Below are 143,227 nucleotides of genomic sequence, written 5' to 3'. Positions count from 1 at the left end.
CTCTCGTCTTATTCTCCCTTTTTGCATTGCTCGGCTTAAGGAATTTCACTTGACATCTACAGACTATTTTGTTACTAAGAAATGGATATTGGTGAGAATAAAAACCAGTTGTGTATGTAGGAACTTTTCTTCTGGAACAGGTGTTCCTTGTGTCCCTGTGATATTCAATAGGGCCCAGACTCATGAAGGTAAGCGGAATCGTGAGAGTAAATAGGTGTTTCAGTTTTATTTTTATTAATGACATATTTCAGCCATCACACATACACCACATAATTTTCAGAAAAATATATAATAATAATAATAGTAATAATAATAATAATAATAATAATAAACACATTATTATATACAAAAAGAGCAGGATAAATCAAATAGGAGAGGCATTTGACCTTTGTCACAACAGTTCTTTCCAAGATATACTACTTTGCAAAATGTTGTTGTAACACATGTGGCTTCATTGCAGACAAAATGTTCTGACCTTTTTGCAGGTCAGTAGGTTGTATGAAAGAATGCTTGAATAACCAGAAGCCCACCCAAGGAAGATTAAAAGTGCTTTAATGAAACGCATGTTCAGCAAACTGCAACCGAGTTTGAGCATGTTTAGTGTCCTCCTCATACTCTCAATATGGAGAATGCAATAATGAGGCAAAAACAAATACATAATGGCATTAAGAAAAGCTGAGAACTTGAGCCCCAGTAGGTACATGGTTTTTATTGTTTCAGTATATTGCTCTAGCAGCGGGGGAAACAAGGTAGTAATTCATAGGATCAGATGAGGGGTCAGTCCTGCATTAAAGCTCTCAGAAGCCTGGCTTCTTTATTAAATGATCAATCCATATGAAAACAACAAACCAGATTGACTGGCCCTCATATACTTAATTATTGCGGCTACTTGACCGAGTAACATTTTCCAGGATGCAGCTTGTCACAGGCTATCAATATTCCTTTAATCTGCGTTAGTTATTGCTGTACTTTGTAACTGCTCTGGATGGCCTGTCCTTTGCGGTCAGTCTGTCAGGGCAGGAGGGAAATGAGATGCTAAGTGGTTGCACAAACAATTTGATTATGCCATTTAATTCCTGTAGTATAGATCTCCATGCTTGCTGAGACAGTCATTCCTCCTACGCCCCTACAGTATACTGCTGACCATCAGATTGTATACCACACCGTTCAGAATATCCTGTTTCTAACCACTTGTAATTGATAGTGGTGTTTCGTACAGAAACATTTCACAACTGCAACCATGCAGCAGTTGCAGTTTTATCTTGATCATCATCTTCTTCTTCTTCATACATACAACATATTATTATTAGGAGTCCAAGCCCATAGAGCTGGAATCCTTTTGTTTTTGTGTTTATAGTTATTGTAATGGTGGCTGGCTAATTAGCAAGTCACCGCTTGTGTGTATTGTTTAATGGTCATGGATGACTTCTGTGTTTTGATGTAACTAATCTGGGATTGGACTGTGAGATAGCCAGTTAGGTTGTCACTGTTATGTGTTAGGGCACATGTGAATTTGGGCTGTAGGTTGCAGTATAAAAAGAGCAGACAATCCACACTCATGTGTAGTTCTACACTTCCTGTGCTTGCGTTTGAAGCTGCATTCTTCTGCATTAATAAATGAGCGAAATGGCTTGAAAGTGTGAACCTCCTGCCATGTCTCTTGCTAAAATCACTTTTTTTCTTCAGGTTGTTCCTCCAGCTTTTTGCCAATTCTCATGAGGTGGTAAATTCTAGATATGAAATGTTCTCCAATAACATCATAATATACATACTCAGGCATAAGGAATATTTTTCCAGTTGGCCAGATGGTGGCACTATAATTAAAGGTCCAAAGTTTTAAATTTAAAAGGCTATATTTCCTATGGTAACTTCAATTTAGCCCATATTTGACACAAGTATGGCCCAAGCTCTATTTACTGATTTTTTGAAAATTGTTTCAATTTTGAAGATATTATCCATTGAAGTTGAAAAAAGGCATGGCCTAAAATAAAAATGGGCATGACTCCATGAGTGTTTTTGGATTGTTGTGGATTGTTGGCCAAAATCACTTCCAGTGGGCATGACCTGTGACATTTTAGGTTATTACTCAGCTTGTAATTGGACGATTGCTACGAAATACGCTGAGCTCTGCAGATGCCCTATTTGGAACATTCATACCAGGTTTCATACAAATCATTATATGTAAGGCTGAATGGGGCCAATTTAAGTGTTTTACTAATGTCGGTTTTACTCAGTTTTTAGTTAAACATTTTTACCATGTTTCTCAGATGCCAATGCCAAACTTGGATTCTACTTTAGACATTTTGTCAGCTTTCTTGTGCATGAACAAATGATGCAACAACACACAGCTGGCCATAAACATTTGAGCACCAAAAGGTCCAACTGTGGTCCCCTACAATGGGGAGACTGTATAAAAAGGGCTGTCATTCCGAAGCAGATGACCTGATATGGATATAAATACCTGCAAATTAAAGCTGACAGTCTGCATTTTAACCTCATATTCATCGTTTTATTTCAAATCTAATGTGCTGGAGCACAGAGCCAAAACAACAACAATTGTATCACTGTCTAAATACGTATGGACTATATGGTAATAATAATTGAAAAACAGTTATAAAATCGAGTCATGATTTTATAAAATGAACATACATGATATAAAGAATTTGGATATGTTGTGCATATTTTAGTGTTTATTTTTGTCTGAAACATCGTATGTCACACAGTGATGAAAGCTACACTCAATTCAGCAAGTGCTCCCCAACAACACAAACACTGGCCCAGAGCATTGTTGCGGTCCCCTTTTGGGTTTTTGTCAGATCATCCACTCCACAACTTGCATGTAGTTTTTTGTCTCAAAAGCCTGATTGTACATATGCATGGCCACATGTCATCTATCAGACTGTAAACATTTGGCATGTTTTGAGAAACAAGAGATGTGGTAAAGGGTGTGGAACACGAAATGTGGTAAAGTGCCTCAATGTGAGCCAGTTGTGAACATCATCCATACAGTACTGCAACCAATGGCATTACAATTCCACCACTGTACTGGTCAATCTGTCTAACACTTCTACCACAGTCGGTGACAATGAGGTGTGCTCTAAGCTCCTTGACTTAGTCTGTTTTTATTTTCTCTGCATAACTGGAACCTTAAGTGTCTCTTGTAGTATGCCTTGTTTAAATTCCTATTGCAACAATTCCATTGGAGTACTAGTGTATTTACCTTGGATCGTAAAAACCAGACTCTTTTCATTGAGTTATTCTTTCTGTACCAAACCAGTTTCCAGAGTCCTGCTTCATCACTTTTTATTTTGTTTTTTTCAAATTGTGAAGTTCTTTGTGACACTTGGCGTGCTATTATTATTATTATTATTATTATTATTGTTTATTATTTATCTTTTTTGTTCTTTTTCTTAGGTATTTGGAATGCTCAAACATATAGTGAGCTCCATAACATTTGGGACAAAGATATCTTTTTAATAATTTGGCTCTGTACTCCACAATTTTGGATGTGGATGGGGTGCACATTCTCAGCTTTTATTTAAGGGTATTTTCATACATTTTGGTTTCACCATGTAGAAGTGAAAGCACTTTCTATACATGGTCCCCACATGTCAGGGCATCATAATGTTTGGGACAAATGGCGTCACATGTTTTTGATTAGTCAGGTGTGTTCAATTGCTTCCTTAGTGCAGAAATAAGAAAGCCTTCAGTACCTAGTTTTGATTATAGCCTTTTGATAGCCTTTGGAGTATGTTATTGGCATTTGTCAACATCAGAGTTGTGCCAATGAAATTCAAGGAAGCCATTATGAGGCTGAGAAATCATTTTAAAAAACTGCCAGACTTGCCAAAATGAAATATTTATATATCAGTTCATAGTTCAGCCATAGTGGTGGCACTGAAATGATTGTTACTGTCACTAGCTCTACTGGTGTTCATGCACCATTAAATAAACTTTTTTGTAAGTTGTTTTAGCTAAAAGTGTCTGCCAAATAAAAGTTCCAAAGCCCTCTGTACGTAAGTATATAATACTAGTATATAATAGATAATGTTTGTATATAATGCCATAAATATCCACTATAAATTGTGAAATTTATAGCTGAACACAATGAATGCTTTAAATAGGCAATAAATTGCAGGATGTAGGGCTTAGGCAATCACATCAAATGCACTTTCAGTAATAGTTTCAAAATGTGTCATTGCATAAAAAACTTTAACAGAAGTATTTGTTCATTAGTATGTGAGTAATACCAGGGGAAACATACAGTATGCATAAGATGCAAGTGTATCAAATTTAAAGCACAACAGGGAAGAGGCTAAAGCAAATAAGTTACTTTGAGGCCAGTGCAGATTGGGATTTAACTCTGGGAAAGTCTCAAACCTTGCATGAATTATAGCCTTGGGTTGTCTGGGGTTAACTATTAACATGGAAACAGCCCAGTCCCACAGACTGCAAAATGAGAGTTGTGCCCTTCTTCGCCCAGATTAATGTAGGTCACAGTGTTCCCAGAATTTCCATTTCAATTAAAAAACCAATAATAACATATTGTGTTAATACTGAATGATTCCTGTCTTGGGAAAGATGATACCTCCTGTTTCACTGAAAATGAAAAAAGCTCCTTCATTCAAAAAAGGCCACACATCCAAGGGTCAGCAAATCAGCCTTGTAATTCTGTACAGGCACTCTTATATGAACTGGCTTCCCACTGGCTGACAATGGGCAGGGATTACTCATACTAATTTCACGCACTGCATTGAAAGCATGTCTGTTCCGCTCCAGTGAAGGCAGCCCGTATTTTTTTTTTTTTAAATGCATAGGATTGTGGGAAATAATACTACATGTAACTTCCTTGCATTCAGGCAATGTGTAATGGCAACCGGTTCCCCTTGAAATATGACCTGTTAGGCTGTTTCCTTTATCTTCTTCTTACTCTTTTTTCAAAGCCATGGTTTTCAATAGCAATACATAAATATAACTCAAACCACTACATATATATGCAGTGGTTTGAGTGCATGTTTTTATGTAATTTCTAATTGTTTCATCATAGTGTAGAAGGTCTCCTTATATTTATTTAATTATCACTGTTAATAATTTGAAAACTTTTAGTACCATAAAAATGTCATTCAAAGGTCAGATGACATGTGATGTTAAGTTGGTTTTCATCTTTTAATGATTGCTTTGCAGCTAGCCAAAACCCAGCAACGTATTTCTGATTCCAAGAACATACATGCAAAGGTAGGGCAAATGTTACCTTCGTGCAAATATGTCCAGTTCTTTGGATCTCCTTTAAAAGTGTTTTTTTTTTTTTTTTTTCATAAATTAACCTAAATTACCATTATCATATTTGTCATTCCAGTTAAAAATAATGTGCATTGTGAATGGAAATTTAGGTTCATTTAAGCAGCTTTTAAGCAAGCATTTTAGAAATGTTATTCATTCATGTCATTCATTATGCTTTTTTCATAATTACATGATCATAATCATTTAGGGATGTCACCAGTAAGTCTATATTTTTTATAGTTGTGTGGGAATTATTTACCTCTATCAATTAACAGGAGTTCATAATAATAATAATAATAATAATAATACTAATAATATTAAACTTTATTTGATAATCAACACTTTTCATACATAAAATGCATCAGAATGTGCTTCACATTTGAGGAAAAGAATTAAAACTAATAAAAAAGCAAACAAAGCAGGAGAGAAGATTACTCAATAAATACAGTAGTTAAAATGAGGAAATTAAAACAGGGCAGAGACACATTATGTCGAAATAAAATGAGAAACATCCTCAAAGCCACAGAACTGAAATGATCAGCAAAGCCATAGTATGCCAAGCAATCAGGAAAACGTACCTTGCATTCTAAAAGGCATGTCAGCGTGTTCATCAGATTTCCTGACCATGCAAGGGTGAACACTATTAAGGAAAGTTTCTATGCAGTTACAGGTAAATATGCAAGAGGGTTTCACAATGGTAATAGTCATTAATAAATGTTTTTATAGCATTTCCAAATGCCCCCTCCAAAAGCACAACCAGCTGAATGTGGGCTCTGCTGGGGGACCAAGTCCTGTAAAAATGACTTACATGTTAGATGGCTACGTGTTCATGTATTGTAAACAGGTCTTTTTGATAAGCACTTGCCTCCTCCAAATGAGTGTTAGTGAAGAGGTTCTGAGTGCCCTGTGGTTTGAATGATCTGCTGGTTCATTCTGTGGTAGAGGCAGGAGGCTGAGAGAATGACCCATCCCTATGCATGATGGGGGATTAAATTAACCCAGGGGAAATTGCAAAAGAGTTTTAGTTGAGGTAATGAAGGATGAACGGCACCTATACCACTAATATAGGAGCTGCTCCAACTAGCCACTGGTTCAGAGCAGGTGTCCTCAGGGATTCCCTCCACCGATGGTGTGTTGGAGGATTTTTGCATAATGCAAAGGACATATGGCTGAATTCAATATGCTAATAAATTACATCCAGACAAAAATATGAAACAATTTTCTGTTCAGATCAAAGTTTTAAATTGCCTTAATGTAACAGAACTGCAGTCATTGTATAAAAAGATAAAACATTAGGACACGCCAGTTATAGGCATAGGGGATACAAGCATTGTTACTTGGCACTTAATTGGTCAATTAAAGTAGTCAATTACACAGTTATCTCACCTCACCTAGTTTCTTGGGTCTGAGTTGTTTTTCTGATATTAAGGTGAAACCAAAAACCAGCCTTGTGACTCACCAGGACCAGGAATGAAGATCAATTCTCTAATAGATGTTTGAATTAATGAATACATGCTCAATGAACATGAGTTAACGTAAAATATTTATTTACATTTTTCTGTGGGGGGAAGTGGTGTCCACCTCAAAACACATACTTCAATAAACAATAATGCTGCTACCAATGCTTCATTGTTATTTAGTGGAGTCTATATTTAATTATGGCAAATTATTATGTATTTTTTAAAATGTATAAGCCATTTTAATTGCATTTATTTGTGTGTGCACATGAGTGTGTATAAGAGAGAGTGAAAGGGAGACGGAGAGTGAGAGATAGACTATATGTGTGTGTATGTGTGTTGACACATTTGTGTTCTGATGTATTTGTGAGTGTCCAACCTTATCTGACATACTGAGCTACAGGAAGTCTCAACCTCTTGACAGTGATACCAGGGAGTACAGTTTGCAATTTGGGGCCATCTTTGCCCCTAAAATGCAGATTTAATGTCAATGACTACGTCTCTGCAAAAGAGTCCTGAAAGAGAGCTTGTTGCTGAGGCCCAAAAACAAGATTACCCATTTGAGAGGTGAAGTAATAGTTCAATTTACTGAGAGCACCATGGCCATCTGTCCTTAGATGAGCTCAACAACTAAGTACTTTGTTACTGCTTTTCCTGCATCCTGAGCAGGAATTCGACAGGGCAAGTCAAGGTCACCATGGCAACACCATAGAGACACTCTGGTGCTCCACAGTCAATCATGATACAGGATAACTTTAACCAAAATGGATTAGTCAAGTCATTCAAGTAATTTCAATCAGGCTTTACTGACCAATTGGTAAAATGTTCAGTTGGGCTTTACTCCAAGAATAGGGTGGATACTTTATCTGCCTCTAAATTGGTGGAAAGCTACATAGTTTTGGGCCAGATAAAAACTTGCAGTGCAAATTGTGGCCTGATGAGGGTATGTTCGCAGTCTGCCTGAAATTAACATCTTATTTACTAAGGCTACAGCTAATCACACAATCAGTGAATGGGACTGTCTTCTAATCATGTTTGTGTTTTGCTGTCGTTTGCCCTTCGGTTTCAGTGGCAACATCAGCATGCATGGGAGGTGCCCCTAATAGGACACAGTCACCCCACCTCCATCCCCCATAATGCAAATTGTCAATGAGCTCATCTTGATTTGAGGATAAGTCCAGCCATTCCTATTAAAGCCCAATGCCATGTGGTTTGTAAGGCGCTTACGTGTCTGTCTGAGGAAAGGTGAGGCATTGTGCTGCATGCAACACTGAGTGATGCGCCCCCCCCCCCCCCCTTCACCCCCCCATGTGCAGAAGCTCCTGCTGCATGCACACAAACTCCAGTCCTGGAGGGTTGCAGTCTCTGTTGGTTTTTTGTGATTTCCTTTCTATCAGCAGCCAATTTAGGCTTTGGAAACAAAGTGTGGAGGCTCTTAAGCTGATCAATAACCTAAATTAAGGATCTGAGTTTGAGATCCCTAGGAAATCTAGAGGAAAGCCGGTGACAAAAACAGAGATACTATCACTGGATACCAAGGAAGAGGTATAGTAACAACTGAAGGAGTTGCCACATTCATTTAAAATGCAGTCATTCACAGCCGTGATCCGATGACAGAGAAGTCTGCAGTGAGCTCTGCTGCAGTCAAGCTGTTAATGGCTTGCTTTTTTCACCTCATACAGACAGCCAGCCATCCTAATTTCCTGTGCCATAGCTTGCAATGTCAGAACGAGGCCACACTAACTGACCTGGCGGTTATGTGATAGCAACTGGTTTAATAAAGATATGTAATACGTGTCACCCAAGTGTTACTTTACATACCATTCAGTGTAGAACAGGGTGGTCCAAATTATCTAGTATGTTAAGTTTCCTGAGCTTCCTGTGATCAGAGCAGCAGATTAATTATTGTCATGCGATGGACAGGAAATTGAATCATTGTGAACTCAATTTTCAAATTAGTTGTTTTTAAATTCTGAAGTGCAAACATTTTTTTTTATAAATGAGCTCACTCCGGCCCATATAGGACTGACAATGTAATGGTATCTGAAGGTGATACCGTTGGGAGGTGTAATTAAATATGAATGGTGAGCTCTGAACTGCTCACCAGTTTGTTAGGTTGATTGTTGGCTTTGGAGGGAGAGCTCCTCAAATCAGTTTTGTTCTTGCCATTGTCAACCACATTACAGGGAATCTGACAGGGAATATTTGAGTCAATCTGGATTGGCGCCCCTATAATAACCCCCCCCCCACACACACACACACACACACACACACCCACACTGCCTTACAAAGGCAAAAGACCTTAACTCACCAGAGTGTAGAACTGAGAAAAATGACTTTAAAGTTGTTTTGTTGTCCAGCCAAATGAACTGTGGGCAGAATATTGGAAATGTGGCAATTCTTTGTTTTTTTAATGAAGTTATTTATCTACATAAAAATCTTGAGCTCAAACTTGAACTTTGACCCTTGTTTGGAAGCTAATGTACTCTGCCTTTGCATTGTCTGCAAAATAATAAGGGGTCATGCCAAGGCAAAAGGCATTAACTTCCATTTGATCGCTCATTTGGTTGCTGATCACTATATAAAATCAGTATATGATAATAATGATAACATCTACATAAAATCTAATGATCATGGCACAATTAGGTTTAGATTAGATTCATTGTTTTTCTGACATGACAAATGTAGACACAGATGACATTGATCAAACAAAATAGTTTTGCATGTGGGAGGATAACGTTTTGCAGTCAATTTATTGAGTGCAATGTTTACTAACGCAACGCAACGAATAGTAAAGGATACAAGACTTGTGTTTTGGATTTAATCGGATGAATGCCAGAGTAGGATACTCAAGGATGACTCATGTTATGGATTTAACGTGTTGAACGCCAGCGAGTAATGCTCAAAACTCATGTTGTGGATTTAACTTCTCAAATGACGTTGTTTGCAATGGATCAGGTTACAAAAAAGGTAGGCTATCTATTTAATTGTGAATTGTTACTGCTGAGCTTGTGTGTGTGTGTGATTAGGCTATTTAGGAGGTGTGTCGTGTGTCTATGCGAGCCCTGACCCACTCGCGCTGTTTCCCTGGCTGTCAGTGTCGGGCTGTCACAGGCTGGCACTGACTAGCCTGCATGACACGAAAAAATAATTAATTGCGTATGATTTACGATTACTTATAGCTGGCAAGCCATCTAGTTGTTTTGCTTTCTTTGCATTCTGATCGCATATGGGAGCAGTTTGGTTTTGTTTGTGAAGTAGTTAGCCTAAGCTAGCTAACGCTCGCGCTAGCTAACGCTCCCTCGCGCTAGCTAGCTAGCTAACAAGTAATTTGAGTAGACTATCTATAACTTGATTTTGGTGGGTGCGTTTCAAAGCCATCTCTACCAACATTTTCCCTCGAGAGCAATGGGCCATTCTTAAAAGCTAAATGCAACGTTAGTAAAAGCAACCACTGCAGCACTATATTTGCTTTACACTTCATTCAAGCTACTGTGTGTGTCTCAGAAATGCTTCGATGACACATAGGCATAACACCGTAACTCCAGCGCGATAAACAGTAACTTCACTTTGATGCGCAGCAAAACAAAGGCAGAGTACCTTAAGTTAAGGCTTAACTCAATTTGAGCGTTCCGGAGTGCAGCGAAACAAAGACAAAGAACCGTAACTGATGTTACGGGATTCTGCCTTGGCTTCTCTAGGGCTTTGGAAGTTACGGCAAAGACAACCCAACTATTTTCTCCAAAAAACAACAAAATTGACTCAAGATATTTGTCCACACGATAAAGCAGATCTTTAATGTTCCAAAAATGACAATAACTCATTTTCGCCCAAAATTGAAGTTACGGCCTTTTGCCTTTGCACGGCAGCACACATACATTGCATGACAATTTTCAATGAAATTTTTAAGGCACTTATTCTGAGTAATTGCACACTGATGTAGGTTAATATCTAATGTCTTTAAATAAAAATGATCCCATTGTAAGAGGAACTGAGAAATTATGCTTAAAGCCTTCACAATAGGTTTGCAAGGGATGAGAGCTTATTCTACAACTGGCTACAATTCTTTTTTTTTTTTTTTTTTTTAATCCCAGCATAAATTCTACACAGGAAAGGTATTATTTTTGATAATTATTTTCAGTTTTGTTCAATACCTTGATAAATTAATTGACCGAAGATAAAATGAATCTATTGAGCAAGTAAGCTGAAAAAAGGTCACACAAAGAGAGTAGATGTATTGCTAGGAGGTTTATAAACACAACCAGGCACAGAGCTGGTGGCCATGGCTGTTAAAATATTGAACTGCGCATTGTTAACCTTTTGACCCCAGTGACACCACCATGTTGGCTAGGACATTTTCCCAGTCCAACATGAACTCTCGCTTACCAGATGAAAAAAGAATTCAAATAACTTGATATTTGTTCATATTCTGGTTTTTTGTAAGTAATAAATCACATAATGTTAATATCATGCTAGAAGCTTGTCTTTTATTTAGATCCATCAACTTGAAGATTGCCTTGGAAAGACTTAACATGCCTACGTTTTGTTATTCAAACACTAGAAAAATTAAGCATGTATAAAAAGGGTAAAATAGAGCACTACACAATGCAGTGATACAGTACAGCCCTTTGTGGTCCACCGCACTGTACATCGAATACCTCCGAGCTCCACGTCTGAATTGGTACCAGCGGCTCAGGACCGGGGGTCCTTTTTAATGAAAGTTAATCGAGTATCCCGGAGCCCTTCACTAATAGCACTGTTTGTAAAGTGGCTCCCCAGTCCTGCCCGTAATTGGCGCTACACCTCGCTGCCTCGGCTTCCTGTCAGCATTATATCTGTGTTCACACGATCCAGCTGGTAAGGCATTTGTTCGTGCCTGTTGTTTTGATCTGCGAACTGTGAAGAGAAGTGGGACTCACAATAGGCGTTGTGTGACGGGGATTTGCAAAGTTGCTGGGAAATGACCGCGCACCACGCTATGCCACCTAAACTGGAGCTTCACTGGAGCATTCTGTCTCAACAGTCTGTCCTGCCTGTTTTACAATGGAGTGCATACATTTATATAATACATATTCTCTATGGATATATTTCCAATTGTGTTCTGTGTAGACATTTTGAAAGTATGTTAAAGGATTCTTTTATGGTTTTATCAATGAATGGTTTAAGAAAGGAATCCTAAATAAAATGAAAAGCCAGAAGTAATCTAATATCACAAGACTTCCCTGTTTGACAGAAGGTGCAAAATTGTTAGCAATATAAAACACATGATCATTACTGTCACAATTAATACTTTAGCCATTATTTTTTTCCAAGGTATTTCTAAGTGCTTCCTTACATATATTTCATTGTGCGCTAAGAAAAAAGGAGGTTATTAATTTCATGCGTGTATTAAAAAAACATGGATTTACTAGTGGTTTGAAATTCGAAGCTGAGACATTTTTCACTCAGAATTTACATTTCTTTCAGTTTAAAATAAAACAAATAAAAGGCTTAAGATTCAGTTTTACAGTTGCAAAAAATGTGATGATTAAAGTTATTACTGAATACTCAAAGTCGTTTTACAAACTGTTACAAAAATCACAAGCAATTCACTGAGACCTGATTGTAGTTATTTTTATAGTATGCATGGTTTTAGGATCACACATCAGAAGAATTGAAAGAATCAGAATTAGAAATGCAGACAGTGACACCTCTATGTGTTAAGGGCTGTATTTCCTATACAAGCAACACCTTCTACCCACCTTGAGATCCCTATTTGTGTGTGTCTGTTAATTAAGCTAGATTTAATTTGAGGAGGGTTGTAAGTTGCCATACTTTAGGTACATGCAGTTTATTTTTAAAAATAAAAATACTTCTGGAATATAGTATACAATGGCACATTGTTTTGTTGCTTTCTGGGTTTCATAGTACAAAAAGTAACTAAATATAAAAATATGAATAAATAATAAACACTCATGCATCAAAATCAAGTGTATAAAAAGCAGACTATAATTAAAATGTAGCATGAAAATGTTTTTTGTAATGTATTCACAAACACATGAAAATACTATTATTATTATTATTATTATTTATTTATTTTATATAGCGCTTTTCATGAACTCAAAGACGCTTTACAGTAAGTGGTACATACATACATACAATGAAACATACAATTCAGAGGCAAAAAAAAAAAAACAACTAAAGGGCAGGCAGGAGTCTTAAGGGGGGGAAATTGATTTCAAGGATGCCTGAAACAAATTACATTACATGTACTAATTCTTCATTTATAATCCAAACTAACACAACCTAAACACTTCTACATCTGTTTTCAAAATGTGGAGTACAATCTAATCCCACATTTACAGTATAACTACATATGAAACATCATAATACATGACACATTTCAAACACATCAGGGTTTAAAAGATAATATTCAACTAAGCATTACTGAATATAATAACCACTATATAAATGCTACATCAGGAATATACTGTACTTTTTATTCCAAGTCAAACTGGACATTATCAAAACCTATTGCAAGTATTCAAAAAAGAGTTCCTTTTAGCATTATATTTGAAGCATACTTCTAATTTATCTAAAATGCATTTCAACTGCAGTTCCTGAAATAAAAGCAAATAACAAACAACATACATTTACAATATAGGAAATCAACTTACGTAGGGGGAGAATATAAAAGAGGCAACCGGTATGAGATATGTAGAGCATACAACTATATACGATATATGTATGATATGTCTGTATTATTTTTTATATTAATGATACAGGTAGTGAATTTTTTTTATTTTTTTTATGACAGTGAAGGGCTCTAAGGGTTCCATTATGGTGTACATTTTCCCTGCGTAGTTTTGGTGCCTTCATACTGAATGATGCTGTGTGATTGTCTTTTTTTGTTCTAAAGCATTTCTTTCCTGGATTGCATGGATTATCTTTTAAGATTACAATGTCCCCATCTATAGAGCATGGCTAGTCATCCAGTGGTTTAAGGAGTGTGACACACAATCCATACGTCACAGCTTTTTCATTTATCAGAGCTGAATCCAATGGAGCATTTATGGGATATTCAAGAATGATGCTTGAGACAGGGTTTTCCACTTCCCTCAACTAAGCTTGAGTTGACTAACTTTTTATGTAAGAGTGGTGTCTTATTCCTTTGGCCAAGTCCTAAATGCTGCAGACATGGTGTGTATTGGACACTGGTCACATGTAATGGTCCAACACCCTATAAAGTGACAACATTGATCTGTGTCTTTTTGTTCACAAGCTTTACAGTACAGACAAGAACTGATAAAATTATTCTGCACCTCATCCTCCTATTCAGAGAAACAGGAGAGACATGGTTCAAGGTAAAATATTTTGAAGACCTTGCATCTGCAGACACCAAACTGCACATTGTATTATCTGCACAGAGGGATTATAGTAGAAAACCCTATAACACACCAAGACTTCAGTTGCTCCTCATTTTCATGTTATTAACACAATGCTGTTTAGCTCCAGACAAAGTCTATTTATCCATTTACTCTGCATATAATTGGTTGAAACTCATTCAGGCGATAACTGTAAACAACACCGAATACACATTTATTTACTGTTCAATTCACAGGACCCTCCTTCAGTGTTGAAACAGCAGTTAAACTGTTTCAACATGTTATCTAAAAAGCAGTGAGGACAATATACGGGCTAACTCATCCATAAGTCATTTCTTTTATGCACATAGTGGCTTGTTCCAGTGAAAAGCTTTATGAATAGCAGAAAGTCTCTGAATAATAATGGTCATTAATATGTCCATTGAGGATCACCACAATCACCCCACATATCAAATCCCCTTTGAATAAGATCTGTTCCTTCTGCTGTCAGAACCCATTAATATATCACACTGTCCTGCTGCCCAGCTGACAGTGCTGAAACTCTAAACCAGACACCCTCCATTAACATTATAAAATGAGAAATCATTGGATAGAATGAATGATAGGCTCCAAAAACAAAATGGATCAAAACTTTTGAAAAGGTACAGACCTGATGCACACAAATGCCGTTTCTCATGTACATGGGTGCACAAACAGAAAAAAAACATTATGAGCACAAAGACAGTCTATGCATTCCACTGGAGATGTATAATTTTACAACAGGGAGGCTACTTTGTGTACCAACTGGCTTTTTAAACTATGCTGTTAGTTTCTTTTTGTTATTGCCCTGTTTGGACATTTTGATGTTAGACATTATGCTGTAAAGTTGATTGGGTTTCTCGGTTTTTGCTTATTTTTAAATTTGTAATCATTGTGTGACAGTCTTTAAAATGGCCATTTTCCAATATCATGTGCCAGTAAATCAATCAGTTTTTCATATGTTGTTTATTTGTCAGTATTGCAGGCAGTGTTCTAAAGATGATGGTGAATACCTTTGGTACAATATTAATAAAACATTTTTTCAGATCAATTCAAATTATCGATACAAAATTTGATTTACCTAAAAACCCTCAGAACTGTGATATCGATGGGTTTCAATAAGACCAACATCTCTCAATAAACCACATAATTCTGTCACATTAAAACACTGAAGACATTAGCATTGCATATTCCCTCTTTTAATTTATATAGATTTATATAGAATGTTTTAAATTATTATATTTTAAAATAATTGAGATACTAAATTATCAAATAAAGAAAGAAAAAGTGTTTTAAATTTACATGCTGTATCAATGTGTTTTTCTAGGTTCTTACATTACATTTACTTGTAGATTTGATCAAATTGCTAAGTTCTTGCTATTTAATTGGTTGTTTATTGTATTAGTAGAATCTTGTAATGCCCAGAAATTCTAAACCTAAACGTGGCCAGAAAGCTTTTAGCATCAGGGCTCCTCCGCCTTGAAATGGCCTTCTCCAGGTAATCAAGGAAGAAGAAATACTTTTTGTCTTTGAAGACAGACAGAAAGGAGTTCTGTTATATCTCTCGTTGAACAGCAATTCCCTACAATACAATTATTGGGCTGCGGTCTGAAATGAGTAGTTATAGTCACACCCTTGCTAAGGCTAGTCACCAGGTGGACTATGAAGCACTGTGTGACAGTTTGCTTCTACATGGTTCCATACAAAACAGGGATTGACTGTGTTGAAAATGGGATCCAAAAAGCAAGCAATTGCCATGTAAGCAAGAATATATTTCAAACAACCATGCAAAATTATACCTAATGATTTTGGAAAGATAATCAGTTGACATGCAATATAAAAGTCTTGCTCCTGAGTCACTCAGTTAATTATCTAGCCATCGCAGAATTAGGCCTCAACTACTGTATCGTGTCTTACAATGGTGGCACAAAATAGTTTTCACCCATCAGAGGTATGGCAAGTATAAGCCAGAGTTTTTCATGTTAAACAATTCATAACAGTTTTTGAAAGGCACACCTCTCTTCCAATTGCGCTAGCTCTCCTGTGGTACCATGTTGCCTGTTCCTGGCAGGCATCCAATAAGTACAGGCACCACAGCTGCAGTGTTAGAACAACCCTGGGCTGCAGGGTGTGGTGGTAAGCCAGCACATCCATAGCTCTTCACTAAATACCTGTTCTCATCTCCTTTTTCCATCTGCCTGCAATGACTTACATTACATTATATTACATTACATGTATTTGGCAGACGCTTTCATCCAAAGCGACGTGCAATAAGTACATACCACAGGTCATTGGACAATTACAAAACACAGGTCCAATAAGGTACAATACTCATTTTGTAACAGTTATCCATAGCTATGAACATCATGTCCAGTTCACACAGTAAGCATAGGCTAGGTCAGAAATTTATAACAAGTCAAACTAGAATGAGGCATGATATGATAGAGCTACAACATCACAATAATGATACAAGTGCAATATAAGTGCTGGATGAAGATACAAGAGTAATATGAAAGTGCTAGAGGATCAATATAGAATGATACATGTGATAAGAGCGATCTAGATAGGGAGTAGTGACGGAGTTAATTCAGATACAGTCTGAAAAGATGTGTCTTCAAGCCATGGCAGAAAATGGGCAGGGACAGCGTAGAAGAGGAATGGGGAGTTCGTTCCATCACTGAAGACTACTTTGGAGAAGCTTCATGGCCAGGATGAGCGAGAACCATTCATCCGGATGGCAGGAAGTGCAGGTGGTCGTGCTGGCGTGTAAAGTTGAATTATGTCTTGTAGGTAGGTGGGGGCTGTCCTGTTGGCTGCAGTTTAGGCCAGAGTCAGAACCAGAACATTTAACCTGACCCTAGCGGCAGCCCGTAGCCAGTGGATTGACCTCAGCAGGGGAGTGACATGTAAGAACTTATGAAGGTTGAAGACAAGTCTGGCAGCAGTGTTCTGAATCAGTTGTAGTGGCTGTATGGCCCAGGCTGGTAGGCTTGCATGGAGGGAGTTGCAATAATCTAGACGAGAGATTATTGTGGCCTGGACGAGCAGCCGGATGGAGTAAGTGGTTAGGTATGGCCGAATCCTCCTAATATTGTACAGGAGGAATCTGCAGGACCATGATGTTGCTGTGATGTGCTCCTTGAAGTCCAGCTGGTCATCCAGGACGACCCCCAAGTTCTTAGCAGAGCAAGAGGCAGCCACTGTCTCGACAGTGATGGAGAGCTCTCCTAGTAGGGGGGTCTTGTGAGGGATGAGGAGCAGCTCTGTCATTTTGAGATTTAGCTTCAGGTGATTTTTGAGCCTCTAAAGCCGCGTTTCCACCGCAGGAACTTTACCCTGGAATTAGGAACCTTTTGAGGAACTCAGTGCGTTTCCACCGCAGGAACTAGGGTCTAAATTTAGTTCCGGGGGCTTTATTTTACCCCCAAAAAAGTTCCTGCTCGGGGGGTAGTACTTTCCGAAAGTACAGGAACCTTTTGGGTGGAGCTTGCAGCGCTGAACATTTCTGATTGGTCGAGTACTCGCAGCATTTTTTTGTATTTATTTTCAACGGCCATGTTTAAAAATATGCAGCCGCAAACCAATTTATTTTCATAATAACTTCAAATAAAACTTGTATGTTATGCGGCGCAGTAGCCTGGTTATAGCCTGCCAACGTCTTGGAATTATAACGTGTGCTCTTCTGTTCTTTTCTTGCTTTAGTATTCGTTTTATAAAATGCTAAGCATTCATGCTGGGACAGCATATTACGTACCAAAACATTCAAACGGATTAATTCGGGTGCTGATTATTTTCTTCCGGATTTTCTTTGTTAGCCCGTTGTAATTGACTCAAAACGTTTGATACAGTTATGTGAGGTATGCGGTAGTTCTGCGTAATTCACATTGGCGATACAGTAAAAGCAAATTGGAAATCACCTTCAGCACTTTTTGTCAGGGTAAAATAACAGGTTAATTGTAGTAATCGTCCCTTTAGCTTTTTCAGACTGCCGTAATTTTACTCTGCCATTTTTCAATTCCACAAAAAGACTAGGAAGACTATGAACTAATTTATGGTGCATGGTTCGCATCTGGAGGGCACACTTTGCTGCTCGGCTAGCAGTAACTTCGAAGGAAAGCAAACGGTGGCTGTACCACTGCTAATTTAAATTTTTCGTTCTATTCTTGTCATTTTGCGATTAGCCTATATGGAATTGACGATGAGAAAGTAATCAAACAGCAAATTGTTTACAACGTGTGCATGTTTTCTGCTGTTGTTGCCAGTTATATTGGAAATGTGAATGCATCCTGTCACCTCGGATGTCAAGACATGAAAGTGAATGTTCGCATAAAAACATAATGAATGTGTTTGAGAGGATATATAAAACAGTTACAATCTGACTATTGGCCTGTTAGATCCTATTTGTTGCATAACAACGGTCCAAGTTCAACTACCAACGACAGTTTTGCTTGACAACGGTAAAATATGCCCAAACGGCTGCAGAAGAATATTTCAATTCCAGGTGATTAAATCAATAAAAATCAATAAATACAAAAGTAACCATATACAGTCATTGTTGGTAGCCCGTTGTATATAAGTGGAATAAACCCCTCCGGGCTGTCCCGGTTATTAGAAAATAATGTAGGCTACTTCGGTGGTAGTATGGGGTTACAGAAGAAATCATAGGACAGATGGACCGACGACAACATCGCTTTTTCATACGTCAGTGGGCTAATTTGCCTAATCTTCGCGGGACTATAGACCGCGGTAGAAACCCAGACAACCATGGGCTGAAGGAACCTTTTAGTTCCTTGAAAAGTAATTCCTGGGACTAAAAGTTCCGGGTACTTTTGGTGGAAACGCGGCTTAAATGAAACTGCCATACACCCTCCCTCCCTAGAGGAGGATGGGGTCCTCCCAAGGTTTCTTCCTTTTTACCCACCTCAGGAGGTTTTTCCTTTCCACTGTCACCCTTGTCTTGTTTTTGCGTGTGTTTTAGGCCTGGGTATGCTGTGAAGCACATTTTTTTTAAATAAGCCATATAAATACATTTGATGCGCTTTTATTAAATATGGGTTGTCATTTGGTATGCAACCTTGTTGTGTTAAGTTCAAGCTTTCATATCTGTGTGTACACCAATGCACAGTCACTCTTAGTTTATGTAACAGTAAAATGTTCCCCGCAGGGACACAACAACTGCCCTGAGCTGTCATTCATGAGCTTATCATGAAATTTACCAGTCAGATTACATAAATTATTAAATAATTTTTATATAAATTAAATAAGAACATGGTGTGAAATCCAGAAACATGTGGTCCTCTTCTACCCCACTCCCTCCTGGGCCAAATGCTTTCTAGGTCTTGACTTCAAGAAAAAAAAAGAAGAAAAAAAACTTGGCCACAACTGTAGTGTATGGAGTTGGACAAATAAAGCAAGACAATGAGAAATAATACAGTGGTATTTCATTAAAGGAAATTAATTAAATGCATGATGGATGTATGAAAGTTTACTAACTGAAACGAATGTGGCCTTTCAGACATTATGTGTCCCATCAGAGTGTTGAATAACAGAACAGACAAAAAAGAGAGACAGAGAGAGCTGGGGGCAGCCCTCACTCCATTGCTTATTTTAAGAACTCATTATGGGTGAACAAATGTGCCATTCTAATCATCACATATTTTACTTCAAAACTGCTGATATCAGCTTGTTGTTTGCAAGAAAGCATTTCCTTTGTAAGCTTTTAACTGTGATCATCACACTTTTGTTGCAGTGACAATAGAAATATTCAATAACAGAAGAACTGCCAAATCTCCACTGGGCAAAACATATCCCCGCCAAACCCTACCATTGATACCATTGTGAGGTGAATGTGATTATGCCTTTGTGCTTAACGTGCTTATTGCACAGATCATATCTGATCATAAAGCCGTGTCAACCTTTTCATGGCTTAAAATGCATCCGCCTTTGTATCAGCCTTTCTAGAGAATAGGCCAGTGTAGCTTTGCTGGATTGCATTTTTAAACAAAACTGCAGAATGCAGGCTTGTTCATGTGGTAGTACTGTATAGCAGACTTGTTGCTAGCTTTCTAATTGTATTCCATTGTAAAATTACCCTTGAAAGAAAACCACTTTTTATGTTACTTTTCAGGAATTCAGAAAGTAAAATTACCACATTTTTAAAGATATTCCAGCCTTGATAACTTAGTTCATAGTATATTGACAAGAACTGATAATTATAGCACTACAGTGTTTCACTTTGAGAATGCATTTGGTTTTTGTTTGCCTTTGACAATCATTTTATAAAATATGGCTGAGTAGTGTGTCTGATTTATACTGCCAGAATTTATGCATGTCAAAATATTTTGGGTGGTTAGTCATAAACTGGCTCAAAATATATTATAATTCCAGTATAAACCTGGGCTATTAGATAAAACGTCAGGCTCCAAGTAAGTGACAGTGTAAAAACACAGCTAAGATTAGACCAACCACAGCAAAATCTACATGTTTCCCCATTTGTAAATATTCCAAATCGGCCATTGTCAAACATTTGGTGGAAAAATAAATAAAATAATGAATGTATCCTCAGCTAACCATTTGAGCAAAGCAGTGCCAAACTGGCACTGAATTGTTCTGAATTTGGGGCATAAAATCCATCAAAACATTAAGAAAAAGCCTTGCAGGATTGAAATGGAATATTTTAGTTGTATTGCTGACTCACTCAGTGATATTGTCCAGGTATACTGACAGCAAAATGTTATTTGTCAATCTCGTAATTTACAGTTTTATGACCAGGTTAACAACATGATGTGAGAGTCAGCCACAGATCTATACTATATTGCTGGCCAAAACTTGCTAAGAACCAATCAGATGGCAGAATATGTAGTGGAAACCACTTACAAAATAACTTTCATTTTAAGAAACTCAAGGGATTCGGCTTATGGGGTGAAACTATTATAATTTCTGATGTTACCAATTCTTTCCAAATTTGTAATATCCAGTTGTGCCTGTGTGTTTATACTCACTGCAACCCTCTATGCCAGTCCAGTCAAGTAAACAATTTTTAAACATGTGATGTCAGCCTCAGCTTCTTTTCAGTCCACAAACCATCAGTATAGCTTGCATTAGCTTTCCTAGAAGGCATCTATCAGAATCAGCCTGCTTGGGGGAATATCAGGCTTTAATATTTTTGGCAAATGAAAGAACTGTCGCAGCAACATAGAATTTTGCAAAAAGCCCTTTTAATAAAGCTGGTAGAAAGAACAAGGCAGTCGGAATAAAAGCTGAATAGAGCTTATTGTTGAATAAGTTGGTGTCTTTCTGACATCAACTCTAGCCCCTACATCAGTGCAATATTTTTTTTTTCTTATTTTATTGTATGTCATTTTTGGCTACTGTTTTGTTCAAATAAATACAACTTATGTAGAGACTTTCATCAGACTGAATGTTTTGGCTGCCTTTCTTTAATGGCGGCTGGTTAGGATTTGCATTTGTTTCTTTCCTCTTGTTATAGCTCAGTAACTGTAAACTCTACACTGTAGACATCTAGGCTGGCTGCCATCACCTGTCCTGCCAGAGACAGAATGATTTCTTGACTGGGTAAACTAAGGCTTAAGCTTCAGATATACAGTTTAAAGGGGATTTGTATATACAGAAGGTATTTTGAGATCAAAAAGGCATGCGTCCTTTCCTTGTCCACAGAAATATTTTAAAGCCACTTTCTAAAACTTAAATGTTAATTGTGTATGTTCATAGCCTTAGTTAACATAAATCATAGTAATATTATGTTTTTGGATCTGTTAAAGGGCCGTTTACTGAAATACCTTGATCCTTTGAACAATGTTAGTCTGTCTGAAGCAATCAATTAAATGAAGGAAAAAGGCTTCAGGCAATTTCTTCTAATGATTAACCTTCTTTCTCTGTTAATTGGTGGCCTCTGGAGTCTTTCCCACAGGTTAGGAAAGCAAAAATATTTAGTATTGCTTTGGTTTACAAAAAAATTAAATTAAATGAAACCCAGATTTATTTATTTTTCTCCAAATTTGGATTGATCAATTGTACTGGCATCACTATAATGCCACCAATTTAAGAGGCACGATGTTCTTCTCCAAAGCATATGCTGTTAGCTGCCACTTCTTTTGACACTTGCAGTCCATAATCCTGATAACTGAGGGAAGCTATGGCCAATTGTTTATTGACCTGCAGGGCTGTTAGCCACAGTCAGCACTGGCATGATCAGGATTGCACTCCAAACCATGGGCATATCTATATACACCGGAAGCCATCAGGTAGCCCCAGGAATTTGAATTATTTAAAATGAATATGAGTTAAAATATTAATTGATCTATTTTGTCAGTACAAACATTATTTTCAGAATTCTTTGGTGTATGTTCTGGGGACCTTGTTAAGAACAACTGGACTAACAGAACTGTATGCTGCCCAAGATTCAACAGGTGATTTCAATACTTGGAAAAGCTCTTCTCCCTATGACTGTTTCTGTATTCTTAGAAATGTTTGTTACTGAGAAACATGGCAAAAGAAACAAGTAAAACACAGACCTTTTAGGAAATACACACTAGTATGCTGTGTTTGCCTTTTTTTAGGATAGGATGAAGCAGATTCTTTGACCTATGCTCACTTTTAAAAGCCCAGCATTATTGTAAATCAATTACCTTTTTGCACAGTTTCTTGTGAGGTGAGATTTTCCTCAAAGAAAGCAAGAGAGGGAGGGGAGAGGTGTTGTTTATATAGGAGAACACTGAACCTTAGGAACGCTGTGATTGTCGATGAATCACAATGTTATTTCTGCTTCCTGAAATTTTACCAAGAAGTTTTTTTTTTTTTTTTTTTTTTTTTTTTTTTAATGTGGATCCTGCCAAATGGGACTCATTAGTAGTGTTTAATTCCAGAGTTGGGGGATGGGCAGTTCATGGGACTGTGAGAGAGGGTCAGACATGATGTCATACACCAGGATAATGAATGTTATCAGGGATGAAAGGGATTGCGTGGGCTATGGAGCAGTTTCAGTCCTGCTGGTTTTCTTTTTGTCTCTAGACTGACGTGGCTAACTGTATCACTGTTTACTGAGCCACAGAGGCCGGGGAACCTGTTACTGAGGACCAGGTAAACCTTCAACTTCCCCAGTCTGCTGAGCTCATTTATGTTTAAGCACAGTAGGAATTGACTGAACAATGATTATGGCAAAGGAGCTGCTGAATGGTTTTCCGAAGCTAACCTGCACATAGTTTTTGCATGTGAATTTTTTTTTTTTTTTGATGTGCATTCAAAGCTTTTATAAAATAGCATTGAGCTTGTGTCTCTTTTTATAATGATGGATCCATGCATGCCTAGTCCTGTTAGAATCAAGCTAGTCCTGATGATTAAGGGCTGCTTGGTTGTAGAGACTGCTCTCTCGGACAAATAAGTTGGACATTGGCTGAATAGGTTCATAAGGTTTTGCTTTGAAATTACTGTATTGGAAGTTCTTAGTTATCTTTGTAATGTAGTGTAATTTAAATATACACCAGCACTATCTATAATAAATGTAAAATTAATAAGAATATCCATAGCTATAACGCAGATAAATTCTAGATGGGGTCCCTGGCCGCAGATACTGTTTTCTATTCATTTTACATTTTAGAGCTTCCTTCATTTAGATAAGTTGTTTAACGCATTTGATGAATGAAAGAACTCATTCAATAACAGTGCTATAAATGATTTACGCTGGGTAGTAAAAAGCAGCACATGTGAAAAATGATATGACACAAGAATAATGTTTGTTGGCTAGTGTGTTCGCTAGCTTAGTTTGCCAGACAGAAGACCAAATTTCGTGAATTTAATGTTAGCTAGATAGCTGGTTCGGTAGTTAGTTAATATTAGGCATAGAAAATGTACTAGTAGATCATTTAACTTGATAGTAGGCTAGATTAAGCTATCTGAATTTGCTAACAAGCACTGGATGCTACAACTCATGTATTTATTTGGATGGCAGGTATGCCATTATCATAGTTAGCTACATCAGCCAATAAGAACACTGGGTCTTGAAAGTAGCCAATTGCTTGCAGGATACACACGCAAAATGGACACATAAGTGCAAAAAACTTTGTGGTCACCATCCTTGGTTTCTGTGGAAGCTAGCTTGCTTGCTAACTAATAATTGCCACAAAATTAAAAAAAATAAAAATAAATGTTAACTATTACATCTGTATAATCTTTGTTGGGAACTCATTTACATTTCTGAAATGCATTCTTTATCATTTCACATACAAACTCTACATATTGGGATGTTGATATGGGTGTAGTTTCAATTTTAACAATACCCATGCTCAAACGATAACTTTTGAAATGGTACTGTGCCTGACGGTAGTCTAGATACCTTCATTAAAATAAGGAGCAAACAGCAGTATTAAAGAATGTCTTTCTTTCGCAAAGGCACTGCCCTTTAGACATTTGCTTTTGGCATTTTGGGCAGCCAAAATAATAATATAGGTTAAGAATATTTGGTTGACCCTGACCACTTGTATACTATTCTCACTAATAGAATAGAAGTGGTCAGGGTCAACCAAACATTGTCAACCCATATTATTACCAACTCAGGGGCACCCCAGGACTGTGTGAGCTCACCCATGCTCTTTACACTTTATTCAGATGATTGCACAAGCAATATTTTAAACAAATTCAACCCATTGCTTGTAAATCATTTTTATGCTACACATAATTAAATAATAACCCACCACAGACAAGGTCATGAGCACATTTGATAACTGGAAATTTCAATTCATGGTCTATAGTTAAAGCCATATATGATTGCATCCCCATTCAAGATGACTAAGTTACCTAAAAGTAAGTACAGCATTGCACTGAACAACTTGAAAGTAAAAAAGGTATACTCAGGTAAACTGAAAGGGATCACTCTCACTTGACTAGAACTTGTCTTACTACATGACCTCTTCACAGGTTGGGAGCAGTTCATAAAAAAGGCTACTGTTATAAAAAAAATGCCTGTGTCAATCACAGAGCAACCAAAAGCTGAACCAAGACATATTCAAAAAGGATAGACAGGGTTACAATAGTTTAAAACAAAGTAGGGATAATACTTGTTGTGTCATAGGGTAGTGTATTAAGACCTATTCGCACGGGACTAGTATTACCTGGGGACCTCTAGCAACTTGTAATAATTGCGGAGGTCGTCTGTGATCTTAATCCCGTGCGAATCTGCCATGTCTGTAGTTTGTAAAGTAAAAATTCCACCGCAAATTACCTACCATATTTCGCCAAACACAGAGGTCATGTGATAATACAAGTCGTGTCATATAACTGTTGCGGCCTGCGTTTAGGCCACAGTGAAGGAGATAAAACCCGTCGCTTTGTGGTGGATAGGCTGCTGGAAAGCTGTGATGTGTTATGTTTACAAGAGATGTTTTTAGCAAAACAAGACATTGAAAGACTCAACTCTCTAAATAAAAACTTTCATGGAGCTGGGGAATCCACCACTGACCTTAGCACAAGAATACTTTGAGGCAGAAATCCAGGTGGGGTGGCTATCTTGTGGAATAAGAAATATGACCCAGTAACTAGGATTGTTAGAATAGATGTTGATTGGGCTATTGCAATAGAATTTAATATTGTTGGGAAGACATTTATTATCCTCAATGTATATACACCTTATGAGTCATATCAAAATGACCTGGCTAAGGCTATTGTGATTCATCTATGGGGCAACCTGCTTGACCCCCACCAGTCTGGCTTCAGGCCTGGCCACTCAACCGAGACTGCACTCCTCTCGGTCAGTGAGTCACTCCATGCCGCACGAGCAGCCTCCCTCTCCTCTGTCCTGATTCTTCTAGACCTCTCCGCTGCATTTGACACTGTGGAGCACTCTGTCCTCCTGTCCTCCCTGGCAGCAACACGGATCTGTGGCACAGTCCTTGACTGAATTGAGTCTTACCTCTCTGACCGTTCCTTCCAGGTTGCCTGGGCGGGTAAGGTATCACCACCCCGTCCCCTCGCCACCGGAGTTCCCCAGGGCTCAGTCCTCGGTCCCCTTCTCTTCTCCTTATACATCAGATCCCTTGGCCCTGTAATATCTGCCCATGGCTTGTCCTATCACTCCTATGCTGACGACACGCAACTCTTTCTCTCCTTTTCCCCATCGGACACACAGGTCCCTGCCCGCATCTTCGCTTGCCTGAGGGACATCCAGAGCTGGATGGACAATCACCACCTGAAGCTCTACCCGGGAAAGGCGGAGCTAATCTTTATTCCTGCTCTATCCTCTCCCCTCCTCGACTTTTCCATTTCCCTAGGGGACACCTTAGTGACATCATCACCCTGTGCCAAGAATCTCAGGGTGGTGATGGACAACAGGCTGTCCCTCTCCAAGAACATCGCAGCAGTAAGCCGGGCATGCAGATTTTTCCTGTATAACATCCGGAGAATCCGCCCCTTTCTCACCACCTACTCAACCCAGCTCCTGGTCCAAGCAATGGTTCTATCCTGCCTGGACTACTGCAACTCTCTTCTGGCTGGACTACCGGCATCTGCCACCAGACCCCTGCAACTCATTCAGAACGCTGCAGCTCGTCTGGTCTTCAACCTCCCCAGACACTCCCACGTCACTCCCCTGCTCACTACCCTCCACTGGCTGCCTGTTATAGCTCGCATCAAATTTAAAACATTGGTCCTAGCATACCAGGCAGTCAAGGGATCAGCCCCAGCATACCTACACAAGATATTCAAACCCTACATGCCAGCCAGATCCCTCCATTCTGCTACCTCAGGATGCCTGGCACCTCCCCCTCTTCGCACCTGCACTTCCAGAACACGTCTCCTGTCTGTTCTGGCCCCACGATGGTGGAATGACCTCCCCGTGGAGGTCAGAACAGCTGAGACACTGACCCATTTCAAGCGACGACTGAAGACTCACCTCTTCAGGCTGCACCTCTCCCCATCCCTCCCTACCCCCCTGTAAATGACTGTAAGCTTAGGGTTGTAACTAGGCAGCTGTTTCGTAGGTGACTGAGGTGCATTAACTGTCTTAAATACTGCTTGTATTTTTTCCATAGACTGCGTTGTTGCCGTTCTCATTGTGTTAGTGTTAATCAGTTTAACCTTCAGGGTCCAAGTTGAAGTCTGCGGTTGTTCCCTGCACTTGGACCGATACTTCTCTCTAGGGTTTTCGTCATACTTGTTCCTGGTTATGGTTATACACTTTGTTGTACGTCGCTCTGGATAAGAGCGTCTGCCAAATGCCTGTAATGTAATGTAATGTAATGTAAGATAAATATCTTAATAGTCTTGCCTGTATTAACACATTTATCCAGGAAAATGCATCAACAAGTATTTATGTTGTTGGTGACATGAATGCTGACATCTTTGCTGTTAATTCCTTATTTGCAAAGAATTTTATGCAATTTTGTGATGATGGTAATTTCATATTATCTAGTAAGATACTTCTTCCTGCAGACAGTCTTACATATATTAGTGATGCATGGCATACTACATCCTGGCTTGATCACTGTATATGTGCAGCCGATGCACATGCGTCCTTAGAGCACATGGAGATTATGTATGGGTTGGCCACAACTGACCACATACCAATCACTATGTCACTAAATAATAAAAACTTGCCTGTTCTATCTAATATTGGCAATTATGGAATGTCAGCTAAGCTGGACTGGTCAACTCTAAGTGATGATGATATTGCACAGTATTATTCTCTGACTGACAAAATATGTCATATTAATCTTATTATTATTAATATATGTGATATTAATCTGCCTAAGGATGTATTGTTGTGCTGTGACATTAATTGCAAGGATTCAAAGCACAGTTCTGATCTTTGTTGTATGTATGATTATATAGTTGGCTCTCTGTATAACTGCAGTCAGCAATACTGTAAGCGTAAAAACAAGAAATATAACACTAAGCCTGGGTGGAATGAACATGTGGCTGAATTCCATACTGCTTCCAGAGAAGCTTTTATAGCATGGGTTGAGTCTGGTAGAGCTAGGCATGGACCACTGTTTGACAATAAGAAGCTTGCCAATGCAAGATTCAAGTATGCTTTGCGCTTTGTGAATATAAATGAACAGGCACTGAGGGCTGATGCCATGGCAAGGAAGCTCATAAATAATAATGTACATGACTTCTGGAAGGAAGTAAAAGTTATCAACAACAGCAAAACATCTTTACCCTCTAGTATTGATGGTGTGACAGAGTCAGAGAAGATTGCTGAACTATGGCATCAACACTACAGTGAACTTTTTTGACAAATTTAAGTGTGATGATGTTGTGAGCAGTAATAGAGTGGTGGTTAGACCAACAGAAACTCACAATGCTATCATGAAGCTAGCTGATAACAAGACGTGTGGAACAGACCACATTACTGCTGGGCACTTAAAATTTGCAAGCCAGAGGCTAGCTCCTCTTTTAGCGCTTTGTTTTACTGGGTTTTTGATGCACGGTATCCTTCCAGATTCTATGCTGTCTGTCCTTCTAGTGCCTGTTATTAAGGAAAAGGCTGGGAAAATAAATAGTATGGATAACTACAGACCCATAGGCTTAGCCAGCATTCTTTCCAAAGTGGTAGAAAGAATTCTTTTAGATAGGTTACAAATGTATATTCTCACCACTGACAATCAGTTTGGGTTCAAAAACAAATATAGCACGGACATGTGCATATGCACCCTGAAGGAAATTGTTTTGAAATATAAAGATCGCGGAGTTCTGGCTCCTATGTGTTTTATTAATGCATCTAAGGCATTTGATCGTGTAAATCATAGGAAATTGTTTTAAAAATTATGTGAGCATGGAGTTCCTCAATTTATTATTAGAATTTTTGCATATTGGTATGCTCAACTAACCATGCAGGTTAAATGGGGAAACAAGGTATCCTCTCCCTTTAGGGTCTCAAATGGCGTCGGACAAGGGGGGACTTTATCCCCCTTTCTCTTTAACTTGTATATGAATGATCTCTCAAGACAGTTAAATGATTGTAGGACAGGCTGATGGGTGATACCTTGATTAATCATCTTATGTATGCGGACGACTTAGTTATATTCTGCCCATATAGTGCTGGCCTGCAACAACTGCTCGGAATATGCACCAAGTACGGGGCCGAATTTGACATTAAATACAACGCCAAGAAGAGCATTGTCATGACGTTTATAACAAGATAGGATAAGAAATAATTTTTTTCTAACTTTTATCTGTCTGAGAATGTCTTAAATGTCTCTAATAAGGTAAAATACTTGGGATACTGCATCACTGATGACTTGTCTGATGATGAGGATATTTTCCGTCAATGTCGTAATCTATATGCATGAGTGTACACATGATGTTAAGATATCTCTGTTTAGAGCATATTGTTCTCCACTATATAGTGCGCATTTATGGTGTAGCTATGGGAAATCAAGCTTACAGAAGCTACAAGTTGCTTATAATGATTCCATGAGACTTTTATTAAGAATACCAAGATGGTCTTGTGCCTCTGAAATGTTTGTTAATGTTAGAGTTCCCTCATGCCTTGGTGTCTTGCGAAACCTTATGTATAAATGTGTATGTCGTCTAAACTCCTCTGAGAATGCTATCATACAGGTGATCGTAAACCCTGCGTGTAGCTGTACGAGATACCAGTCTAAAATCTGGAAACACTGGCACAAGAGCCTGTATGTTTTATCTTAAATTTTTTATAACTTTTTTTATAACTGCCTTTTTTTTCTGTTTTGGATTTTTAACCTGTTTTTATATATATGGACATTCAGTCCGGAATAAAGATTGATTGATCGAATACTAGTCCTGTGCGGCATCTCGGTGATTTGGGGTCGTATTTTACTGTTACGCAAAGCAGAGCCTTGACATTTTCAATCATATCCAGGGGAATAATGTCAGTAAATTTGAGTAAAATACAGACTTTGCTTATCCCGTGAGAATGCGCCGCACGAGACACAGACTTGGGGGGGTAATTTCTAAATCACAATCAAGTCCCCAGGTAATACTAGTCCTGTGCGAATAGGGTTTTAGTGCGGGAAAATTGAAAACAAGTGGTGGTCTGTCGACACACAGGCAGTTTATGTTTACACAGCTGAAATAAATCTACTTTCAGCATTGTTAACAAATTAATTAATCTGTTAATGTATGGAGACATGCATTGAAAATACATGTTTTTTGTATGTAAGAAGGCACCATATTTGTTTAATTTTGCCACTTACTCAGAAACTCTCTCAAAACTGGTCATTTTTTGAATGCACCCAACATGCAGTTATATAGGGATGTGCAGTTTAGAAAGGTGTAATTATTTGTGCTACTTCTGAGTTCATGCCCTCTTAGTTAAGTCTGTAACTGATGTTCACATCTCTACTTTATGGCTGGTGTAAGAGTAACCATAGAAATAAAAACTAGCCAGCTTGCCACTGAGTGGCAACACGGCTTCCCCTGTCCAGTTACAGGAGAGCAGCTAGCAGTCTCTACCTCCTTACCTCAGAAACTAAAATCCAAACTTGGCCTTTAGGTAAAGCCATTTGTTGATTTTATTTACCAGCACAAGCCCGGCTTTATTATTGTGCAGGTTGTTGTATGGCTCCAAGCTTTAAAGACTGTTCATGGCATTACTGTCAATTACAAGGGGGTTTATGAAATTAACACATATTGTCTCAAGTAACACTGTGCCACTTTTTCATAACATCCTTTAATTATATCAGGAAGTAGAATTACATTCCCATCTTACTTATTTAAAGAGGATGCCAAAAGAGGTGTAAAATTAATGAGAAATATGAATACCAGAAGTTGAAAACTCTGCGGAATTTCATGTTCAATGTTCAAGACCAGGAAACTTATGCATAGGCAGGGCAAAAGTTTTATACAAGCAAACATGTTGCTTTGTGGTTTGAATATTTCAATGGCTAAATACTGTAGGTTCTGCATTTTGTGGAATTTGGGCAGATACATATTGTGACATTTCCTTTATGACAGTTCAGCATCAGCTTAAGCAATATCATTACAGAATTTCCATACCCCACCTTGTTCATTTGTAACAAAGCCAACATCAGAAATGGTCCGCATTACAGTGTCAGAGTTCTACAGCTGATTCTTATTTGTTCAATTAAAAAATACATTTGGGGGGACAAAAAACAGAGACATGAAAAAAAAAACATGGTTCTAGTATGATTGTGGAGAAAATATATTGGAAACAGGCTGGTACTTTCAGTTTTCACATCTACTTAATATCTTTTCATTTAAAGATGAATGCTTATATTAATTAACCTTATTTTAATTACAGTTTAAACTTGGGTGACATGGTGGTGCAGTGGGTAGCACTATTGCTCCCACAGCAAGAAGGTGCCGGGTTTGAATCCAGCCTGGGTTTTTTTGAGTGGAGTTCGGAGTTTGTAGAGCTATAAAATGTATTCATACAGACATTGAGAAGTTACAAGTTTTAAGACATCCCTTATAAATATATTGTTGTTCCATACTTAACTGATATTTCTAACTATTTAAATATGTGTCTGCATACTTCCATATTTACGTGCCAGACAAAGAACAAGGTTTTGCAAAATAATGGTTCTGAGGGATACCTTTTATACATTTTACTGGCCTTGTCTGTATATAAGAACCAGGTGCTGCCCATAGATGACTTAATATTCAGGGATGATCTGAAACAATACTTTTTTTTAAAAAATCACTTGAAATTATATTGCATAAATAAACCGTGCATTTCTATTCATTATTCACAGAACCCATTTGGGACCCAGATTTGGTGATGTAAACTTTCTGGAATTTGATCATAACTACCACAGTCTGCAATTAATCCTGGCTGTGCCAGTGCTGAGAGTGGCGGGAGACCCACAGGGCACCACATCAGTGGCTGTGGCATCTCTGAGGGAGGGTTGCCAGCTTCATTACACAATAGTGACTGCTGTGGTGGGGGCCTGCGATCTGCCTGCACCAGATTCATCTGCTATACAGCACTAGTCACTTCAGAGGTCAGCTGTAGATTACAGAGTGAAGAAAATGACTGCTTGACACACTTTGGCACAAATTTTCAGACCAAGTCACAGTAACGGCACGGGCCTACAATGTATTTTGATTTCAAGCATGGGCCGTCAGTGACAGCCCGCAACTTGATTTGGAGAGAATAATTGGCAACATAAAAGACAGCCACGAGGGAGCCATGTTAGGGACCACATTGAAGAGGCCATTGCTAAAACCAGTCAGGGAGCTTTTAATCATTGACATACTCCTGTGCTTACGCAATGCCTCCAGGTCCTGAATAGTGCTTTTTCATGCATTTAAGTGAGCTTTCAGAATAGCACCAGAGTTAACTCTTCATGGACTGACCCTGCCACAGAATGTTATTACAACATACCTTTCTCTGTTCACAGAATAAACGGGTCAGTGCCAGTCAGCATCAGTTGGTTTTATCAGAAATATTTAGGTATTTAAGTAAACTGTGCTTAATATTTTGGCACTGTATTGCGCAGAAAGAGAAATAACATACTGAAGCGGAAATCCTTTTCAACAAATCCTCTTTTCTTTCTTTAAAGCATCCAATTTGGGTCAGGTTCCTTAAAAGCTATTTACATTATCTTTTTAAAGCTGTTGGTGGTGTGAATTAGCTCTATAGTTTGCAGTGGCAGTGGTGTAGATTTACCGCCTATGTTCCGTAAGTAACATTGCACTCCATTTTATTGCTCTCCTTTTGTCTATGTCCCTCCTTCCATTTTGTAAAGTGGTCATCAAAAGGTCAGAGAGGTGGCACAAAGTTGTAAAATGGCCTGAGCAGTCATGACCTATGGACCTACGGCTTCTCAAGCATACCTAATGTGATGGCTCTGCCTTCCAGCTCAAACTGCCAATATTCAGCTGATTATAATGAATCAGGTTCTTCTTAACACAATAATGTCATCAATTTCTCATTTCTGCTGAATAAATAACCTAGGAGATAGGGAGCTGTCGCTGACCCATTCTTAACCTCCTACCTAATTATTCATAACAGACCTTGAAGAGGAAAATGGGGGTGGGAGTGGGGGTGAGAGGGATGGAGGAAACAGGTCAATTTGAGCTCATTATCATTGGTAGAAGTTGTGGCTCTGCTAAATGTTACTGATTGTACAAATGTCATGGGACTTTATGACATCTGAGGACAAGCAATCTTTAAAAAAGCAAATGACAGGCTAGTGTTTTGTCCAACCACCATTGATAAAAGCAACAGCAATGTTTCAATGAGCAAAGGCCTGTACGCATGCATGAAAACACAAAGTAAAGCAGCAGTGCAGTCCCTGGCATGGTAGGCCTCTTCCTGATGACTGACCCTAAAATAAAAGCTCGGAAATAAGGATATTGAATTAAGGTTCTTTTTGTATTCTGCACCACACACAGAGGTCTGCATTGCCACATCTCTGCTGGTAAATTGAAAACCAAGACAAACCAAAAGGGACATTTGGATATTTCCCACTCCATCTTTAGTTACAATTTGAGAAATCTAATCTGCCAATCCAGCTCTGTTTCCCTATCCGGAACAAAGCCCGCTACATCCATGCCCAAGACAAATATCGGAGTAAATTGATTGTTTCACCATGAGGTTTACGTGATACTCAGTGATCCATGACTGACAGGACATGACATATCACCAACATTTATTTATTTGGTGGCTTTTTGTAATGTTCAATTATACTTCATGACTTACATTACATGTAATATCCAACTCAGTCATGTTTTTTTCCCTTAAAAAAGTATTGGTTCAAGCTTACCTCACTGTTATCAAGTAACTTTAATCAAGTAAATGGCTGCATTTAAATGAGGCTAATTTTACCCTCCTAATTGCTTGCCTTTAATTCAATTTCATCAAGTGGGATGGTATTTTAAGTAATTGAAAATCTGGATGCTGAACTGTTAGAACTTTAATCTTCCTGAAAATTGGAGAGCAAGACAAATAGTCAAATGCTGGAAAGCATTGATTAAAATACAAAAAATATAGTACATTTTTTTCAGCAATTTGGCCTGGATTTAACATTTGTCCTTTACAAATGAAGTGTTCTCAAAAATGAACTTACCAAACAGTAAATCATAATTACATAAGAATGCTGACACACAGATGCAATATGCCAAGGACATTATGCACTAGCCTAATGGCACACAAGTATCTACAGACATTGGACCTCTTTTATATTCTGTCATTGTTTGTTTTAACATATATATACAAACCCTCTATCTAACAAGAGGTCAAAGGTCAATCTGTGCACAGTTGAGATCAGGCACCCTGCCTCTGTCCCTAGAAATGGGTAGGTTTAATGCAATACCAGATGAAGAGAGAATATGCACATTATGTGATCTTGGGGAAATTGAAAATGAATTTCACTTTGTGTTTTACTGTCCTTTGTATGATGACTTAAGGCAAATTCTGTTTGGTAAAATATTTGAAATGCATCCTGAAGTGTTTTGGCTAGCTGATGAACAAAGGCTTGAATGGTTTTTCAGAAAGGCCGTCTTTGATATTGTTCAATTTATTTATAAAGCCTGGGATCGTAGAAAAAGTGTATTGTATATTTGAATTATCGTATAGTATTGTTTTTGTTTTGTTTTCCTATGGTGCGCAATGATGCACCAGGTATTTTATGAAATCTGGATGTCTACTGTGTTTAGACTCTCATCCTGCTTATGTAACGGTAATAGTAAAATATAAATGTATTTGATCACATGTATATAACAAGTAGTGTTTTGTAAGCTCATATGGGCTGAGCACCCTATAGGATGTAAGACACTGAAATAAAAAAATAAACAAAACAAACAAAACTATACAAAAGAAAGGCAGACATCCAAAATGAATTATGCAAATAATATGAACAATGTAATATATTACATTACATTATAGGCATTTAGCAGACGCTCTTATCCAGAGCGACGTACAACAAGTGCATAGGTTTCATGATGTAGAGGCGCAAAAGAAACACTAGAGTGAAGTAAGGATCGTAGTGCCAGAAGTGACCACATCGATCAGGACTCCAACCCTGTAGAGTAAGCTTGTTCAGCAAGCAAGATATAGCCACCATAAGAACTTTAAACATATATTATGCTTGATTTTACTGTAAGTGAGGATGCCCAGCACTAGGAAATCATCTGAATTTGTTTATGCTAAAAATATTAAGCTAATGTACAGTAAGAGCATGTTTACAATAAATATAAAAATAATGTTCACAGAGCCATTGTGGAATGCTTTTGATGTTAGTTAAATGGTCTAATGTGAAATTAAATAGTTTGTTCTGTATTATTAATTTACAGTACATATTCAGGATTTAAGAAATTGGAGAAATATCTGTACACTCCTAAATATGCACTTGAATCTCACTCAGAACCTTGACTCAAACTAGAAAGGACATTTCATCTGGATTAATTTGTAGCATAGGTAAAAATGTACTGTTTGGTAGTTTTTCTTCAACAGGATTAAAAAAAATGTAAAAAACTTGTGGATTCCTGATGGCAAAAAATATTAATCTAGTGTTGTACACCAACCAAACATGTGAGTGCTAAAATATTGTTTGAACCTGGTGGAATCTGGAACAGCAGAATGCTGAATGGCAGGTTACTGGCCATATGAATTTGGCATGCTACACCTGGTCCAGTATTCACATAGGCATAGGAAAGGGTAGAGCCTACAAAGGCCATTTGTTTTCACTGCATTTGGTCATTAATTCCTAAGCGGGAATCGCCAGAAACCTTTTAAAGGTCAATGTGTCCCAAGAGCCTTGACTATGAGACACAGGGCTTTCCTGTGATAGTGTAAAAATGCCTTGCCTTTGAGTTTCACTTTTTCCATGCTGTTATCACTGGGTGCTGAGACTGAGCAGATCCCAGCTTCCTCATGGTTTACACCAGAGAGTTATGTGATACGTGTGTAAAGAGAGCTGCATTCACATGCCATGACAAAGAACGCCACTCACCCACATGTTGGAACTCATTCACCCAGACACACACACACACACACACAGCAACTGAATGGCTTGACTCAAGTCGTCATTGTTGTCATCATCAATAATTGGCACCTAGTTTTAATGACTAAAATTTCAGAAACATGATTACACAGCTATTTTTATTGTCATTTGTATATAAGTAAATAATATAAAGATGGAGGGGATGATGTTGTTTTCCTCCAGATGGGTTGTTCCATCTGTACAGTTGTATCAGAAAAAAATGTATTGCGCTGGTCTCACCACAAAAAGTACAAAAACGGAAATCATGACAGTGAAGAAGAATTTCCTGCATTGTGAGCTTTACCAGCAGATGTATTGACAAATGGAAACATGCCAAACTTTGTGGCTTCAGATCTACAATTACTCCTCCAGGAAAAGGGAGATATTAGGAAAGTTTGGGAGGACATGAAATTACTGTCTAGATTCAGTACATTCAGTCTGAATGTAGCGAACATAAATATTAGTCTAACATGGGAACGCACCCTCAAACTCTGCCTCATGCATGTCCCTAGCTCCTCTTCGCTTGTGCGCTGGTTAAGCACCCAATTTGCATCTTTAGAGGACCCAATAAGATGCTGATTTGAAAATGTGGTGATTTGTCTAAATAAAGGCAATCTACAAAATGAATACTCCCTTGTCTTCCCCTCTCTGTCTTTGCCTCGCTTATGCTCTCTTGAGGTTGAAAAGTGAAATACTTCATTTGTTGTGTGCTTGTACGGCAGCTCCGTGGGAGGCTTCCCCCAAACAGAAAACTGGTGTACAGTAAAACTGCACTGAAATGCCCCCTCACCAACAAGAAATATCTGTGAATTGGGCTCGGCAGAAGCAAACAGACAATTTGCTGTTGCATACTGAGGCGCGTGATACAAAAGTGAAAGAAATAATTTATGATATGTATTACCACAACCAGCTGTACCTAAAAATATCACTTGTGGAGGTATGGTGGTCAAAATGTTTAGATCTGCGGTGTGGTCTGGCTCGGACCTTTGTCAGGATAACTAATGCCTTCCTTACATTAGACGACTTCTCGTCAACTGAAGTCTGACACACTCTGACAATAATCTTTCCTAAGTCATGGGTTTTTAGTCATAGAGGTGCACAAATCTTAAGATTCTGTATAGACTGGGGATCATGCAGCTTCACACATTATAAGACTCCAACAGGATTCCTTTGGAGATCTTTTTATCTTAGCCCTCATCTCCTGACTGGAAACTCACACAAGGAAGAAAAAGAGGAAGACTGTACTAAGCCAGGTGGACAATGGAACATCAGCAACTGTTTTTGGCCATGTATTTGTATGATCTGTGATAAAAACCAAAAAGTGGAGAAAACGTGAAATGTCACTACCAGTGTGCTTATGTCAGACAAGCACACCTATTGGCTGTTGGCAGTGCACGATTATAAATCGCATCATTGACCATCACAAACCTTTTGAGCCCACACTAAAGACTTACATGTTTATTTTTGTTGGGACGGTCAAGACAAGAAAAAGACTGTCACAAACTCTGTCGTCTTAATACAATGTCACACTAATCCTGATGTGTGACTGGGGTGCACACCAACTATATTGTGACTTCTATGGCTGTGAAAGCACTTAAAATATTACCTACTGTAAGGCCAGCATAAAGCCAGTCCAGTTTAGTTATATAACAATCTGGGCGAGTGACTGAACTGTAGAGGTGAGGTTGCATTTTAAGGGATTAACTGAGGGGTGAGAGGAGTGGTGAATATGTCAATCAATAAATCAATCAAAAAAGTGAATGGGTTCGTGGCAGAAACTGGAATATTCTTGTTCAAATGAAACCTGCTTTATTAACAGGCTGTCTCATTTACATACACAGAAATGCATAAACACAAATATATTCACATGCTCATTCAGATTAATGCATATACAGTATGATGTGTATACACCCTCTATTCAATTTTACGACAAAACACATGGAATGGCAGACACTGAATATTTTATCATGACATTGATCATTGTAATATCAAAGCTGTAATATCCTGTCTAATGTGTAATATCTTAAATACAGTATACTTAGTTATTACTACTTTCTAACAGATGCAAATAAAGTGAAGGCAGTGGAAAAATCACTATGCATTCTGGGAAACCACAATCGAAGCTCAGCCATCATATTCTCACTCTGAACACTGCCACCCAGGTCCATACTAATCAAAATCATGCTCACTGGCAGCTGCAAGCGCTCATCTCCTCAAATGAGCACTGTCTAACTGTAGCTCAAAGAAGCAGGAAAAAACCATCTTGCCCAAACACGTGACATATTTGGCTCCCGCAAAAGAAGCGGTCAGCAATGACGACCACCCCCATGGACGCTCAGTGACGAGGCTGGGTTGGGGGATGCCTAGTGCGGGATGCATTATCTGCCTGATTGAGTTATGACAGCTGGGGCCCCAGAGGAACACAGAGGCGAAATGGGATCACCCGACGACAGACAGATGATGATGAAGTGATCACGTTATAGGACCGTCTTCATAATATCTCCCAGTCACTCAGTGTCTCTGAGGAAGTCAGGCTGACCGTTGTATAAGCTGATTTGATTCTGATTTTTGTTTTGATTCTGATTTGATCACTGCAGTTGTTTGTCTTGGACATATTTCAAATTAACGATACAGACAATTCAGATGATATTAAAACTAAAAACAACTTACAGACACTGGCAAAAATTTGTGGCCAAACCTTATTTATTTGGAGAAGGTGTTTTACATTCTGCTTGTACATCAAAAGCAGGCCCACCATACAGTATGAGGAGTGTTTGCAGTCAGAGAAAAGCTCATAAGGCTTATTTCAGCCTAACTATACTATGTGTTGTCTTTGAATATGACATAAGATATTCCTCTCAACAACAAGAATTCATCCAATATGTGGATGTAGATCAGTTCTACATGGATGTGTTCAGCTTACATTTGCTGGCTTCCTTCTAGCACTGTAACCTAAATCAACCAAAATGTGTGATTGTGTGGCAACAATGACCATGATAGAATACTGCATTTCATTTATTTATTACATCTAAAATCCCCTTTAGCAAGGAAGCATTGGAAGGGCAGACTTCTCAGGACCTGAGTGTCTTCCATCCCTCCCAACCCATAGAGTCTGACCCCTGCTGTCTTTCAGAGATGAAGGAAGACCTCCCTGTCACTTTAAAGGTGGGTAGCGAGATGCTAGAGCTAAGATAGTGAAAGGGTGTGATTAATTGTGCAGCGGATGAAGACGGTGCGAAGCTGTGGCTGTCATCAGTCCTAATGAACAGTAAGATGATGGGACTCTGCTTGACTTGTCAGGTCAGGCAGTTGCATGGCGGCTATAGGCCAGGCCCCAGGGAGCCCCACACTACTGAATAGTCAAGTAATGAGTCCACCAGAGACGGCATCGTAGCTTTGATTGCGATATGCACCAAGAGAGAAAAGAAGACAAACCTTTCTTAGTTCTCTCCTCTCAACACACATACACAAACACATGCAAACGCACACGCACGCACAAACATACACATGCTCAAGTACACATATTGAATGAAATTCGAATTAATTTCATCATTCACTCATTATCAGTGTTCTCTGCATGAAGTGATGCATTATATGCACTCTTAAGACGTGCTGCTTTAATGCTACAGTCACTCTACAAAAGACTCTTATAATTTCAAAGTTACTGTATAAGAGCTTGAGTCATTATAATTTCAAATTTACCATTTGCCATCTCATCACAAACTTTGGGTAATTTGCACACTTATCTTATATTCAAGGTTCATATGCGTGTCAGTAGAGTATGGGGTTATTTACCCTTATTGTTCAGAGTGCCCTGCTGGTATGTTTTGACATGGTTTAATTGGTGTTTAATTACAAAGGACTTGATGCCCTGTTTCTGTGCTGTGTGAGTTCTAAGCAAGCCTTCCAGGCCATTAATAATGCAGAAGCGTGGTTGCCATAGAGTACGGAATTGAAGGCTTAAGCCTGATATCGAAGCATTTGGCAAGGGTGTCTGGTTTCAGGGGTGAAATGGATCCCCGTGGTGTGGGGTAGGAGGAGCCTGTGGCTGACTTGTGTTCTTGTGTTCTTGAGAGGAGCATCAATGATTCATTGGTGAGGAAGGTTTGAACTTCCATCGCCTCCATCCCTTAATTATGAATGTCTGTTAACAGCAGTGAGCGAGTGGGAGGGAAATGCATACCGCTGAGGACACATTTAATGGCTGTAATGGCACCGCTTGACCATGGTGTGATAATACAGGGATGAAGCAGAATTCAGCTGTAGTTGAGAGTTCTAAAATGCTCCTTCTGATGTGCATACAATGACTGTGATTGTCATGGTGTTTTACCACTGATGCTGCAAGATAATACACTACATGACCAAAAGTATTTGGACACCTGACATCCAACATCTCATCAAAAATTATGGGCATTAATATGGAGTTGGTCCACCCTTTGCTGCTATAACAACCTCCACTCTTCTGCAAAGGCTTTATACTAAATGTTGGAGCATTGCTGTAGAGATTTGCTTCCATTCAGCCAGAAGAGCATGAGTGAGGTAGGGAGCTATTTGGGTGATTACACCTGGCTCACATTTGGCTTTCCAGTTGATCCCAAATGTGTTGGATGGGGTTGAGGTCAGGACTCTGTGAGGCCAGTCAAGTTCTTCCACACCGATCTCAACAAAACCATTTCTATATGGACCTCACTGTGTGCCTGGGGGCATTGTCATGCTGAAACAGGAAAGGGCCTTCCCCAATCTGTTGGGGAAGCCCAGAATCGTCTAAAATGCGATTTTATACTGTAGCATTAAGATTTGCTGAAACTAAGGGGCCTAGCCCAAACCATGAAAAGCAGCCCCAGAGCAAGGGGTGTCCAGATACTTTTGGTCTTCGGTCTTTATTTGCAGGACAGGATTGGAGAGGATGCTGTCACAAAGCATTGTATTTCTAAGAAGCATCCGACTCTATTGTATTTCTAAGAAGCCTATCTTGAGGGTAGGTTGCATCAGAAGCTTTCATAATACACTTTAATGTTCCAATGTGTGTTAGATGAATGTTGCCAATAACCTTAACTGTGGTCTCTTAACTGTTCAGTCTTATCAACCAGATATTAAAATTTGCAGCAGCTTGAGCCTCAATCAAAGCAAACGGTTAGCCCTGCATGATGAGAAAAAGTAACATAGAGTCTTAGGAAGAGAGTTGGGGAGAGATGAACGATGGCTGAATGAAAAGTTTATGTTCACACTGAAAGGCTGGGCTCTACAGACAGACCTCCGTCCGTTCCTTGTCCAAAGCACCAGTTGTGATTTTGTGATTCAGTAATGTCGACTCCTGTTCCTCAGTGGCTCAACTGATGGATTGATTGTTATTCAACTGCGACAGAAATCGTATAACAGCCTGGTATACTATAGTTTTGGGGTAATCCAATCTGACTTCCTAAGCACTACCCCCCTCTCTGGTCAGTTTAGCCCCATGGGTCATCGTGACTTAAGTAAAAGTGAAAGTCACTTTAAATGTAGAAATGTATTGTGGGGGGTGTGGGGCAGCCCTGGCTGAGCAGCTGCTAGTGTGCCATGAGTATTGCTTTTACAGGGGCTGACTTAGATGTTTTAAAAATCTATACATATTGATTCACATTGATAATAAACAATTTGATTAGCCCCGTTCTATAGGCTGTCATTTCAATCACTTTTAGAGCTTCGGCGGAGTGGAAGAGAGAGAGCTGGTCCCTGGGATACAGTGGCAGGGAGAGGTGGAGCAAGGAAGGGAGCAGGAGAGGGAGGATAGACAAAAAAATGAGTCAAGCTCTGATTAGGCCTCTGCCTTCAGTGAATTGGACAAGACAGCTGAGCTGCCAGGTTATTAACTCCCTTAGAAAATTCTCTGCCTTCTCCAGAGCCGGCCTGAATACTGCGATCTGGATCAATAAGCAATCTCCGGTGTGTACCAAATGCCTGCTGGATTCATTTGTCTCCCTGTGCTCTCTCCCTTCACTGGATAAAGCACCTGCACCACTACACGCCCCCCCCCCCCCCCCCACCACCACACACACACCTCACCGCACCTCCCTCTCTGTCTGTCCTCTGCCACTCTCTTTAAATAATGACCCTGGGGCCCAGGGAACAACTGCCTGTATCTATTCTGTCCCGGGAAGTCCGCTCCCAGGCATGGCTGGTGTGAGAGTGATGGGGTTGGGCACTGTGGCAGAGGGGACAGTGCGGGCAAGCGGGAACTGCGTTGTAATTGACAGGAATACAGATATCACTGCGAGAGCTCCCCCTCGGCACAGCACCCCGCAAGCCGCTGCTTTGTCATAAACATGCAATTACCTGTCAGCGGAAAGAAAAACGTTGTGCCCGTGTGATCCTGCTCGCGTGGATCACACTGATAAATATTGATGTCTACAGTTAGCATGCAGTTAATGTTGCTGCTCTGGAAATTGCGACTAATTTTAAAGTGGGATTTTCTAGTGTACATGTTTATAGTCTATGATAAAAGATTCTTTGTAGAGTCAATATATTACTCTGAATGTGGGAAAGTACATTGAACTATATAAATCAAATCGACTGAGGAGAATACATAGTCCAATACAATGTCTCATTCTCTTCTATAAAGCCCTTCATGTAACCTCCCAAGGTGCTATACAATACATACAAAATTAAACAATTTAAGGTTCCAAAAAAGATAAATAGATAAAAGAGAACAAATACATTTTTAGACCTCATTTAAGACATTGGACCTTTGACATGGCTTGAAATGAAAGATTAGATGCAAAACAGCAAAAAGCTTGTATCCAAAATGTTTCTAAATGAGTGAAGGATCTTTCAGAAATCTGCAGGTGCTGAAAACAGTGCAGTTGGGAACCTAAGATTCAATCAGATGCTATTGAAGTGCTTTATTGGTAGTATGAAACACTGATTTCAACCCTGAAATTAATTGGGACTTAATACAATTAAAGTTGCTCTGAGTGGCTAAGTGCAGAAATATTATCATATATTTGTATATTGGGATGGCAGGTATGCCATCCCGCCAAGTTATGCCTTGGCGGGGGCATGCCCCATACCTATACAGCACCGAGAATTTGGCACTTTTCAGGGTTCCCCACAGAAATAAACACAAGAGCCACAGACACTCAAGCCTTAAAAACATTAAATTCTGTACATTCTGACCCCATTTCAACAGAGAGATTTCATAAACAACTTCACATGTCCACACAATAAAGCCCCAAACTAAGGGGATTTTGCGTTTTCTCCTTCTTCTTCTTCTTCTCTTTCTTCTTCTTCTTCTTTTTCTCATTCTTATTTTTCCTGCCGCCTATCCCACTAACAACATGTCTCCCCATTGGACATTTCGCCGACACCAGCCAAATCTTCACCTACACGACCCAATCAAAAACTTGCATACACACGCAAAATACCCATATCTTTTCACTCTGAAACATTTCCAGTTTAAACAGCTAGTCTGCCTGTGGCCTAGTGGGCAAGGTTACAGTCTTGGGAACCTGGGGTCCTAGGTTCAAGCCCAGCTAGGAACACGTTTCTTTAACCTGCTTTTACCCTCACTAATAATTGTCTACTACTTCTCAATTATTGCTTTTGCACCATATCTACCCGCCATTCACCGAACGTATATACTGCATTATGACGTATCGTCTGCACGTTCAGTTATTAACCGGCTACAATATTGCAAAGCCATATGGATTCAACAGGAGCTCTTCTGTGCTTACTGGCCTGTGTTCTTCTTTAAAACCACGGACAGGTTTGCTCATGATATTTCACGCATTGCATAGCTATGTCATGGTGTTGCACTAACAAAGTCACAGACTGGTAAACCTCTGGTTGAAGGATTGAGTCCCGCCTCGCCCTCAGGCAGATAATTTCCTCTTTTACACGAATGTTTTCTTACGCTTATATTTGCTTTACCAGAACTCACTCACGGCCACCCATATGCATTTCATGACGGCAAATGTATTCCTTTTATTAAAAAGTTACACCAGTTCTCCACTGTGCCATTTCTACTAACTATATTTCTTCACTTGGCTACCGTACAAAACATTCTTATCAGCAAACGCCACGTTTCTACATTCATGTTACCTCGCTCTGTTCTCTATCAAGCCACATACAAACAATTACTACGTATGTACGTTCTGCAATTCCCCATTAAAACATTACATTTAAAATCATGACTCACTCACAATTATAACTACTAGTTACATGAGAAAAGCACATCAGTGCAATAGATTTCACACGTTACTTAACCCTCCACTTTAACAGCTAATGCTTTATACCGACTGTTATATATACCCGTCAATAAGGAAACTAAGCTCACTCATGGTCACTTCATTTACTTCGCACTATAGTCTGTGATCATGTCAACCTTCACCTACATGCCCATTACTACGCAATTTCATCATTTCTCCTAATTTCTCTCACACTGTTGTTATTTTCTCATATGCAAAGCCTGCTGGGACATATGCGTTTGCTCCTATTCTCCACTATCAAGTTTTCCTGTTCTAGCTTAGCAAAACAGTGAAGAGGATTCCTACCGGCAGATAAGCCTATTAAAATGCCTTATAAACCTTACAAACACTAAAAGTGCATCTCCACGAAATAACAGACAACGGAGCAGGACAGAAGGGTACACAAGCTGCAACCTAGGGAGCTCTAATTCTACGGGCTTGCTGATTCTTTTGTCAATCAAGGCTCGTTGGATGGCCGTCAAATCCCTGAGTACATACACTGGCCATATTTCACCTGTGTTTCTGATGCGTTTACAGTTACGCCACCGCACCCTTTGTCACAGCCACTGTTTTACATATATAGCAAACCGAAACTGCTAAACGGTACACGCTCATCAGACTGTGCAAATTCACACAAGTATAGCCATAATCCACAACCGTTTCTTACAGGGTCACTTCGCATTTCTCACTCTCATAATAAAACGCTTTGCAAAAAGAAATGATATCTCATAAAAAACACATTTTCAACGTACAAAAATGCCAAGTTACTCACACATACAAGACATACACCGTCTATAACGGTTACGGTGCTACAAACAATATAGGCTATCTTGCCTCACCAAAATTAAATAAGATGTATTCCAAAGCAATGCTACCCAATATTTCCTCAATTCTTTCAAGTCACTTGGCCCTGTGTTTTGTAATCTTACCATTTTACAATCTCATGCAAACTTTGTGTCAGATCAGTGTCAAATATTTCAAATTAGCTCATGGAACACATTGACATTCATGTAGAACACTGCTGGTGAGTAACTACAGGAATCATATTTCTCCAGAAAACATATGTTTATACTTGCTTCTGAACTGAATTTGAGTAAATGTACAAGTGATTGTATATTTGCTACGTTCAATAAATACTGCATGTAAAATACATATTGTACATACATACATAGAGAACTTCTTTACCCCCATGGGGACATTGCCCTCACAGCATGTTACATTCACATTTACAAACAGACATTTATACCAAGAAACATACAATCATTCACGTAACAGAAAGGCTGGTCAGCGAAATACATACATACCAATACAAATTGGACATATAGACGCCTATTCAATCAATCTTGACTGTGAGAAAGCCATCCACACATATGTTTGGCCTCTCCATGTACTGCATGCTTATACACACAGGGCCAAGTGACTTGAAATAATTGAGTGAGGCAAGATAGCCTATATTGTTTGTAGTACCGTAACTTGGCATCATTTTGATATCAATACTTTTAATGGCAGGCCTGGATTTTGGCAGTCTGAATGAATGAGTTATAGACGGTGTATGTCTTGTATGTGTGAGTAACTTGGCATTTTTGTACGTTGAAAACGTGTTTTTTATGAGATACATATATACATTGTCAAGCTGAAACAGGAAAGGGCCTTCCCCAAACGTTTGGGGAGCACAGAATCGTCTACAATGTGATTGCATGCTTTAGCATTAAGATTTGCCTTCACTGGAACTAAGAGGCCTAGCCCAAACCATTAAAAACAACCAAGGGGTGTCCAGATACTTCTGGTCATATAGTGTATATGATTATTCTTGCTGTGGGTACAACAAGGTGCCGAAAACATTCTTTAGGGATTTTGGTCCATGCTGACTCAGCATCAGATTTTTCAGCCACATATTCATGCTGCAAGCGAACTTAAAAAAGGGCAGTCTGTGGCCATGAAGGGATGCACATGGTCAGCAGCTGTTCTTAAGTATGCTGTCGCATTTTAATAATTCTCAATTGTTATTAAAGTTTCTTAGATTACGCATCTTGCACATTCTAATGTTTGGTCGAAAATAAAAACAAAAATTTGACAAAGAAGAAGCTGTTAGGCTTAGCTTCCAAGACAGTGTTCAGTACACACTCAGAAGAGTCCACCTGTGGGCAGCAATGTCAACAGGAGAAGACCAGGAAGATCAAGAGGCAGTATAGAAATATCTTGTGGTGTCTAGCAAGAGAAATCATTGTAAAATTGCACCACAACTGCAGGAAGAACTCGATGCAGCTAAAAAGAAACCAGTTCTCTACAGTGAAACAGCAACTATGATCTGCCTTTGCCCACTCTTTTTGGTGTTGTGCTTGGGCCGCTGAAGTGTTTTTTTCTTGTTACCAGCACATCCTTTCAGACCAGCAGATTGTAGTTGTTGTCCCACTGTAGTCAGGGTAACTGGTTTGTCTAGTTTAATTGATTTCGTCCTGTTGTAGTGGTGCAGTTTTACGACAGTTTCTCTTGCTAGACAACTCTAGATATTTGATATTAAAAAATGGATTGCAATTGTGGTTTGAATGATAACCAGCACACACAGGGGGTTCCGGAGGACCGAGTTTGAATACCGAGGATTTACATGCTTCCTCTAGGTCAGATTCTTTGTTGTTTTAGCCTTAATTCTCACTGTTATGCAGACAAAACACAATTTCATACCCATGCCATTCCCTTATCTAGGGCCCTATGATTTCCGCGATGGGGAAAACGCAGACGGAATCGCAGAATCCAGTCATAAAAATGGAATTAACGGTAAAACGCGAAATCTCATGGAATTTAACATGTTTCTGATTAAATTAATCAAAAGCCATTATAAATTATTGTAAACAGTATAACAGCACTCCCTCTCGTGTGATATTGCTTAAATAAAATGACGAGTTTTGGGGAGTTGTGTGTGTGGTGGGGTCGCGTGTGTGTGGCGGGGTTTTATACGTGAGCGCGACTATGTTCAACACATCAATGAATCTAGAAAAATAAACTCCTCACAGACAAGCGTGAGGCACTCACTGTAGTATAACTACCTTCAAAATAATAGCAGTACGTCGGATATGAAAACAAAATCTTTCTTTATATTGAAAAACAGTTGATGTACATTTTGTACTTACAAACAATAAACAAGCGCTAGGCTATTCACTTGGCATTTACGTCTCAGTCGCATATAAAATCACAAAAAAAAGAAAAGAAACGGTCGCTTTTTCTTCCTATTTTCCAGCCGCAAGTCATTCTGGTACTTGCAGTTTTTTAACCATTCGTTAGCCAATACAACAGAAAATGCATCTCAAATCAATATCAATCAAACGTAATACAAATGAAATGTATTTCTTTTTAACTCTTTCTAATATACTTTTAACAGCTTTCAATGAATTACAATAAATTAACCGTGTAACCTATTAAGTTACAACACTCACTGAGCTGAACACAAAGAGGCTGACAATCATATATTTCAATGGAGATGTCTCTGAGAGATGGAAAACTTAGACACAGATAGCTCTGTTCATTAAGCGGTTCTTTAAGTTTTGTTCATTGCTACAACAGATTTTTTTTTTCAGATGTTTTCATTGTGAAGCTCTTTTGTGTAGCACTTTATTTGACCAAAATGTTATGTTTTGGATTAAGCTATTTTGTGCGTTGTTGTGTTCATTGTTTTATATTTATTGTCATATTTCCATTTGATTAAGGATAATAAATTGTTATTAAATTGTTAATGTTTTATGAATCTATGTGATTAGATGCTATTTTTGATGATAAAATGGGATTAAACCATAAAACACAGAATCCAGAAAGATTTTAACAGTAAACACGGATGTGTCAAATATTTCGAATTGCCTCATGGAACACATTGAAATTCATGTAGAAAACTGCTGGTCGGTAACTACAGGAAGCATATTTCTCCAGAAAACAAATTTAGAAAAAAAGTAAAACGGATTTCATCGGGCCCTAGTTATCCACCCTGATTCCACAAATGTTACTGAGTGACTTACAGAAATCAAAATCTGGATGAACCACAACTTTTTAAAACTCAATAGCGACAATACAGAGATCTTGTTGCTGGGTCCAAAGGCCTTGCTAAATATCTCCAAGTATTTCAGTATGCCCATTGATGTGTCAATAATAAAATCGAGCCCCACAGTTAAGAACCTTGGAGTCACCTTTGACCCCACCCTCTCTGTCCAGTCCCACATTCAAAATATCACAAAGCCTTTTTCCACCTGAAAAATATATCCAGACTTAGACCCTTCCTCACCAATCCTGTTGCAGAAACCCAGATCCATGCATTTTTGTTCACCATTTTAGATTACTATAATTCCATTCTGTTCGGCCTTTCATCCACTTTTCTTGATAGGCTACAGTAAATTCTGAATTCTGGGAACACATAACACCTATCTTTCAAAGAGGAAGCACTAAACAGATTAGTGCCCTTCAAACTTATGGACCTACTGCATCATTATTTTGCTTCACGTTCCCTCCATTCAGCTCACTCCAGCCTCCTTTTCCCTCATACTAAACTCTGTTCTATGGGGGATGGTCCAGTCAGGGTTGCGGCCCCTGTGCTCTGGAAACCCCCCCCCCCCCCCCTCCTCCCCCCACAGTCACTGACCGTATTTAAATCAAGATTAAAAACTCACCTGTTTACATGACTACATGACTTTATTTGTATGCTATTCTTTTACTCTGTTTTGTGTCTTCACATTGAAAAGTGCATTAAATAAAATATATTATGGCGTCATAGGTGTTTCTGATTAGGACATTATTGGATCCTTAGTGCAGGAACAAAGAAAGCCTTCAGTATATATATATATATATATATATACACACACACACACACACACACACACACACACAAAACAATTCTGATTGGTCCAAAGGTGTGCAATAATGGGACACCTCAGCCTTTCAACAGCTCTAAAATCAACTTGCTACAAAATCCAACATTCTCAAGCAGGTAAACAGCAATGTCATTATTTTTCTTCTATTTTTTATTAATTACATCCCCTCCCCTTTTCAATGTCCAGTTTCACAATTAACAGCAACATTGAATCACATTTTTAGTGACTTAAGCTTATAATAGCTTGATTTTGAGTTTTCAACCATCCTGAAAAATACAGAATCGTCCCTTATTTGGACAGTAGAATAGATGTTCCGTATTAACTCATGGCCAAGGGATGCATTTTCTGCCATATCATTCTGAACAATTGTGTTTACAGTTAAACCACTGTTTTGAATATAATTAGCAAGCTAGCTAGCCAGGATAACAAGCATGCCGTGAAACCATTTTGACCAAAAACCCATCTGAATTTTAATATTGGCTAGATAACGAGTGACGGCAAACATAGCATGAAGCTATCTTGAATTCTAATCTGGTTTCGGAGGGTCTTGGAAGACACTGTGCCTACACTGCATGACCACACAATTTAAAAAAGCAAGACAGAGCTAAGGACATAAATGGAATTTTCCTAAATAATGTAATGACAAAAATTAGCAAAATTGGTGCTAATTTCACGGTGTAAAACAAGAAGGAACTATTAATATGTGTGTGCTTGTGCCATTTTCCAACAATTGATTATGCATGACTTCTTTACATTGTCTTTGTGTGTGTGTGTGTGTGTGTGTGTGTCCCCTCATCTTAATGCTCTGTTAGCGGCATTGGTGCATCAGGATTTAAATAGTGATTGTGTTTGCAGATTTGAGAGGGCTTCAGTTGATAACTTTAAGTGATTTGCTTAAGCATCAATAGCTTTGATGGATTTATTGACAGATGGAGAAGAGCCACTAAAGCATGACAGGCACAGGAACTTACCTCTTTAAACCTTGGATACAGAACAGCAGCTGAACACACCAGATTCAGAGATTCACTAAGAATATACGAGTGCAACCCGCAGCTAGATGCCAGCAGGTAGACCATTCTGTAGCCTTCCCACCCAGTGAACTCTTGGAATAGCTACTAGGGAATAGACTGGGCTTCTGGAAGTTTTGCTATTAGGCCAATAGGGTGCATTTTTTTGCTCTGTACAAAGTAAACTCCAATGTCATGGTACAGTGATGAGGGCATGGTCCTGTACAAAAATACCATGGTTGTGAACATCCCTTCAACTGAAGCATTACACTGAGGTCCTGACTGACAGTAATAATAATCTTTTAGAAATTAAATAATTTATTAAATCCTACTTAAATCCCATTTCCAATTTATTGCATTTATTAAATTCAATTAACAATTTTATCAATTCTTTACCATTCTCTCCTTTTCATATTTAAATTGTTTGAAAAGTTTATACACATTCTCAAATCACTTTCTATTGTGGCCTGCATGGGGTGGAGATGAGTGAATGCATCCTCTACGATGTATATCACTCTGGAATATCAGAGTCTAAAATTTGTTTCACACATGTTTCTACTTGTCACTTCTAATTTATTATCAGATATAATATTAAATTATCTTTGCAAAGACTTCTATTGAAGTCATCAGCTATAACTTAGTATAAAGACGCAGTTCCTTTCCCTTCACGGCTACCCACAGAGTTGTGGTAGAGCAGCTAGCTGTCCTCCCACCCAATGAAATCTGAGGGGGAGGGGGCTATGGATTTGTCTCTTGTCTGTTTGTTCATTTAGCTACTGCTGCAGAATTTATATGATTGCATTAATAAAAAGCACACAAATAAAGACCCATAAAAATACATGATTTTCTCTGTCATTAGGTTTCCCAGGCCTTCCACCTTGACGAGCTTGTCTGTATTGTAATAGTCTGGGCATTAAGCAACATATACATTAAAACAGACTGAAATCAACATGATTTTTTTTAAATGATATATTTTTTAATTTATTTAATTATACATAATAATAATAATAATAATAATAATAATAATAATAATAATAATAATAAAAACTATCCACCACCTACATGTCTAGTCCCAACCACTGTCGCAGGCTTCTGTGGGCCAGCTTTGCTTTGCACATATGGCTGTCGGTGAAAATGGTAGCCTCATTTGCATAGCATGTCCAGACTGTCACTGTTAAGAAATTGACAGATTAACTATGATCTTGTAGACACATTGATTTAGCCTATATTTCAATACTATCTTGAAATCTCTTCACAGCCAACCTCAATTGCAATTTTGACTGGCATGCATGTTTTGCTGGTAATTCACACATTGCTAACGTTTTTAAAATGAAATGATCTGACGTTAAACGTATTTCACACTGGAAACTGTGTTTTTGTTATGTAAACAGCAAAACCATGTAAACCTGTACAGGGCATTAAAATAACAGCAGAGAGACAGGCCATGTGACAAGTGCATTACAAGAAATCATTAGTTTTGTGAGGGGTTTCTGTTGTATACCTGTATATACCAATAACTAATGTAAACATTGAAATATACTGATGTACTACTGTAGGGAGCCGCTTCATTTTAAAGCTAGTCTCTGAAACATACGACTGACAGTCCTCCAAAATCTTAGCTGCATGGCTTTCTTGCTTGCTTACACTAATGTTAGCAGAAAGCTAGCTAGCGCTACTTCATAACAAACCTTGCAAACTCCAACTGGCTTGCATAACTCCAGTGCTGTGAGATTGCAAAGGCAATCAACTAGCTAGAAAGCAAGGTTGTAACTCCTGTTTTTTTTTTTTTTTAAATCTGGTGGGATAACGTGTGTCCACCGGTGTATGACATCCCAGTGTTACGACTTACAACTTGGTGGGGCCTGCATGCCCCATACCTATACAGCACCAAGTTGTTAGCCACTTTTCAGGGTTTCCTTCCTAACCACAATGACCACAGACTCTCAGCCCTTATAAACATTAAGTTTGGCACCTTCTGACCTCTTGTCAACTAACAGAATTCACAAACAACTTCACACATCCACACAAATAAAGCCCCAAACTTTTTGGGAGAAGGATATTGCCTTTTTTCATTCTTCTTTTTTATGCCTACATCATCACAAATGCTCCAGGCCCACAAAGGTTTTTTTCCCCATTAAACATTTAGCTTACATCAACCAATAAATACATTGGACACACACACAAAATTGAATATAAAAGTACACACACTTAAAAAATAAAAATATGCAGCCCCCACAGCTAGTCCATTAGTATCGCTCACTGGTAACACAATTGCATATGACACCTTCAGACAAATAAGAGACGAGGGTTCAAATTCCACTTTGGGCTCGGGCAAATCACTTATTAGTGGTTACACTGGTTGCTAGCTAATAATAGCTTTTTTTAAATTTAAAGCTGTTGCTTTAGTAACAGTTCAATCTTTGTCGCAAACTCATTTATATTTCTGAAATTCATTCTCTATCACTTTCACACTCTTCAAACCTGAATCATTCATCTACCTTCTTTAAAAGAAGGAGTAAATGACGAATTAAATAATTTTTTTGCAAAGGTACGTCCTATTGCTTGAATCCTTATGGGTATAAAATACAGCCACACTTTAGTTTCGCTTTTGCCATTTGGCCGAGTTTAATGTTAACTAGCTTGCTAACGAGTTGACAGAGCACATGTATAACATTAGTACAGACAAGTGAAATCAAGCAGGGAAATACGATTCGGTAACATTGCCGGTCATATGGGAACCGGCACAGGATAATGATGGTAAATTTTATCGTTCATGGCCATTAGTAAGTGTTAACTTTATTTCCTTACGCAATGTTGATAGTAAAATGATATAATAATGTTCAATACATTTGTTTAGGAAAACTATAGGACTGTATCCAAGGCATAGTTTCCTGCAGACCAGCTCTCTGTTGACTGACATGCTTCCCTATATTTCCTTACGACTAGGAAGAAACCCAGCAATGTTATATCGTACAGAACATACAGTGCACGCTGAAATAAGTGTATTTTCCTGTATGGTGGACTATTTAACTGAGGGGTTTAACAATGATTTACTGGGACCTGGGAAAAGCACTGTACCCACATGCTGCACATGGACCAACTCTGTATGAGAATCAAATCTGTCTTTTTGCTGCTTCAGATGTTTGGAGAAGGTGAGATCCCGAAAACCCCAGATCCATTATAAAAACGTACTGTTCCTTTTACACTGAACTACACTCTATGACTGCCCCTGTGTCATGTTTCAGCTTCTGCTGTACATATGTTCCTATGGAGCATTTTTCATTAAGTCCTTTTGTCTTCCAACGTCATCAGTATCTTGAACTCTAAAACAATGATTGGAGGGAGTTATATGAATACTTATTGTGTAATCATGAAGTAAAAATTTTCCATTGTGGACATGGAGTTTTAAAACAGAAACCAACTATCCATATGGCAAGGGATGGAATTACAGAATGGTAATTACACTGTTCTCTCCTTCCACACTGCCTTGTCTGTCTCTCTCCCACATGTGTGTTACTGATTGTGCTTGTGCATATATTTACCCACACTACTGATATTGGGATAAGAACCCATACCAAAAATAATTACATTTCCAGTGTATGACCGAATACGAATATGCCCTTTTATTCTACTTAGATTTTAGAAAATGTGTTGTATAAATATAGATTTAATCTATTTTTCAAAGCATGTGTTTGATACATCAACATAAAATAATGACATAGTGAATATTTAATATAATATAAAATTATAATTTCACATTTTGCATGTATTTACCATGTATTTAACATATATTTTATTTGTATCTTGAAGACATGAAACCTTAAACAAGAAACATTTTGCTTACTTATGTTTGTTAAATGTAAAGTGCTTTTCCATATGATCCTAACGTGTGCTCCTCTCTATTTGTTTTAAATGAGCCATTCATTTTAAAAATATTTTTTATTTATATCTTTTATTTATTTTTAGTACAGCAAGCTCTGAGTCAATGTGAACATAGGTCAGCAAATGAGAGCAGTTACTGTACAGGTTCTTTCTTTCCACTGCCTGAAAATTCTGAAGACATGTTTTTGCTGAAGCATCTCTTAAGTTTGTGAGCTACTTGGATTTAAATGAAATAACGCATTAGTCTCTTCATTGAACTTCATTAAACTCAGACCTTTTGATTTAAGCTGAGAATACATTGGCCAATGGCAATTCATATTTTATGCATTTTATGAGTGACATTGAAACACATGCATTTAAAATAATTCAGTTCAATAAGTTCTTGATGAAGCACCTGGTACAAAATGACATTGAAAACACTGAAAGTTCAGGAGCATTATTTGATAAAGGCATTTTGACAAAGATACATTTTGCATTGCCACGCAGAGTTCAGCAATGGTCATCCAGTATGTTAAAGAGCAGCAAGATGAATCCCCTGCCTTTTGGCATGAAATGCAGAAGTTGATTTTCTCCTTTCTTGACAGTGACAGTAATGCGTACAGGTGTCCACTCGTGGGACCAGTAAGAGTTCTTGTCTCATTGAATAAAAATCAGCCCTGGTCATCATAGCTTCAGATCTCAGATATAACACCTGATCTGTTTCCCTCCACAAGCAAAGGTGCTTTCAACTCATTGGTTTCAGGAAGTCAGCAGATCTCAAAATTAATTGGCCAGTAGCACACAGCAGCTAGCCCTTCATGTGAACAGCGGTGTTGTGGTCTTTTTCATTGTCATTACAATACCAATTTAATTATCTTTGTTAACTCTTTCAGCCTGTTGCTTTAGGAAGATCATTATTTGATGAATAAAATTTTTGTTTATTCAACCCTGCCCACTCATGCCGAGTACCTAACCTGAGTAGCTAGAAGTAACATTACTTACAGGTCCAAAAGAAAACACTCCAACTCTACATTGATTTTCATCCATTTTGTGAACTTCAGCTGTCGCTGAAAAGTATTTCCAAGGTTTTCTCTGGTTTTTTAACGAGCCCAGTATGATTGTTGTTTCAGTTTGCTGTACTTCTGCTTCTTTACCTCTGCCATTGCAGTAGCTAGCAAGCTAGCAACAAACACTGATCACAAACCACAGGCTCGGTAGCTGTACCCATATCTCTTCAAACAGAAAAGAGTGCCACACCCAGAAATGTCCCAATCACATTTTAGAATAACAAGTAAAGGTAAAGGTGCACAAATTCAGCATAAGTGCAAAAAGACAGAGATTGCCAGTGCATCATCATAGATACGCCTTAGCATGGCAATTTTATAATATTTTCAGGGTAAAATCCTGCATGGTATGTCTTCCAAGGGTTTAAAGCACAATATAAAGCATAATATTAATGCAGTAAGACCACCATATAGGAATCACAAACTAAATTTGCATTAGTGCATGTTAAACAAATTTGAATTCACTATAAATTTTATGGAATAAAACTAGCCACATATTTGATTGAGGACAGAGAGCTGCATTAGATGTAATTTATCAAGCTGACCTTCTTGCTTCTGGGGTGATTGATTTTTATGTTATGGAAGGCAATCAGTAAGTACCACCCAATCAAGAGCTAAGAACACACTGCAGATTAGACAATTTGAGCTAATCAATGGAAATATTCTGTGATTTGCTGCTGCTCAATTTCCTGCCATAAATTAAGTCCATAACGTGCAAGTTAGTTGGTAATAAAACAAGAAGCAGAGACAGGACAGACTATAAGAAATGAATGAATTCAACAGAGACGAAGGCACAGATTGGTATTGTAATAAGACAGAATTATGGTCCTTCGCTCCGTGCGGCATCGCTTGCAGAAGCTGTCAACAGCTAATGGGCCTCCTCAAGTACTGGTATTTGTCATTCTGCTTCCGTCCGGATATCAATTTATTTATCACCGTGATGCAATATCATCATTTTTAGCTTTAAATGCCTGACCTCCCAGAATCCCTCACGGATGCTGACTGTCTCAGCGTCAGAAAGGAAATGATGCAGAGAACATAAATCTACCAATGGGAGGAGGAACAACACAGAAAGAACATAGAAGAAATGGTTATGCAATTAGCTAGAAGCCTGAAGGTGTTTTCACTCTGACAAATACACATTGTGTTTTCAGAAATCTATCAACCATTTAAAGGCGTGTATTGAATACCTCATGCATGTTTGCATGTATGGTATATATTATTTTTTCAGTATTTCTCACATAAATAATTTAATTCTATGTATGTGATGCCTGTGATCACTTTGATGACTAACTCTTTACTCCAGCTCTGTGCCTGAACAACTTACAAATTCCATACATTCCTTTCCACACACAGTCGTGAGCAAAGGACAGACAGAAGCTTTGCACATACACAAACACTCACATGCATAGCATTACATATTCACTGGACAAACCATTGAACACTCACTTTACTAAAACACTGCATGTGACTAAAACCTCATTTTACTGTACAGTATTATTTTGCAGGTTTGTAGCAATGCCCTTTCTTCCATCTCTCCCCCTTTCATCCTTTTCCATTGCTCATTAAGGGGCCCCTTGTGCCCAGGTTGTTTTTGTGCCTGTTTTGCACTCCTCCAGGCCTTGAACAGGAAGGAGAAGGGGGCACTGGAAATAATAGATGCAGATGGCCAGGAGGAGGACAATAACTTTTTATTCTACGTTATATCATGTTTTAAATATAAAAGTACTATGCATAATCATTTATCAACTTATCTTGTAACCAACCAACTGCAACATCAAATGACACCATCCCAACAATCAAGAAAAATACAATTAAAATTTTTTTTAAAGTTTTAAAACCTCTTATAAAAACACACTGCAACTTATATAATCTTTATGAAGATTAGCATCCTGAACAAAACTTTAAAACTCTGTACAACTATCGGCTTCTCATTACATTACATTACATTTATTTAGCAGACGCTTTTATACAAAGCAACGTACAAAAGTGCATATCATGGTCATTGGACAACTACAAAACACAGGTTCAATAAGGTACAATACTCATTTAGTACAGCTATTTATAGCCAAGAACACAGTTCAGTTCACGCAGTGAACATTATTCTGACCTAACTTATGCCAGGCCAAACTAGGGAGAAGAACAAGCTACAATATTAGGACACAAATTACAAAGTGCTGGAATGGGGGTACATGTAACATGAGTGTCATGAAAGGGGGGATTTAAAGTGAAATGATTTAGAGTAGTGCCAGTTAGTCCAGGTATAGACTGAAGAGATGTGTCTTCAGACCACGCGGAAGAGGGGAAGTGAGGGGGAGGTTCGAAGGGATAGGGAGTTCTCCTATAAAATGACATTAAAAGTGCCTAAAACTGCATTTCTGCCTGGTGTTTCCTCCAGCTGCTGCCTCAGCTGCCTCATAGAAGTCAAAGCTACTGCAGTGAGACATGAGCTAGGCTCTTCATTTAATCTAAAATACAGAAACTACAGCAGTTTCCCAGTAAGTCCAACCAATATGTCTGTTAAATTGATCAATATTATCTGTCGATATAGGCCTTTTATAGAAGCACCTACACAACAATTTTAAAAATGTATATTAATGAGACCTAAGCATTTGTGATTGCTTTGAGAATTTGTCTGTGTAATGCAATTGTATCAGTAAAACATGCTCGCAGCATGCTGTTTACCCACAAGCTCATTATATTTCTGCTGCTGTAACTGTACCATATAAAGCAGCCGAACCCATGGTGCTGATTATATGGCAATTTTCTTGGCAGTTCATTAAACGCTTGAAAGCAAACAAAAAACTCTGTAAAACATATCTGGTCCTAAAATTATTTCAACGTCCTGCAATCCTAACTCCTTTAGCTAATTTAGCTAACTAGCAAATGTTATTCATGATTTCAGTTCATTGCTTTTATGCACAGATAATGTAATGCACTCATGTCTCATTGTAACTTAAAGGTTTTCATAATTTCCCCAGGCCTCTGCAGGCTGTTAGCTAAACAAATTTGATTGTTCCCGGTGGACATACAGTACACCAAGGTGGGTCCAGTGGTTATAATGTGGAATAAATGGAAAAACTAACACCTGCCACTCTTAGAAGGCATGTGAATTGTACATTTGTTCAAGTACCTCTTTGTTATTTTTACAGAACTAAGTTGCATGAAATTGTATGTTTTCTACCAGCAGGTATATCAGCATTCTGTAAATTTTGCTACCTAAATATCTGTATCAGTATCAGACCAACACAAATCCAGTATTGGCCAGGCTCTGTACATTGTACTGGTTTCCAGAATTCCTAGACCGGTAGTAACCTATCTCATTTAATCTCACCTATGCTGGTAATAGTGTGGCTGGGTGCTCCTGACATACTAGTTCCTAGGTCACAATCCTCTTTCACTTCAATTTTTTTTTTTTTAATCATTTAGATTCTAATTTGCAGCAATTAAAAACCAAGAGCAGTGTTTGTCCTGACAATGACTGTAATTTAATTAGAAATACCATTTCTAGCAATAGATGGATATCCACAAAATGTCTCTATCAAGACCCAATATATATTACATATATATGGACATACTGACTGTACAAGGGGCACCTTTGCTCAGTTGTAATCAATGATGACAACAGAGACCTATGCACATTGTTCTGTCTTTCTCACCTGTCCATTGGGGTCAACCCGCTCCGTCTCTGGAATGGAATTACTCCAAGTGTTTCAAGTGCCCAGATGGAAAATCTATTTTCTATTTTCTATTTTACTTATATATAGTCCATCCATTATCTATACCCACTTATTCCTAGTCAGGGTTGCGGGGGTCTGGAGTCTATCCCACCATTCACTGGGCAAGAGGTAGGAATACACCCTGGACAGGTCAGCAATCCATTGTGGGGCAATATATATAATGCATTTATTATATATTGCTTACTCACAAACTGGGGTTTGTTAGCATGACCAATCTCAGAAAAAAAATGTAACATTAATATTTTTAAAGTCTAATTTTGCTGAATCAAAGATGAGATATGTTGGGCCTTAAACGTCTCATCAAACCCAAATGACACTGTATATAATTGTTGACATGATCCATCTATTGCTTATACCCAAATGAAAAATCATGTATATATATTTATATATCATATACCTGTAATGTATAATATATATTTAGCAAAGATGGCGTTTCTATCCAGTACAGGTTAGAGAAAGTGAATGGCAGAAAGACTAAGTGATTGTTTGCTGATGGCCTTGGCTGTGAGCTGCAAGTAGGTGAGGCCTGTTTAACAGTGAGGGGCTGCTTCTCTGCTGATATTTCACTCCATTGCGAGGGACTATATCACAGTATGTTCATGAAGCAGACAGATGTTTCGCAGACAGTGCAGGAGCCTCTGACATTGTCGAGCCTTCGCGCCCTACAATCCAACATCTGAAAAACTGGTAAAAAGCCTTTGTTACCTCAAAGCAGCTGTGAGGATTAACATTGTCAAAAAGGGTTTTCATTCCCCCTCTTTCAACCTCCTGTGTGTATTTTACTGAGCCATTCCCATCACTTAGCAGAAGGATCCTGCTGTAATCTCTGTTCAAGATACAAAGGGCCAAATTCACCAAGCCTTTTGCGGCTAGTTTCAAGTGCTGATATGACACATTCTGCCCCAGAAACACGCGTCTTATGTACCAAAGAAGCGCACAGGGCTGGATGTGAGGTAAGTATGTCATCTACCTGAGTTGTTGCAAGGTGTGCTTCTCTCCTTAATGCATACGCAATTGAGGGAGGATCACACAAATAATGGGCTGATTAAAATAAGAATAAGAAATAAATATGTTTGCCCCCTTAATGTACTGTATGCGTGTACACAGGGCCAAGTTACTTGAAATAATGTAGGAAGTATTGGGTAGCATAGCTCTGGAATTCAGCTTGTTTAATTTGTGTGAGCTAAGATATGGTTTCTTGTAACTCGGCCCAATGTTAATATTAATACTTTTAATGGCAGGCCTAGATTTTGCAGGTTTGAATTAATGACTTGTTAAATTGGATGTAACAGGGTAAATTGTACAGCAGTAATATGTCAAATGTACATTATTATAAAAATAAAATTTGTGTAAATAGTTATCTGATGTTAAGCCTCCAGAGTCAACATGTGGAATGACTGAGACTCGGTTTCTGTGCTCCTACGTGCACTTCCCCCTATAAATGAGGTCTTCCGCCTCTACCTCTCCCTTTTCATTTATTGTACTGCATGGGAGAGGTAAGCAACATTATGGTCTCTTTATTAAATTATATGTATAAGGTTATGTGTTAGCTAAATGCACTGTGTAGTATGCTAATATGTTTCCTGTGTCATTTAATTTGTGTAGGAGCTCAAACTAATGTGCATGATTGACCGGAGGAATCCGTTATTATATTTTTGAACAGGTATGTTTCTGTTTTTCTATGGCTCCTTGTAATACAGCTTGCGTGCTTTTTCTTTCTTTCGCCTTGTCTCCGTCCCTCCCTGCTTCCCCCTTTTCATTTATTGTGCTACATGGGAGAGGAGCTCAAACTTATGTGCATGATTGACCGGAGGAATCCGTTATTTTATTTTTGTAACAGAATAAACGGAGATCTGAAGATATTCTGGTCTGGGCTTCATTTTCTTCGAAACACAATGCAGATAAGCTAGCTACCACTGGTTACATAAAGACAGTGCTTTGTATGTGTTCGTATTTTGGCATTTTTGTACATTGAAGACATGTTTTTCTTCAGATACAATTTATTTTTGTACTGTGTTATGACTAAGTTATAATAGTAATGTATAGACATGCAGGCTACGAGAGAGATGTGCATACACAAATACAAGCAAACACTCACACGTTCTAGCTGAAAGAAATACATAGGCATGGAATCAGTCATTTTTCCTTTACCATGAATGACAAATGAATTAAAAGTGTTATATTTTTAAATGGAAGTGTTTTAATGGGGTATTGCGTACACGCAAATGCGCTACCCAGCATGCCACTAGTGAAGTAGTTTTTGTTTTTAAAAATGTGTGCATGTCTATATATATGTCCATTTTGTTAGTGTATTCAATGTTTTTATTGGTTGATGTAGTTAAATGTACAATGGGAGAGAGCATTTATGATGATGTCATCAGCAGCAAAAAGGAGGAAGAATATGAAATCCCCTAAATTTGGGGCTTTATTGTGTGGATGTGTGAAGTTCTTAGTGAATTCTGCCTGTTGATGTGAAGTCAGAAGGTAGATAAATTTGTGTTTTTAAGGGTCTGTGGTCATTGTTGTTATTTCAGTAGGACACCCTGAAAAGTGCCAAACTCTTTGTGCTGTATAGGTGTGGGGCATCCCACCCTGGCAAGGCATAACTTGGCAGGATGGTACTATATACCTGCCATCCCAATATTCAAAATATGACACAACATAAATAATTGAAATGTTACATGCAGTAATATGTTCGTCTAGATTTCATGATTCCTCCTCTTTTGACCCACACCCAAGGGAATTTGCTTAGCCGCCCTGATGAGTTGGCAAAACAAGTACAATCTTCTACAAACCAAAGGAAAAGACAATTACTGAGGTACACTGGTATAAATTGTGAGTTGTCTTTTGCTGTGACCGTTGTAAATACTTACCCCTGCTTTCTATGTGCATATTTATTTCTCAATTTGATTGTTCAGGACTATGAATGACCACTGAATGTTGAAAGGGACATCTTTACATGTAAAACCAATCGTATGATTGTATATTTATTCCATATTTAGTTGCATATATTGCTAGTAGAATGACATGGGATAATTTAACAAAAATTACTTGTTTATTTCACTATTCTGTCAGCGTGTTTTTCACTAATATGTTGGCATACCTTTGGACTGTTGGTGTGACAGAATACAAATTTTTGGTGGTGGAACATCCAGATAGACAGTATTGTCCACTGTGTCATGCTTAGAGATGGTAGTTGCAGATGAGACTGCAGGTTTTATTTATTTATTATTTAACCTTTATTTACCCAGGGTAGGTTCACTGAGCACGGATGCTCTTTTGCAGGAATGCCCTGCTTCACACTCATACCTGGGAGCTGCCCAGTACAACCACAACCTTCTATTTTTGGCCACTGAGCAGCTCCACTGGAGGGAGAGAACATTTTTTTTAGCCAATTAAATCAGAGGATGATTGGGTGACGAGTTTTTGCGAGAGCCAGATCTGGGATTTTAGCCAGGACACCGGGGAACCCCCCTACTCTTTGCGAATAGTGTCATGGGATCTTTAATGACCACAGTGAGTCAGGACCTCGGTTTAACGTCTCATCCAAAAGACGGCATCTCCTACAGCACAGTGTCCCCCTCACTGGACTGGGGCATTGGGGTTTATTTGACCAGAGGGAAGATTTCCCCCTGCTGGCCCACCAAAACCACTTCCAACAGCAACTCAGTATTCCCTGGTGGTCTCCCATCCACATACTAACCAAGCCTACACCTGCTTAGCTTCAGCCAGACAGCAGGATCAGAGTGTGTGGTGGTATGGCTGCGAGCGATAAGGGGCTGCTTGTTAAATGGATGACCTACGCAACAATGGTGGGACTTAGAAACTTCATATTTGGCATAGTTGTCGTGTACTGTCAACTAATAAAATTAGAACACAGGGTTTGTTTCTACTCACATTTTGGTTGCAGGAGCACAGAATGTCTGAGTTGAGCAATCTCAGGATACCGACATCCTAGCTACTAGAGGGCTTACGCAAAGAGGTTAAAAGATTCTCTGGAGTAATCTGGAATGAATAAATGAACTAGACTAAGATTTGATGCAATATTGTGTCATTTATCTTTAAAAAAAGAGAGGTGACTCAATAAAGAAGCTTCCATAAACAGGATTGTACCATTATATTTATTTAAACGTAACGTTGCTCCCATGCTGCCAAGACAATAATCAATAAGTGGCTGAAAATAAGCATGGGGAGAGGACAAAAGTGCAGTCACTTTTGTTCCAGGGCCCAGCCTTCCATTTGGAACTACATAAAATGCGCTATTAGCAATTCTCTTTTTCTCTTCATTTCCCAGCAGTCCTGGCATGCCTCTGAGGATTGGTTTTGCTGGTCCACGTCTCTTTGCGGGAGGCTCAGGTTTGACACATCTAATGAGAAAAGCAGTAATTAGGACACTGGGAAACATGGTGTTAGCCTCTAAGAAGATGCCGCATATTGAGGCCCTTCCCAGACGCGTGCACTTTTATGTCACTTTCATGTCTCTCATTGACATAAAAGTACCCCAGGGCACTGAGACAGTGGTCCATGTTCAGATTTTGTTTCTTAATTGCTTGAGTGAAATTTAAGTTTTGTGTGATGTTATTACCTTTTCTAATTATATTGATGGATTGTTCATCAAAATAAGGACATATAAAGGATTTGATTCTATATTGCTTTTACAATATAAAGTGAGCATTGCTTCAAAATAAATTGTTTTGTGTTTGTGTGTGTGTGTGGGTTCATTGTTTTCCCAGAAGAGTGAATGTAGTTGGCATTATTAAGCACAGCATCCGACAGTAAGCGCGGGGATATGCCTGTGTGGCCATGGAGAATGGATCTCTGTCAGCAGAAGCCCGCCCGGGAGCCTCTCCAGGGGGTGGGAAGTGCTGACAGCCTGCACACAGTACAGCGGCTGCTGGGGTTGTCCGGTGGCTGTTCGCCTCACTGAACATGATCTCTGGAGAAGCAGGTGTAATACAGCCCCGCTTAACCTGCACAGGGTTTGGCGAACATCCTGAATAACTCTGCTGGGGGGCTGGTGGACCAGCAGTTCCCTGGAGTGACCGGGCTGGGAGAAGGGGAGGGGCTCTCACCTCTCTATGCCACACCCTGCCTTCTTTCTGCCCGCTCCCAGTGGAAAAACAGCTCATCTCATTAACTAATGAGCAGCCTCAGTAGAATAGCGATAGCCAGCTGTCTCTCCCCTTCGTCCTGAAATGTGCTTAGATTCTGCCACCATGTTCCCTGCTGAGTGTGCTGACCATAGTCATAGTGCAGTTTCCCCAGTGTTTTTTAGTAGCACTGCAAGGGGGCACTGTTTTTCATAGTTTCTTCCTAGTTTCTATGACACACCCTACATGTTTCAATAAAGGCACTGGAATTGGAGATGTGAAATTTTAACTGGCTGAGTTCCTAGATGCTGACTTGTAAAGGCATGTCATAGGTACCTATCACAGTACAAAGGCCACAGCCCTGTTTAAGCTTTCATCTCTCAGATCTTTGACTACAATGTTTATCCACTGCCTATGAGGGACACTAAATGGAACAATTCAGTTATGAAATATTTAAATGTAATTTAATTGAACTCCAGAATTTATCAAAACATGTATTGCCCCCGCAACAAATTTTTAAGGGCCCTCCATCCCCCCCTCCCTTCCCTCCCTCAGTACCATCAATACCAATAACTCAAATATTTTACTTCTGAAACTTACACCAGGAAATTTTCTAAATTTGCCAACCCATAAACCCTGTAATACAGTACATGTATTATAAACCACATGTTTGTTGTAAATCAAGAATTTTGAAACCTATTATAAATAATATTTATTGTATTTGAAACTGTGGCAACATCAAAAGATCCCATTTGATTGGTCAGATCACCTTTCCTTCAACTTAAGCTATTAACAATTACAGTAAATAATGATTTTACAGAAACTTTCGGATGACACACCAAGACAGAGCAACAGGAACTTTATGTAGTTCAAACAATAGTACTGCTTTTTTCTGTTATAAGAACTGCTTCTTACTGTTCTTATAACAGAAAGACCAAATAACTAAAGTTGCATAGAGGCACTCATTATTGTATTCACCACTGTCATGAAATAGCTGCTGAAGGTAAATCAAATACGCAGAAAAGAAGTCTGCTGAGTTAATGTGAGCCTTGAGGATATAATCAGACAGGTTTGGATGTGATGAGAAAGCTTCTGCTGCACTGTTCCCAGCTGGTGGGTGAAGGAAAGGTATGGGAAGCAGAGTTGGGTCATGGGGACTACGAAGGAGATAAGAGGGAGAGTAAGAGGTTGTGGTTCTGAAGACAGCGAAACCAGAAAAACTGAAAAGGAAGGGTTTTTTTAATCTACCTTTTCTTGCAGATTTCATTGTGTCTTGTTTTTGCCTTCAGGATAAAAGCCATTTGGGTCCACCGCTGAGTTTATACCAATAATGCATTTCAAAAATCAACCCATCATGCAAAATACTGCTGTGTTAATGTACTAGGCTTCATGTATATTGCAAAGCATATTGACCACAGAACCACTGTTCAGTGGGCATTGCGCAGTGATCAAATGGCATCAAAGAAGACAGAAGGAAAAGATCTCATTACAGCTTGCAGACGCTCTTTTGAACATTTTTTATATGTGCATCCTATTTGACTCTTTAAGTGCTTTTTAATAATTGTGCCTGGTACTTTTTACAGCACTTCAGGCTATTCCCAGTTCAATTTCCTCTTCCTTTTCATCGGACATTTGAAACATCAATCTTCTTACAGACAAAAGCAAACATTATAATATCACTAGACAGCATAAGCAAGTGGCGCATGCCAAATGAACGTGTAGGGGTGCAGTCACGTTTGAAAGTTTGGTTTATTGCATTTTTTGTCAATAGAATTTACTCTCACATATTTATGTAAAACACCTGCCTACTGATGGGTCGTTCATATGGCTGATTCCGCATGCCTCCAGACAACCCACATAACCACCCCCTCCCACCCCCCACCGCAAATGCCCTCTTACCCCATGCTTGGTGCGTGGCACAGAATATCCCAAGGAGCTTTTGATGATTGCCACTGCTTAAGCTGCTGTCAGAGTCATCGGCAAAACTATGATTTATCTCCATCGTGGTTTATAGAAGTTAGTGTTTTTCTGTTAACCTGAGCCCTCAACAGCAGCTTCAAACTACCACAGCATCACATTATCCCAAATCAATCACGGCATGATTTTCCATAAAGGAAAACTCAGCTGTAAATAACACTCTGCTGTTAGCAGACGGATAACATAAACCTCTGTAATATCTCCACCGGGCTTCACCTTGTCTCTATTTATTACGCACTACTAGTACATTCCAGCAACAATGGGATACATCACTGGAACGTGTGTGGCATTTGTAGGTGAAGGACTGAAAGGTTCATCACTCTCTGAAGAATTCTGCACTTCTGGGTATTTGACAGATAAATATGTATAGTATTTTTTTCTTTTGCAAAGAGCACAGGTAAGTTTTTCAAAGTAATAACTTAAAATATGTTGAATAGCAAGGCAATATGTCTTTAAAAGAAATAATTAACTTTGCTCTCTATATCAAGTTAATTTTATAATTAAACACACAGTAATTTGCAATTCCACATGTTTGAACATATCTGCAAAGATATCCTGGATTGAGCATCTAAATTGAATATATCTTTGTAGTGTGTAGAAGCTTGGGGGAAAAAATACTGTTGAAAATATTGCTGATCTCTTAAAATGATAAAACAACACTGCAGAAAGGGTACTTCTGGTCCTTTAAGCCCAGAATTGATGCCAAAAGAGATTCCAGCTCCCAGCCCTCTTCCATCAGGGGCACTTTTCATTACTCTGTTTTCTGCTGCAGCTAGACAGACACTGTGTAAGATTTACTGCAAACATTTGATCACCCGGTCCACATTTATTGACCGCATTTGACAAGTGTAATCCCTTTCTTTTTCCAGTCACTTCCTTTTAGTGATCAATCTCAGCATCAATGCCGGTGGACAGCTATGAAGTGCTGGCGAGGTGTTTGGCAACATCAAGGGACCTTGCGCGTTCTCACTATAATATGGCAATTGATTCATCTTCAAGGAAATCTTGATTTGGCTCTTGATTTCACTCCACAATTAAAAATTTGTAATCAAACAATTCACATTTGGTTAAAGTGTAGATTGTCAACTATTATTAAAGGGTATTTTTTAAATACATTTTGGTTTCACCATGTAGAAATTGCATAACATTTTAGATGTAGTCGCCCCATTTCAGGGCACCGTAATATTTGGGACAAATTCTTTGTAAATTTTGAGCTGTAAATTCAGATTTGTCAGAGCAGACCAAAAGTGCATCCCGCACTGCTTTTATTGCTCCCAATCACCTTGATGCCTGCCCTTGCTTGTCAGTGGCCCTTAAGCGACACTTATAATTAACCATAACTCAAAACAGAGGACAAATGTTTAGGAGGTAAACTGGGACTAGTGGTACCAACTCAGTTAATCTGGAAGAAGAGGAGCGTGATGTGACCGAGGCCTTGGACGCTGGCCTCCAGCAGCACTCTTAAGCATGCATAATCCACTAGCAACACTCGCATGAATACTTACATACACACATACAGCACGAATGTAGTGTGTGTGTGTGTGTGTGTGTGGACAGTGGCCGTGGGTTATTTAAATTTTATTTCATTTTAGTTTATTTAGCTGTGATGCTGTGTTTGCTTTAGTTAGTATATGCACACATTAACTAACACAAAAACACATCCTGGGCTCATTTGTCTACAGTATAGTTTCCACACATAATAACCATATCGCAAGTCACCATCTTAGAAACAAAATATGCACACTATTTAACTCAAGTTCACATTTTACTTTACTTATCACAGCAAAGGGTTTTGTTTGTCCTGGGCAGTGGTGTTGTTTGTTGCCTACATTCCACGTTCCGTATTTCTCTGCAACTTGCGGATTTCCTCAGTGCAAGGATCCATACCGAGGACAAGCCCTTAGGTGACTTTCAAAATGCCGGAAACTCTCAGTTTCACAGTTGCTCCGTGGTAAGGAGCATCTATTTGTAATTGTAATAAGTAAATGTAAATATACAGGAAGGTGGACAATATTCTGACTATATATTATGTGATAGGGAAAAATATAATAACATCACAGAAGAAACCAGGGATGGTTTAGTCCAGGCAAACTGTTAATTAATGAAAATGAGAAATAGGCATTGTCAAAAGGGTCTCTGCTTCTGCAGGGGCGGTTTTAGTGATTTGGAGGCCCCAGGCGAAGACCAATGTGCGGCCCTTCTCCATTTTGCTTAACGCGATCATAGCTAGTGGACAAACACTATTTGGAGGCAGCTCTTTTCAGTTAACAAAGCCACAGCACTAAAGGACAGACCCAAATGAGAATTCTAACTGAAGAACTTCAAATGACCTTCAGTCAGTTAGAAGAAGAAAATATGGCAAGAAAAAGATTATAAGTATATAATCTTTCATTCTTTCGAGACAAAAGTATAGTACATGCTTTTTGATAAAGCATTTGAACATCCACTATTCTCTAGGGGTAAAAGTCCCGGTCCGAGCGGGTGTCTGGTTTGTGGTGGGCTGCTGCTGTCTGTCTGTGTCGCCTCTGACACTTTCCTCCCACACTGTAGCTGGTTCACTTCAACGAGCAGAGGCAGTAACGCTAGAAGTTGTAGTAGGTGCGGTGGGTGCACAACAGGCTGAGGCACCAGTAAGGCTGCTAACGTTAGCTAGCTCAGCTTCTTCAACTAACGTTACACCTGTTTTAACATCAGCTAGAGTGAGCACCTATTATCAACCAACTTCGTTCGACAGACAGGAAAACGTAAACTGATTTGCAACTATATATGAAAAAATAAGCAAAATATCGTTAACAACCTGTACCTAGTTATGTAGGAAAAATGTCCTCGTTATCCTCCAGTAGTTATTTTTTTAAAGTAATTTTGCGATTTTTTTATGTGCAAATAACTCAGAGGTGGCCCAGCGCTAGATGTTGGTTGCTAAGGGGACGTGTATTGACCACCCCATATAAACGAATGCAACTTGACATAAATTTGCTAGCATACTGTATAAGTGTCCTGCCTTGCATATTTGAGGTTAATATGAGAAAGGGTGGTCACTATCAGCATGTCTAGGAATCCGTACATATTCACTGGTGTAACCCAAGTCGCAGGATGCAAAATAACCGTTAGGAAAGCAGTATGAAATTATGAAGCAACGTCTGTGCCATTGGATTTAATGGGTCGCGATGAGATAATTTTGAGCGTGTTGCTTGTCTTAAAGTTGATGTAGTAAATAAGGCTGTATTACTATATCAAAATCTAACTAAATGTATATGTATGAAGTTAGTTTTTTACATTTAGACAATTTACTATGTGTATTTTTACAGGACTTACATTTAAATAGGTAACAATGTCCAGTCCTCTGTAATAAATACTAAGTAAACACACTAGCGGTTAGGGTGGTCGATAATAGGTGCTCTCATTCTACTTGTTGCTCCTCAGTCATGGAGTCTCTGGCTGTCTCTTATTAAAGAATTTCGTCAAACTTTAGGCAAACTTTCTTTAAACTGGGCTTCTTCCTTCTTCCTCTTGCTCTTCTCAAATCCACTTTGAAAACGCTTTATGGTAACAAACATCGTGACTCTCTGTCTCTTATGGCAACTCGAATTTCTACGTCATTGAGTAGGCACAAATGCAGGAAGGTCAAGGTGGAATAGTCCATTAAATGTAAAATGTGGGTGATAATAAATATTGGCAAATATAGACATTTAATTGGATAGGCCCACATTTACAAGTAGACAGACTTATTTTTATCTATTACAGATTATCATTCATTTGGAGTGACAAGAAAAGAAAAATGTTTTATAAATTAAAAAAAAAAGAAACACAAATTCATGAGGCCGCTTCGGCGGACGAGGCCCCAAGCAATTGCCTACCTATGGCCTATGGTAAAACTGCCTATGTGCTTCTGTAGAGCTAATGTGGTTCAGACAGAGCCATAGAGTTGGTGCCCACAGACTCTCACCAAAGGTGTGGGTATGACAATGTACATGGGCGCATGTTATATAATCTCTAATCTGAACAGTAAAACTAATTTCGTCGGGAAGTGCATTTTGTCAGGACATCTGGCATTTCCAGAAATCAATTTTATTTTTCTTTATAATTAAAAAATGTATATTTAAAATAATCTGTAATGAATGAGAAATGTCAGCTGGAATCTATAAGCCTATTACTTAACTGAGCATTACAGAATATTACTAGTTCCAAGCTCACAAAGCATTCTGTATTTTGGTGTCTAACCCAAAGAAACACAGTTTCAAGTAAACACAGCATGCTACATAAATGCCCTGGATGAAAAACATCAATCATACATCTTTGCTAAAGTGAGCTAAAAATAACAAAATTGTTTAGTTAGTTACTTTTTGTTATCTAAAACAAGTAATGGAGCGTTTAGATTACATTAAGTTTACACCTTACACATAAGTGAATGATGTTGCCATACATCCCTCTTGAATATTGTTGGTTTACAATTTCAGAAAAATGAAGAACTACAGTAAAGTACTTTTTCCTTCCTGAGTGAAAGTGGTGTCATACATGTGATTTTACCTGGTATTCAAAAGAAAGAAAAAAATAAAACAATTTCAATAAATCATAGCAAGAAAAATAAACTCACACATTCACAGACAGGATTTTAATAGTGTTTTTGAAACATAAATGAAAATTACAAAACACAATAACTGAATTAGAAATAGAGGTAGCAAAAATGGTTGGCCCAAGTCAAATACTGTACATCAGGTATCAGATCCTGGATTCTCTATGAATGCAGTGAGGTCTAAATTCAAGCTTGAGGCCTTGTGGCTTGGAGGTATGCAGAAAAATCCACATTAAAGCATGAACTAACCATGCAGGATTGCCCAGCCAGGAACCATTTCACAGCTCCAAGGCAAGGGGGGCACTCTGTACCCGGCTGAGTGTTCTTGGCCTGGTCTGTGTCTGTGAGGGTGTCAAGATTTGTCTTTCACCCAACCAAAAACAGTGCACGTATTCAAGAGGGTGCCCCATGCCCCAATGAAACAATGTTCACTTTAATGAATTTGAACCCTTGACAGAATGTTGCTTCATGCTACCTGAGTTTTAACAGCTTGCTTCACCCAGTCTATGAGGGTAGCTTGAGTGACAGAGAAGTAGACCAAATAACGTCTTCCATTCAGGACATGGTAAGGTGCCTGAACTTGGGCTCCTCTTTTGAAAGCCTGACCTTGTGTTAATGAAGTGAGTCATTGCTTGCACAATAGTTCCATTGCTCATACTAATTTATAAATGTGGGAAGGGTAGGGGGGAGTGGGAAGTTTATTAGGAAAAGTTCTAAAGGAAGTGTATCTGTAATAGCAGGAACAGTGTCAATGACCCGCAGATTGCAATAGCTGACTGATTTCATTGCTGCCTCTGCCACCTGCCTCATTGGATGAAATTGTATCCTCTCACTCTGGCTCTCTTAAGAATCTGTGAGGTACTGGAAGCCAGTGAGGTGTGATGTTTTCCTTTTTTCCTCCCTTCCTTTCTTTTCATGAACAAATGGGTCCCAAGAGGCCAGAAATAAGTAAAAAGGTTCTATGTGTTTAATTTAATGATTATCAGGTATGTGTCTCACCCTGGTGTTGACAGGTATAAGGTGACAGAGAGACCATGTCTGTGTCCATCAGCCACCAGTCCACGGGTATTATTCTTGTAGCACTTCACCATTACAGGTCACTGATGAAGAACATCAAGCACAATGCAACATGCATACCGTAACTGGGCGCACGTGAAGCGCACCAACATTTATTTAAATAACCACATCTTCCATTCTTCAGTGGTAGCATTTTAAAGACATCATCTCCCTAAACCAGACTGCAGCACTCTCCTACAGCCGGGATTTACTTTAATCCAGTATTGAATGATTTACCCTGACATTTCAAAGTTGCAGCCGCCCTTTGACTTCACAATGCTATCTGACAATATGGTAATCCCTTACAATTATAATTGAACAGATAATGGCGATCGATGTCCTAACTGACTCAGTTTCCCCAAAGGTTTCTCTTCTACTTGCATATCGTTGTGTTCGTGCCATTGTAAGTGCCACTGCTTCTGACTTTAATAGGTTTTAATGGCAATTCTATTATGTCATGTCACCTCTCAAGTTACAGGAAAATATGTCATTTAAACAGCAGTATCCCTCTGCACTGAGAACACCAAGTGCCATCTGCATTCCGAAAAGCCACGCCTATTCTGTTTATGGATTACAAACAAACCTCCATTCAGGAATACCTCCGTCAGAGAATTGAACGTGGCTGAATCTTTCCTTTACCCAAATGCTATTTGTTTAGCATGCCATTTGGAAGAAGGCTTGCATTTCCATTAACTTTGCATGCTAAATGGCATTCCTCTGATTGATAGGATGCTGCTTGTGATAGCATTTGATCAGGGCAGATGTTCTCCTTTCTCACAACAATCAATTTACCATTGTTTGTTTGCTTATATTTATTATTCAGCATTAGTAAATAGATGGCCCCACAACAGAAGACATATCAAAATATATGTAATATATCAGAGAAAAATATTAGTCACCCTTGAAGCAAGGAGACGGGAATAAACATGCAGAACGGCATGATGTTATAAAAAGAAGCAGTGAAAATGTGCTTCACACAATATTTTATAATCAGGAGCTTGAGGGCACCTCTGACTGGTGTCCACACTTTTATGTGTGCCATCGATATTGTGATTAGGCAAAGTCACACATAGGCTATACACAACAAATAGCTTTGCACCCGACTCCCCATCGAAAGTGTCTCCACTGTGGTCTGGATTCATCTGTTTGAATGAAAGAAAACAAATCCAGGATTAAACGTGACACTTTCAGTCCCCAGAACCTGAGAGGTAGGCTTTGGTTTGGCAAATTCTCAAAGGTATAGCATGAGTTTGATGCCAAAATCCAGCATCCCACTCTTGGCTAGTATGTGCGGGAGCCAAGGTCTTGCTTAACAGACAGTGTATCACAGTTGTATTCCTATCCCTGTAAGTGGTAGGAGTGAATAAAAGGCTGAGTTCACACTGCTGATTCTTATATCTGCCCAGCATGAGATGGGTCCTTGTCTTAAGAGAAAAACCGCCAAGATTCATCTAATGCACTTAACTGTATTTGGCTATGCCCACCAACATCACTGGCGTATTCATTATTTCCTTTTCTACTGTGTATTCCCAATTGACCCCCATAATTCAAAAATTGAGCAATACAGATTATATATTATCGTTTTCAGATCATTTTGGCTATCATACGTTTTTTGAGATTCCAAAGTTAAATGTTAAAATAGAGAAATATGCTTCAGCACCCAATGTGCTTCAAACGGAGACACTGAGAAGAAATGGGCCTGGGCGCTCAAATACGGGCCTTCTTATAACCTCTCCTCACACATAATGGTACAGGAAGATATTGCCTGTATATTAGTACCCAAGAAGGACTTCATACTTCAGACTTCAAACCCAAAGCACCCAATGTGCTCCTAACTGAATCTCTAACAGAAACAGGTCAGGGCACTCAAATATGAAAGATATTGCCTGTATATTAGTACCCAAGAAGGAGGGTAAACGTCCCTATTAAGCCCACGTACCATATAAGCCCACTTGCAACTTCTGAGTCAAATAAAAAAAAACTACATTATCATTTTTTGCTGTGTGATTTTTTTTTCAAATGAAGCTGCTTGTTACGTAAATGACACTTTTTATTTTAAGGCAATCACATTTATCGATATTGAGTTATCGAAGCACATGTGTGGCATGTGTCTGCTGATCCCAGAAGAAGTTGCAAAAAAACTTGTATAGCATGTATAGTTTATATTTTTGTACACAGTTTATATTATTATACTGTTAAATAGACAATAAATGTATATGTTTATCTTTATTTATTTTTAAATTAACATTTTTACCTGGTGGGCTTAAAGGGGACTCTAGCAAAAAAATCACACTGACTGAGGTGGATGTAAATGAGTATAGCTAATTACTTCTCTACATGATCAATTTATACTTTTCATATTATGTTAGTGCACCATATATAGATTTATTTCATATAGTTGTTTTTTAATGTCATGTGAGTAGAATAAAATATTCTGTCTTTTAACCATAAATTCACTGATGTTCCCTTTAAGCCCACCTGTTCCCATTAAGCCCACTTTACTGTGTTTCAATGGGGATTTTCTCCCTTTTGACCTTTGAACCATTTTCCTCCCTAATTTTGACCTCACCTGATGAATCAGCTCCATAATTCAGATAATTAATACCCACATTTAAATATCAGTGATATTGCATAGGTCACTTCATTCTGGATAGGCCTGTGTTCTATCTTAACATTAGCAATAATTTTTTAATCTTTACTTTTCAGATGAGTTTTAGTTTAAGATGACTAAAACACGAAAGAACTACAGTTCATGCCCACGCATGATAGAAGCGCAAGTTCATCCTCTGCAAAGCAGGGCTGTAGGGACCTGGACCATTCTATTTGCGCAATCATGAGGTCATTGAAAATCTACAAAAACAAGATGAAAGCCATGAACGACTTGATAGCGTAAGACAAAGACAACCACAACGTGGGCAAAAGATTGAAACAAACAAATAAAATAAAGCTTAGACCACCCTATAGCCTATGTTATGTTACACTACTAAGATGGAGCATGGAGCAAATGATAGCCTTACTAAAACGATACAATCACCTCAAAGAGCATAGGCCGACGTTTAGTCTAGGAGAAAGTAGAAATTGCAGAAATGTTGACATCTTTCTTGTTTATTTTGTTTAAGTTATAGGCTAATGATACATGAGCTTCAATATGTTATGACTGATGTCTCCTCATAATGAACTGTATGTTTTAATAGTACTCCACAATGAACTGAATGGTTTTAAAATGTGTTTTTACAATGTTTTCAAACTACTATCCTAAATGTGATTAACATTTGAAAAGTTATTGTTCAATTGTATATCCTGAAATTGACTCATTTACTATCTTTAGAACATTAGTATTGAACCTGAAATTGTTTTCGTTCAGTCAGTCGGTCTTCAGAAATCTTCATAAAAACACCTGCACTTTCAACCAGCTGACTGGACCAGAAATGTTGGCCAATTTCAAATGCCGAAAGCACACCATAGGATAGAGATACAGACAAAATGACAACACATATTGAAACAAACATTAGAAATTGGTATAAATGAATTATTGACACTTAAAATGAGAGATTAGACTTTCATTTTAACTAAAATGTTCTCACTTAAATGGGGGCAGTATACATTAAAAATGTCTGAAAAGCGGATTTGGTGAGCTTAATAGGGACGTTTACCCAACTTCATACTGTGACATACATGCACATTGCTCAGCGACACAGTGACATCACAATACAACTCATCAAAGTATTTCATTTGTGCATCAACAAGTTCTTAAAGCTCAGGTCCCACCGAGATTTGAACTCGGATCGCTGGATTCAGAGCCCAGAGTGCTAACCATTACACCATGGAACCCCACATCTGCCTAAATTGACAAGAGTGGCAGAGGGAGATTTGTCCACAAATATCTCTGGAACTGTAGCTAGATAAAGAAGTTACTTTATCCTATTCTGTTCAAAAGACACTAGACACTGAAACAACAGCCATTTTAGTATACATATTACATACCCAATGAAACAACTGATGCCAACAAGAAACAATTTGTATACACTTGAGAAGCACAGCAATTGATCAGTTACAGCACTAGATTACAGAGTTAACTCAGTTCACCTGTTTTCCAGGGTCTGAATTAGTCGTTGGTCTTAAGGAAAAAGCAATCCCAATCCCAAAAATTGTTAGCTTCCAAGCAACATTTGAGGCCTGTACAACCAAAGCACCCAATGTGCTCCTAACTGAATCTCTAACAGAAACAGGTCAGGGCACTCAAATATGGGCCTTCCTAAAACCATTCCCCAGTCACCTGACCGGTCACAAAATGGCCTCTTCGCATGACATATAAATAGCAAGACTGCGCTACGTCAACAGCGAACAATCGGAATGGACAGGATTGGATACTAATGGAGGGTGCTGTGAAAAGCAGCGCTTAAAGCTTGCTTCGTACCCTTCGATAGCTCAGTTGGAAGAGCGGAGGACTGTAGGAAACCCGTGTTGAAATCCTTAGGTCGCTGGTTCGACTCCGGCTCGAAGGATTAGTGTTTTCCAAGAGCAGCATTTGTTTATGATCCGTGTTTCTATGATCAACAATTTCAAAGACAATGTCATGTATGGAGGTGGTGATGACCATGCAGAGCACCTGAAACAAACTAGAATGAAAATATCAATAGTTTCATCTTAGAGTAGACTTCGCATAACCGATTAAAGAAAAAAAACCTGGATCCCAAAAATGTTAGCCACAAGCGGAGTTTGAGGCCTGAAGCACTCATAGCAACCAATGTGCTTCAAACGGAGACTCTGAGAAGAAATGGGCCTGGGCGCTCAAATACGGGCCTTCTTATAACCTCTCCTCACACATAATGGTACAGGAAGATATTGCCTGTATATTAGTACCCAAGAAGGACTTCATACTGTGACATACATGCACATTGCTCAGCGACACAGTGACATCACAATACAACTCATCAAAGTATTTCATTTGTGCATCAACAAGTTCTTAAAGCTCAGGTCCCACCGAGATTTGAACTCGGATCGCTGGATTCAGAGCCCAGAGTGCTAACCATTACACCATGGAACCCCACATCTGCCTAAATTGACAAGAGTGGCAGAGGGAGATTTGTTCACAAATATCTCTGGAACTGTAGCTAGATAAAGAAGTTACTTTATCCTATTCTGTTCAAAAGACACTAGACACTGAAACAACAGCCATTTTAGCATACATATTACATACCCAATTAAACAACTGATGCCAACAAGAAACAATTTGTATACACTTGAGTAGCACAGCAATTGATCAGTTAAAGCACTAGATTACAGAGTTAACTCAGTTCACCTGTTTTCCAGGGTCTGAATTAGTCGTTGGTCTTAAGGAAAAAGCAATCCCAATCCCAAAAATTGTTAGCTTCCAAGCAACATTTGAGGCCTGTACAACCAAAGCACCCTATGTGCTCCTAACTGAATCTCTAACAGAAACAGGTCAGGGCACTCAAATATGGGCCTTCCTAAAACCATTCCCCAGTCACCTGACCGGTCACAAAATGGCCTCTTCGCATGACATATAAATAGCAAGACTGCGCTACGTCAACAGCGAACAATCGGAATGGACAGGATTGGATACTAATGGAGAGTGCTGTGAAAAGCAGCGCTTAAAGCTTGCTTCGTACCCTTCGATAGCTCAGTTGGAAGAGCGGAGGACTGTAGGAAACCCGTGTTGTAATCCTTAGGTCGCTGGTTCGACTCCGGCTCGAAGGATTAGTGTTTTCCAAGAGCAGCATTTGTTTATGATCCGTGTTTCTATGATCAACAATTTCAAAGACAATGTCATGTATGGAGGTGGTGATGACCATGCAGAGCACCTGAAACAAACTAGAATGAAAATATCAATAGTTTCATTTTAGAGTAGACTTCGCATAACCGATTAAAGAAAAAAAACCTGGATCCCAAAAATGTTAGCCACAAGCGGAGTTTGAGGCCTGAAGCACTCATAGCAACCAATGTGCTTCAAACGGAGACTCTGAGAAGAAATGGGCCTGGGCGCTCAAATACGGGCCTTCTTATAACCTCTCCTCACACATAATGGTACAGGAAGATATTGCCTGTATATTAGTACCCAAGAAGGACTTCATACTGTGACATACATGCACATTGCGCCAGCGACACAGTGACATCACAATACAACTCATCAAAGTATTTCATTTGTGCATCAACAAGTTCTTAAAGCTCAGGTCCCACCGAGATTTGAACTCGGATCGCTGGATTCAGAGCCCAGAGTGCTAACCATTACACCATGGAACCCCACATCTGCCTAAATTGACAAGAGTGGCAGAGGGAGATTTGTTCACAAATATCTCTGGAACTGTAGCTAGATAAAGAAGTTACTTTATCCTATTCTGTTCAAAAGACACTAGACACTGAAACAACAGCCATTTTAGCATACATATTACATACCCAATTAAACAACTGATGCCAACAAGAAACAATTTGTATACACTTGAGTAGCACAGCAATTGATCAGTTACAGCACTAGATTACAGAGTTAACTCAGTTCACCTGTTTTCCAGGGTCTGAATTAGTCGTTGGTCTTAAGGAAAAAGCAATCCCAATCCCAAAAATTGTTAGCTTCCAAGCAACATTTGAGGCCTGTACAACCAAAGCACCCAATGTGCTCCTAACTGAATCTCTAACAGAAACAGGTCAGGGCACTCAAATATGGGCCTTCCTAAAACCATTCCCCAGTCACCTGACCGGTCACAAAATGGCCTCTTCGCATGACATATAAATAGCAAGACTGCGCTACGTCAACAGCGAACAATCGGAATGGACAGGATTGGATACTAATGGAGGGTGCTGTGAAAAGCAGCGCTTAAAGCTTGCTTCGTACCCTTCGATAGCTCAGTTGGAAAAGCGGAGGACTGTAGGAAACCCGTGTTGAAATCCTTAGGTCGCTGGTTCGACTCCGGCTCGAAGGATTAGTGTTTTCCAAGAGCAGCATTTGTTTATGATCCGTGTTTCTATGATCAACAATTTCAAAGACAATGTCATGTATGGAGGTGGTGATGACCATGCAGAGCACCTGAAACAAACTAGAATGAAAATATCAATAGTTTCATTTTAGAGTAAACTTCGCATAACCGATTAAAGAAAAATGGATCCCAAACCTGGATCCCAAAAATGTTAGCCACAAGCGGAGTTTGAGGCCTGAAGCACTCATAGCAACCAATGTGCTTCAAACGGAGACTCTGAGAAGAAATGGGCCTGGGCGCTCAAATACGGGCCTTCTTATAACCTCTCCTCACACATAATGGTACAGGAAGATATTGCCTGTATATTAGTACCCAAGAAGGACTTTATACTGTGACATACATGCACATTGCTCAGCGACATAGTGACATCACAATACAACTCATAGTATTTCATTTGTGCATCAACAAGTTCTTAAAGCTCAGTTCCCACCGAGATTTTAACGCAGATCGCTGGATTCAGAGCTCAGAGTGCTAACCATTACACCATGGAACCCCACATCTGCCTAAATTGACAAGAGTGGCAGAGGGAGATTTGTTCACAAATATCTCTGGAACTGTAGCTAGATAAAGAAGTTACTTTATCCTATTCTGTTCAAAAGACACTAGACACTGAAACAACAGCCATTTTAGCATACATATTACATACCCAATTAAACAACTGATGCCAACAAGAAACAATTTGTATACACTTGAGAAGCACAGCAATTGATCAGTTACAGCACTAGATTACAGAGTTAACTCAGTTCACCTGTTTTCCAGGGTCTGAATTAGTCGTTGGTCTTAAGGAAAAAGCAATCCCAATCCCAAAAATTGTTAGCTTCCAAGCAACATTTGAGGCCTGTACAACCAAAGCACCCAATGTGCTCCTAACTGAATCTCTAACAGAAACAGGTCAGGGCACTCAAATATGGGCCTTCCTAAAACCATTCCCCAGTCACCTGACCGGTCACAAAATGGCCTCTTCGCATGACATATAAATAGCAAGACTGCGCTACGTCAACAGCGAACAATCAGAATGGACAGGATTGGATACTAATGGAGGGTGCTGTGAAAAGCAGCGCTTAAAGCTTGCTTCGTACCCTTCGATAGCTCAGTTGGAAGAGCGGCGGACTGTAGGAAACCCGTGTTGAAATCCTTAGGTCGCTGGTTCGACTCCGGCTCGAAGGATTAGTGTTTTCCAAGAGCAGCATTTGTTTATGATCCGTGTTTCTATGATCAACAATTTCAAAGACAATGTCATGTATGGAGGTGGTGATGACCATGCAGAGCACCTGAAACAAACTAGAATGAAAATATCAATAGTTTCATTTTAGAGTAGACTTCGCATAACCGATTAAAGAAAAAAAACCTGGATCCCAAAAATGTTAGCCACAAGCGGAGTTTGAGGCCTGAAGCACTCATAGCAACCAATGTGCTTCAAACGGAGACTCTGAGAAGAAATGGGCCTGGGCGCTCAAATACGGGCCTTCTTATAACCTCTCCTCACACATAATGGTACAGGAAGATATTGCCTGTATATTAGTACCCAAGAAGGACTTCATACTGTGACATACATGCACATTGCTCAGCGACACAGTGACATCACAATACAACTCATCAAAGTATTTCATTTGTGCATCAACAAGTTCTTAAAGCTCAGGTCCCACCGAGATTTGAACTCGGATTGCTGGATTCAGAGCCCAGAGTGCTAACCATTACACCATGGAACCCCACATCTGCCTAAATTGACAAGAGTGGCAGAGGGAGATTTGTTCACAAATATCTCTGGAACTGTAGCTAGATAAAGAAGTTACTTTATCCTATTCTGTTCAAAAGACACTAGACACTGAAACAACAGCCATTTTAGCATACATATTACATACCCAATTAAACAACTGATGCCAACAAGAAACAATTTGTATACACTTGAGTAGCACAGCAATTGATCAGTTACAGCACTAGATTACAGAGTTAACTCAGTTCAGCTGTTTTCCAGGGTCTGAATTAGTCGTTGGTCTTAAGGAAAAAGCAATCCCAATCCCAAAAATTGTTAGCTTCCAAGCAACATTTGAGGCCTGTACAACCAAAGCACCCAATGTGCTCCTAACTGAATCTCTAACAGAAACAGGTCAGGGCACTCAAATATGGGCCTTCCTAAAACCATTCCCCAGTCACCTGACCGGTCACAAAATGGCCTCTTCGCATGACATATAAATAGCAAGACTGCGCTACGTCAACAGCGAACAATCGGAATGGACAGGATTGGATACTAATGGAGGGTGCTGTGAAAAGCAGCGCTTAAAGCTTGCTTCGTACCCTTCGATAGCTCAGTTGGAAGAGCGGAGGACTGTAGGAAACCCGTGTTGAAATCCTTAGGTCGCTGGTTCGACTCCGGCTCGAAGGATTAGTGTTTTCCAAGAGCAGCATTTGTTTATGATCCGTGTTTCTATGATCAACAATTTCAAAGACAATGTCATGTATGGAGGTGGTGATGACCATGCAGAGCACCTGAAACAAACTAGAATGAAAATATCAATAGTTTCATTTTAGAGTAAACTTCGCATAACCGATTAAAGAAAAATGGATCCCAAACCTGGATCCCAAAAATGTTAGCCACAAGCGGAGTTTGAGGCCTGAAGCACTCATAGCAACCAATGTGCTTCAAACGGAGACTCTGAGAAGAAATGGGCCTGGGCGCTCAAATACGGGCCTTCTTATAACCTCTCCTCACACATAATGGTACAGGAAGATATTGCCTGTATATTAGTACCCAAGAAGGACTTTATACTGTGACATACATGCACATTGCTCAGCGACATAGTGACATCACAATACAACTCATAGTATTTCATTTGTGCATCAACAAGTTCTTAAAGCTCAGTTCCCACCGAGATTTTAACGCAGATCGCTGGATTCAGAGCTCAGAGTGCTAACCATTACACCATGGAACCCCACATCTGCCTAAATTGACAAGAGTGGCAGAGGGAGATTTGTTCACAAATATCTCTGGAACTGTAGCTAGATAAAGAAGTTACTTTATCCTATTCTGTTCAAAAGACACTAGACACTGAAACAACAGCCATTTTAGCATACATATTACATACCCAATTAAACAACTGATGCCAACAAGAAACAATTTGTATACACTTGAGAAGCACAGCAATTGATCAGTTACAGCACTAGATTACAGAGTTAACTCAGTTCACCTGTTTTCCAGGGTCTGAATTAGTCGTTGGTCTTAAGGAAAAAGCAATCCCAATCCCAAAAATTGTTAGCTTCCAAGCAACATTTGAGGCCTGTACAACCAAAGCACCCAATGTGCTCCTAACTGAATCTCTAACAGAAACAGGTCAGGGCACTCAAATATGGGCCTTCCTAAAACCATTCCCCAGTCACCTGACCGGTCACAAAATGGCCTCTTCGCATGACATATAAATAGCAAGACTGCGCTACGTCAACAGCGAACAATCGGAATGGACAGGATTGGATACTAATGGAGGGTGCTGTGAAAAGCAGCGCTTAAAGCTTGCTTCGTACCCTTCGATAGCTCAGTTGGAAGAGCGGAGGACTGTAGGAAACCCGTGTTGAAATCCTTAGGTCGCTGGTTCGACTCCGGCTCGAAGGATTAGTGTTTTCCAAGAGCAGCATTTGTTTATGATCCGTGTTTCTATGATCAACAATTTCAAAGACAATGTCATGTATGGAGGTGGTGATGACCATGCAGAGCACCTGAAACAAACTAGAATGAAAATATCAATAGTTTCATTTTAGAGTAGACTTCGCATAACCGATTAAAGAAAAAAAACCTGGATCCCAAAAATGTTAGCCACAAGCGGAGTTTGAGGCCTGAAGCACTCATAGCAACCAATGTGCTTCAAACGGAGACTCTGAGAAGAAATGGGCCTGGGCGCTCAAATATGGGCCTTCTTATAACCTCTCCTCACACATAATGGTACAGGAAGATATTGCCTGTATATTAGTACACAAGAAGGACTTCATACTGTGACATACATGCACATTGCTCAGCGACACAGTGACATCACAATACAACTCATCAAAGTATTTCATTTGTGCATCAACAAGTTCTTAAAGCTCAGGTCCCACCGAGATTTGAACTCGGATCGCTGGATTCAGAGCCCAGAGTGCTAACCATTACACCATGGAACCCCACATCTGCCTAAATTGACAAGAGTGGCAGAGGGAGATTTGTTCACAAATATCTCTGGAACTGTAGCTAGATAAAGAAGTTACTTTATCCTATTCTGTTCAAAAGACACTAGACACTGAAACAACAGCCATTTTAGCATACATATTACATACCCAATTAAACAACTGATGCCAACAAGAAACAATTTGTATAGACTTGAGTAGCACAGCAATTGATCAGTTACAGCACTAGATTACAGAGTTAACTCAGTTCAGCTGTTTTCCAGGGTCTGAATTAGTCGTTGGTCTTAAGGAAAAAGCAATCCCAATCCCAAAAATTGTTAGCTTCCAAGCAACATTTGAGGCCTGTACAACCAAAGCACCCAATGTGCTCCTAACTGAATCTCTAACAGAAACAGGTCAGGGCACTCAAATATGGGCCTTCCTAAAACCATTCCCCAGTCACCTGACCGGTCACAAAATGGCCTCTTCGCATGACATATAAATAGCAAGACTGCGCTACGTCAACAGCGAACAATCAGAATGGACAGGATTGGATACTAATGGAGGGTGCTGTGAAAAGCAGCGCTTAAAGCTTGCTTCGTACCCTTCGATAGCTCAGTTGGAAGAGCGGAGGACTGTAGGAAACCCGTGTTGAAATCCTTAGGTCGCTGGTTCGACTCCGGCTCGAAGGATTAGTGTTTTCCAAGAGCAGCATTTGTTTATGATCCGTGTTTCTATGATCAACAATTTCAAAGACAATGTCATGTATGGAGGTGGTGATGACCATGCAGAGCACCTGAAACAAACTAGAATGAAAATATCAATAGTTTCATTTTAGAGTAGACTTCGCATAACCGATTAAAGAAAAAAAACCTGGATCCCAAAAATGTTAGCCACAAGCGGAGTTTGAGGCCTGAAGCACTCATAGCAACCAATGTGCTTCAAACGGAGACTCTGAGAAGAAATGGGCCTGGGCGCTCAAATACGGGCCTTCTTATAACCTCTCCTCACACATAATGGTACAGGAAGATATTGCCTGTATATTAGTACCCAAGAAGGACTTCATACTGTGACATACATGCACATTGCTCAGCGACACAGTGACATCACAATACAACTCATCAAAGTATTTCATTTGTGCATCAACAAGTTCTTAAAGCTCAGGTCCCACCGAGATTTGAACTCGGATCGCTGGATTCAGAGCCCAGAGTGCTAACCATTACACCATGGAACCCCACATCTGCCTAAATTGACAAGAGTGGCAGAGGGAGATTTGTTCACAAATATCTCTGGAACTGTAGCTAGATAAAGAAGTTACTTTATCCTATTCTGTTCAAAAGACACTAGACACTGAAACAACAGCCATTTTAGCATACATATTACATACCCAATTAAACAACTGATGCCAACAAGAAACAATTTGTATAGACTTGAGTAGCACAGCAATTGATCAGTTACAGCACTAGATTACAGTTAACTCAGTTCACCTGTTTTCCAGGGTCTGAATTAGTCGTTGGTCTTAAGGAAAAAGCAATCCCAATCCCAAAAATTGTTAGCTTCCAAGCAACATTTGAGGCCTGTACAACCAAAGCACCCAATGTGCTCCTAACTGAATCTCTAACAGAAACAGGTCAGGGCACTCAAATATGGGCCTTCCTAAAACCATTCCCCAGTCACCTGACCGGTCACAAAATGGCCTCTTCGCATGACATATAAATAGCAAGACTGCGCTACGTCAACAGCGAACAATCGGAATGGACAGGATTGGATACTAATGGAGGGTGCTGTGAAAAGCAGCGCTTAAAGCTTGCTTCGTACCCTTCGATAGCTCAGTTGGAAGAGCGGAGGACTGTAGGAAACCCGTGTTGAAATCCTTAGGTCGCTGGTTCGACTCCGGCTCGAAGGATTAGTGTTTTCCAAGAGCAGCATTTGTTTATGATCCGTGTTTCTATGATCAACAATTTCAAAGACAATGTCATGTATGGAGGTGGTGATGACCATGCAGAGCACCTGAAACAAACTAGAATGAAAATATCAATAGTTTCATTTTAGAGTAGACTTCGCATAACCGATTAAAGAAAAAAAACCTGGATCCCAAAAATGTTAGCCACAAGCGGAGTTTGAGGCCTGAAGCACTCATAGCAACCAATGTGCTTCAAACGGAGACTCTGAGAAGAAATGGGCCTGGGCGCTCAAATATGGGCCTTCTTATAACCTCTCCTCACACATAATGGTACAGGAAGATATTGCCTGTATATTAGTACACAAGAAGGACTTCATACTGTGACATACATGCACATTGCTCAGCGACACAGTGACATCACAATACAACTCATCAAAGTATTTCATTTGTGCATCAACAAGTTCTTAAAGCTCAGGTCCCACCGAGATTTGAACTCGGATCGCTGGATTCAGAGCCCAGAGTGCTAACCATTACACCATGGAACCCCACATCTGCCTAAATTGACAAGAGTGGCAGAGGGAGATTTGTTCACAAATATCTCTGGAACTGTAGCTAGATAAAGAAGTTACTTTATCCTATTCTGTTCAAAAGACACTAGACACTGAAACAACAGCCATTTTAGCATACATATTACATACCCAATTAAACAACTGATGCCAACAAGAAACAATTTGTATAGACTTGAGTAGCACAGCAATTGATCAGTTACAGCACTAGATTACAGAGTTAACTCAGTTCACCTGTTTTCCAGGGTCTGAATTAGTCGTTGGTCTTAAGGAAAAAGCAATCCCAATCCCAAAAATTGTTAGCTTCCAAGCAACATTTGAGGCCTGTACAACCAAAGCACCCAATGTGCTCCTAACTGAATCTCTAACAGAAACAGGTCAGGGCACTCAAATATGGGCCTTCCTAAAACCATTCCCCAGTCACCTGACCGGTCACAAAATGGCCTCTTCGCATGACATATAAATAGCAAGACTGCGCTACGTCAACAGCGAACAATCAGAATGGACAGGATTGGATACTAATGGAGGGTGCTGTGAAAAGCAGCGCTTAAAGCTTGCTTCGTACCCTTCGATAGCTCAGTTGGAAGAGCGGAGGACTGTAGGAAACCCGTGTTGAAATCCTTAGGTCGCTGGTTCGACTCCGGCTCGAAGGATTAGTGTTTTCCAAGAGCAGCATTTGTTTATGATCCGTGTTTCTATGATCAACAATTTCAAAGACAATGTCATGTATGGAGGTGGTGATGACCATGCAGAGCACCTGAAACAAACTAGAATGAAAATATCAATAGTTTCATTTTAGAGTAGACTTCGCATAACCGATTAAAGAAAAAAAACCTGGATCCCAAAAATGTTAGCCACAAGCGGAGTTTGAGGCCTGAAGCACTCATAGCAACCAATGTGCTTCAAACGGAGACTCTGAGAAGAAATGGGCCTGGGCGCTCAAATACGGGCCTTCTTATAACCTCTCCTCACACATAATGGTACAGGAAGATATTGCCTGTATATTAGTACCCAAGAAGGACTTCATACTGTGACATACATGCACATTGCTCAGCGACACAGTGACATCACAATACAACTCATCAAAGTATTTCATTTGTGCATCAACAAGTTCTTAAAGCTCAGGTCCCACCGAGATTTGAACTCGGATCGCTGGATTCAGAGCCCAGAGTGCTAACCATTACACCATGGAACCCCACATCTGCCTAAATTGACAAGAGTGGCAGAGGGAGATTTGTTCACAAATATCTCTGGAACTGTAGCTAGATAAAGAAGTTACTTTATCCTATTCTGTTCAAAAGACACTAGACACTGAAACAACAGCCATTTTAGCATACATATTACATACCCAATTAAACAACTGATGCCAACAAGAAACAATTTGTATAGACTTGAGTAGCACAGCAATTGATCAGTTACAGCACTAGATTACAGTTAACTCAGTTCACCTGTTTTCCAGGGTCTGAATTAGTCGTTGGTCTTAAGGAAAAAGCAATCCCAATCCCAAAAATTGTTAGCTTCCAAGCAACATTTGAGGCCTGTACAACCAAAGCACCCAATGTGCTCCTAACTGAATCTCTAACAGAAACAGGTCAGGGCACTCAAATATGGGCCTTCCTAAAACCATTCCCCAGTCACCTGACCGGTCACAAAATGGCCTCTTCGCATGACATATAAATAGCAAGACTGCGCTACGTCAACAGCGAACAATCGGAATGGACAGGATTGGATACTAATGGAGGGTGCTGTGAAAAGCAGCGCTTAAAGCTTGCTTCGTACCCTTCGATAGCTCAGTTGGAAGAGCGGAGGACTGTAGGAAACCCGTGTTGAAATCCTTAGGTCGCTGGTTCGACTCCGGCTCGAAGGATTAGTGTTTTCCAAGAGCAGCATTTGTTTATGATCCGTGTTTCTATGATCAACAATTTCAAAGACAATGTCATGTATGGAGGTGGTGATGACCATGCAGAGCACCTGAAACAAACTAGAATGAAAATATCAATAGTTTCATTTTAGAGTAGACTTCGCATAACCGATTAAAGAAAAAAAACCTGGATCCCAAAAATGTTAGCCACAAGCGGAGTTTGAGGCCTGAAGCACTCATAGCAACCAATGTGCTTCAAACGGAGACTCTGAGAAGAAATGGGCCTGGGCGCTCAAATACGGGCCTTCTTATAACCTCTCCTCACACATAATGGTACAGGAAGATATTGCCTGTATATTAGTACCCAAGAAGGACTTCATACTGTGACATACATGCACATTGCTCAGCGACACAGTGACATCACAATACAACTCATCAAAGTATTTCATTTGTGCATCAACAAGTTCTTAAAGCTCAGGTCCCACCGAGATTTGAACTCGGATCGCTGGATTCAGAGCCCAGAGTGCTAACCATTACACCATGGAACCCCACATCTGCCTAAATTGACAAGAGTGGCAGAGGGAGATTTGTTCACAAATATCTCTGGAACTGTAGCTAGATAAAGAAGTTACTTTATCCTATTCTGTTCAAAAGACACTAGACACTGAAACAACAGCCATTTTAGCATACATATTACATACCCAATTAAACAACTGATGCCAACAAGAAACAATTTGTATACACTTGAGTAGCACAGCAATTGATCAGTTACAGCACTAGATTACAGAGTTAACTCAGTTCAGCTGTTTTCCAGGGTCTGAATTAGTCGTTGGTCTTAAGGAAAAAGCAATCCCAATCCCAAAAATTGTTAGCTTCCAAGCAACATTTGAGGCCTGTACAACCAAAGCACCCAATGTGCTCCTAACTGAATCTCTAACAGAAACAGGTCAGGGCACTCAAATATGGGCCTTCCTAAAACCATTCCCCAGTCACCTGACCGGTCACAAAATGGCCTCTTCGCATGACATATAAATAGCAAGACTGCGCTACGTCAACAGCGAACAATCGGAATGGACAGGATTGGATACTAATGGAGGGTGCTGTGAAAAGCAGCGCTTAAAGCTTGCTTCGTACCCTTCGATAGCTCAGTTGGAAGAGCGGAGGACTGTAGGAAACCCGTGTTGAAATCCTTAGGTCGCTGGTTCGACTCCGGCTCGAAGGATTAGTGTTTTCCAAGAGCAGCATTTGTTTATGATCCGTGTTTCTATGATCAACAATTTCAAAGACAATGTCATGTATGGAGGTGGTGATGACCATGCAGAGCACCTGAAACAAACTAGAATGAAAATATCAATAGTTTCATTTTAGAGTAGACTTCGCATAACCGATTAAAGAAAAAAAACCTGGATCCCAAAAATGTTAGCCACAAGCGGAGTTTGAGGCCTGAAGCACTCATAGCAACCAATGTGCTTCAAACGGAGACTCTGAGAAGAAATGGGCCTGGGCGCTCAAATACAGGCCTTCTTATAACCTCTCCTCACACATAATGGTACAGGAAGATATTGCCTGTATATTAGTACCCAAGAAGGACTTCATACTGTGACATACATGCACATTGCTCAGCGACACAGTGACATCACAATACAACTCATCAAAGTATTTCATTTGTGCATCAACAAGTTCTTAAAGCTCAGGTCCCACCGAGATTTGAACTCAGATCGCTGGATTCAGAGCCCAGAGTGCTAACCATTACACCATGGAACCCCACATCTGCCTAACTTGACAAGAGTGGCAGAGGGAGATTTGTTCACAAATATCTCTGGAACTGTAGCTAGATAAAGAAGTTACTTTATCCTATTCTGTTCAAAAGACACTAGACACTGAAACAACAGCCATTTTAGCATACATATTACATACCCAATTAAACAACTGATGCCAACAAGAAACAATTTGTATACACTTGAGTAGCACAGCAATTGATCAGTTACAGCACTAGATTACAGAGTTAACTCAGTTCAGCTGTTTTCCAGGGTCTGAATTAGTCGTTGGTCTTAAGGAAAAAGCAATCCCAATCCCAAAAATTGTTAGCTTCCAAGCAACATTTGAGGCCTGTACAACCAAAGCACCCAATGTGCTCCCAACTGAATCTCTAACAGAAACAGGTCAGGGCACTCAAATATGGGCCTTCCTAAAACCATTCCCCAGTCACCTGACCGGTCACAAAATGGCCTCTTCGCATGACATATAAATAGCAAGACTGCGCTACGTCAACAGCGAACAATCGGAATGGACAGGATTGGATACTAATGGAGGGTGCTGTGAAAAGCAGCGCTTAAAGCTTGCTTCGTACCCTTCGATAGCTCAGTTGGAAGAGCGGAGGACTGTAGGAAACCCGTGTTGAAATCCTTAGGTCGCTGGTTCGACTCCGGCTCGAAGGATTAGTGTTTTCCAAGAGCAGCATTTGTTTATGATCCGTGTTTCTATGATCAACAATTTCAAAGACAATGTCATGTATGGAGGTGGTGATGACCATGCAGAGCACCTGAAACAAACTAGAATGAAAATATCAATAGTTTCATTTTAGAGTAGACTTCGCATAACCGATTAAAGAAAAAAAACCTGGATCCCAAAAATGTTAGCCACAAGCGGAGTTTGAGGCCTGAAGCACTCATAGCAACCAATGTGCTTCAAACGGAGACTCTGAGAAGAAATGGGCCTGGGCGCTCAAATACGGGCCTTCTTATAACCTCTGCTCACACATAATGGTACAGGAAGATATTGCCTGTATATTAGTACCCAAGAAGGACTTCATACTGTGACATACATGCACATTGCTCAGCGACACAGTGACATCACAATACAACTCATCTGAGCATACATATTACATACCCAATTAAACAACTGATGCCAACAAGAAACATTTGTGCATCAACAAGTTCTTAAAGCTCAGGTCCCACCGAGATTTGAACTCGGATCGCTGGATTCAGAGCCCAGAGTGCTAACCATTACACCATGGAACCCCACATCTGCCTAAATTGACAAGAGTGGCAGAGGGAGATTTGTTCACAAATATCTCTGGAACTGTAGCTAGATAAAGAAGTTACTTTATCCTATTCTGTTCAAAAGACACTAGACACTGAAACAACAGCCATTTTAGCATACATATTACATACCCAATTAAACAACTGATGCCAACAAGAAACAATTTGTATACACTTGAGTAGCACAGCAATTGATCAGTTAAAGCACTAGATTACAGAGTTAACTCAGTTCACCTGTTTTCCAGGGTCTGAATTAGTCGTTGGTCTTAAGGAAAAAGCAATCCCAATCCCAAAAATTGTTAGCTTCCAAGCAACATTTGAGGCCTGTACAACCAAAGCACCCAATGTGCTCCTAACTGAATCTCTAACAGAAACAGGTCAGGGCACTCAAATATGGGCCTTCCTAAAACCAATCCCCAGTCACCTGACCGGTCACAAAATGGCCTCTTCGCATGACATATAAATAGCAAGACTGCGCTACGTCAACAGCGAACAATCGGAATGGACAGGATTGGATACTAATGGAGGGTGCTGTGAAAAGCAGCGCTTAAAGCTTGCTTCGTACCCTTCGATAGCTCAGTTGGAAGAGCGGAGGACTGTAGGAAACCCGTGTTGAAATCCTTAGGTCGCTGGTTCGACTCCGGCTCGAAGGATTAGTGTTTTCCAAGAGCAGCATTTGTTTATGATCCGTGTTTCTATGATCAACAATTTCAAAGACAATGTCATGTATGGAGGTGGTGATGACCATGCAGAGCACCTGAAACAAACTAGAATGAAAATATCAATAGTTTCATTTTAGAGTAGACTTCGCATAACCGATTAAAGAAAAAAAACCTGGATCCCAAAAATGTTAGCCACAAGCGGAGTTTGAGGCCTGAAGCACTCATAGCAACCAATGTGCTTCAAACGGAGACTCTGAGAAGAAATGGGCCTGGGCGCTCAAATACAGGCCTTCTTATAACCTCTCCTCACACATAATGGTACAGGAAGATATTGCCTGTATATTAGTACCCAAGAAGGACTTCATACTGTGACATACATGCACATTGCTCAGCGACACAGTGACATCACAATACAACTCATCAAAGTATTTCATTTGTGCATCAACAAGTTCTTAAAGCTCAGGTCCCACCGAGATTTGAACTCGGATCGCTGGATTCAGAGCCCAGAGTGCTAACCATTACACCATGGAACCCCACATCTGCCTAAATTGACAAGAGTGGCAGAGGGAGATTTGTTCACAAATATCTCTGGAACTGTAGCTAGATAAAGAAGTTACTTTATCCTATTCTGTTCAAAAGACACTAGACACTGAAACAACAGCCATTTTAGCATACATATTACATACCCAATTAAACAACTGATGCCAACAAGAAACAATTTGTATACACTTGAGTAGCACAGCAATTGATCAGTTACAGCACTAGATTACAGAGTTAACTCAGTTCACCTGTTTTCCAGGGTCTGAATTAGTCGTTGGTCTTAAGGAAAAAGCAATCCCAATCCCAAAAATTGTTAGCTTCCAAGCAACATTTGAGGCCTGTACAACCAAAGCACCCAATGTGCTCCCAAATGAATCTCTAACAGAAACAGGTCAGGGCACTCAAATATGGGACTTCCTAAAACCATTCCCCAGTCACCTGACCGGTCACAAAATGGCCTCTTCGCATGACATATAAATAGCAAGACTGCGCTACGTCAACAGCGAACAATCGGAATGGACAGGATTGGATACTAATGGAGGGTGCTGTGAAAAGCAGCGCTTAAAGCTTGCTTCGTACCCTTCGATAGCTCAGTTGGAAGAGCGGAGGACTGTAGGAAACCCGTGTTGAAATCCTTAGGTCGCTGGTTCGACTCCGGCTCGAAGGATTAGTGTTTTCCAAGAGCAGCATTTGTTTATGATCCGTGTTTCTATGATCAACAATTTCAAAGACAATGTCATGTATGGAGGTGGTGATGACCATGCAGAGCACCTGAAACAAACTAGAATGAAATTTTCAATAGTTTCATTTTAGAGTAGACTTCGCATAACCGATTAAAGAAAAAAAACCTGGATCCCAAAAATGTTAGCCACAAGCAGAGTTTGAGGCCTGAAGCACTCATAGCAACCAATGTGCTTCAAACGGAGACTCTGAGAAGAAATGGGCCTGGGCGCTCAAATACGGGCCTTCTTATAACCTCTCCTCACACATAATGGTACAGGAAGATATTGCCTGTATATTAGTACCCAAGAAGGACTTCATACTGTGACATACATGCACATTGCTCAGCGACACAGTGACATCACAATACAACTCATCAAAGTATTTCATTTGTGCATCAACAAGTTCTTAAATCTCAGGTCCCACCGAGATTTGAACTCGGATCGCTGGAGTCAGAGCCCAGAGTGCTAACCATTACACCATGGAACCCCACATCTGCCTAAATTGACAAGAGTGGCAGAGGGAGATTTGTTCACAAATATCTCTGGAACTGTAGCTAGATAAAGAAGTTACTTTATCCTATTCTGTTCAAAAGACACTAGACACTGAAACAACAGCCATTTTAGCATACATATTACATACCCAATTAAACAACTGATGCCAACAAGAAACAATTTGTATACACTTGAGTAGCACAGCAATTGATCAGTTACAGCACTAGATTACAGAGTTAACTCAGTTCAGCTGTTTTCCAGGGTCTGAATTAGTCGTTGGTCTTAAGGAAAAAGCAATCCCAATCCCAAAAATTGTTAGCTTCCAAGCAACATTTGAGGCCTGTACAACCAAAGCACCCAATGTGCTCCTAACTGAATCTCTAACAGAAACAGGTCAGGGCACTCAAATATGGGCCTTCCTAAAACCATTCCCCAGTCACCTGACCGGTCACAAAATGGCCTCTTCGCATGACATATAAATAGCAAGACTGCGCTACGTCAACAGCGAACAATCGGAATGGACAGGATTGGATACTAATGGAGGGTGCTGTGAAAAGCAGCGCTTAAAGCTTGCTTCGTACCCTTCGATAGCTCAGTTGGAAGAGCGGAGGACTGTAGGAAACCCGTGTTGAAATCCTTAGGTCGCTGGTTCGACTCCGGCTCGAAGGATTAGTGTTTTCCAAGAGCAGCATTTGTTTATGATCCGTGTTTCTATGATCAACAATTTCAAAGACAATGTCATGTATGGAGGTGGTGATGACCATGCAGAGCACCTGAAACAAACTAGAATGAAAATATCAATAGTTTCATTTTAGAGTAGACTTCGCATAACCGATTAAAGAAAACAAACCTGGATCCCAAAAATGTTAGCCACAAGCGGAGTTTGAGGCCTGAAGCACTCATAGCAACCAATGTGCTTCAAACGGAGACTCTGAGAAGAAATGGGCCTGGGCGCTCAAATACGGGCCTTCTTATAACCTCTCCTCACACATAATGGTACAGGAAGATATTGCCTGTATATTAGTACCCAAGAAGGACTTCATACTGTGACATACATGCACATTGCTCAGCGACACAGTGACATCACAATACAACTCATCAAAGTATTTCATTTGTGCATCAACAAGTTCTTAAAGCTCAGGTCCCACCGAGATTTGAACTCGGATCGCTGGATTCAGAGCCCAGAGTGCTAACCATTACACCATGGAACCCCACATCTGCCTAAATTGACAAGAGTGGCAGAGGGAGATTTGTTCACAAATATCTCTGGAACTGTAGCTAGATAAAGAAGTTACTTTATCCTATTCTGTTCAAAAGACACTAGACACTGAAACAACAGCCATTTTAGCATACATATTACATACCCAATTAAACAACTGATGCCAACAAGAAACAATTTGTATACACTTGAGTAGCACAGCAATTGATCAGTTACAGCACTAGATTACAGAGTTAACTCAGTTCAGCTGTTTTCCAGGGTCTGAATTAGTCGTTGGTCTTAAGGAAAAAGCAATCCCAATCCCAAAAATTGTTAGCTTCCAAGCAACATTTGAGGCCTGTACAACCAAAGCACCCAATGTGCTCCTAACTGAATCTCTAACAGAAACAGGTCAGGGCACTCAAATATGGGCCTTCCTAAAACCATTCCCCAGTCACCTGACCGGTCACAAAATGGCCTCTTCGCATGACATATAAATAGCAAGACTGCGCTACGTCAACAGCGAACAATCGGAATGGACAGGATTGGATACTAATGGAGGGTGCTGTGAAAAGCAGCGCTTAAAGCTTGCTTCGTACCCTTCGATAGCTCAGTTGGAAGAGCGGAGGACTGTAGGAAACCCGTGTTGAAATCCTTAGGTCGCTGGTTCGACTCCGGCTCGAAGGATTAGTGTTTTCCAAGAGCAGCATTTGTTTATGATCCGTGTTTCTATGATCAACAATTTCAAAGACAATGTCATGTATGGAGGTGGTGATGACCATGCAGAGCACCTGAAACAAACTAGAATGAAAATATCAATAGTTTCATTTTAGAGTAGACTTCGCATAACCGATTAAAGAAAAAAAACCTGGATCCCAAAAATGTTAGCCACAAGCGGAGTTTGAGGCCTGAAGCACTCATAGCAACCAATGTGCTTCAAACGGAGACTCTGAGAAGAAATGGGCCTGGGCGCTCAAATACGGGCCTTCTTATAACCTCTCCTCACACATAATGGTACAGGAAGATATTGCCTGTATATTAGTACCCAAGAAGGACTTCATACTGTGACATACATGCACATTGCTCAGCGACACAGTGACATCACAATACAACTCATCAAAGTATTTCATTTGTGCATCAACAAGTTCTTAAAGCTCAGGTCCCACCGAGATTTGAACTCGGATCGCTGGATTCAGAGCCCAGAGTGCTAACCATTACACCATGGAACCCCACATCTGCCTAAATTGACAAGAGTGGCAGAGGGAGATTTGTTCACAAATATCTCTGGAACTGTAGCTAGATAAAGAAGTTACTTTATCCTATTCTGTTCAAAAGACACTAGACACTGAAACAACAGCCATTTTAGCATACATATTACATACCCAATTAAACAACTGATGCCAACAAGAAACAATTTGTATACACTTGAGTAGCACAGCAATTGATCAGTTACAGCACTAGATTACAGAGTTAACTCAGTTCAGCTGTTTTCCAGGGTCTGAATTAGTCGTTAGTCTTAAGGAAAAAGCAATCCCAATCTCAAAAATTGTTAGCTTCCAAGCAACATTTGAGGCCTGTACAACCAAAGCACCCAATGTGCTCCTAACTGAATCTCTAACAGAAACAGGTCAGGGCACTCAAATATGGGCCTTCCTAAAACCATTCCCCAGTCACCTGACCGGTCACAAAATGGCCTCTTCGCATGACATATAAATAGCAAGACTGCGCTACGTCAACAGCGAACAATCGGAATGGACAGGATTGGATACTAATGGAGGGTGCTGTGAAAAGCAGCGCTTAAAGCTTGCTTCGTACCCTTCGATAGCTCAGTTGGAAGAGCGGAGGACTGTAGGAAACCCGTGTTGAAATCCTTAGGTCGCTGGTTCGACTCCGGCTCGAAGGATTAGTGTTTTCCAAGAGCAGCATTTGTTTATGATCCGTGTTTCTATGATCAACAATTTCAAAGACAATGTCATGTATGGAGGTGGTGATGACCATGCAGAGCACCTGAAACAAACTAGAATGAAAATATCAATAGTTTCATTTTAGAGTAGACTTCGCATAACCGATTAAAGAAAAAAAACCTGGATCCCAAAAATGTTAGCCACAAGCGGAGTTTGAGGCCTGAAGCACTCATAGCAACCAATGTGCTTCAAACGGAGACTCTGAGAAGAAATGGGACTGGGCGCTCAAATACGGGCCTTCTTATAACCTCTCCTCACACATAATGGTACAGGAAGTTATTGCCTGTATATTAGTACCCAAGAAGGACTTCATACTGTGACATACATGCACATTGCTCAGCGACACAGTGACATCACAATACAACTCATCAAAGTATTTCATTTGTGCATCAACAAGTTCTTAAAGCTCAGGTCCCACCGAGATTTGAACTCGGATCGCTGGATTCAGAGCCCAGAGTGCTAACCATTACACCATGGAACCCCACATCTGCCTAAATTGACAAGAGTGGCAGAGGGAGATTTGTTCACAAATATCTCTGGAACTGTAGCTAGATAAAGAAGTTACTTTATCCTATTCTGTTCAAAAGACACTAGACACTGAAACAACAGCCATTTTAGCATACATATTACATACCCAATTAAACAACTGATGCCAACAAGAAACAATTTGTATACACTTGAGTAGCACAGCAATTGATCAGTTAAAGCACTAGATTACAGAGTTAACTCAGTTCACCTGTTTTCCAGGGTCTGAATTAGTCGTTGGTCTTAAGGAAAAAGCAATCCCAATCCCAAAAATTGTTAGCTTCCAAGCAACATTTGAGGCCTGTACAACCAAAGCACCCAATGTGCTCCTAACTGAATCTCTAACAGAAACAGGTCAGGGCACTCAAATATGGGCCTTCCTAAAACCATTCCCCAGTCACCTGACCGGTCACAAAATGGCCTCTTCGCATGACATATAAATAGCAAGACTGCGCTACGTCAACAGCGAACAATCGGAATGGACAGGATTGGATACTAATGGAGGGTGCTGTGAAAAGCAGCGCTTAAAGCTTGCTTCGTACCCTTCGATAGCTCAGTTGGAAGAGCGGAGGACTGTAGGAAACCCGTGTTGAAATCCTTAGGTCGCTGGTTCGACTCCGGCTCGAAGGATTAGTGTTTTCCAAGAGCAGCATTTGTTTATGATCCGTGTTTCTATGATCAACAATTTCAAAGACAATGTCATGTATGGAGGTGGTGATGACCATGCAGAGCACCTGAAACAAACTAGAATGAAAATATCAATAGTTTCATTTTAGAGTAGACTTCGCATAACCGATTAAAGAAAAAAAACCTGGATCCCAAAAATGTTAGCCACAAGCAGAGTTTGAGGCCTGAAGCACTCATAGCAACCAATGTGCTTCAAACGGAGACTCTGAGAAGAAATGGGCCTGGGCGCTCAAATACGGGCCTTCTTATAACCTCTCCTCACACATAATGGTACAGGAAGATATTGCCTGTATATTAGTACCCAAGAAGGACTTCATACTGTGACATACATGCACATTGCTCAGCGACACAGTGACATCACAATACAACTCATCAAAGTATTTCATTTGTGCATCAACAAGTTCTTAAAGCTCAGGTCCCACCGAGATTTGAACTCGGATCGCTGGATTCAGAGCCCAGAGTGCTAACCATTACACCATGGAACCCCACATCTGCCTAAATTGACAAGAGTGGCAGAGGGAGATTTGTTCACAAATATCTCTGGAACTGTAGCTAGATAAAGAAGTTACTTTATCCTATTCTGTTCAAAAGACACTAGACACTGAAACAACAGCCATTTTAGCATACATATTACATACCCAATTAAACAACTGATGCCAACAAGAAACAATTTGTATACACTTGAGTAGCACAGCAATTGATCAGTTACAGCACTAGATTACAGAGTTAACTCAGTTCAGCTGTTTTCCAGGGTCTGAATTAGTCGTTGGTCTTAAGGAAAAAGCAATCCCAATCCCAAAAATTGTTAGCTTCCAAGCAACATTTGAGGCCTGTACAACCAAAGCACCCAATGTGCTCCTAACTGAATCTCTAACAGAAACAGGTCAGGGCACTCAAATATGGGCCTTCCTAAAACCATTCCCCAGTCACCTGACCGGTCACAAAATGGCCTCTTCGCATGACATATAAATAGCAAGACTGCGCTACGTCAACAGCGAACAATCGGAATGGACAGGATTGGATACTAATGGAGGGTGCTGTGAAAAGCAGCGCTTAAAGCTTGCTTCGTACCCTTCGATAGCTCAGTTGGAAGAGCGGAGGACTGTAGGAAACCCGTGTTGAAATCCTTAGGTCGCTGGTTCGACTCCGGCTTGAAGGATTAGTGTTTTCCAAGAGCAGCATTTGTTTATGATCCGTGTTTCTATGATCAACAATTTCAAAGACAATGTCATGTATGGAGGTGGTGATGACCATGCAGAGCACCTGAAACAAACTAGAATGAAAATATCAATAGTTTCATTTTAGAGTAGACTTCGCATAACCGATTAAAGAAAAAAAACCTGGATCCCAAAAATGTTAGCCACAAGCGGAGTTTGAGGCCTGAAGCACTCATAGCAACCAATGTGCTTCAAACGGAGACTCTGAGAAGAAATGGGCCTGGGCGCTCAAATACGGGCCTTCTTATAACCTCTCCTCACACATAATGGTACAGGAAGATATTGCCTGTATATTAGTACCCAAGAAGGACTTCATACTGTGACATACATGCACATTGCTCAGCGACACAGTGACATCACAATACAACTCATCAAAGTATTTCATTTGTGCATCAACAAGTTCTTAAAGCTCAGGTCCCACCGAGATTTGAACTCTGATCGCTGGATTCAGAGCCCAGAGTGCTAACCATTACACCATGGAACCCCACATCTGCCTAAATTGACAAGAGTGGCAGAGGGAGATTTGTTCACAAATATCTCTGGAACTGTAGCTAGATAAAGAAGTTACTTTATCCTATTCTGTTCAAAAGACACTAGACACTGAAACAACAGCCATTTTAGCATACATATTACATACCCAATTAAACAACTGATGCCAACAAGAAACAATTTGTATACACTTGAGTAGCACAGCAATTGATCAGTTACAGCACTAGATTACAGAGTTAACTCAGTTCAGCTGTTTTCCAGGGTCTGAATTAGTCGTTAGTCTTAAGGAAAAAGCAATCCCAATCTCAAAAATTGTTAGCTTCCAAGCAACATTTGAGGCCTGTACAACCAAAGCACCCAATGTGCTCCTAACTGAATCTCTAACAGAAACAGGTCAGGGCACTCAAATATGGGCCTTCCTAAAACCATTCCCCAGTCACCTGACCGGTCACAAAATGGCCTCTTCGCATGACATATAAATAGCAAGACTGCGCTACGTCAACAGCGAACAATCGGAATGGACAGGATTGGATACTAATGGAGGGTGCTGTGAAAAGCAGCGCTTAAAGCTTGCTTCGTACCCTTCGATAGCTCAGTTGGAAGAGCGGAGGACTGTAGGAAACCCGTGTTGAAATCCTTAGGTCGCTGGTTCGACTCCGGCTCGAAGGATTAGTGTTTTCCAAGAGCAGCATTTGTTTATGATCCGTGTTTCTATGATCAACAATTTCAAAGACAATGTCATGTATGGAGGTGGTGATGACCATGCAGAGCACCTGAAACAAACTAGAATGAAAATATCAATAGTTTCATTTTAGAGTAGACTTCGCATAACCGATTAAAGAAAAAAAACCTGGATCCCAAAAATGTTAGCCACAAGCGGAGTTTGAGGCCTGAAGCACTCATAGCAACCAATGTGCTTCAAACGGAGACTCTGAGAAGAAATGGGACTGGGCGCTCAAATACGGGCCTTCTTATAACCTCTCCTCACACATAATGGTACAGGAAGTTATTGCCTGTATATTAGTACCCAAGAAGGACTTCATACTGTGACATACATGCACATTGCTCAGCGACACAGTGACATCACAATACAACTCATCAAAGTATTTCATTTGTGCATCAACAAGTTCTTAAAGCTCAGGTCCCACCGAGATTTGAACTCGGATCGCTGGATTCAGAGCCCAGAGTGCTAACCATTACACCATGGAACCCCACATCTGCCTAAATTGACAAGAGTGGCAGAGGGAGATTTGTTCACAAATATCTCTGGAACTGTAGCTAGATAAAGAAGTTACTTTATCCTATTCTGTTCAAAAGACACTAGACACTGAAACAACAGCCATTTTAGCATACATATTACATACCCAATTAAACAACTGATGCCAACAAGAAACAATTTGTATACACTTGAGTAGCACAGCAATTGATCAGTTACAGCACTAGATTACAGAGTTAACTCAGTTCAGCTGTTTTCCAGGGTCTGAATTAGTCGTTGGTCTTAAGGAAAAAGCAATCCCAATCTCAAAAATTGTTAGCTTCCAAGCAACATTTGAGGCCTGTACAACCAAAGCACCCAATGTGCTCCTAACTGAATCTCTAACAGAAACAGGTCAGGGCACTCAAATATGGGCCTTCCTAAAACCATTCCCCAGTCACCTGACCGGTCACAAAATGGCCTCTTCGCATGACATATAAATAGCAAGACTGCGCTACGTCAACAGCGAACAATCGGAATGGACAGGATTGGATACTAATGGAGGGTGCTGTGAAAAGCAGCGCTTAAAGCTTGCTTCGTACCCTTCGATAGCTCAGTTGGAAGAGCGGAGGACTGTAGGAAACCCGTGTTGAAATCCTTAGGTCGCTGGTTCGACTCCGGCTCGAAGGATTAGTGTTTTCCAAGAGCAGCATTTGTTTATGATCCGTGTTTCTATGATCAACAATTTCAAAGACAATGTCATGTATGGAGGTGGTGATGACCATGCAGAGCACCTGAAACAAACTAGAATGAAAATATCAATAGTTTCATTTTAGAGTAGACTTCGCATAACCGATTAAAGAAAAAAAACCTGGATCCCAAAAATGTTAGCCACAAGCGGAGTTTGAGGCCTGAAGCACTCATAGCAACCAATGTGCTTCAAACGGAGACTCTGAGAAGAAATGGGACTGGGCGCTCAAATACGGGCCTTCTTATAACCTCTCCTCACACATAATGGTACAGGAAGTTATTGCCTGTATATTAGTACCCAAGAAGGACTTCATACTGTGACATACATGCACATTGCTCAGCGACACAGTGACATCACAATACAACTCATCAAAGTATTTCATTTGTGCATCAACAAGTTCTTAAAGCTCAGGTCCCACCGAGATTTGAACTCGGATCGCTGGATTCAGAGCCCAGAGTGCTAACCATTACACCATGGAACCCCACATCTGCCTAAATTGACAAGAGTGGCAGAGGGAGATTTGTTCACAAATATCTCTGGAACTGTAGCTAGATAAAGAAGTTACTTTATCCTATTCTGTTCAAAAGACACTAGACACTGAAACAACAGCCATTTTAGCATACATATTACATACCCAATTAAACAACTGATGCCAACAAGAAACAATTTGTATACACTTGAGTAGCACAGCAATTGATCAGTTAAAGCACTAGATTACAGAGTTAACTCAGTTCACCTGTTTTCCAGGGTCTGAATTAGTCGTTGGTCTTAAGGAAAAAGCAATCCCAATCCCAAAAATTGTTAGCTTCCAAGCAACATTTGAGGCCTGTACAACCAAAGCACCCAATGTGCTCCCAACTGAATCTCTAACAGAAACAGGTCAGGGCACTCAAATATGGGCCTTCCTAAAACCATTCCCCAGTCACCTGACCGGTCACAAAATGGCCTCTTCGCATGACATATGAATAGCAAGACTGCGCTACGTCAACAGCGAACAATCGGAATGGACAGGATTGGATACTAATGGAGGGTGCTGTGAAAAGCAGCGCTTAAAGCTTGCTTCGTACCCTTCGATAGCTCAGTTGGAAGAGCGGAGGACTGTAGGAAACCCGTGTTGAAATCCTTAGGTCGCTGGTTCGACTCCGGCTCGAAGGATTAGTGTTTTCCAAGAGCAGCATTTGTTTATGATCCGTGTTTCTATGATCAACAATTTCAAAGACAATGTCATGTATGGAGGTGGTGATGACCATGCAGAGCACCTGAAACAAACTAGAATGAAAATATCAATAGTTTCATTTTAGAGTAGACTTCGCATAACCGATTAAAGAAAAAAAACCTGGATCCCAAAAATGTTAGCCACAAGCGGAGTTTGAGGCCTGAAGCACTCATAGCAACCAATGTGCTTCAAACGGACACTCTGAGAAGAAATGGGCCTGGGCGCTCAAATACGGGCCTTCTTATAACCTCTCCTCACACATAATGGTACAGGAAGATATTGCCTGTATATTAGTACCCAAGAAGGACTTCATACTGTGACATACATGCACATTGCTCAGCGACACAGTGACATCACAATACAACTCATCAAAGTATTTCATTTGTGCATCAACAAGTTCTTAAAGCTCAGGTCCCACCGAGATTTGAACTCGGATCGCTGGATTCAGAGCCCAGAGTGCTAACCATTACACCATGGAACCCCACATCTGCCTAAATTGACAAGAGTGGCAGAGGGAGATTTGTTCACAAATATCTCTGGAACTGTAGCTAGATAAAGAAGTTACTTTATCCTATTCTGTTCAAAAGACACTAGACACTGAAACAACAGCCATTTTAGCATACATATTACATACCCAATTAAACAACTGATGCCAACAAGAAACAATTTGTATACACTTGAGTAGCACAGCAATTGATCAGTTACAGCACTAGATTACAGAGTTAACTCAGTTCACCTGTTTTCCAGGGTCTGAATTAGTCGTTGGTCTTAAGGAAAAAGCAATCCCAATCCCAAAAATTGTTAGCTTCCAAGCAACATTTGAGGCCTGTACAACCAAAGCACCCAATGTGCTCCCAACTGAATCTCTAACAGAAACAGGTCAGGGCACTCAAATATGGGCCTTCCTAAAACCATTCCCCAGTCACCTGACCGGTCACAAAATGGCCTCTTCGCATGACATATAAATAGCAAGACTGCGCTACGTCAACAGCGAACAATCGGAATGGACAGGATTGGATACTAATGGAGGGTGCTGTGAAAAGCAGCGCTTAAAGCTTGCTTCGTACCCTTCGATAGCTCAGTTGGAAGAGCGGAGGACTGTAGGAAACCCGTGTTGAAATCCTTAGGTCGCTGGTTCGACTCCGGCTCGAAGGATTAGTGTTTTCCAAGAGCAGCATTTGTTTATGATCCGTGTTTCTATGATCAACAATTTCAAAGACAATGTCATGTATGGAGGTGGTGATGACCATGCAGAGCACCTGAAACAAACTAGAATGAAAATATCAATAGTTTCATTTTAGAGTAGCCTTCGCATAACCGATTAAAGAAAAAAAACCTGGATCCCAAAAATGTTAGCCACAAGCGGAGTTTGAGGCCTGACGCACTCGTAGCAACCAATGTGCTTCAAACGGAGACTCTGAGAAGAAATGGGCCTGGGCGCTCAAATACGGGCCTTCTTATAACCTCTCCTCACACATAATGGTACAGGAAGATATTGCCTGTATATTAGTACCCAAGAAGGACTTCATACTGTGACATACATGCACATTGCTCAGCGACACAGTGACATCACAATACAACTCATCAAAGTATTTCATTTGTGCATCAACAAGTTCTTAAAGCTCAGGTCCCACCGAGATTTGAACTCGGATCGCTGGATTCAGAGCCCAGAGTGCTAACCATTACACCATGGAACCCCACATCTGCCTAAATTGACAAGAGTGGCAGAGGGAGATTTGTTCACAAATATCTCTGGAACTGTAGCTAGATAAAGAAGTTACTTTATCCTATTCTGTTCAAAAGACACTAGACACTGAAACAACAGCCATTTTAGCATACATATTACATACCCAATTAAACAACTGATGCCAACAAGAAACAATTTGTATACACTTGAGTAGCACAGCAATTGATCAGTTACAGCACTAGATTACAGAGTTAACTCAGTTCAGCTGTTTTCCAGGGTCTGAATTAGTCGTTGGTCTTAAGGAAAAAGCAATCCCAATCTCAAAAATTGTTAGCTTCCAAGCAACATTTGAGGCCTGTACAACCAAAGCACCCAATGTGCTCCTAACTGAATCTCTAACAGAAACAGGTCAGGGCACTCAAATATGGGCCTTCCTAAAACCATTCCCCAGTCACCTGACCGGTCACAAAATGGCCTCTTCGCATGACATATAAATAGCAAGACTGCGCTACGTCAACAGCGAACAATCGGAATGGACAGGATTGGATACTAATGGAGGGTGCTGTGAAAAGCAGCGCTTAAAGCTTGCTTCGTACCCTTCGATAGCTCAGTTGGAAGAGCGGAGGACTGTAGGAAACCCGTGTTGAAATCCTTAGGTCGCTGGTTCGACTCCGGCTCGAAGGATTAGTGTTTTCCAAGAGCAGCATTTGTTTATGATCCGTGTTTCTATGATCAACAATTTCAAAGACAATGTCATGTATGGAGGTGGTGATGACCATGCAGAGCACCTGAAACAAACTAGAATGAAAATATCAATAGTTTCATTTTAGAGTAGACTTCGCATAACCGATTAAAGAAAAAAAACCTGGATCCCAAAAATGTTAGCCACAAGCGGAGTTTGAGGCCTGAAGCACTCATAGCAACCAATGTGCTTCAAACGGAGACTCTGAGAAGAAATGGGCCTGGGCGCTCAAATACGGGCCTTCTTATAACCTCTCCTCACACATAATGGTACAGGAAGATATTGCCTGTATATTAGTACCCAAGAAGGACTTCATACTGTGACATACATGCACATTGCTCAGCGACACAGTGACATCACAATACAACTCATCAAAGTATTTCATTTGTGCATCAACAAGTTCTTAAAGCTCAGGTCCCACCGAGATTTGAACTCGGATCGCTGGATTCAGAGCCCAGAGTGCTAACCATTACACCATGGAACCCCACATCTGCCTAAATTGACAAGAGTGGCAGAGGGAGATTTGTTCACAAATATCTCTGGAACTGTAGCTAGATAAAGAAGTTACTTTATCCTATTCTGTTCAAAAGACACTAGACACTGAAACAACAGCCATTTTAGCATACATATTACATACCCAATTAAACAACTGATGCCAACAAGAAACAATTTGTATACACTTGAGTAGCACAGCAATTGATCAGTTACAGCACTAGATTACAGAGTTAACTCAGTTCACCTGTTTTCCAGGGTCTGAATTAGTCGTTGGTCTTAAGGAAAAAGCAATCCCAATCCCAAAAATTGTTAGCTTCCAAGCAACATTTGAGGCCTGTACAACCAAAGCACCCAATGTGCTCCCAACTGAATCTCTAACAGAAACAGGTCAGGGCACTCAAATATGGGCCTTCCTAAAACCATTCCCCAGTCACCTGACCGGTCACAAAATGGCCTCTTCGCATGACATATAAATAGCAAGACTGCGCTACGTCAACAGCGAACAATCGGAATGGACAGGATTGGATACTAATGGAGGGTGCTGTGAAAAGCAGCGCTTAAAGCTTGCTTCGTACCCTTCGATAGCTCAGTTGGAAGAGCGGAGGACTGTAGGAAACCCGTGTTGAAATCCTTAGGTCGCTGGTTCGACTCCGGCTCGAAGGATTAGTGTTTTCCAAGAGCAGCATTTGTTTATGATCCGTGTTTCTATGATCAACAATTTCAAAGACAATGTCATGTATGGAGGTGGTGATGACCATGCAGAGCACCTGAAACAAACTAGAATGAAAATATCAATAGTTTCATTTTAGAGTAGACTTCGCATAACCGATTAAAGAAAAAAAACCTGGATCCCAAAAATGTTAGCCACAAGCGGAGTTTGAGGCCTGACGCACTCGTAGCAACCAATGTGCTTCAAACGGAGACTCTGAGAAGAAATGGGCCTGGGCGCTCAAATACGGGCCTTCTTATAACCTCTCCTCACACATAATGGTACAGGAAGATATTGCCTGTATATTAGTACCCAAGAAGGACTTCATACTGTGACATACATGCACATTGCTCAGCGACACAGTGACATCACAATACAACTCATCAAAGTATTTCATTTGTGCATCAACAAGTTCTTAAAGCTCAGGTCCCACCGAGATTTGAACTCGGATCGCTGGATTCAGAGCCCAGAGTGCTAACCATTACACCATGGAACCCCACATCTGCCTAAATTGACAAGAGTGGCAGAGGGAGATTTGTTCACAAATATCTCTGGAACTGTAGCTAGATAAAGAAGTTACTTTATCCTATTCTGTTCAAAAGACACTAGACACTGAAACAACAGCCATTTTAGCATACATATTACATACCCAATTAAACAACTGATGCCAACAAGAAACAATTTGTATACACTTGAGTAGCACAGCAATTGATCAGTTACAGCACTAGATTACAGAGTTAACTCAGTTCAGCTGTTTTCCAGGGTCTGAATTAGTCGTTGGTCTTAAGGAAAAAGCAATCCCAATCTCAAAAATTGTTAGCTTCCAAGCAACATTTGAGGCCTGTACAACCAAAGCACCCAATGTGCTCCTAACTGAATCTCTAACAGAAACAGGTCAGGGCACTCAAATATGGGCCTTCCTAAAACCATTCCCCAGTCACCTGACCGGTCACAAAATGGCCTCTTCGCATGACATATAAATAGCAAGACTGCGCTACGTCAACAGCGAACAATCGGAATGGACAGGATTGGATACTAATGGAGGGTGCTGTGAAAAGCAGCGCTTAAAGCTTGCTTCGTACCCTTCGATAGCTCAGTTGGAAGAGCGGAGGACTGTAGGAAACCCGTGTTGAAATCCTTAGGTCGCTGGTTCGACTCCGGCTCGAAGGATTAGTGTTTTCCAAGAGCAGCATTTGTTTATGATCCGTGTTTCTATGATCAACAATTTCAAAGACAATGTCATGTATGGAGGTGGTGATGACCATGCAGAGCACCTGAAACAAACTAGAATGAAAATATCAATAGTTTCATTTTAGAGTAGACTTCGCATAACCGATTAAAGAAAAAAAACCTGGATCCCAAAAATGTTAGCCACAAGCGGAGTTTGAGGCCTGAAGCACTCGTAGCAACCAATGTGTTTCAAACGGAGACTCTGAGAAGAAATGGGCCTGGGCGCTCAAATACGGGCCTTCTTATAACCTCTCCTCACACATAATGGTACAGGAAGATATTGCCTGTATATTAGTACCCAAGAAGGACTTCATACTGTGACATACATGCACATTGCTCAGCGACACAGTGACATCACAATACAACTCATCAAAGTATTTCATTTGTGCATCAACAAGTTCTTAAAGCTCAGGTCCCACCAAGATTTGAACTCGGATCGCTGGATTCAGAGCCCAGAGTGCTAACCATTACACCATGGAACCCCACATCTGCCTAAATTGACAAGAGTGGCAGAGGGAGATTTGTTCACAAATATCTCTGGAACTGTAGCTAGATAAAGAAGTTACTTTATCCTATTCTGTTCAAAAGACACTAGACACTGAAACAACAGCCATTTTAGCATACATATTACATACCCAATTAAACAACTGATGCCAACAAGAAACAATTTGTATACACTTGAGTAGCACAGCAATTGATCAGTTACAGCACTAGATTACAGAGTTAACTCAGTTCAGCTGTTTTCCAGGGTCTGAATTAGTCGTTGGTCTTAAGGAAAAAGCAATCCCAATCCCAAAAATTGTTAGCTTCCAAGCAACATTTGAGGCCTGTACAACCAAAGCACCCAATGTGCTCCCAACTGAATCTCTAACAGAAACAGGTCAGGGCACTCAAATATGGGCCTTCCTAAAACCATTCCCCAGTCACCTGACCGGTCACAAAATGGCCTCTTCGCATGACATATAAATAGCAAGACTGCGCTACGTCAACAGCGAACAATCGGAATGGACAGGATTGGATACTAATGGAGGGTGCTGTGAAAAGCAGCGCTTAAAGCTTGCTTCGTACCCTTCGATAGCTCAGTTGGAAGAGCGGAGGACTGTAGGAAACCCGTGTTGAAATCCTTAGGTCGCTGGTTCGACTCCGGCTCGAAGGATTAGTGTTTTCCAAGAGCAGCATTTGTTTATGATCCGTGTTTCTATGATCAACAATTTCAAAGACAATGTCATGTATGGAGGTGGTGATGACCATGCAGAGCACCTGAAACAAACTAGAATGAAAATATCAATAGTTTCATTTTAGAGTAGACTTCGCATAACCGATTAAAGAAAAAAAACCTGGATCCCAAAAATGTTAGCCACAAGCGGAGTTTGAGGCCTGACGCACTCGTAGCAACCAATGTGCTTCAAACGGAGACTCTGAGAAGAAATGGGCCTGGGCGCTCAAATACGGGCCTTCTTATAACCTCTCCTCACACATAATGGTACAGGAAGATATTGCCTGTATATTAGTACCCAAGAAGGACTTCATACTGTGACATACATGCACATTGCTCAGCGACACAGTGACATCACAATACAACTCATCAAAGTATTTCATTTGTGCATCAAAAGTTTTTAAAGCCCAGGTTCCACCGAGATTTGAACTCGGAACACTGGATTCAGAGGTATAGTAGTATACTATCGGCATACTGTAGGCATTTCCTCAATTTTTTATTAATGTGTGCTCAAATTAGAAATAATGGGCGATACATTTTGACATTATTTAACTCATAATAACCCATTTTGTTTTTTTAAACATTAAGATTTTTAGTTGTTTGGTAAATATGACTTGGTTGACCTGGAAGGAGACTGTAACACAGAGGTGTTACTAGGATGTCATCTTTGGGTGGGCATTTGGATTATTTGGGGGGGGGGGGGGGACAAAAAGCGGGGGTCTCGGGGTTCTTCCCCAGGACATTTTGAGTGTCAAACACTTCATTTCCTGCATTTCTGGTGAATTTTTATTCACCAATTTGTGTCTTTTCTGCATCAATTTATGGTGGAAATGTAAAGGAAAACACAAAATTCAGGGGGACAAATGCACATGTAATGAGGGGGAGCTAACGTTAAAAAGAGATATCGATCGCTAAAACAAACTTGTAATTTTACAAGACGTGTCCACGTTACACAAAACATTGGCTAAAATACTAACACTGCAACATGGGGAGTCACGTTAATTCCCTGCTTTTAGCAACCGAGTGCAGCTATCGCCAGGTAGCCTAGTTTTGTAAGTGTACCGACAGTGTACCGACAGCTATTAACTAGCTAGCTACTTATCATACTATCAGATATCATAGTTCATTCATTGACAATTTGATAGCTAACATTGGTGTTAGCTGGCATATTGATAGGTAACGTTACAAATATAAGATTACCGGTACCGTTCTTTTCAACCGCTGTGAGTCACTGACTTTAACTGACGTTGTCATAAAAGTTTTCCCGACCGTGAAAACTGCCTGGCTTGTTTACATTTTGGACAGATGCTAGAGCGTAAATCTATCGCTGTTGCAGTGGCAGAACTTTCGGCACAAGCAAAAATTTCTTCCTACCATTTTTATTTCTATAAGGGTTATGGGAAGGGAAGTCCATAATATGATCGACTTGAGCAACCATCTCTAATTGTTGAATACATATCCCATTAGTGCTTTCGTAAACTCAAACTTTTCGTGGGGTAAACCATTGCTACTGTGTGAAGAGGGGAGTCAATAATTCATGTTATGTTTACAGGCGTTACAGACCTTTCCGCATAATTTTTAAGTAGTCTTTTATTGCTGTTGCAGCCTTTATCTTATGCAAGCTTTACATGAGAGAGGGATTATGAGTTATGGTTGGGGGGGACAATTCGATTCTTTATAAACATTGAGGGGGACACGTCCCACCTGGTTCCTACGCCAATGCAAATGTCTCATTTGTTACTGTCACGCCGATTTTGATCCGAGCTGCAAAAACTATGCAATGACATTCTAAAACAGCTGTTGCACCCGTTGTGACATGCTTGAAGTTTCATTGCGGCGTCCGTTCCTATGCCGACGCTCCCAGCCCTGCTGCATTCTGCTACCATAAAGATTCTAAGACAACTCGGCAATTTCTCTGGTTTAACGGGTTATTTTCCAGTCTGAAACCGGGCGATGGTATTAGTAAACGGCTACAGGTGTCATCTAACTTGCAAGTAGTTGGCTATCTCCCTGAATATTGTGGCGATCTTGCCTGTGTGTAATTAAATAATTGTTAGCTTGTTAGCGGTTAACTTGTCCCGCTCCGCGATCGTGTAAATACTCGTTATTTTGAATGTGTGTAGCCTGCTAGGAATCGCTTCCGTAGCGCTAGCAGCCCTCGGGTTTATGATTTTCACCGTCATGTTTCTGTCATTAGTCAATTAGCCAATACTGTTGTTGTATTCCCTGCCTGTCTCTGTTTTGCGTGTCTCGTGCTGCTGTTTCCCGCTGTATGTAAATCCGACCTTTGAGTGATGTGCCGTTAAGGCTGTGTGATTGGTTAGTTCCGTTGCGCCGGGGCAGCCAATCACGGCAAACGGGGTTTGACAAAAGCAGGCTTCGCCCAGCTATGATGGTCAGTCTACGAATTACTGTTTTGAGGAGATGTCACAAATAAAGCGAAGCTCCCCGGGAGCGATTCGAAAACAGCCAAGCCAGTCTCCGTCTCTGCTTCCTCGCGAAAACGCCACATTGGTGTCCGGAAGTGGGATTCAGCTAGCTGAAGTGGAGAAGGCGATCCGAGAGCTGGAAGACAGACTGGGGGTACCGAGGCGGCGGAAGACCGAGGCAGCAGAGACGGCGACGGGCGCCGATCTGCAGAGCTCGGTGGCGCAACGACAGAGGGCCCCCAGACAACCAGACGGAGCCAGTGCTGTTCGACCAACGCACCAGAGGGAAGCTAACGTTAGCACGCCAGCCAGCGCCAGCATGACAACCACCACGGCAGCTAGCGCACAGCCGAAGCTAGCCCGGTTCAGTGGAGCAGCACAGTGGGAGACGTACCTAGCCCAGCTGCAGCTGGCTGCCCGTCACTGCGGCTGGAGCGAGAGCCAGACGGCGACGCATCTAGCACTCGCTCTGGAGGGTCCAGCGCTGCAGGTCCTGCTAGACCTCGATGCTGCCGAACAGGGCGATCTGAAGGCACTGACGACGGCCTTGGCAAGGCGTTTCGGCCAGAGGCGGTCAATGCAGAGCAGTCGGGAGAAGCTCAACAGCCGCCGCCGCGAAGGAAAAGAGAGCTGGGGGACCGTGGCTGCAGACGTGCGGCTCCACGCTCGGCAGGGCTACCCGTCCCTCGACTCGGCAGGGCAGGACGAGCTCGCGTTGCACGCCTTCCTCCAGACTCTCTCCCCGGAACGGTTGCGCCAGCACGTCATCCTGACCACGCCCTGCTCCCTAGACGACGCTCTGAAGGAAGTAGAGAGGGCGGAAGACGTTCTCTGCTTGGTTCCAGGGCAGACAACCCGGCCCCACGTCCGCGAAATCGACTGCTACGAGGAGGAGGAGGAAGTCCGTTGGGCACGCTCACCCCCACAACAGCGGCGACAGCGCCCACCACCAGCACGACGCGGTCGCTGCTATCGCTGCGACGAGCCAGGGCACCTGGCCCGCGACTGCCCAGCACCAGCGCCCAAGCCCCGATCGCCACGGCCGGCGGGAAACGACGCGGGGGCGGCGCTGTGAGGAAACCGCTGCCCCAAGAACCCATCCTCAACCAGGAGCAGCCTGCTGCGCCTGAAACCAGTTCGGTCCCACTCGCAGAAGCAAATGTTTCATCTGCCTTTGTGAAGGCGGGAACTGAGCAAAGTCCTATTATGAGAGCTGAAAGCAAATTCCAGCCCGCCCTTTTCAGGGCAGGAGAGCAGCCTGCCCTTTTGAGGGCGGAAGAGCAATCCATCCAACAGCGAGTGGGCCGACTGGGAGAGGCGGGCGGGCTATACCTGCATTGTAGGCTGGATGGGCAAGCCTGCTGGGCACTGGTCGACACGGGGGCCACCATCTCCCTGGTGCGACCGGGAACGCTCCCCAACACTGCCTGGTCCTCAACAACCACTCAGCTACAGTCAGTGACGGGACAGAGGCTCACCATGCGGGGCAAGAAGATGGTGAGCGTGGAGGTCGGAAACAGAGAGGTGGTGACGCACGAGTTCTGGCTGGCCGACATCAGCGACACGTGCATAATCGGCCTGGATCTGCTGGTCCACTGGGGTGCTACGGTGGACATCGCCAACGCCAGGCTCTCCATCGGTGCCACCACCCTCGCCCTCCACGCCACCCCCAAGAGGAAACGCAGGTCCAGGAGGACCCGTCGCCGAGCAGCCTCAGCCCACCCTCACCAGCCGCCGCCAGCCTCAGCCCACCCTCACCAGCCGCCGCCCCAGCTAACCAACACAGAGCGTGGCTCGCCTGCCCCACTGTCACAACCTGCGCCCCCCTCTGTCGAGACGGTGAGTGCTGTCCGCGAGCTGTGGCGACGCAGCTGCAGCGGCCTCAACCCTCACCAATGCCAACAGCTTGAACGCTTGCTGAAGGACAATGCAGACCTCTTCGCTGCCCGCGATGAGGAATGCACGCAGACCGAGCTAGTGCAGCACGCCATTGACACTGGTGACGCTGCACCGGTTCGTCTGCGCCCTCACCGGTTGTCACTAGCAAAGCGGCTGGGGGCAGAGGAGAAGGTTAGAGAGATGGCCGCTGCAGGCGTCATTGAGCCCTCCAACAGCCCGTGGGCGGCCCCTGCTGTCCTAGTGCGGAAGAAGAACGGAGAGTGGCGTTTTTGCGTGGATTATCGGCGCCTCAACGCCGTAACGCGCAAAGATGCCTACCCTCTCCCCCGCATCGACGAGGCGCTAGACCACATTGCGGGGTCCAGCTGGTTCTGCTCGCTGGACCTCCGGAGTGGCTACTGGCAGGTCAAAATGGCCGAGGATGCGAAGCCTAAGACCGCCTTCACCATCGGGCAAGGGTTGTGGCAGTTCCGCGTGATGCCGTTCGGACTGTGCAATGCCCCTGCCACGTTCGAGCGGCTGATGGAAAGGGTGCTGTCGGCCGTCCCCCGAAGCTGCTGCGTAGTGTACCTGGACGACCTCCTAGTACATGCCAGTAGCTTCGAGCACGCCCTCGCTAACCTCCACAACGTGCTCGCGGCGATTCGCCGGGCTGGGCTACGGTTGAATCCCCGGAAGTGCCAGCTGCTCCGGAGGGAGACGGCCTTCCTGGGGCACGTTGTGAGTGAGCGAGGGGTAGCCACCGACCCAGCTAAGGTGACTGCTGTGCGGGATTGGCCGACCCCAGCAAATGTAGGCGAGCTGCGCAGCTTCCTGGGGTTGGCGAGCTACTATCGGCGGTTCGTGCGGGGTTTCGCCTCCATTGCCAGTCCCCTCCATCGCCTCACTGACAAGTACCAGCCGTTCATCTGGACCACTGCATGCGCAGAAGCCTTTGCCCGGCTCAGAACGGCTCTCACGGAGGCCCCCGTACTGGCGTATCCCGATGTGAACCGCCCATTCATTGTCGACACCGACGCCAGTAACGTGGGGGTGGGAGCCGTCCTCTCTCAGGAGGACAGCGACGGAGAGAGAGCTGTCGCCTACTACAGCGGTGCCCTGAGCCGGGCAGAGCGGAACTACTGCGTGACCCGCCGAGAGCTGCTGGCCGTAGTCAAGGCACTGAGGCACTTCCGACCCTATCTCCAAGGTAGCCACTTCCGCCTCCGCACTGACCACGCTTCGCTCACCTGGCTCCTAAACTTCAAGCACCCGGAGGGCCAAGTCGCACGGTGGTTAGAAGAGCTACAGGAGTGCGATTTCCAGATCGAGCACAGGGCGGGGCGGCACCACACCAACGCCGACGCTTTGTCCCGCCGTCCCTGTGCTGAGCTGGATTGTCAACACTGCCAGCGACAGGAAGATAAGAGCCAGGTGGAGCTAGCGGTGGCTACCGCTAACATCAGCGAGGCGGGGTGGCTGCCAGTGTCGCAGGAGCAGCTGCGGGAAGGCCAGGAGGCTGACAGCACGCTAAGAAAGGTGAGGGGCTGGCTGGAGGCAGAAACACCGCCGCAGTGGGCTGAGGTCTCGGCTGAGGGGCCCGAGCTCAAGACCTACTACGGGCAAAGGAGGAGCCTTGAGCTGCGGGACGGGCTGCTGTATCGGCGGTGGCAGGCACCCGGGCTTGGAAGCGACCTCCTCCAACTCCTCGTTCCCCGAGCGCTCCGGCCCCAAGTCCTCGGGTTGGTGCATGGCTCGGTGGGGGCGGGCCATTTCGGGAACAGCAAGACCCTGCGACGATTGAGGGGGCGCTTCTACTGGCCTGGGTGCCGCCGGGACGTGGAGCTGCACGTCCACTGCTGCGACTCCTGTACGGCATGCAAGGGGCCTACCAGGCGCTCCCGCGCCCCTCTACAACGCTACGTGGTGGGGGCCCCGATGGAGCGAGTGGGGGTGGACGTCCTCGGCCCCTTCCCTGTCACTGAGGCCGGTAACCGCTATGTGCTTGTGGCTATGGACTACTTTACGAAGTGGCCCGAGGCGTACGCGGTGCCGGACCAAAGTGCTGCAACAACAGCAGGGAAGCTAGTCGAGGAGATGTTTGCCCGTTTCGGGGTCCCCGCCCAACTCCACAGCGACCAGGGGCGAAATTTTGAATCGCGGGTGCTGGCTGAGGTCTGCAGTCGGCTCGGGGTAGCGAAGACCCGCACAACTCCACTCCATCCCCAGAGCGACGGACTGGTTGAACGGTTCAACAAGACCCTGACTGCACAACTCGCTATCCTCGCCAGCCAGCACCAACGAGACTGGGACCGCCACCTGCCCCTGGTCCTGTGGTCCTACCGAACTGCCGTACAGGAGTCCAGCCTCTGCACGCCCGCCGCCCTGATGTTCGGACGGGAGCTCCGGACGCCCGTGGATTTGGTGTTCGGGGCCCCGCCTGAAAGCAGGGAACCAGCCCGTACAGAGGCCTGCTACTTCCGCCAGCTGCTGGAACGACTGCGGGTGGCACACGACTTCTCTCGCCAGGCCCAGGACACTGCGGGACTGCGGCAGAAGCGCGCCTACGATCAGCACTGCAAGGGGCAGGCCTTCAAGCCAGGTGATAAAGTGTGGGTCCACTGCCCAGTGCGCAAGAAGGGCCTGTCTCCTAAGCTGCAGTCACATTGGCGTGGGCCTGGCGAGATCTTGGAGCGGCTGAGTGAGGTGACGTATCGCCTGCGCATGCCAAATCGAGGGCGCCTGGTGGTGCTCCACCAAGACCGACTCGCACCTTACCAACCACTCGCCACCGAAGACGCAGCTGGCGGACAAGGTAGCAGCCCTGTCCCCTCTACACCACCGGCAGCAGAGGAAATGGCACAGCCCACCGCGGGCCGACCTACTCGGAAGCGACGGCTACCGAATTATTTAATCGACTACGAGGTAAATCGCCTAGAAATTGTGGGTCGTCGGGGACTAGCGACCCTTTAGGTGGGGGCTGTGTGGCGATCTTGCCTGTGTGTAATTAAATAATTGTTAGCTTGTTAGCGGTTAACTTGTCCCGCTCCGCGATCGTGTAAATACTCGTTATTTTGAATGTGTGTAGCCTGCTAGGAATCGCTTCCGTAGCGCTAGCAGCCCTCGGGTTTATGATTTTCACCGTCATGTTTCTGTCATTAGTCAATTAGCCAATACTGTTGTTGTATTCCCTGCCTGTCTCTGTTTTGCGTGTCTCGTGCTGCTGTTTCCCGCTGTATGTAAATCCGACCTTTGAGTGATGTGCCGTTAAGGCTGTGTGATTGGTTAGTTCCGTTGCGCCGGGGCAGCCAATCACGGCAAACGGGGTTTGACAAAAGCAGGCTTCGCCCAGCTATGATGGTCAGTCTACGAATTACTGTTTTGAGGAGATGTCACAAATAAAGCGAAGCTCCCCGGGAGCGATTCGAAAACAGCCAAGCCAGTCTCCGTCTCTGCTTCCTCGCGAAAACGCCACAATATGAATTAAATGTTTTTAACAGAAAATAACAATTATAAATGCGATTTTATCCACGGAAACGGCTATACAAAAATGCTGGCTAGCAAGCTGGCTAATCACTAAACAAGCCACCAAGTGAGCTGGTAACTTGAAGAAACACGCAGCTTGCAAAACGTGCAAACTCATCTGTGAAACAATACAAGAACACTAATATAACTTATAAGAATCAGAGAAAATAATAAACAAGAAAGAAAAAGGTATTAACAGTTTTAATTGGATTGCTGATAGCAGCTAGCTACAAACAGGTTTTGCAGTTCACTCAATCATGTCTGTACCACATGTGCGAAGAAGTGGCGTGGTTTGGCGATAATGTAAAGGATCAGCATTGACTAAACACACCCACACCTTCAAAATAGCCAATAGGAAAGCAGTGCATTTTTGATGACCAATGACAAAATTTCAGAAAATTATAGCGCCTGTAAGTGAAAACGTCACCAAGCCACTCCCCTCGTTTTCCCGCAAATTTGTCAATGGGAAAATGAATGGGGCAATTTTCAATAAGCGATATTTTTAGTTACAAGTCGGGAACCAGTTAGCTTCAGAGACTGTAAAAAATATGGACAAAGCTACTGTGACGTCACCCATTGACTCTCCGTGGGTCTCTAAAACACGTTTTGAAGCTCAATGGCGGGCGCGGCCATTTTCTCGATTTGGAGCCAAAACCATAGAGTTAAGCGGTCTTGTGATTTTTACAATTTGATTGACAGTCCGGTGCGGAAAAGCCCATCAACCTGAACGAACGATTGCAGAACGAACTTGAGACTAGCTGACTGTCTGCCGTTATGTTTTAAAATATATGATCAAATGTAGGGAGGGCAAAACGAAGCTTTAGAATGTCGCCAGCAGTGTATGCGCGTGAGCTTGACAATACATTTCTCACAGAAAAGGTCGTTTGCTACCTTTTTTTAGTTAATTACAGTGGTGATAGAAGTTACTAGAATTAAGTGGTACTGTGCTGTTAGCCTTTATTGATCGCTGTACAGGGTTAATGTGAAGTAGCTATCACAATCTGACAGTACTAACCCATGAAAATGTACTTTGAATGGTACTTGGTCAATCGAACGGTAAATGTGAAAAACATTTGATTATAGTCAGCGGCACCGAAATTTTCTGTCACACCCTCGATAAATGGCAAAAGTCCCAGTAGAAGATTGAATTAAATCTTTAAAAGTTATATATTTTCTGAAACCTTATCGATTCCGCTTGGCCGTAGTGAGTGAAACTAGGCGATCTGAGCATATAGCCTAGTCGCTATGTAAATTACGTCAGAAGGATTCAGCCTTGTTTACGGAGTTTAATTTCCATCCGTGACTGTAGGGCCTACTGTGTCATGTAATCACGTTATATGTATGACATTAATAATACAATTATGTTCAGTTATCTTCAATTTATGTTTCTCGGCAAAACGAATATGCTTAGCTAGCATATCAGCTTGCCAGTGAGCTAGGTAAGCTATCCGTGCTCATGCATTAGCAATATGAACTACAGGGGAAGAACATCGACTGCACTGATGGTCAATCAATCAGAGATGTGTAGACTACTGGTGATTTGACCAGGCTAATTTTTATATCACTGTCTGGTAGACCTGCTGTTAACCAAGCAAGTTATCGTCGTAGGTTTTCGCCACAGTCAGCCATTAACTGCTACTACTCCATCGCCGTTTGTGGTGTTTACTTGCGAACGATCGGTCAGCTAGCGTCACCCAGCAAGTCACTTTTTACCGAATAAAAATTAACACTGACAGCGGTGATTAACAAATCTACCAAGTATTTTAATAACTGATTTACAGGTGTGTAAATATGACAACGCACTTTGAAGAGCAAGTTTTCCACCTGTTGCATAAAGACAAAAATAATGTACATTGAATTTCTAATTATTATTATTTTCTTGCTAGCTTCTAGCTTTGTCACATTCGTGCAGCATAGCCCAGGTAGACATTTACGGAATGTACACGACTGACAAGCCGTCAAACACGTTTGACAGATGGAATATTTGCCGGTTATGGTTAGCTAGCTAGTCAAATGGCTTGGTAGCCGAAGTTGCGAACTGTTTTAGCATAGGCTACTGGACTACCACATATAGCAAATAAGCGTTAGCTGATTACGCTTTCTGCCAACTAATTATTTGGTTAAGTGGGCTAAAGGAAATAGTAAAAATGACTCGGCTACCGCAAAACTTCAGAGGAGGATTATTTTATGGTCGTCTAGTGCAGCTGTAAATAGCACATGCTATAATGAAACCACTACAAAATGGGATGCCTGCATTTTCTGACTTCGCACAGGTGGACCGTGGTCGGAGCCGCAATGTCAAGGCCAAGAGACGCCACCTCCCACCCAGTGACCACAGATTGTACCCCTACTGTAGCTCAGTCCTCTGCAGTAATCCGGAAGTGACGCAAGTTGTACCTCATTGTTCCAGAACAAATATTGGCACTGTGCCCAAATGACGCAATAAATCATGAAATCGACCCATGGACAGTCATAAGACCAATAAAATACACCTATTATGACTATTTGTTCTTGTGAGAAAAAATTATTGACTTTGTATTTTGATCGCATTTGTACCGTAGACTTACATGGAAACCGGATATGAAAACACCTATACTGGAGCCATCCGTAGTGGCGCTAGTGAGCAACCAGGAACTACAACACCAGGAAATGAGCTTCAAAAACGAAGTCTGGTTTTGGCCGCTTGGTTAGCTATTGCTATGCGGTACTCATGACATATATGACTCATGAAATATAATATCAGCAGCACGATTGACCCATGAGATGTACAAGGTACAACGTTGTGTACTTTAGTACGCTTAGGAACTACACATACCGGTACTGTGCTCACGACGCACGCTTATATCGTCACGGCTCAGCTGGAACACGCTTGCACCCTTTTACTTCTAGTGTCACTTTGATATCGTATTTCAATTTAAAATGACTGGAAATAACAGATTTGTTACTATTGTTATATTGTTTATTTCACATCATAATTGTACGGTCGTGATGACAACAGGATTTCCTTTCAGGGATCTATAAAGTACAACCATAGACTATATAAAAGAGTACAACCTAACCTAACTAGCTTAAGATGTAATTTCAAATGGAATATAACATCATATATATTTTTATCACACAACAACAATATAGCTAGCCAGCATGGTTTTCGATAAATTACCGACAATATATTTACTACTTACTATGTTTTAATAAAACTATTTATTAGAAATTGTCTATCTCTTGCCTACTGCACCTGTCTTGTCTAAGTGCACTGTGATTCTGATTTTCACAATGTGTGTATTCCTTTGGAAGTGCTGTGAGCACACTGAAAGTCTATGTTACACCGAAGCCTTCCGAAACGAAGTTTTGTTACATCGTGTACTGTACAGCATATGGTTTGTAATGACAAATAAACCTGACTTTGACAGCCAGCTAGCTATCTGCTGATCCAGCCCTTCCTAACATTAACGTTAGCTAACCAAAACTTTATAAACGATATCTTTCATGCTGGCACTGACAGACCCGCTAATCTACCCTGGCTGTATATGACCTGCTCTACATGGTTGGATTTGGAATGATTTTCTCCTTTCTTAACATTATTGTCCTGATCATTGAAAAAATGCATTAAGCTAACCAGTGACGCCGCATTTGTCGTGGGTATAGCTAGTTAGCCACCGGTGTTGGGTGCAGTTGGCCCTATCTGCTGGTCCAGAGTCAGTTATTTTCTTCTCCTACTAATGGTTAAAGTTAGGACCTGGGAAGGGAAATCTGATCCCAGACCAGCAGTTATGGGCAGCCAAGGCACCGCACTTGGCGGGTAGACTTACAAGCACACGTGGTTGTGACGTGTATCTGTGCGACTGATTGATTTAGTGTAGTTCAGGACCACAGGCACATCGTAAATCGACAAATCCGTTTTTTCCCTCCAGAGATTGAAATAAATATAGCCTAACCAAGCATATGCTACGGTAGAGAATGACGGTCCCAAAAAACATGAGAAATCTTTTATTTTTAATCGCTATAGATATTTTACAATCAACGATTTTTTAAAAGTCAATAGGATTTTAACATTGGGCTGTGACGTCACGAACCAGGCGCCCCCTGGAGGCAATTTGACTTACAAGCTCAATGGACGCTAAAAAATAGGTATAACGGTGGTTTTTTCAGAGTTTTCATTGGATGGGCAGATGATTCCTCTGGGTGGGCAAGGCTTATCTCTGGGTGGGCAGTGTCCACCCCAGCCCATCCGTAGACACGCCCCTGCTGTAACATCTAAGGTATGGTCTTCAACCAACCAGAAGTCAAATCAATTTCACACCTCATTTCAGACCTACAGTTGAGGCCAAACGTTACATTAACTAAAGACATTCAAACTCAATTTCTCAAACTCATTTCTCCACACATTTTATGTTAGCATGCATTTTTTGTGTCAAGTCAATTAGGGTATCAACTTTATTTCCATAAGAGGTCATTTCAAAATAATAGCTAAGAGATAGATTTATTTCAGCTTTTATGTACTATATCAGATTTTCAGTCGGTCAAAAGTTTACATACACTTTGTTAGTATTTGGTGGCATTGCCTTTTAATTGCTTAACTTGAATCAAATGCTTGGGGTAGCCTTCCACAAGCGTCTCACAATACTTTTCTTGAATTTTTGCCCACTCCTCCTGATAAAACTGGTGTAACTCAGTCAGGTTTGAGGGTCTCCTTGCTCGGACATGCTTTTTCAGTTCAGTCCACAAATTGTCTATGGGATTCAGGTCTGGGCTTTGCGATCACCACTCCAGTACTTTCACTTTGTTGTCTTTAAGCCATTTTGTTTCAGCTTTGGAGGTATGCTTAGGATCATTGTCCTGCTGGAAGACCCAGTTGCTACCAAGTTTAAAATTTCTAACTGATGTCATGAGGTGTTGCTTCAGTATTTCTAGATAATCCTCCTTCCTCTTGATACCATCTATTTTCTGAATTGCACCAGTCCCTTTTCCAGCAAAACACCCCCATAACAGGATTCTGCCCCCACCATGCTTCACAGTTGAGATGGTGTTCTTCGGATTAAAAGCCTCACCCTTTTTCCTCCATACATAGCGCTATCATTATGGCCAAATAGTTAAATTTTTGTTTGATCTGACCGAAGAACACTCCTCCAAAAGGCTAGGTCTTTGTCCTGGTGATCACATGCAAACTTCATTCTGGCTTGTTTATGCGCTGTCTTGCAGTAGGGCCTTCATCCTTGCACAACAGCCTTTCAGGCCATGGCGATGTAGGATTCTCTTAATGGCGGATGTAGATATTTTGGTACTTGATGCCTCCAACTCCTTCACCAGTTCCTTTGCTGTTGTCTTGGGGTTCAGTTGAACCTTCCAAAGGTCGTTCAGCCCTGGGAGTTAATTTGTGGCTCCTTCCTGAACGATGCAGTGTCTGTGCGGTCCCAAGATTTTTATATTTGCATACAATTGTTTGTACAGATGCTTGTGGTAACCTTAGTTGTTTGGAAATTGCTCCTTAGGAGGAACTGGACTCAGTCTTGGCTGAGTTTCTTGGATTTCCCCATGGTATCAAGGGCAAAAAGGCAGTAGCTCTAAAGGTAGGCCCTTAAATACAGCCAGATGTGCCAATTAACTCCCAATTAACTCCTAATTATGACAATTAGTCAATCAGTAGATTCTAAAAAGTCATTACATCAATTTCTGGAATCTTCCAGACTGTTTAAAGAGACAGTCAACTTGGTGTATGTAAAATTTTGACCCACTGGAATTCTGATATAGTGAATTAAAGCTGAAATAAATCTAATTGATTGTTTTAAAATTACCTTTGATGTGAATAAAGAAGATGCCCTAACTTACTTGCCAAAAGAAATGTATGGTAACATGAAAAGTGCAGAGTTGTAAAGTTTGAATATCTTTAGCCTAGGTTTATCTACATTTTTGGCCTCAACTGTAGGTAAAACATTACATTATATTACAGGCATTTGGCAGACACTCATCCAGAGTGACGTACAACAAAGTGTATAACCAAACCCAAGAGGGAAGAGGCTCAAAAATCATACTACTTAAAGCACTATATCCTCAAATATTTGTTTACCATGGCATTTAATACTACATTCGAGCTAAGCATGATGGTACTTACTATCACTTGCGATATTAATAGGTCAGTATAGTGATAGTTCTTTCATGTTTTATACATTTTTGCCCCCAGTAAATAAGCAACTTTACTTATGTTTTAGAACAGTGGTGTCAAACTCGTTGCCATGGAGGGCCGTGTGTATGCAGGTTTTCATTCCAGCCTCAGATCTTGATTATATAATTAGTTAAATTATTTGCTGAATTAGGGATGCAGGTTTGTGCACAATGGTGACCCGACGTCTATGGTGACCCGCATTGTCTAAATAAAAATTTTCTTATATTCTGTGCTTCAATGCAGTTAAACGCATATGGCTGAATGAGTAATTGGACTCAATTAAGGCAGCATTAATTGGTTGGAATGAAAACCTGCATACACACGGCCCTCCATGGCAACGAGTTTGACACCACTGTTTTAGAACTTTGTTGAAAAGTCTGCTCCCGTCTGCTGTCTGTCCTGGCCCCTCGCTGGTGGAATGACCTCCCAGTGGTGGTCAGAACAGCAGAGAACCTGACTACCTTCAAACGCAGACTAAAGACTCATCTCTTCAGGCTGCACCTCTCCCCACCCCTCCCTAGCCTATAGTTTAGCTCAATGTACCTAGTTAGGCTAATACGATTATGTTAGTTTTTATTTGGCAGGATTGTTTTTGTTTTAGTCTGATTCTGATTAGGCAAATTTTTCCTATACAACATCCGCAGAATCCGCCCCTTTCTCACCACCTACTCAACCCAGCTCCTGGTCCAAGCAATGGTTCTATCCCGCCTGGACTACTGCAACTCTCTTCTGGCTGGACTACCGGCATCTGCCACCAGACTCCTGCAGCTCATTCAGAATGCTGCGGCTCGTCTGGTCTTCAACCTCCCCAGACACTCCCACGTAACTCCCCTGCTCACTACCCTCCACTGGCTGCCTGTTATAGCTCGCATCAAATTTAAAACATTGGTCCTAGCATACCAGACAGTCAAGGGATCAGCCCCAGCATACCTCCACAAGATATTCAAACCCTACATGCCAGCCAGATCCATTACATTACATTACAGGCATTTAGCAGACGCTCTTATCCAGAGCGACTTACACAACTTATTACATAGCACTTTACATTGTATCCATTTATACGGCAGGATATATACTGAAGCAATGCAGGTTAAGTACCTTGCTCAAGGGTACAACGGCAGTGTCCTTACCCGGGAATCGAACCTACGACCTTTCGGTTACAAGCGCAGTTCCTTACCCACTGTGCCACAGATCCCTCCGTTCTGCTACCTCAGGACACCTAGCACCTCCCCCTCTTCGCACCTGCACTTCCAGAACACGTCTCCTGTCTGTTCTGGCCCCACGATGGTGGAATGACCTCCCTGTGGAGGTCAGAACAGCTGAGACTGTGACCCATTTCAAACGACGACTGAAGACCCACCTCTTCAAGCTGCACCTCTCCCCATCCCTCCTTTCCCCCTGTAAATGACTAAACTTAGAGTTGTAACTAGGCAGCTGTTTCATAGGTGACTTAGGTGCATCAACTGTCTTAACGACTACTTGTATTTTTATTTTTTTATTTTTATTTTTCCATAGATTGCGTTGTTGCCGTTCTCGTTGTTAGTGTTAATCAGTTTAACCATCAGGGTCCAAGTTGAACTATGCGGTTGTTCCCTGTACTTGGACCGGTACTTCTCTCTAGGGGTTTCGTCATACTTGTTCCTGGTTATGGTTATACACTTTGTTGTACGTCGCTCTGGATAAGAGCGTCTGCCAAATGCCTGTAATGTAATGTAATGTAATGCAAATGTGATTTCAGTGCTAGTTTGTACTTGGCAGGATTGTTGTTTGCTGAACAGGTTACTCTACAGGGTTGGAGTCCTGATCTATGTGGTCACTTCTGGCACTACGATCTTTACTTCGATCTTTACTTCACTCTAGTGTGTTTCTTTTGCACCTCTGCACCTTGAACTAATGCACTTGTTGTACGTTGCTCTGGATAACAGCATCTGCTAAATGCCTGTAATGTAATGTAATGTAATGAAATGTTGCCCCATATGCAGAAGCTGCTAAAATTCCTAACTGGACGTACAATGCTTTGCAATCATGAAGGGCAGTTTTGACAATCTTAAAACCTTTTGGTGTCAACAGACATTGTGGGCTTGCTGGTTTGTTTGTTTTTATTTTTTCTTGAACATATCTGATGATTATTATAAGCCTGTGAAATGGCTCTAATAATTTGAGAAGATAATTTGAGGGTGGAGGAAACAGACTCAATCAGTTCTGTAGCACAGTGGATAATCTTTCTTTCCCTGTAGCAATGCAGCAAGCATACCACCCTGTTGCGTTGTTATGTGTAAGAATGAACAAGGTAGCATGTTATAATTAGGTGGACAGTAATTATTATTATTTTCATGATTGTTTAGGCTGCCCTCAGTAAACAGCAATCAGTGCTCAGCACCACCACGGGGAACCTATGCGTAACTCTATAGTTCAAAATCTCAGACATCAAATTTAATGAATACATTATGGCCATAGCTTAAAGGCTGGAAGAAAGACTCCTTTAGAAATACACATGTTGAAAGATAATGTCAGAGATATGGACCCTTTGGGAATGAATATCATTTGTAACATTTAAAGTGAAGTACCCAATTTTAATCTGAGACATTCATTAGAATAGTTTCTTCAATTTTGCTGCTATTATTTTGTTGCTACAAATGATCGATTAATAACAAACAATCAAACAAGCTGATTTGAACATTCTTTTTTCAATGTAGGCATTTGAAAAGAGGCAGTATAATAAGACGCAGCATACTAATAATCTGTCTATATTTGACAGTTAAGCAAAAAGTAAAACAAAGCAGCCATTCATCTTGAATTCTTAAAAACAAAATTTTGTTACATTAACAAAGTTAATGTTATGAAGAATGAAGCCTACTGACAAGGAAAAGCACTAGAAGGATAAGCTATAAGAGTAAAAGTTCAAAGTAGGCTAGGGATAATAATAATAATAATAATAATAATAATAATAGCTACAAGCAGCGCTGCACAGTGTCCAAGCAGACACCAGGGGTGGTCAAATCCATTCCTGCAAGGCTGGTGTCTATGCAGGTTCTTGTTGTTACTAATTATACTGGTTACATTAGCTAATTATCAAATCATATTTATGACGAAAGCTTTAAACACAATGGAAGTGAATGCAGTACAGTGCATTCACTTTCTGGTATTTTAATACTCTTGAATGACTCTTGGAATAGAAGGATTAATAAATATATTTGGGAGTACATGCTATAATTCAAGTTATTATAGTACAAATCTGTCAAACCATCTGGGAGGAGATGTTTTTCATGTTTTGTTTGTTTTCATTTATTCAAAATGGCAGCAAATCCACAGTCCTAGGTTAATGGGTCTATGAGACAAATTTAGTGCCAGCATGTGGGCAATCTGCACCAATTTGATGAGTAGTGGTCTGGACGTACCATGTATCAGTGTGGCAATTTGTATGCAAATCAGCCAGGTGAAAAAATCCAATTGGCCACCAATTCAAAATGGCAGTGACCAAATCATACATAATAATAATAAGAAGATTAGTCAGGGTAGCAGGTTGAAATACACTTCTCTTTGCTGCTTGCCATCTAGAAGAAACATGACATAAGAAAATTTGTTTTTTTGTTTAAAAAGAAGTATGCTATAGATTGTATTTAATGTTGTGTTTAGATCATTTCACATTACTTGTTAGTTTGCTACAGTCAGCTATCCCTGCATAGCTAGCTTTTCTCTTTTACTAACATCAGGTTACAATCCACCTTTCTTTTAACTGAGATCTGTGCATGTAAAATCTCCTGCACTAATGTCCAGCCAATTAGATATATGAACATGTATATGTAGGATAGCCAGGTGCACTGGGATTGGGTAGACATAGCTAACCTCAGCCTAATACGGCAGTCCCTTTTCCATATTCTCCCGTACTTCGCCATTTAGAATTTTGGCCGTTTAGGATCCTCCCACCACAGAAAAGAGGGCCATGCACCCCGCAGAGAAAATCTTTCTATATAATATAGATATAGATAATATATATAGATTCTCATATATAAGAGAAATTTGGTTGACATTTGTTTGAATTTTCTTAGATCAGAAGAAAACACTGGCTAAATGTTTATTATGAGCCAATTTCCTGTTAAACCTGTAGCTAAATAGCTTAAATGCACCATGCTGTAAATGAGAAATAAGAAAAACAATATTTTGTAGTTTTATAAAAAAATAAAACCAGAGAAGATCATACAATGTCAGTGATCCTATTCACAGCAGTAAAATGACCAGGTGTTGCTCAAATGAATGAAAAATAAAAACACACGAGTGCGTCATTTATTCATAACAATGGCATGGTTTAACTGAACTGAGCGGGATTGGATGAGTTGTGGTTTTGTTATGTTTTAATTAGGGTTGTAAAAGTTAACGCGATAATAACGCGTTAACGCAAATTCGTTTTAACACCACTCATTTTTTTTAACGACGCACGTTAACGCACATTCTGTTATGATGAACGTTTTCCCGGCCCTTATGCTGCATTCAAGACAACTCGGAACTAGTAAAAAAACGAGGTCCGACTTGTGAAAAAAGCAACTGAACGGTCATAGAACTCGGAATTACAGGTCGGAAATTCGAGCATCATTTCTGAGCTCCGACTTTTCCGATTTCCGGATTGGTGACGTCACATTAAGATAAATGGCGACATTTGTAGTTTGTGGTAAGAAAGAAAAATTTAGGCTTTTCATGCATTTTCATTTGGGTGTGTGATTATGTGATATGCGTTAGTATCGTTTATGTTTCCCATTCATTATAGCAATATGTGAAATTTAAAAGTTACGATATCCATCAGAAACTTTTTTCGCTAACCAGCTTAGCTAGAAAACGTTATTTTGCTCAGAAATAAATGCTGCAAATGATATAACAAAACACCTGACAGTGATATCATATTTACATTTCAGTACTACTGCAGCCTAACTAGTTTCGCGTTTTCACTCTATTTACTCATTTAATATACTCCTTAACAATAAAATAAAGCAGCGTTTTCTGTGGGAATCCATGTTTTCCCGAATAAAACAGCGTAAACGCAGTTTTTAATTGTCTGGGCATATTGTTCAGAAGAATTGAGCTGCCCTGTCGTCCGACAATGTAAACAGGCTTGTCTGTTGCAACTGGCTCGGTGCAAAGAAATAGAAGTATAGCCTAACTGTTGTATCCAAAGAAATGGAAGTATAGCCTAACTGCAATATCCTAGTTCGAGTCCTAGTTCTGTATTATACTCCCTTTCTACTGTTTCATGCTCACTTTATTTATTGTTTGTTTTATTTTGTATCATCCTGTTTTGATCACACATAGTAGAAGGGGATGTTTTTGTGAGCCTTTATTTTCCCCATGTGAGGTTGGACACAATTACGTTGTGTGATTTGCTTTAGAAGTGCAAGGGATCCAGGGAATGATCTTTGAGTAATGGAAAATTTGGCTGACCAATGTACCTGTTGTACAATGTGTCAGTGGTTGCGATGCATTGAGTTCCATCGTTTTGTGTTAATGCTTAAAAAAACGGGATGTTTTAGTGAACCTTTATAAGCGTAAAGTTGGACACACTGCATTGTGTGAGTACTCATATTACTAAGTAATATTAAAGTTACAATCTCAAAGATTTCCGTTTCGTTCTCTTTGGCGGTACCAATGGCGAGAAGCGGTAATTGCAGGTGTGTTTTTGGACCTCACTTCCCATAGATCCAACCGGATCCAACCAGTGTCGCCTGTGTGACGTCAGTCAGTTGGCACGCCAACTTACTATTTACTGAATAAAAAACAGTTGTCATAAAAGTAACGTTATGTACATACTCATTCGTTGTCTAACATTAGGCTAACTTAAGATGTCTTTACACTGCCGGGCCGAGTTAAAATGCCATAGCAAACCTGGGGTAGAATTAGTGATGATCAATTTCTGCGAACGTTCTTTATCCACCTTTTGCCCGGTATGAACATCTTTACACTGCAGAGAAGAATTTGCGGGATCCGCTGTGGCTCGTGCAATTATGTATCTCGTGCACAATAAGCAGTCTTTCTCGTGAATGATTGTTGTGTGGTATTTTTGAAACAACTGCCTTGCAAAATGTTACCCCTGGTGTTTCTGGTTTTGCTAGCTAAACTGTTTGAGAATAAAGCTGAGCTGGGTGTTAAATTAAGGCTGATGGAACATATGAGGAAGCGTAATAAAATAATAATGCTAATCCATACTGCCATATTCTTTTATTTAGTTTTCTCCTGCATGACGTCTTCAGAAATCAGACCCGGCTCTACTCCACATACCCCAGCTTTATTCCGATCATTATAATATATTGATGAACTCGATGGCAATGTAAATAACGGTAACGTTAAGGCCAGTTCAGATCAATGATTCGCAGTGAGGCGAAACGGTTTTAGAATGTTGCAGAGAAAATTGCAGCGGTGTGAACTGGCTAGTAGCAGAGCCATTGCCTGCCCTGAGGTTTTAAAAGACCGACCTTGTCAAATCGCCAAGTGCAGTTTTAGAACGTTTACAATCAGACGTCTTGGAATTTTGCAAGTTGCATCCAGTCTCGTTGCGAATCATTGATCTGAACTGGCCTTTAGTTAGCTACATTGCAACAAGGTAGCACTGCATTCGAGAGATGGTTTGCGAGGTCGGTACCGGTCGCTAGCGTTAGCTAGCGTTTTTTCTAATTGTTTGCTGACATTAGATTGTGTTAATTACATTAGCTAGCTAGCTAACGCAACGTTACCTGATATGAGAGATGGATACTGTGCGCAACGTTGTCTAAACTAATGTTGTGTCTTTCTTGACATGGTCCGGTAGCTAGCGTTAGCTGTGCAAATAGCTATGTATATTAGTAAAGTTACATTGTCATTAAATGTAATACGAAATCTACATCAACAAATAATATGACCTCTCATGTTACACAAAAACATTTTAGGGTTCCATAACTCCCCCCCCCCCCCCCCCCCCCCCCCCTCTCTGTTATTGTAACACATGCAGACACCGGAAAAAACAATACACCACTCACACACAAGTGAGTTGAAGAGCGAGCCTGTTGCGTTAGTTCCGCCTACCCTCTCAGGCGGACCAACCACTGATGGGTGATGGAAAACGCGTCACTAACTATGCGCCGCTTGTGATTTTTTCCCGGGAATGTCGCCACAGACACCCAGTTCTTTAATCATAAATAATAATAATAATAATAATATAAATTAATATAATAATAGGCTCAATCACCATTGTGTTCCCTAATTCGGCGATAGTAGTGACTTAACAGACATTTGTTTTTATGAAAATCTTTGAGATTATTACTTTAAATTTAGCAGGTCAATATGCCCATCTGTTGTTGCCTGTTGGGCTTGAGTTTGCCATGTTATGATTTGAGTATATTTTGTTATGCTAAATGCAGTACCTTTGAGGGTTTCTGGACAATATTTGTCATTGTTTTGGGTTGTTAATTGATTTCCAATAATAAATAAACATACATTTGCATAAAGCAAGCATATTTGTCCACTCCCATGTTGATAAGAGTATTAAACACTTGCAAAATATCCTTTTAAGGTACATTTTGAACAGATAAAAAATGTGCGATTAATTTGTGATTAATCACGATTAACTATGGACAATCATGCGATTAATCGCGATTAAATATTTAAATCGATTGACAGCCCTAGTTTTAATACATGATTGCAAATGATTTATCTCCCGGTTCCAAATGAGCATAGGTTTGACTTGTATTGCTTACTCACAGACATTGTTAAGCAACAAAATATCAAGTCTTTTCCCACGCAGCATGGTTTTAACATGTACATATAGACTGTAAATAGAACATACATATAGACAGGTATAGAAGAGGTAAAAACCTGATTTGCACCTCATATGATTAGTAACTTGCCAACAAATGTCGTAAAGCCTACAGCAAATCAAGATTGGACAAAATAAGTGAATTTATAACTTGATGAAACCATAACTCCAATTTTGCATATGCACCGTTTTTGGCAATAAAACCATCCAAACAGAGTATGCTCATTTGAACCAACTGTGTTTTGTCCCATACATATTGCAGATCTATGCAGTTATTTTTCATTGTTACAATGGTACCGCACCTCTGTTTCAACGGTCCCGCAAATACTTTGCAGATGTAAACATCTTTAACTATGTTAATGTTTGTTTAAATTTCACACAAACCATTTGTGATGACCTCAAACTTAATGCAAGAAGACAATGAATATACATTTTTCCAGCTTCTGGGATTTACATCAAAGTCAAATTGGACAGCATATGATCCACAGAAACCTTTGACTGGCTTTTGAATAGGCTATGATCATGTGGCCCATTGCATGGGAAATTCCCAAAATTAACAATTCACTGTATAATGGCCTGCGCCTTACACTGTAGATGCGGTCTGAGCAGGTGCACGGTGAATGCTGCAAATGGCAGACTTGACTGACCTGAAAATTCCAATTAGCCGCACCAAAATTACACTGCATTATGCAATATTGACTGGCACACTCCCAGCAGAGGCTCCCCTCCCACTTCAGTGCAGGGCAAGTCACAAAATTAGCAATGGCTCAGGCAAGTTAAATTCCATAATATAAAGACCATATTGCCAGTGCGATGGCTTGCAATAGGCCTAACGCCAGCCGGAAAATAGAGCCTATATACTGGGACACTGGTAATTAAATAAAAACAAAAGCCAAGTAGGTACTGTTAAGTAGCCCTACGCAAACACCTTAGGACAATCTTCAATGTATAACTTGGCCTGTATTTATAAAGTATCAGCAAAACTAACCTTTCCTACTCCAAGATGCTTTATGAATACAAGGAAGTTACTAAGAGAGGCATAAGAATGTGCACCTTGTGGTTCATGCTAGCAAAAAGAAGAGAAATCCGGTGATGGCAGAACAAGTCCTTGTGCGGTGACATTCATAAACAATGAGTAAAGCACAAAAGGGGCTTGTGTTCCATTTATTTGATTTTCCTCATTTAGGCATTCCGTGTCAAGGTCTGCTCAAGTGATTCTCAATAACCTTCGTTTGAGAAACTCATCTGTGCGTTAGATTTGAATTTTGACATGTCATTAGATCCACCTAAGTTGTTTTGCTTCCTTTTCTTGCCATCAGCCAGAGGGAACATTTTCACTGGTTGTTTGGCTTGTCAGCAGGGTATATGTCGAAATTGCACTGCCATGGGAAAGAGAGAGATTGTGAATTGGAGCACAGTGCCCCATAGTGGCCCTATACAAGCATCCAAAACATGGCCAGGTCATGAGTTCCAAATGCTAGCCTCCACAAGACACTAGGCCTTGCCTCCTCAATATGTGCCTCCACAACACACCAGGCCCTGCCTTCTCAATCAGTCTCCTGCCCTTCTAGGGCAATTAATTATCCGTTTACTCAGAGTAACAAAGAATCACCGGAGATCATTGGCTGTGTTTACAGTTTGATCAAATATGATTGATGCTTTGTTAATACACCGGTAACGTAGCATATTTTCTTTGCCAAGGGACCCGTGAAGAGGTTCAGTTACAGAGCAATCTTTTTAATTCAAGAGCTCGTTATGCTAAAAAGACAGCGGCCTTAGACTGTGGAATGCAGATGTGTAAGGAATATAATTAGTAGATAAGAGTGCTAATGTAAAACTGCTGTTTGGCTGTAGCAATTATGTAGGTTGCAATGTTTTATAAAATCCTGCTGTTCTTAAATGGTATGTCAAACTCACTGTCATACACCTCATCAAACGACAGTAGGAGGAAGCATTTTTAGAACCACTAACACATCACAAGACAAAACATGGAGGTTTGTCTGAAGTGTTGCATGACCTGGAAATCTGATTTTTAAATTTTAACACATAATCATCAGACACACGGTTCTGTCATTCCCCTTGGAGACTGCATCTTAAATAGTTGGCCTTTTAATATATCACCTTTTAATATATTTTAAGGAAATACAATGGTATTCAAATATATTCACAGAAATACTGTGGATAATTAAATAAGTGTTTTAACTTATGCATCACGGATGTTACTCATGAGTGTACTTTTGGGCAAGTGAATCAAAGAGAAGGATTTGTGTGTTTTGTTTGACTTGCATCTGTTGCAATTTTTAAATGTTGGGCTGATGATGAAAATCAAAGAGATGTAAATTGTATATCCACCTGAGTTAAATGAAGATTGTGGATTCTGGGTCTGGGGACATGAAATGCTGTTTGTCAGACCCTTGTTTGCCTGCGCATGAACATAAACTGTAGAAATAAAAATGCCCGACCTTTAACTTATCTTATCCTTTTAAATGCAATGGCGGGAAATTATGCTCGAAGGTGGACCATTTGAATCACCTTTATTGGGCCTCTTCAGCCTTCAATTATTAAACCATCATTCAGTTATTAAAGCATACCTGGCTCTGTACCCCTGGGGGCACTCTTTGCTGTGCTTGTGTACTGTAGGATATTTCAGGAGGAAACACTCATAAAGAGCCCTTAATCACCTCTTTGACCAAAAGACGTCAATTCACTGCGGTGGTCTGTTGATTTAGAGCACTGGTCCACCCCCCACCCCGGTCTGAGTGTTAATAGACCTGCTGGTGGTGGTGGGCTTGGGAAGGAGTCAGGGCCGGGGGGGAGCGGAGATGAGGGAAAGGGGAAGGAGCTCTGGCTGCCCTGCAGTTGGTCACGTTTGAGTCAGGATGATGTGGCAGGGGGTGGGGTAGAGGATGAAAGTCATGTGCTGGGTGGCAGAGCCCCCCCAGCTGTGCCCATATGAGGGGAAAAGAGAGCCAGGGGAGGCCCGATTAGTTCCAGAGCAAGACCAGGCCTGTGTGGCCTGGAGCCTCACTGGAGCACCAGGCCTCCCTCACAGACAGGGAGGCAGGAGCAAATTGCCTTGATTTTCTTGAAGCACCACTTAAAAACAGAACCCCATACGGTCTGTATCAGGGGTGCCCACGATTCTACTTTTTCAATGGCTAGCACAACTACTGTAGTATATTGGCGATATTGGTTCATATCGGGTTCAATGTAATATAGGGTTGACCGTCAGAACCAGGAAGCATTCACATGCAAATTCATTACAAACCAAATTTCTCCCATCAAAGACTAGGACTGGACATTACAAAAGGTAAACAAAAAAAACAAAAAGCAAACAAAAAGCACATATTTTAATTATTATTCAATTCATTAATTAGAAAAGTTACAATTAATTTATTTAATGTATTATTATATTTATAATTAATGAATTAATTAGTTACATTAAATATTTGAGGAAAAATTGGGTAGTATTGCTTCAGATTAGAGGTTGTTTAATTTGTATGAGCTATATAGCTATAAGATATTTTATGTTGTAACTTGGTTTCATTTCAACATAGGAACTTGTTAGCAACTTTTTTAAAGCACATAACTGCTTCTAAATTCATGAGATATTAATTTATCTCGTAGAACAAAACGTGAAACTCTCTTTGACATACGTTAACCACAGACCTTATTTTCGACAGAAAACTAAATGCCTATGGGAAAAATGAATGGGAAATTTGCTGAGGAAACCCTAACTCCCGAGTTGGCCTACAAAAAGACATAATCACTGTAACACTCAATTTGCCTTGAATAAATTCTAATTTAAAACAATTCATTTTGCATTAAAAACAAACACAAAACCAAATAGCAAAAGCCTACTAATACAGACCAATCTGGTGTTTTCTTATAATAAATGCATATGATAAATGCTGTTTCTTTTCCATTAATAATTTGGTATAGGACAGAATTGCACCTATACAATCCTCAAATGATGACTGTAGCAGCAGTGAACAAAAAGTAATTTACTGTGTTACATTTATGATGCATTACATTTATCCTCTATATCCTAAGTGAAACTAACATGGATGACGTTAGACTATGCTCAAAACTATCTGACTATTTTTAAGTTTCACAGTCTGACCACAAAGGTAGTTGAATAACTGTTCATAGATGTACATTTCACTCAAATACACGCAAAAAAAGCAATGGATAACAAGCATGTCCCTATTGTTAGCTTGTCTTTAAAATGTATTGTCCTCTCCTTTCCTGTTAAAATAAGATCAGTGGTAACACTATTCTACTTTGCTCATGAGTCCCACAGTTTAAGTATTAACTGTCAGATATGGTTTTGAGTGCTCACATTTCCCGCCTGGTGGTGGTTTTGCAAACAAAAGTAGTTCCTGTGGAAATACAAAGAAAATATATGCAAATTTCACTCTGCCGGGAAGATCTCTCGAGGCAGAAGCGCCAAATTAAACCAGTAACCTCTATGTATGAACCAAAAGATAATTAAATACATACAAGTCAAACGGTAGGCTATAATTGTTAGTTGGGGTTTGGGTAACTTACAAGAATAACTTTGGTGGGTGAATGTCATGATCGGTGATAAAGAAAATGACATTGTCATAATTTCCCTGAATATTACCCCCTGAAGTAAAAATGTAGACACCTAGATATCACACTGTAGACAAGATCTTTGTGAAGATGTACATGTAAAATTGCCGTTGTTCCAACTGGGTTTTTAAATAGCTGATAAATAACAATTAACAACTAAAACATTTTGCAGTTTTTCTTGTAATAAAATGTAACAAAACTTCCAAGTAGCTTACTACAAAATTTTATTGAGTTATGCCATTAAAAAAAAATAATTTCATGACAAAAATAACCAAAATTGTTGCTTGTATAATGAGAAGGAACATTTTTTTCTTGATAGAATCATTGTTTTCATGGAATCATAAAATTAACGACCAGAGGTTTTTGAGTTTTGCTTAACAACACTAAAACAATATGTCCGAAGGGCCATAGAAAAATATTTCAATTTCAGCTGATTAAATCAATAAAAATCAATAAAGGTAAAAGTAACTAATATATAATCATTCTTGGTAACCATTGTATAAAGTAATTACCCTTGTAATAAGTAGGGTAATCCCCTCCAGCTATCAGGAAATAGCGACCTTCTCTGAGGTTCTTTTCCTCCGCAGGTGGTCATTTTTACCCAATAACTTACTGCCTCTGAGGAGATTATCCCTTACATCTCAGGTGTCCAGTTTTGGGGTACTAGTGAAAATGATATTCTCTCTTTTGTTTATTTTGTATTCTCAGTATTGTTTTTTTTTTTGACAGCTATGCATCCTTTCAGACCCAAAGCATTCAGTTGTCTTCTCACAGTGGAAGGATTTGCAGAAACACCTGTGGATTTCTTCAGATATGAAGGAATTTTTTTTCTATGCAGCATTATTTGGCACCTGGAAAAATCAGTGACTCATCCATTGTGAGTTCTTATTTTCACGCCCCATTCACGCAGACTTGCCTCAGCAGTACATGTAAAATCATGAATGTTCATCAGATGCTGTTCTCCATTCAATCAGTTATTCAGAAGAGGTGTTGGGACTGTTTCTGACACAGGGTCTGATCTGAGCTGGGGGACAGGGCAGCTAGGAGTGTGAACGCGTAACAAAAAAGGTGGTGTGTGGTTTCTCAGTCACGAGAGGTGTCGTTTTAGGCCGTGTCACCAGGCTGACCTGGAGCCTGTCTCATGCCGAGGAGACACGCTATTGATCTGCCTCCTGAGAAAGCCAGCTGCCATTAAAGCCACGACAGTAGAACTGTATTGCATCGATCGCCGGCCCTGGGCCTCTTAATATTATTTATAGAGGCACACTTTAAAAGGGAGAGTTCAATCCAGCACTCTCTTTTTTTGGGGTAATTGATGGCAAGTAGGGCATTGCCTTCTTCCCTGACCCCAGTGCACAGAGTCAGATAGATTTCATTTAACACAATTATGATTAATATTATCACATTACACCACACGCAACAAAGTAGAGCATGTCCTCCACGCCAGTCCATTGACTGCGGCTACCCACTGCCAATGCACAAGGTCAGTCCTTATACATGCTTGGGTGTCTGTGGGTTTGTGTGCATGTGTGTGTGTGTGGTTATGAGAGCATGTTTAGAGTGGGTTTCATTCACAACTGTTTACAAAAGAAATTCTTGTTTAGCAGTGATCATGCAACTCCACCCCCGTCCTCCACCCTTCCCCGATTTCAAGAATGCAGTTGTTCCTAATGCACACAGCACAGCTGTCTCACACCATTTTGTGAGCCTTGTAATTCTATTCTGAGAGCACCTTCAGATCCTGCTGGAGCTCTGTGGCATTTTAGAATATTTAATTGTTTGTAAAAGTTCAATCAGCATCAATTCATATCACTCACATGTCTAGTAAGTGTAAAATGTGTTGGCAGCTGTGCCATTTCAAATGTGTTGACCATTTCTCAACTTAATATCCTGTTAAGTAATTTAATTGCTTCTGTTGCAATCTGTTTGCACTATCGATTTATTCTCTCACAATGCGTGAAACTGAATGGTTGTAATGATTGAATTGAAAATTCCATATTTAGTGCTAGACTACAAGCATATTTTATTTTATTTAACCTTTATTTTACCAGGTTAGTTTCATTGACAAAAATTGTCTTTTGCAAGGGGGACATGGCGCGATGAGCAGCGGAACAATTTCACAACATTTAATATAAATTCACACCACACACAGTACATAGAGTATTACAATACCAAATATTCTCAAAGTTTCAGAAGCACTTGCAATCATCCACAATCTGACCATTTAAGATTTTTAAAAGACTTTGAAGAAACCAGTTTATCTAGTTTAAGAGTGTTCTGTAATTTGTTCCATGATCAATGTGCATAAAAGCTTGTTTCCCATTCTCAGTCTTTACTAAAGGTCCAACAAATAAAATTAGATACTGAACAGAGAGTGAAAGGTTGAATATTTATTGTATGGAAGATATTGTTAATTATATACTACTCATATTTTCTGTCTTTGCAAGATGCATATCATATTTATTTAGAATTCAAAGCCACTATAAAGAAACATTCATGGCTCTACTTTTTGGTTGGCACATGGGTGTTCCGAGCCGTCGATGGTGTTTTCTTCATGGATTTTGACACACCTGAGCCATTTGATAATTTTGTGACCTACCATGTACTGAAGTGGGAGGAGAGCCACTGCTAGGGGTGTATCAGTCAAGATTGAGAAGAGAACTGGAATTTTGGTGCATTGCAATTTTGGTGTTGATCTAGTCTGCAATTTGTACCCTTGTCTCCCACCTGCTCAGAGCACGGACTCTATTATCCAACTGCAACACAACCACAGATAATATATTCAGAATAATCCAGCCCATTTGCCACCTGTGCCGCACGTTTTGAGCTATGTGCTCCTCGCCTCTGGTCAGGAAAATGGCAGCATTCACTATCCACGCCCAGTGTGCCCACAGAGATTTGTGCTCCTTGCCTCTGGTCATGAAAATACCAACATTCACTATCCACGCCCAGTGTGTCCGCATGCTGCACCACTGACTGCGCCCATACACCATGTGACAGTGATTCCAGAAAGTAGAGTCCTAAGCAATCAATGGGCCTCGTTGACGAAACATGCGTACAATCACATTTTAACTGTGTGTAAGAATGTTTCCACAGCATTCATCATTCATCATCTGTGTTCATGGCTGTTTCCTTATGCTAATCACATGAATAGGTTTGTGCATAAAATTTACTGTCAGCATTCATCCTCTCATACACCTGGGATGTGCGCAAAATAAAGGTCTACACAAGCGTCATGAACTCCATATTAGTTTTTCGTAGGAAAAATTTTATGAACAAAAGTAAGAATAATTTAAGAAAAGTTTTGTGAATGAGGCCCAATGTGATCCAGGTTATAAGTTCAAATTTGACAAAAAGAAAGATTTCTTCCCAGAAAGAAAGCCTTAACTTGCTTTAAAAAAGTGCCAATATAGATAAGAAAGAAAAGAAAATGCTTTTAGTAATTGGAGGATTACTTTAAAGGGATGATTTCCTAGAACTTTTTATGTTTTTAACATCGTTAAACGTCATTAATGAAGTGAATTAACTGTTGCCATATTTAGTCTGTGTATGAATCAGTCTGTGTGTCTATGCCAGTGTGTGTGTGTGTGTTTGTGTTTGGGCATGTATCTTTATATGTGGTTTTAGGTATGAGTATGTTTTTGTGTTTGTATAAGCATGTGCGTGGCAGCCTGTGAGTGATTTAGTGAGCCCCACCCTAAAGCGTATAACAGAGACAGTCTCACAGACCACACTCTGTTCCACCAATGACTAGCATACTGCTTTCAATCCATTTTTTTATGGTTTATTATTATGTTGCTTGCATTTTTCCTTTAACCCAATTTTTGTGGGAAACCATAATGCAATTTCTGCATTGTTTATTATAGTCACAGAGTATAATTCTCTCAGTCGAGCTGCAGAGAGGGAAAAAAACACTTTTCAAAGGGCCCCTTCATAAGATACAAGTAAGCTTCAGCTTTCCCAAGGAAAGGATTTGATTCAGAATGAGGGATGGCGTTGTATAAGCTTAAAATGATACCAAGCCTTTTAACAATAATTTTTCACTCTCTGATTAGATTGAGCGCTATCATCACTGTGGATCTGTGCACTCTTTATTCATCTTCCAGGCCAGAAAAATACATAAATTCTACAAATTGGCTTCTGTCTCTTCTATTTACCCTGAACTGAAGTAATGGTTCCTTTATGTCCATAGTCATTGTTTATTGTCAATTTATTGGTCCTTAATTCATCATCATCTCAATTTCCTTTCAGAGAAGGACAGCTCTGAAAAGCTCTAATACAGCCATAATATGTGCTAATGTTTTTATAAAGACAAAAAGCTGTTTAATATGTAGCAAAAATGTTTTTTTTTTTAAACCCTGGTATGTGATGAGGTCTTCTTGCCCTGTGCCGATCTGTGCAATAAATGCCATGAAAAAGAAATTTTAGAAAAACATTAATGTGTCAGTCTAAAACCAAATGTTAATCACTTTTGTGGTTGATCACAAAATCATACTGTTTTTAAACTCATATAAAGATTTGGCTCAGCAAAGAAATCATATGCTACCATACCATACCATAAAAAATACAGAATCCCCACTTTCAAACTTGTTCTGAAGATTATTTCGGATGCATGTAATAATAATAAAATAATGATAATAATAATAATAATAAAAATAATAATAAAGGTAGTGATGAACCCACTGTGCTAAGTTCTGAAGAGTGTAATGTTTTCTATACATGTTTTCACCAAATTAATTTGTATAAATGCTAATCACAATGGATCTTACTTTTTGTAGCAACTTTGTAAAACACCTTTCTGGTTGGTGACGTGAAGACCTAACAAAAAGCTTATTTTTCAGTGGGAAATGGTGGTACATTAACTCTCAGCTCTGGTTTCTTGTCTAAATAAATAAATAAATAAATAATTTTCATTTAAAAAGCTATCACTTCTGGTTGTAAAGGACTGAAGAATTGTATAGCTTATCTTGGCTGTGTGGTAAAGCATTATATCCAGTGGGGGGTTTAAAAATCTAAAAATTACAGTGTGTGACTGTCACCTGAATTAAACAAAAATGTGTCTTTAACTTTGATACATAAATAAATGGAAGCATTCTTTTCATCCAAAACAGAGTTCAGTGATAGCCAAAATTAACTTTCTAAATTGCTTGGAAAAAATAAATATTTGCAATAATTTATTAATAAAAGTTGTATCACTGCTTGTTAACTGAATGTAGGTATGTGTCATCTAGTCAAGAAATTGATATGATTTCCTTTTTTGGTATTCAGGTAGGTGCTCTTACACATACTCTTTGAATTGACTAAGGAATTGTTTTCAAGACTTTTTTCCTGAATACTTGTGTGTTGTGTAACCAACAAAAATCTGATCTTGTATCAAGATCATGCACCAGTGGTAACAAAATGCTGCAAGGAAATGATCAGCAGTGGTGTTACAATTATTGTGAAATTTATTATTTTATTTGAATACATTTGATTGTGAAATTACTACATCATTATATGAGGAGAAAAATAAATTTAAAAATCACCTTTTCTAGAAATCATGAAATCATGACATATAAGTTCAGTCATTTTAATTTTTGGTCTGTTTTTTTGTTTTGTTTGTTTGGTTTTGGTTTGTTTGTTTTTCCATATATATGTTTGGACACGCGCACACACACATGCTAATACAGGCACTGCACCATATCTAGCCTAGTCTGGTCCTTGCTTCAAATCTATTGTTTAAAGACACCGACATTATTAAGTCCAGGACAGTTTCAAACCAGGAGCAGAATATTACTCATTAAGCCCCTACAATGCAGTACAATGGTCTCAAAAGACAGTATAGCTATTAAGATGCCAAAAGGTAGACAAGACTCACATATTGGCACACATTTCTGTGGGAGTGTGCTGATGAACCCGTCGTATTCTAGGACAGTGAAGGCATCAGTCTACTGGGCTGGATTAAGTTTGGGGGGGAGGAGGATGTCAGACACAGCCCTATAGAAAAATGAGGTCTGCTCTGTGACACACAGCCCATAGACAGATGATGATGAAGTGATCTTTTCAAACACGACAGACGGAGCCATAGCCACCACTAATAAACTACTGTTTATAAAAGACTGTTTCTTTCTGCTCCAAAGACACACACTTAATTCAGACAGGACAGCTAAACCAAGCAGCAATGTCTCTTTCCCGACATGCATGACAAACACATTAAGTCAGGCAGATATATTCCAATAAAAGAAACACAAAGAATACATTATTCAGCATCATCTCAGGAATTTTGCTGTCACTCCTTTCTGAAAGACCTACTGTGCCTAGATAAGCTGAGAAGTGATCCTTTGCAGTAAACACTTGGCAAACTGCCATATGAGTGCTATTTCTTCCCATTCTGTGCACAGTTTTTTTCTGCCATGATAAATAATGTGCAAATATGGTGACATCAGCACACCTTCCGGGTTTCATGGGAAAATGTATTTATACATTTATAAATTTATACAATAGTATTCTACAATTTGACCTCGATACAATCAACATTTGTCCTTTCACTTAAAAATAACTAGCCAAACAATGTTTCTTTTCACAAAGAACTATTGCTTGCAGTTAATTGTTATTCAGAGTTAACCACAAATGTTGATTCAATCCGCATCATCAATCAACCAAAATGGAAGTATGTCAGTTTAGCAAAAGTCCAACAATGTGTATGTTTTGCTCAGCCAACTTCCATAACTGCATTAGGCTACACTACAGGAAAACAAAAAATTACCATGTTCACCAGAGAGCTGAAGCACAAACGGCACAGAGTGATATGATATGCTAAGCCTGTCAGTGTGTTTCTTATGGAACTGTTGTTTTATAACTGTTTGGAATTGAAGTATAACTTTATCTTAATTTTTTTTTAAATCTAATGGTGATTTAAAAAAATTCCAGAGACAGTTTGATCTAAGATGATGTCGTACTTCAGCAGGATTTTGGATTATTTGTCCAACAGAAAGAAAAAATCAATCTCTTGTGTCAAACAAAAATGCAAGCTTTTTCAAGCAATGTGCTTTTAATTCATTTTTTACAATTTGTTAGTCGATACATTAAAAAAAGGCTTGAACACAAAATATTTGCATTGTTAGTGGGTCAAAATCCCCCTGTAGGAATCAAATGATTTTGAATCATAAAAGTGAACAATACACAAAACAAAGCATTTTCATTGGACCACCCTCTAAGTTGCGATGCATCCAATCACATTCAGTTTTCTGAGCCCTGAAGAGAAGTGTATTTGATTTGAAGGAGCAATAAATTCAGCCTGCAACAGCAGCAAGGGGAAGGAGGGCCAGAAAGGTCAACCATATAATATTGGAGGAACATCACACTTGGTTACTGCAAGCAGTGGTACAAGGGAGAAGACAGGGACTGGAGCATTCAACATCTGGGGCATTCAACATTCAAAACCAAGTATTTCTGTGGTTAATTATAGTCATATTGCCATATTGTAACCTTGTCTCCCCAAACATATATTAATTTATGTTGAAGCTTTTTTTCCAGATTGTGGACTGTCACATTGGTGTGATTCCTGCATGTCATATAGCGCCGATCAAAGTGACCTTTGTTTCCCTATACTCAGAAATCAATATAATCAGTCAGCAGCAACTGACACATGAAGGCACAGTAAATAATAAATGACAATCAGAGATCAAGATAGCAAGAAAATATCTGACAAGAGCTGTGTTCCACAGTCATTTTCAGACAATGCAGCCTGTAATGTTCAAAGCGCAATTCATTTGTTGCTATCAAAACATTCACTTGCAGCAATATAGCATGACTCAATTTGTTAAAGATACTCCCGCCACCAGTAATATGATGCAAAGCTTGCGGAGCTAGTTCGGGCAGACAACTCGAGAAGCGTGCCAAATCACCGTCAGGTGCCATAATGCTTACGCCTAATTGGAGGGATATTTTCAAGGCTCGCTCTGCTTACTTCCATATTTATCCCTTTCAGAAAAGTTTTTTGTGCTTTATTTACTGCTGCTCTAAAAACCTGTGTACATGTTGGGTAGTTGAGCATGGCGTTCCTGTTCTGTGTCTTATGCTTGTCAAGGTGGAGGTTCTCAGATTTTTCCAGAAGCAGAATCCTGCAATTGCTGTGCAAAGCTAAGTGACGCCAACTCTCTTAGTCAACTATCCGGAGCCCTCCCTAGACTTTTTGGGGCCCTTGGCAAAAAAATAATTTGGGGGCCCACCCAAAATATTGGCACCTTCTGATGCTTCTGCTGCAAAAGGAAGACAAGAAGGAAGACGGGGCTCTGGGCAAGAAGGTGCAGTCCTTAGTGCAGTGCCTGATCTGCTTAATGAGAGGGACGTTTGTGAACTTATCAGTGTTGCTGATGTTTACTGTATATGATCAAAACTGCTGCTGCTTGAAGGAATTGCTTCTGTACAAAGAACTTCAGCTGCTCAAAGATGACCAGCTGCATTTTACATCTTACTCATTACTGTTAGCTTGATTGTGACTCGCATGTTATTTTGCACGTTATTGCCAAGAAAATTGCTCTGGGACTACACATATGTACACAAATACAGTTAACAGGTTGAATATGCGTATTGTATTTTGTACATTATTTTGGCCAAATTGTAGTTTGGCATGGATTTGTGCATTACTACTGATTGCATATTTTGTATTTGATATGTGTATACGTGGAGACTACTACTGCTAACAGGTATTTATGGCACTGAATTTGGTGCATACTGCTATTAGTATAATTGCATTCACACTCTACCGCACACATTACTACTGTTAGCAGACTTAATATTTCATGTTAAACATTTTGTATTTCTGACATCGGAATAAGCTATGCAGTCAACTTGTGGAAATTGCTGAAGAATTGCAGCTGTTGCTGTTGCTGCTGCCCAAAGAGGAATTGCTGCTGCTACTTCTGCTGCTCAAAGAATTGCTATTACTCCTCTGGCTATTGCTACTGCTGTTGCTGCTCAAAAAATTTGCTGCTGCTGCGCAAAGAATTGCTGCTAAAAAAAACAGCTGCTGCACAAAGAATTGCTGCTCTAGAGTTTGTAAATCCAATATATAAGCAAGCAAAGATGGATTTTCTCATAAGATGTTGCCATTAAGGGAATGAGAGGGAATTTTCCACTTTTCCTCCTTTAAGCAG

General features: G+C 40.4%; 52 non-coding genes across 52 annotated transcripts; 27 read left to right on the top strand and 25 right to left on the bottom strand.

Annotated features, from left to right (window-relative positions):
• Window positions 1-75,259: 75,259 nt before the first annotated feature.
• trnaq-cug lies at window positions 75,260-75,331 on the bottom strand. Its single transcript has one exon. It is a non-coding gene; the product is annotated as a tRNA-Gln (tRNA).
• A 586-nt stretch (window positions 75,332-75,917) lies between these two features.
• On the top strand, window positions 75,918-76,005 carry trnay-gua. Its single transcript is given in 2 exon segments — window positions 75,918-75,954; window positions 75,970-76,005. It is a non-coding gene; the product is annotated as a tRNA-Tyr (tRNA).
• Window positions 76,006-76,475: 470 nt separating this feature from the next.
• On the bottom strand, window positions 76,476-76,547 carry trnaq-cug. The gene has a single exon. It is a non-coding gene; the product is annotated as a tRNA-Gln (tRNA).
• A 586-nt stretch (window positions 76,548-77,133) lies between these two features.
• trnay-gua lies at window positions 77,134-77,221 on the top strand. The gene is given in 2 exon segments: window positions 77,134-77,170; window positions 77,186-77,221. It is a non-coding gene; the product is annotated as a tRNA-Tyr (tRNA).
• Window positions 77,222-77,692: 471 nt separating this feature from the next.
• Window positions 77,693-77,764, bottom strand: trnaq-cug. Its single transcript has one exon. It is a non-coding gene; the product is annotated as a tRNA-Gln (tRNA).
• Window positions 77,765-78,350: 586 nt separating this feature from the next.
• On the top strand, window positions 78,351-78,438 carry trnay-gua. Its single transcript is given in 2 exon segments — window positions 78,351-78,387; window positions 78,403-78,438. It is a non-coding gene; the product is annotated as a tRNA-Tyr (tRNA).
• Window positions 78,439-79,571: 1,133 nt separating this feature from the next.
• trnay-gua lies at window positions 79,572-79,659 on the top strand. The gene is given in 2 exon segments: window positions 79,572-79,608; window positions 79,624-79,659. It is a non-coding gene; the product is annotated as a tRNA-Tyr (tRNA).
• A 470-nt stretch (window positions 79,660-80,129) lies between these two features.
• On the bottom strand, window positions 80,130-80,201 carry trnaq-cug. The gene has a single exon. It is a non-coding gene; the product is annotated as a tRNA-Gln (tRNA).
• Window positions 80,202-80,787: 586 nt separating this feature from the next.
• Window positions 80,788-80,875, top strand: trnay-gua. Its single transcript is given in 2 exon segments — window positions 80,788-80,824; window positions 80,840-80,875. It is a non-coding gene; the product is annotated as a tRNA-Tyr (tRNA).
• A 1,133-nt stretch (window positions 80,876-82,008) lies between these two features.
• trnay-gua lies at window positions 82,009-82,096 on the top strand. Its single transcript is given in 2 exon segments — window positions 82,009-82,045; window positions 82,061-82,096. It is a non-coding gene; the product is annotated as a tRNA-Tyr (tRNA).
• A 470-nt stretch (window positions 82,097-82,566) lies between these two features.
• trnaq-cug lies at window positions 82,567-82,638 on the bottom strand. Its single transcript has one exon. It is a non-coding gene; the product is annotated as a tRNA-Gln (tRNA).
• Window positions 82,639-83,224: 586 nt separating this feature from the next.
• On the top strand, window positions 83,225-83,312 carry trnay-gua. The gene is given in 2 exon segments: window positions 83,225-83,261; window positions 83,277-83,312. It is a non-coding gene; the product is annotated as a tRNA-Tyr (tRNA).
• A 470-nt stretch (window positions 83,313-83,782) lies between these two features.
• Window positions 83,783-83,854, bottom strand: trnaq-cug. The gene has a single exon. It is a non-coding gene; the product is annotated as a tRNA-Gln (tRNA).
• Window positions 83,855-84,438: 584 nt separating this feature from the next.
• Window positions 84,439-84,526, top strand: trnay-gua. The gene is given in 2 exon segments: window positions 84,439-84,475; window positions 84,491-84,526. It is a non-coding gene; the product is annotated as a tRNA-Tyr (tRNA).
• Window positions 84,527-84,996: 470 nt separating this feature from the next.
• Window positions 84,997-85,068, bottom strand: trnaq-cug. Its single transcript has one exon. It is a non-coding gene; the product is annotated as a tRNA-Gln (tRNA).
• A 586-nt stretch (window positions 85,069-85,654) lies between these two features.
• Window positions 85,655-85,742, top strand: trnay-gua. Its single transcript is given in 2 exon segments — window positions 85,655-85,691; window positions 85,707-85,742. It is a non-coding gene; the product is annotated as a tRNA-Tyr (tRNA).
• A 470-nt stretch (window positions 85,743-86,212) lies between these two features.
• trnaq-cug lies at window positions 86,213-86,284 on the bottom strand. Its single transcript has one exon. It is a non-coding gene; the product is annotated as a tRNA-Gln (tRNA).
• Window positions 86,285-86,868: 584 nt separating this feature from the next.
• Window positions 86,869-86,956, top strand: trnay-gua. The gene is given in 2 exon segments: window positions 86,869-86,905; window positions 86,921-86,956. It is a non-coding gene; the product is annotated as a tRNA-Tyr (tRNA).
• A 470-nt stretch (window positions 86,957-87,426) lies between these two features.
• Window positions 87,427-87,498, bottom strand: trnaq-cug. The gene has a single exon. It is a non-coding gene; the product is annotated as a tRNA-Gln (tRNA).
• A 586-nt stretch (window positions 87,499-88,084) lies between these two features.
• Window positions 88,085-88,172, top strand: trnay-gua. The gene is given in 2 exon segments: window positions 88,085-88,121; window positions 88,137-88,172. It is a non-coding gene; the product is annotated as a tRNA-Tyr (tRNA).
• A 470-nt stretch (window positions 88,173-88,642) lies between these two features.
• On the bottom strand, window positions 88,643-88,714 carry trnaq-cug. Its single transcript has one exon. It is a non-coding gene; the product is annotated as a tRNA-Gln (tRNA).
• Window positions 88,715-89,300: 586 nt separating this feature from the next.
• trnay-gua lies at window positions 89,301-89,388 on the top strand. Its single transcript is given in 2 exon segments — window positions 89,301-89,337; window positions 89,353-89,388. It is a non-coding gene; the product is annotated as a tRNA-Tyr (tRNA).
• A 510-nt stretch (window positions 89,389-89,898) lies between these two features.
• On the bottom strand, window positions 89,899-89,970 carry trnaq-cug. Its single transcript has one exon. It is a non-coding gene; the product is annotated as a tRNA-Gln (tRNA).
• Window positions 89,971-90,556: 586 nt separating this feature from the next.
• On the top strand, window positions 90,557-90,644 carry trnay-gua. Its single transcript is given in 2 exon segments — window positions 90,557-90,593; window positions 90,609-90,644. It is a non-coding gene; the product is annotated as a tRNA-Tyr (tRNA).
• A 470-nt stretch (window positions 90,645-91,114) lies between these two features.
• trnaq-cug lies at window positions 91,115-91,186 on the bottom strand. The gene has a single exon. It is a non-coding gene; the product is annotated as a tRNA-Gln (tRNA).
• Window positions 91,187-91,772: 586 nt separating this feature from the next.
• On the top strand, window positions 91,773-91,860 carry trnay-gua. Its single transcript is given in 2 exon segments — window positions 91,773-91,809; window positions 91,825-91,860. It is a non-coding gene; the product is annotated as a tRNA-Tyr (tRNA).
• A 470-nt stretch (window positions 91,861-92,330) lies between these two features.
• On the bottom strand, window positions 92,331-92,402 carry trnaq-cug. The gene has a single exon. It is a non-coding gene; the product is annotated as a tRNA-Gln (tRNA).
• Window positions 92,403-92,988: 586 nt separating this feature from the next.
• trnay-gua lies at window positions 92,989-93,076 on the top strand. Its single transcript is given in 2 exon segments — window positions 92,989-93,025; window positions 93,041-93,076. It is a non-coding gene; the product is annotated as a tRNA-Tyr (tRNA).
• A 470-nt stretch (window positions 93,077-93,546) lies between these two features.
• Window positions 93,547-93,618, bottom strand: trnaq-cug. The gene has a single exon. It is a non-coding gene; the product is annotated as a tRNA-Gln (tRNA).
• Window positions 93,619-94,204: 586 nt separating this feature from the next.
• On the top strand, window positions 94,205-94,292 carry trnay-gua. Its single transcript is given in 2 exon segments — window positions 94,205-94,241; window positions 94,257-94,292. It is a non-coding gene; the product is annotated as a tRNA-Tyr (tRNA).
• A 470-nt stretch (window positions 94,293-94,762) lies between these two features.
• trnaq-cug lies at window positions 94,763-94,834 on the bottom strand. The gene has a single exon. It is a non-coding gene; the product is annotated as a tRNA-Gln (tRNA).
• Window positions 94,835-95,420: 586 nt separating this feature from the next.
• trnay-gua lies at window positions 95,421-95,508 on the top strand. Its single transcript is given in 2 exon segments — window positions 95,421-95,457; window positions 95,473-95,508. It is a non-coding gene; the product is annotated as a tRNA-Tyr (tRNA).
• A 470-nt stretch (window positions 95,509-95,978) lies between these two features.
• On the bottom strand, window positions 95,979-96,050 carry trnaq-cug. The gene has a single exon. It is a non-coding gene; the product is annotated as a tRNA-Gln (tRNA).
• A 586-nt stretch (window positions 96,051-96,636) lies between these two features.
• Window positions 96,637-96,724, top strand: trnay-gua. The gene is given in 2 exon segments: window positions 96,637-96,673; window positions 96,689-96,724. It is a non-coding gene; the product is annotated as a tRNA-Tyr (tRNA).
• Window positions 96,725-97,194: 470 nt separating this feature from the next.
• On the bottom strand, window positions 97,195-97,266 carry trnaq-cug. The gene has a single exon. It is a non-coding gene; the product is annotated as a tRNA-Gln (tRNA).
• Window positions 97,267-97,852: 586 nt separating this feature from the next.
• trnay-gua lies at window positions 97,853-97,940 on the top strand. The gene is given in 2 exon segments: window positions 97,853-97,889; window positions 97,905-97,940. It is a non-coding gene; the product is annotated as a tRNA-Tyr (tRNA).
• Window positions 97,941-98,410: 470 nt separating this feature from the next.
• trnaq-cug lies at window positions 98,411-98,482 on the bottom strand. The gene has a single exon. It is a non-coding gene; the product is annotated as a tRNA-Gln (tRNA).
• Window positions 98,483-99,068: 586 nt separating this feature from the next.
• On the top strand, window positions 99,069-99,156 carry trnay-gua. Its single transcript is given in 2 exon segments — window positions 99,069-99,105; window positions 99,121-99,156. It is a non-coding gene; the product is annotated as a tRNA-Tyr (tRNA).
• A 470-nt stretch (window positions 99,157-99,626) lies between these two features.
• On the bottom strand, window positions 99,627-99,698 carry trnaq-cug. The gene has a single exon. It is a non-coding gene; the product is annotated as a tRNA-Gln (tRNA).
• A 586-nt stretch (window positions 99,699-100,284) lies between these two features.
• trnay-gua lies at window positions 100,285-100,372 on the top strand. The gene is given in 2 exon segments: window positions 100,285-100,321; window positions 100,337-100,372. It is a non-coding gene; the product is annotated as a tRNA-Tyr (tRNA).
• A 470-nt stretch (window positions 100,373-100,842) lies between these two features.
• On the bottom strand, window positions 100,843-100,914 carry trnaq-cug. Its single transcript has one exon. It is a non-coding gene; the product is annotated as a tRNA-Gln (tRNA).
• A 586-nt stretch (window positions 100,915-101,500) lies between these two features.
• On the top strand, window positions 101,501-101,588 carry trnay-gua. The gene is given in 2 exon segments: window positions 101,501-101,537; window positions 101,553-101,588. It is a non-coding gene; the product is annotated as a tRNA-Tyr (tRNA).
• Window positions 101,589-102,058: 470 nt separating this feature from the next.
• On the bottom strand, window positions 102,059-102,130 carry trnaq-cug. The gene has a single exon. It is a non-coding gene; the product is annotated as a tRNA-Gln (tRNA).
• Window positions 102,131-102,716: 586 nt separating this feature from the next.
• trnay-gua lies at window positions 102,717-102,804 on the top strand. The gene is given in 2 exon segments: window positions 102,717-102,753; window positions 102,769-102,804. It is a non-coding gene; the product is annotated as a tRNA-Tyr (tRNA).
• Window positions 102,805-103,274: 470 nt separating this feature from the next.
• trnaq-cug lies at window positions 103,275-103,346 on the bottom strand. The gene has a single exon. It is a non-coding gene; the product is annotated as a tRNA-Gln (tRNA).
• A 586-nt stretch (window positions 103,347-103,932) lies between these two features.
• On the top strand, window positions 103,933-104,020 carry trnay-gua. Its single transcript is given in 2 exon segments — window positions 103,933-103,969; window positions 103,985-104,020. It is a non-coding gene; the product is annotated as a tRNA-Tyr (tRNA).
• A 470-nt stretch (window positions 104,021-104,490) lies between these two features.
• trnaq-cug lies at window positions 104,491-104,562 on the bottom strand. The gene has a single exon. It is a non-coding gene; the product is annotated as a tRNA-Gln (tRNA).
• Window positions 104,563-105,148: 586 nt separating this feature from the next.
• On the top strand, window positions 105,149-105,236 carry trnay-gua. Its single transcript is given in 2 exon segments — window positions 105,149-105,185; window positions 105,201-105,236. It is a non-coding gene; the product is annotated as a tRNA-Tyr (tRNA).
• A 470-nt stretch (window positions 105,237-105,706) lies between these two features.
• trnaq-cug lies at window positions 105,707-105,778 on the bottom strand. Its single transcript has one exon. It is a non-coding gene; the product is annotated as a tRNA-Gln (tRNA).
• A 586-nt stretch (window positions 105,779-106,364) lies between these two features.
• trnay-gua lies at window positions 106,365-106,452 on the top strand. The gene is given in 2 exon segments: window positions 106,365-106,401; window positions 106,417-106,452. It is a non-coding gene; the product is annotated as a tRNA-Tyr (tRNA).
• Window positions 106,453-106,922: 470 nt separating this feature from the next.
• On the bottom strand, window positions 106,923-106,994 carry trnaq-cug. The gene has a single exon. It is a non-coding gene; the product is annotated as a tRNA-Gln (tRNA).
• Window positions 106,995-107,580: 586 nt separating this feature from the next.
• Window positions 107,581-107,668, top strand: trnay-gua. Its single transcript is given in 2 exon segments — window positions 107,581-107,617; window positions 107,633-107,668. It is a non-coding gene; the product is annotated as a tRNA-Tyr (tRNA).
• Window positions 107,669-143,227: the final 35,559 nt, after the last annotated feature.

The sequence above is a fragment of the Anguilla anguilla genome, chromosome 5, assembly GCF_013347855.1.
Source record: "Anguilla anguilla isolate fAngAng1 chromosome 5, fAngAng1.pri, whole genome shotgun sequence".
NCBI lineage: Eukaryota > Metazoa > Chordata > Actinopteri > Anguilliformes > Anguillidae > Anguilla > Anguilla anguilla.
The sequence above is the reverse complement of the archived record's forward strand: the minus strand, read 5'-3'. Positions and strand labels throughout refer to the sequence as shown.